The 102107-nt window shown below is 62.6% G+C and overlaps 4 protein-coding genes across 4 annotated transcripts; 1 reads left to right on the top strand and 3 right to left on the bottom strand.

Annotated features, from left to right (window-relative positions):
* Window positions 1-547: 547 nt before the first annotated feature.
* Window positions 548-5931, top strand: TEX261 (testis expressed 261). Its single transcript, XM_080344344.1, has 6 exons — window positions 548-707; window positions 1560-1639; window positions 1967-2120; window positions 3537-3604; window positions 4613-4715; window positions 5343-5931. Exons 1-6 carry the CDS (start codon window positions 638-640, stop codon window positions 5456-5458), a joined length of 591 nt encoding a protein of 196 aa, XP_080200470.1. The 5' UTR covers window positions 548-637; the 3' UTR covers window positions 5459-5931.
* Window positions 5932-17998: 12067 nt separating this feature from the next.
* Window positions 17999-37945, bottom strand: ATP6V1B1 (ATPase H+ transporting V1 subunit B1; the record flags this gene model as incomplete). Its single annotated transcript, XM_080343563.1, has 14 exons — window positions 17999-18165; window positions 18274-18403; window positions 19429-19533; window positions 19710-19792; window positions 19938-20088; window positions 20801-20924; window positions 21806-21903; window positions 22043-22144; window positions 22653-22792; window positions 23101-23178; window positions 24878-24971; window positions 26173-26271; window positions 28025-28080; window positions 37846-37945. The coding sequence occupies 14 exons, from the start codon at window positions 37943-37945 to the stop codon at window positions 17999-18001; spliced, it is 1527 nt and encodes a 508-aa protein (XP_080199689.1).
* Window positions 37946-42318: 4373 nt separating this feature from the next.
* On the bottom strand, window positions 42319-64202 carry VAX2 (ventral anterior homeobox 2; the record flags this gene model as incomplete). Its single annotated transcript, XM_080343564.1, has 3 exons — window positions 42319-42807; window positions 58681-58868; window positions 63902-64202. The coding sequence occupies 3 exons, from the start codon at window positions 64200-64202 to the stop codon at window positions 42319-42321; spliced, it is 978 nt and encodes a 325-aa protein (XP_080199690.1).
* A 2535-nt stretch (window positions 64203-66737) lies between these two features.
* SIGLEC1 (sialic acid binding Ig like lectin 1) lies at window positions 66738-94280 on the bottom strand (the record flags this gene model as incomplete). Its single annotated transcript, XM_080343878.1, is given in 30 exon segments — window positions 66738-66986; window positions 67130-67915; window positions 76317-76389; window positions 76472-76571; window positions 77271-77573; window positions 78209-78463; window positions 78623-78919; window positions 79365-79616; window positions 79864-80169; window positions 81098-81352; window positions 82079-82381; window positions 83325-83579; window positions 84429-84722; window positions 85612-85866; window positions 86458-86521; window positions 86523-86555; window positions 86558-86721; window positions 86724-86759; window positions 87653-87907; window positions 88632-88779; window positions 88781-88932; window positions 89410-89664; window positions 90116-90379; window positions 90779-90881; window positions 90883-90981; window positions 90983-91077; window positions 91155-91254; window positions 91257-91513; window positions 93129-93204; window positions 94188-94280. Coding segments are annotated over 30 exon segments (6177 nt in total).
* Between the last annotated feature and the right edge of the window lie 7827 nt (window positions 94281-102107).

Here is a 102107-nt window from a genome sequence, read left to right on the forward strand (position 1 = left end):
TCTACAATTTTGGGGCTCCCTTTACAGCTTTGGGGGTCCCTGTTCATTTCGGGGTCCGTGTACAATTTTGGGGGTGCCAGTGTGTTTTGGGGCTGTCACCCACAGTTCGAGGTCCCTGCAGAATTTTGGGGTCCCTGTGCGTTCCGAGGTCCTTGTACAATTTTGGGGGTCCCTCTACAATTTTGGGGCTCCCTGTACAACTTTGGGGGTCCCTGTACGACTTTTTGTGTCCCTCTGCGTTTCGGAGCGCCCCTTCTGTTGTTGTCCCCGTACAATTTTGGGGGTTCCTCTACAATTTTGGGGTCCCCGTGCATTTCGGGGTCCTCCTGTGGTTCAGTGTCCCTGTACAACTTTAGGGGTCCCTGTGCGACTTTTTGTGTCCCTCTGTTTCTCGGGGAACCCCTTCTGTTTGGTGTCCCTGTACAATTTCGGGGTCCTCCCGCCGTCCGCCGCACGGGAGCCCTCCCGGCCTGCAGGGGGCGCTGTGGCGCGGGCTGGCGGCGGCCGGGCCGGGCCGGGCCGTGTCTCTCTTGTTCCGGCGCCGCGTGTTCAGCGCCGCGGCCGCAGCGGGAGCGGGACCCGGAGCCGGAGCCGGAGCGGCGGGACCCGGAGCGGCGGGACCCGGCCCGGCCCCGCCATGTGGTTCATCTACGTCCTGAGCTGGCTGTCCCTGCTCATCCAGGTGGCTTTTGTCACCCTGGCCATCGGTGAGCCCGCCGCCGGGGGGGCGGGACCCGCGGGGGTAGGCCCGGCCGCAGGCCCGGCCCCGGCCTGTCGCGATATGTCGTGTGTGGATCAGGGAAGGAGGCGGCCTGGGCTCCTGTGGGACGGGGCTCGGGGCCTGGGCGGGGTGTCCCGGCGCCCCCGGCTGCTCCTCGGGTCGCCCCGGAGGCCTCTGAGGCCCCAGAGTTTGGGGGGGATCCCGTGGGTGCCCCAGCGATTGGAGGTGTCCCATGGGTGCCCATCAGGCTAATGAGGTCCTGGGGGTGCCCCGGGGTTTGAGGGGGTCCTGTGGGTTTCTCGCTGACTGGGGGGGTCTCATAGGTGCCCACTGGGCCCCTGAGATCCTGGAGGTGCCTCAGAGTTTGGGGGGGTCCTATGGGTGCCTCAGCCGTGTGGGGGGCTCCACTGGGTGCCCACAAGCCCCCTGAGGTCCTGTGGGTGCCCCAGAGTTTGGGAGAGCCCTGGGGGTGCCCCAGTGACTGGGGGTGTCCCATGGGCGCCCACCAAGCCCCTGAGGCCTCGTGGGTGCCCCAGACTTTGGGGGAGCCCTGTGGGTGTCCCAGCCATTGTGGGGGGTCCCATGGGTGCCCACCGGCCCCCTGAGGTCCCATGGAAGACACAGAATTTGGGGGAGTCCCGTGGGTGCCCACCAGGCCTTTGTGGAGGCCCTGGGATTTGGGGTCTCTGGGTGTCCCCGAGGTCCTGTGGCTGCCCCAGAGAGCTGTGGGGCGGGGGGTCACCCCAGCCCCACGGCCCCTCCCGCTCTGGCTGAGCACGGACCCCATGGCGGTGCTGGTGTTTGTCGCCGTGGGGCTGAGCGGGCGTTTCTCCCACAGCGGCCGGGCTGTACTACCTGGCGGAGCTGATCGAGGAGTACACGGTTGTCACCAGGAGGATCATCAAATACATGATCTGGGTAAGTCCCTGGGCTCGCCCAAAATCCCCCCCCGGGGCTGGCAGAGTGGCTGTGACATGGGGCATCGGCTCTGGACCAGGGGACGAGCGCTCCTGTTCCCCCAGCTCGAGGAGGGCGGTTGGCTTCGGTCAGCACCTCGCTTCACTAGGGACCTGGTGACACCTCCGCCCTGCCTGGGGAAACTGAGGCACGGGAGCCGCAGCGGGAGGGCGGGATTCCTGTTTGGGGTGTTTCCGAGGGGCCGGTGCTGGGTGGGAGGTGGGGGGATGCAGAGGATTCCTGCCCGTGCTGCCGCCCGCCCCGGTTCAGCCCGGTTCTCTCTTCCAGTTCTCCTCGGCCGTGCTGGTCGGTCTCTACCTCTTCGAGCACTTTCCCGGTTTCATGGTGGGCGTGGGGCTCTTCACCAACCTGGTTTACTTCGGTTTGCTCCAGACCTTCCCCTTCATCGTCCTCACCTCCTCCAACTTCATCCTGTCCTGCGGTGAGCAGGGGGGCGGGAAGGGCAGAAGACCTCACGTCCCCCTCCCCGCGTGGGCTCTGGGCGGCGGGAGAGGTTCGGCTGTTGCGGCTGCAGCCTCTGTGGCTTTCGGGAGGACTTTGAGCTTTGGGTGTTACCTTTTAATAGGTGTGGAAAGCGCCGGTTTCCCTGGGCTCCCCTGGTTCCCCCTCCAGCCGGTTCCGCTCCAAAATCACTTGGGAAATGATATTCTGGCTGTTTCAGGTGGTCACTGGTTGTGGTGAAGAGCAGGAGGGATTTGCCACAAACTAAAAAACCCTGTGTGTAATTCCAGCCTGACACTACGCGTGTCATCGCGTGGATCCTATGTTTAGTGAAAGAAAAGCTTTGAGACAAATGCCCGCAATTAATATAGAAATGAATCGGGCTTGCTGGAGAAAGTCGGGTTAGAAAAGTGCATTGCTGAGTTTAAACCGGGGATTTTTATTTCTTTATTTTTTCTTTATATTTTAATCCCCGTTGGCGCCTTTCCTGTGGCGTTGGCCGGCCTGAGCTGTGGCCGCACAGCCCAGCGCAAGCGGGGCCGATGGCCCAAATAATGTGGGTTTTGGTCAAGTGTTTTCGTCGCGCTGTGATTCCCCGAATCTCCCGCACGTCTCGGTGTCCTGTGCGCAGGTCCCTGCACATCCCTGCTCCCGGTGATTGGTACTGACGCCTTAAGCAGCAAACGGGCAAAGTTTCGTCGTTCTGGAGTCCTAATGCATATTTCAGGGCGCTGTGTGTATGACAGAAGTACCTTTGCTCCTCAGAGCGTTCGGGCAGGCGGGATTTTATACAAAAACATGAAAATTGGGTGTAGCCAGTAGATGGGGAGCTGTGTTTTCCGGCTGAGCTGGGCGCTCATCTGGATTTCCAGTGACGTTTTTGGGCTGGAGGGGACGATAAAGCCACGTTTTGTGTCGGCGCTGTCTCCTGCCGCCTCAGCATCTCAAATCAAAGGCGCAAGAAGCTCAAATTCCTGCTTCTTAAGAGCAAAACGGTGTTTTTTGCCGCCCAGGACGGTGTTAACGCCGCCGTCCCGGCCGCGTTTCAGCCTGACTTGGTTTGCAGATGGAAAAGGAGCTGTGGGGAACACGAGGGGGATTTGCTGCTTCTCTGGTGTCAGCAGCAGGAGCAGGTGTCACGCTGGGCGCTCCGTGGGGACACCAGAGGGACCAGGGACACACGGGGGAGGATCAAACCAGTGCCCGGCCAGGGGGACCTGCCCGCTCGCACCTTTTCTCTCTAAATAACTGAAACGATTTGATGAGCAGTGATGTGATTGCGGGCGGCGGGGAAGGGGCTGCCCCTCGCGGGGTGGGCGTCCCCTCTGGGGCTCTCAGAACCCACCGAGGGGCTTTTTCCTGGGCTGGCGACTGACTTTGTGTTCTCCCTTGGCAGTGCTGGTTATATTCAACCACTACTTGGCGTTCCAGTACTTCGCCGAGGAATATTACGTGTTCTCCGAGGTGAGGGAGCGTCGGGGAGGCGTCGAGCCGCGTTCTGCCAGCCCGCGGGAGCTGCTGTGGGGAAGGGGACAAGCAAAGTCGCATTTAAAGTTACACTGAGGATACTTTTCACAGCTGCGGGTTCTTTTCTCTGGCGTGGAGCAGTGTGGAGAGATACAGAATCTGAAGCACAGATTTTCTTTTCTGAACTACCAAAAACTAGACGCTAATGTTACTTTGGCTGTTTTATGAGCAAACCACAAATCACTTCCCTTTTGGCATAATTGCTCCTTGTTATTTCTATGTCCCTCTCTCCTGTGTCACCATCCTCGTGCCTGCTGAGGGTCCTGGGTCACAAAGGGGCTCGTTTGAGCCCAACAGCAGCTGCTGTTTAGTGCGGATTTTAAAAGCAGAAAAACCCCACCAGATAGAAACCCCAACTGCCTTTTGGTGTGATTTACCACTTCTGCAGCGGTTTTGTGCCCCAGGAGGCCGCTCCAGCAGCGCACCCCAGACAGCAGCCAGCCTGGTCTTGCCTCTTCCTTTTAGTCCCCAGAAGGTGTAAAGAGGGTTTAATTAGTCATAACGTCACAGCTAATTACCTGTTTGTTTAATTGTGCTTGTTAAAATCCAGGTTTTGGGGAGCTGTAAAGGTTTTTGGGCGCCTAAGGCAGGAGCAAGGGCTTTCCCTGCACCCTGTGCTTCCGCGGGGCTCCTGGCTGAATTTTATCCCCTTTTTGGCTCTGCAGGTTGCTGCTGGCTCTATAGTCATATAAATAATGTAAATAGTGTGGCCAGCGGGCCCAGGGGTCGGGCTCTGCTCCCAGGAACAAGCGCCAGGAGCAGAGGAAACGGCCTCAAGTTGCGCCAGGGGAGGTTGAGGTTGGATCTGGGAACAATTCTGTTTAAAACCCGCGGAGGTGAGGTTCATGGGGACATGGGTCAGTGCCGGGGTGGGTTGTGCTTGGACTCGATGAGCTTGAGGGGCTTTTCCAAGCAAGCCGCTGGTGATTGTTGCTGTGCCCGCAGGTTCTCGCCTACTTCACGTTCTGCCTGTGGTTGATTCCGTTTGCGTTTTTCGTGTCGCTGTCGGCGGGGGAGAACGTGCTGCCCTCCACCGTGCAGCCCGGAGGTGAGCGCTGCGCCCGCCGGCCCCCAAACCGCGCGGGGAAAGGGGCTTTGCAAGGCACGGCGGAGCTCAGGGTTTGGGTTGCGGGAGCGCCCAGCTGCCTTCCAAAGCACCTTAATCCTTCCAAATCATCAACGTACCGGAGCGGTTTATCTCCTGAACGTTTTCTAGATACCTGGAAAGCGTTAAAGGTCACGCGTGGTCAAAATCAGCTCCATAAAAACCCATTTTGTTTCACAGCTCTGCAAAAGCGCAGTGGCTTAAAAATAAGAGAACGGTAAGAGGCTCCTAGAGCAAAGAGATAATTAGTGTTCTCATGAAATGAGGTGGGAGTAGACACTTTGAAGATTTGTAAGACATATTATGCTAAAAAAAAAGGAAGGTAACTATGAAGTAACTTTTTTCCACAATGTGAGTGTTAAGCAGGAAAGGTCCATCGCGCCTCTGTAAAGAGATGGACGAGTTACCGCCCGCTCTCCGCAGTGATTCCTTCGGATTTCCGACCTCTTGGTGGGAATTTCCACACACAACCCATTACGAAATTGTCACATTTCATGCAGACACCACGTCCCGGGGCTCCCGTGGCCGTTGATGAGTTTGTGTTTAATTATCATTCCCTCCTCCCCGCAGACGACGTCGTCTCCAACTACTTCACCAAGGGGAAGCGCGGCAAGCGCTCCGGCATCCTCCTCATCTTCTCCTTCATCAAGGAGGCCATCCTGCCCAGCCGGCAGAAGATCTACTGAGCCCGGCGGCGCGGAGGGAGCGGGACAGACCCAAACTGTGCCGGGGGGCGTCCCCAACCCCCCGGAACCTCCGCCATGGCTTTGGAAAGGATTGTATCCGGATCATACAAACCGGGCAGCGACCGGAGGTGTTGGCAGCGCTAGACGGACGCACGGGGAGGGTTTGTGGCTTTACACGGATCCCCAGGACCGCGCCAGGAGGATTTTGGTTCCAGCCGGCGCAGGGAGGGTCCGGTGCCCCCCGGTGCTGCCCCCCTGGCCGGGGAGGCAGCGGGGGGGTGAAGCCGGAGCTTGCGCCCGCTGTGGTTTTGGGGGGACTGTTCCCTCGGCGCGGCCGCAGACGCGCCTGACGTTTAACTGCGGTTCACACAAAGCCATTCATTAAAAACAAACAAAAACAGCGTAAAACCCAAGCTGTCCAGCTCCCGCGTGTTCCCGCCGGGAGGGCAGTGCGGGGAGCGGACCTGGCAGGACTCGCCGTTGCGTTCTCCTTGATTTTAATGTTGGAAATAGCCATTTTTGCCTGATTTTGCTGGCGCGGGTGGGATGCTGCTGCTGAGCGAGTCGCCTCAGCTTCCCTTGGTGTTCCCGCTGTTCCTAAAGGGATAAAAACAGATGGTTGTACTGAGGAGGGGCTGAACCCTTAGTTCTTATTCCTTGTAAGCATAAACCCCCTTTTTTTCCCCCTTTTTGGAGGGTGATATTTTCAGGTGTATATTTTCAAGCTTATATTTTCAGGTTTATATTTTCAGTCCAAAGCTCTTGGTTATGGAGGAGTCGGAGAAATGAAGCTCCTGGCAAAGCTGCTCCTGCTTCGAGGCCACAGGGCGGGGGGCACGGGGCCCTGGCCCTGCCCTGGGACACACCGGCTGCTTTTGCTCCCCGAAGGTTTCAGATTGATGAAATTCAGGCTGAAAAATCCCATTTGCAGGCGCGAAGGAGGGAGGTGGCGGCGGGGGTGGCGGGGGAAGCTGGGACTGCGTTCACAGCTCTGTCCAAACCGTTGGCAGTTTCCATCACCTCGGGCACAGCCAGATGGGCTGGAGTGGGATCTGGCGGCAGCGAAGAGAAACCCCCGCCTGGGCTGGGGCTGCGTGATGCGCTGAGCCTGGGTTTGGGTTTCATCTCATCCCGCCGAACGTGGTGCGGGAGGATGGAGAAACCCCTAAGAAACAGCCCCGGGATGCTGAACCCACCCGGCTGGGCTGGGAGACGGGAGGAAACGGCCTCACGTTGCGCCAGAGGAGGTTGAGGTTGAATGTGGGAACAATTTCTTCCCCAAAGGGCTGTGGGGCATTGAACAGGCTGCCCAGGGCAGTACTGGAGTCACCATCCCTGGAGGGCTGGACAGACGGACATGAGGTTCTCAGGACACGGGGCAGGGACAGGGCTGGGGGAACGGGTGGACTCCATGAGCTTGAGGGGCTTTTCCAACCAAAATGATTCTGTGGCTCTATAAGCAGAGAGATTTGGGGCCGACTCCTGGAAACCCCCCCTGGCGAGAGCCCAGTTTGGGTGCAAACCCCATTCCCTGCCCTGAACCCGGGAAACCTGGCCAGGAAAAAATAACAAAAGCTCTCCTTATTCCCGGTAATGAGGCAAAGGCTCTCCAAATAAGCCCCAGCTGAAACCCAAGTGTGAAGTACTGCTCGGATTAAGTATTTAAGAGTCACGTATATTAATATGCAGCTGCTGGTGGCTCCAGCAGCTCGGAAACGGTGCTGGTGGCTCGGGGATGGTGCTGGTGGCACAGGGACAGCACTGGTGGCTCAGGGACAGCACTGGTGGCTCGGGGACAGCACTGGTGGCTTGAGGACGGTGCTGGTGGCTCAGGGACGGTGCTGGGGGCTCGGGGTCGGTGCAGCCGGCGCGATGTGGCTTTGCCGTCCCGTGGGAGCGGAGCCGGGATTGATTTTCATGGGTGTTTGGAGGGTGTAATCAGGGGAGAGAATGCACTCGATCCGGCGCGGGCGGCGGCAAAGGGCAGGTGGCCGGGGAATAACCGCGGCATTTCCCGCCGGCGCCAAGTGGGGCTGGAAATGCCAGAATGGCCCCGAAAGCCGAAGGCGGGGGCAGCGCGGCTTTGGGCAGGGCAGGCGGGGGCAGCGCTGGCTCCGGCCTCCCCGGGCGCTCCGAGCTGGTCCCAGCGGCTCTCGCTGCCTTTCCCAGTCGGAGGATCCGTGGGACGCGCTGACATTCACTCGCCAGCGGCCTCTCCGTGTCTGCTTTCCGCACGGCAGCCCCCGGGTGTCTGGAGAATCGAAGGCTGCGCTGAGAAACACTCAGAAATGAGAAAGAGGAGCTCCCGGCCTTAAATATTTCAGTGGGAGCCGTCTGCGCCCTCCACAAGGAGGAACAGAACGTGTTGAAACAGAAGCAGAGAGGAGGAGCATTGGAAAACGGGGCCCTGTCCCTTGTCCTTGCCCCGGTGCCACCGTCGCGGGTTTTCCGACACCTCCTTGTTCCTTGGGCCGTTCGCTCTGCACCCACATGGCTCCTGAATCACTGTGAAAGGGAGACGGGCGCCTGGAGAAGGTGCAGAGATCCCCACGCCCCCGGCTGCGTTTTTAATGGGGGACGAAGGAGCCGCGGGCGCTGGCTCCGGGGTTTGTGCGGCCCCAGCTGCGCCTTCAGCGCCCCGACTTGTACAATTTGGGATAAAACCTGAACCGTACAATTGATCTGGGATAAAACATGAGTTGTATGATCTGATAAAACCAGCCCCGGAGGAGAAGGGAACGGCCCCCGTGGATGCCGCAGCTGGGGCCGGGGTGAGGACGCTCGTGTTTGATTCCTCCTGCACACGACGAGGTGGCCAAGCTGGAGAAACCACAGTTAAATCAATGCTTTTTGCTGGGTTTTTGGGATTTAGAAGGAAGAGCCGTGGCTTGGAACCTCCTCGGGATGGAGGGGTTGGTGTGGCAAGGTCTGGGAGCAGCAAAGCTGCCTCTGAACCCCAAATCCCAGCAGTGCTGGCCCCCAGTACATCCCAGTACAGCAGTACTGACTCCCAGTATATCCCAGTACAGCAGTGCTGGCCCCCAGTACATCCCAGTACAGCAGTGCTGACCCCCTGTCTCCCAGTACATCCCAGTACATCCCAGTACATCCCAGTACATCCCAGTACAGCAGTGCTGACCCCCTGTCAGAGGCAATGTAGGCCCACTGAGGAACGGGGTGGGTGCCCTGGTGGCAGAAGATACAGAGAAGGCAGAATTACTGAATGCCTTGTCTCTGTCTGCTCTGCCGGGGGCTGTCCTGGGGAGCCCTGTACCCCGAGACCCCGGATGAAGCCAGGGCAATGGGGGAGTTTGCTTTAGTCGATGGGCACTGGGTTAGGGAGCAATTAGTCTGGACATCCATAAATCCATGGGTCCGGATGGGATGCACCCGCGGGTGCTGAGGGAGCTGGCTGAGGTCATTGCTGGACCGCTCTCCATCATCTTTGCCAAGTCTTGGGAAACGGGAGAGGTGCCCGAGGATTGGAGGAGAGCAAATGTCACTCCAGTCTTCAAAAAGGGCAAGAAGGAGGACCTGGGTAATTATAGACCGGTCAGCCTCACCTCTGTCCCTGGGAAAGTGATGGAACGGCTTGTCCTTGGTGCCGTCTCAAGGCATTTCAGGGATAAGAGAGTTATTAGGGGCAGTCAGCATGGCTTTACCAAGGGTAGGTCATGCCTGACCAAGCTCATAGCCTTCTATGAGAATGTAACAAGGTGGATGGATGGTGGCGGAGCGGTGGATGTGGTCACCTTGACTTCAGCAAAGCCTTTGGCACAGTCTCCACAGCATCCTCACAGCTGAGCTGAGGAGGGGTGGTCTGGACAATAGAGCAGTGAGGTGGGTTACAAACTGGCTCAAGGAGAGAAGCCAGAGAGTGGTGGTCAATGGTGCGGAGTCCAGTTGAGGCCAGTATCCAGTGCAGTGCCTCAGGGGGCAGTGCTGGGGCCAGTATTATTGAATATATTCATTAACGACTTAGACGAGGGAATTGAGTGACTATCAGCAAGTTTGCTGGTGATACCAAGCTGGGAGGAGTGGTGACACTGGAAGCTGTGCTGCCATCAGAGACCTGGACAGGCTGGAGAGCTGAGCGGGGAATAACCTGATGGAATTTAACAAGGGCAAGTGTAGAGTCCTGAATCTGGGCAGGAACAGCCCCAGGTTCCTGTATAGGTTGGGAGATTACATATTAGAGAGCAGCGTAGGGGAAAGGGAGCTGGGGGTCCTGGGGACAGCAGGGTGACCATGAGCCAGCACTGGGCCCTTGTGGCCAGGAAGGCCAATGGGACCTGGGGTGGGTTAGAAGGGGGTGGTCAGTAGGTCAGAGAGGTTCTCCTGCCCCTCTGCTCTGCCCTGGGGAGACCACACCTGGAATCTTGTGTCCAGCTGTGGCCCCTCAGCTCCAGCAGGACAGGGAACTGCTGGAGAGAGTCCAGCGCAGCCACCAAGATGCTGCAGGGAGTGGAGCATCTCCCGTGTGAGGAAAGGCTGAGGGAGCTGGACAAGAGGACACTGAGGGGTGACCTTATTCATGTTTATAAATATATAAAGGGTGAGTGCCAGGAGGATGGAGCCAGGCTCTTCTCGGTGGCAAACAATGATAGGACAAGGGGTAATGGGATCAAGCTGGAACACAAGAGGTTCCATTTAAATTTGAGAAAAAACTTCTTCTCAGTGAGGGTGTCAGAGCCTGGCCCAGGCTGCCCAGGGGGTTGTGGAGTCTCCTTCTGTGCAGACATTCCAACCCGCCTGGACACCTTCCTGTGCAACCTCATCTGGGTGTTCCTGCTCCATGGGGGGATTGCACTGGGTGAGCTTTGAGGTCCCTTCCAATCCCAAACATACTGTGATAATGTGATACTGTGATACATCCCAGTACATCCCAGTACAGCAGCGCTGACCCCTGTCTCCCAGTACATCCCAGTACAGCAGCGCTGACCCCTGTCTCCCAGTACATCCCAGTACAGCAGTGCTGACCCCTGTCTCCCAGTACATCCCAGTATGGCCACTGGTGTTGGCTGGTGAGTTTGCGGCTCAGCTGTATGATGCTGTTCCCTTTGGGAAGGTGCCCGACAGCCCCCAAAATGTCCCCATATCAAGGGGGTTCCTGTCCCTGGGTGGGGAACAGCCCCACACGAGGGTCACCGCGGGGGTCCCCAACTGCACCCCTGGGTTCCACCCCCCTAGTGCCACCGGTTGGGGCTCAGAGCTTTCCTGGGGGCTGCAGGGCTGTGACAGCCCCGACAGGACCGTGTGGGGACAGGGGACACCGCAGCTGATCCTGCCCTCACACAAGTCCCTGTCCCTTTGTTTCGGGGTCTGAGCACCGTTTACCTTCTGAAATGTGGGGACTCGAGAGTGCAAAGGTGACGGGGACACCAGTGTCCCCCTGGCAGCCGTCAGGTGACGTATGATATGTGTCCCTGCCCAGCTGCCGGGCACCCAAGGGTGACAGTGTGGGTGTCCCGCTCCGGTGCCACCAGCCCTGTCCCGCTGCCACCCCCTCGCCCGCAGACGTGGTGACATGCAGGGACCTGGTGCCACCTGCTTTAATGAAAGCACAAGAGGGTGCAAAGTGCTGGAGATCCAGGGGCAGAGCTGGCAGAGACTGTCCCCATGTCCCCTCCTTGTCCCTACCCCGGCTCCCCCCTGTCCCCAGCCTGGCGGGCGAGGGGACGCGTCCTGGGGAGGCCGCTGGTCACCCGGGCTCTGAAGAGGGTGTCCCTGTCCCCACTCCCCGGCGATGGGACCGTGCTGATGTCCTTGTCCCCTGCGGAGAGACCGATGGGAGCGGGGTGAGGACCCTGTGTCACCGCCCGGCAGCTTGTCACCGAGCAGGGTGACAGGGGGACCGAGAGCACCAGTGGAGCTCATGGTGGGACACATGGTGTCACCTCCATGCCTGGTGACAGTCTCGCTCCGGGGTGTTGTCACCCACCCCTGCACGCCCTCCCGCCAAGCCCGGCTCCGTACCAGGATGGGGCCCCTGCTGGGCTCCGGGGGGGCTCGGGGGGGGCGCCCCATGGGCCGCCCGGCGCCGCAGGCCGCTCTCCAGCCGCTGCTCCCCCCGCCGCGCGCCGCTCTGCCGCCCGCCGCGTCCCCTGCCCGTCCTCATGGCCCCCTGGGGACAGCGCACACACCCCCAGGCTGGGGGGCACGTCCCAGCCGCGCCAGCCCCACACGGGGACAGTGGCCCCCAGCCCGGTGTCCCCCCTGGGGACAGGGCAGCTCACCAGGATGCTCTGCAGCTCCAGCACCGCGCTGCGCCGCGCCTCCTGCGCAGGGACAGGGACGGGGGTGTCACACTCCCTGGGGATGTCACTGTCCCCCAGCCCCCCGGGGCTCCCTGGGGACATTCCCCACAGGACGGGGTGACCGGACCCCTCCCTGCGCACCTGGCGTGGGGACACCCGCTCCTTGGCGGGTCTCAGGACCACGCCGGCCCTGATCCGCTGCATCATCTCCTGCACCGCCCGGGCTCTGGCATCGTCACCTCCGGCCCTGCCTGGGGGGACACGGAGCTGAGACCCCACACTCGTGTCAGGGGGGCAGCACATGTCGCAGTGTCACCCCTGTCCCAGTGTCACCCCCCAGGGTTCATCTCCCACCCGTACTGGGGACCGTCACCAGGCAGGACAGGGGAAAGGAAGGGGGGACTGGCAGGGTGCCCCCCACCCTCAATGGGACCTCAGAGTGACACTTTGGGGTGGTGGGAGATGCCTGAACCAGTGCCATGTGGGCAACCCCCCCACCCTGTGCCAGCCCCGTGTCACTGCCAGGGACCCCCCTATGGGACCAGGACCCCCCCACGGGACCAGGACCCCCGGGGTTCAGTGGGGGACACTCACTGCGCTGGGCGTTCGCCAGCCCCCTCCTCTGCCTGAGCGCCGAGAGCGGGCTGGAAGGGACAGGGGGTGAGAGCCCAGCCCAGCTGCCCCCGCCCCCAAAAAGCCCAGGAGGTGCCCAGGGTGCCCCCACCTCCCTGACCCCCCGGCTTGGAGCCAGCACGTCACCCCCTGGCTTGGGGACAGCCTGGCATAGCTAGAGGACAGCATGGCATAGGCTGGGGACAGCTTTGCACGGCTTGGGGACAACCTGGCATTTCTTGGGGACAGCCTGGAATGGGTTGGGGACAGCCTGGCATGGCTGGGGACAGCCTGGTGTGGCTGGGGACAGCATGGCATGGCTGGGGACAGCCTGGAATTGGTTGGGAACAGCCTGGTGTGGTTTGGGGACAGCCTGGTGTGGCTGGGGACAGCCTGGTGTGGCTTGGGGACTATATGGCATAGCTGGGGACAGCACGGTGTGGCGGGGGACAGGCTGGTGTGGCTGGGGACCGCCTGGTGTGGTTTGGGGACAGCCTGGTGTGGCTTGGGGACAGCATGGCATGGCTGGGGATAGCCTGGTGTGGCTGGGGACAGCCTGGTGTGTCTTGGGGACAGCATGGCATGGCTGGGGACAGGCTGGTGTGGCTGGGGACAGCATGGCATGACTGGGGACAGGCTGGTGTGGCTGGGGACAGGCTGGTGTGTCTTGGGGACAGCATGGCATGGCTGGGGACAGACTGCTGTGGCTGGGGACAGGCTGGCACAGCGCTCAAGGGCGGGGGGTTGGGAGCAGAAGGGCTTGCCCCCAGCCCAGCCGATTTACTATGGCAGAGACAAGGTGACTGGGATGTCCATCGGTGTCACTTACTCCACGGGGACAGCGGGTGGTGGCAGTGGCGGTGGCGGCGGTGGCACCGGCACAGCCACCTCGTGGCTCTGGCTCTGTGGTGACAAGTCCTTGGCCACCTTCTTCCACAGCAGCATCACTGCAGGGGGACACGGTGACAGGGGCAGGTGTCCCCCGGGGCTGGGGGTGTCCCGCTGGGGGGTGACAGCCCCACCTTCCTCCCGCAGAGCCCCCAGCCGCCCTTCGGCCTCCTCCAGCCTCTTCCTCAGCTCCAGCTTCTCCTCCTGGGCCGCCGCCAGCGCCGCGCGGGCCACATCCAGCTCCTGGCGCTGCGGGAGGGGGACAGGGGCTGGGGACGGCCCGGGGACAGCGCTGGCACTGCCAGGGACCCGCGGCTCCTCAGCCCCGTGGACCGGCCACTTACGGGAAACCTGGAGTGAGTTTCAGGGGAGTTTTGGCTGGGGGTGCTAGCCCAGGGTGGGGGCTGAGTAGCCCAGTTCGGGGACTGAGGGGGGTGCTAGTCCAGCATGGGTGCTGGGTAGCCCAGAGTGGGTGCTATGAGGTGCTAGCCCAGTGTGGGGCCTGGGTAGCCCATAGTGAGTGGTATGGGGTGCTAGCCCAGTGTGGGGACTTGGTAGCCCAGAGTGGGTGCTATGGGGTGCTAGCCCAGTGTGTGGATGGGGTAGCCCATAGTGGGTGCTATGGGATGATATCCCAGTGTGTGGATGGGGTAGCCCATAGTGGGTGCTATGGGATGATATCCCAGTGTGTGGATGGGGTAGCCCATAGTGGGTGCTATGGGGTGCTAGCCCAGTGTGTGGATGGGGTAGCCCATAGTGGGTGCTATGGAGTGCTAGCCCAGTGTGGAGACTTGGTAGCCCCAGTGACAGAGGAAGTTCATGGAAAAGCGAATGGGATGGGCACAGAGGGGCCCGATCCCGCTGGCAGCACCCAGGGGAAGCCACCGCCAGCACCGTGTCCCCCCTCTCTGTGTCACCGCCCTTTGGGACAGGTCCTGCCGGGTGTCCCACAGCCCCAACACCCACCCCAGGGACCGCGAGGGGTGCCCGGAGCGTCCTGGTCCTGTGGGCATGGGATGGGGGTTTGCAGCAGAGAGTAACTGCCCCCCTGCTCTGTCACCCCCCCATGAGTGTCTGTCCCCCCCCAGCACCCACGGGTGACCCCGCACCTCGTGGGTGAAGGCTTCGGCGTGCGGGCGCAGGTCCTGCTCCAGCTCTGGCTGCTGCGTCGTGTCCCGGGAATCCTGGGTGACAGCCTGGGACACTGCTGGGGACAGTGGGGGCTCGGGGAGGGCTGGTGCCAGCGCCGGGGTGGCGTGTCACCCCGGGGACCGCGGCACAGGGGACACCTGCATCCCAGCAATCCCAGTGCTGCACCATTGCCATGGCACCGGTGGCACTGGTGACACTGGTGGCACTGGGGAGCTGCCAGCCGCTCCTCCACCAGCTCGCCAGGGTGCAGTGACATGGGGACACGGCTGTGGGGACCCAGCAAGGTGGGGACAGGACCGTGGGGACACAGAGAGGTGGGGACACGGCCATGGGGACACAGCAAGGTGGGGACAGGACCGTGGGGACACAGCGAGGTGGGGACACGGCCATGGGGACACAGGTGGGGACACGGCCATGAGGACACAGCAAAGTGAGGACACAGCTGTGGGGACACAGTGAGGTGGGGACATGGCCATGGGGACACAGGTGGGGACAGGACTGTGGGGACACAGCCATGGGGACACAGGTGGGGACAGGACCGTGGGGACACAGCGAGGTGGGGACACGGCCATGGGGACAGAGGTGGGGACAGGACCGTGGGGACACAGCGAGGTGGGGACACAGCCATGGGGACCCAACTCACTTGTCCTGGAGGAGCCCAGTGCCCGCTGGCTGGTGGCCAGGGCTTCCTGCAGCTGCTGCCGCTGCCCCCGCTCCCACTCCAGCTGTGGATGGATGGGGCGCCCCCTCAGCTGGGGGTCCCACTGTGCCACCCCCATTCCCCAGGACGTCAGGGACACAGCGAGGGGCTGTTTTCCCCACAAATCCTCTCCTGAGCTCAGCGAGGGGCTGCGGGGACGGGCAGGCGGTGGGGAAGGAGGGTGATGGAGGGGACCCCGTGCTGTGCTGGGTGGGGTCCTGCTCAGCTGGGGTGTCCCTGGGGGGTCCCGGGGGGGTAACCTGGTCCTGCAGGTCCTGGTTCTGCTTCCGGAGCTCCTGGACCTGGCTGGTGAGGCCGTCGCGCTGCTCCAGCAGCCCGGAGAGCTGCTTCTGCAGGTCTGAGGGCAACGGGGGGCGCGGGGTGAGAATGGGGGCATGGGGGGTGGGAATGGGGAGCGCGGCCCCCCCAGAGCTGGGCACTGAGGACCCCCCACCCGGCTCATCCCTGTCCTGGCCGTGTCACTGGGGTCCCTGTTGGGTGCTGGTTCTCCAGGGTGGGTGACCCAGAGGGACATGGATGTGGCGATGGGGGGGATCAGGGAGTGACCCCCAGGTTGCTCAGCACCCTGATCCCTGCCCAAAGCTGCCCCAGCACCCCACAAGGGACAGCGGCCCCTGAACGGGGGGTGGCTGGGGACGCCAAGGGGTTCACCCCCCACAGGATATGTCCCCCAGGCCCCCCGGTACCAACAGGAGCCTCAGGCTGCGAACGCGACCACAACTGGGAAAAGCGGATGGGAAAGGGAGAAGCGGGACTTTCATTTCACCTTTTTCGGTTTTAGAATCATTTTCTCCTTGTTTACCCAGAGCAAGACCCAGGCACAGCCTAAAACCGCAGGGCCAGGCTGAGCCGGGCTTAGGGGACACAGGGACCGGGCGGCTGGGCTGGGGCGGGAGCTTTGCCTCTGGCTTTGCTGGTTTCAGGTGGAGCCCCCCGGCCCAGCTCACCCTGGAGCTGCTGCCCGGAGTGCGGGTCGGGGTCCCCCTCGGGGGGCTGCTCCTGGGGGGGCTGCTCCTGGGGCAGGGCCGGGGGGGCCAGCGGGGCCAGGCTGAGCCGCTTCAGCTCCTGGTTCTCCTGCTTCACCTGGGGTGGGATGGAGACGCCCCCAGCGCCGGGGTTCCCCCGCATCCCCCGAGCGGGTGTGCTGGGGGGATGCACCGGCACCCTTGGACCCGCAGGGAGGGGCTGGGGGCTCTGGGGACATTGCCCCCCGTACCTGTGCGGCATAGGCTTCGGCACGCTGCCGGCACGTCCTCTCCATCTCAAACTCCGTCTCCAGAGCCGAGAGCTCGGCCAGCAGCACCTGGGATGCTGGTGGCACCGGGGGACATGGTCAGGGACCCCGGTGATGGGGGGTCCCGGCTGTCACCCCCACCGAGCCACCGCAGAGCCACCCCGGGCTGGGGACAGCACCCGGCTCTGCACCACTGTTCCTGTCACCGCCAGCGCCAGCCCCGAGTGTCCCCAAACAGGGTGACACCACAATGGGACAGGGCTCACCTTGCTCCAGCTCCAGCAGCCACTGCTCCGTGTCACCCACCTCCCGGCCAAGGGACAGGGGCTCCTGGGGGACAGACACATGTGGCACTGCCCTGGTGAGCCCTGCCAGCTGGGGACACTGTGACCGCGACACCACAGTGTCACAGCGCACAGCCCTGGCTGGAGGGGGGACATGGGGGGACCAGCTCTTTGTCACCTCAGAGTTGCATGGGGAGGATGAATAAAAGAGAAAAGGAGGCTGTGTTGGTACCTGCACCATGGCCGCCTCTTCTTCATCTTCATCTTCATCTTCATCTTCATCCTCCTCGCTGCCTCCCGGCTCCAGGATGGCTGCAGGGAGCCAAAACCATGACAGAACGTCACCCAGCTGTGCCCTCACTGGGTGTGGGGGACACTGGGGTGACACGGGGGGCTGGACAGTCCCTGGCACCACCAGGGTCCCCCCGTTGAGCCAACCCCATGGCACTGGGGTGACTGGTTTGGGGGACGCGGGCTGGTTTCACCTCACCTGTGAGCTGCTCGGCGCTGTCCCCACCCCAGTCCATGGCACCAGCACCCTGAGCTCCTCAGGGACCCCGTCCCCACCCCAGCACTCGCCTTGTCCCCGTCCCTGTCCCCGTCCCCGTCCTCGTCCCCGTCCCTGTTCCCGTCCTCGTCCCCGTCCCCGTCCCCGTCCTCGTCCCCGTCCTCCCCACCCTCTGTGGGGAAGTGAAACCGTCATGTCGCGCGCGGGCTCAGTGGCTGCAGCCCCAGCACCAGCTACGGGGGGGGATCAGCACCCCAATCCGGGCAGTGACTGAGCCCTTGGTGGGGATGCAAAGCCTGACCTGGCTGAGCTCTTGGTGGGGATGTAAAGCCTGACCTGGCTGAGCCCTTGGTGGGGACGCAAAGCCTGACCTGGCTGAGCTCTTGGGGATGCAAAGCTGCTGAGCCCTCAGCAGCAATGCAAAGCTGGACCTATCTGAGCCCTCGGTGGGGATGCAAAGCCAGACTTAGCTGAGCAGGTTGGCTTTACTGCAGAGCTGAGAGGAGAGAAGTGCAGGTGCAACAGCCACCAGGAACCGAAACTCGCTCTGCCTCGGGGAGGTGCTCAGCTCATAAAATGGCTTAGTCTGGAAAACACCCTTCAGCTCATTGAGTCCAACCACAGATCTCAGAGCCCACCAGCTCCTTCCAACACAGCCCTTACACCCCCAAGAACATCTCGAAATTAAATTCAAAAGCTGCCCCGGGTGGGAGAGGAACGGCCGCGGTGGGAAACACCAGAGCACGGGGGGGCTTTGCTGACCACGCTGGTTTATTGAGCCAGGACGAGTTTCTCGCCAAGGACCCACATCCTCCCGGCAGCGGATCCAGCCCCCCAGGGCCCGTTGGGGGGCCCGTGGCGCTGTGGGCTGCGCAGAGCCGGGCTCACAGCGCGGTGCTGGCTGGTCCTGCGTCGGGCGCCTTGGCCTCCCGCGGGTAGAACTCGGCCAGGACGTTCTCGGGGATGCGCTTGAGCAGCTGCTTGGGGAAGATGCGCAGCAGCTGCCACCCGATGTCCAGCGACTCGAAGATGCTCCGGTTCTCGTAGGGACCTGCGGGAAGACGCAGGGAAGGGAGATGCAGGAGCGGGGAGATGTGGGAGCTGGTTCAGAGCCCCACGCCCCCGTCCTGGCTCCAGGAGGGTCCGGCTGTTCTCTCACCCTGGCTGATGAATTGCTTCTCGAACTTGTGCAGGAACTCCAGGTAGAGCAGGTCGTCGGCCGAGAGCGCCTCTTCGCCCACCACCGCCTTCATGGCCTGCACGTCCTTCCCGATGGCATAGCAGGCGTACTGCGGGGACAGCAGGACAGACGGACACGGTGACACCCGCCGGGCAGCGCAGAGACCCCCCGCCCAGCTTCGGGAGTGACACCAGCCTTTGCTCCGGTGTTTGCTGCCTGGTTGTGTCACCCTGCGCCTTGGGGACACCCTGTGCCTTGAGGTCACCCGGAGCTTTGGAGACTCCTCATGTCCTGGGGACACCCTGTGCCTTGGGGACACCCTGCGCCTTGGGGACACCCTGGGCTTTGGAGACTCCTCATGTCTTGGGGTCACCCTGTACCTTGAGGATATCCTGTGCCTTGGGGACACCCTGAGCTTTGGAGACTCCTCATGTCTTGGGGTCACCCTGTACCTTGAGGATATCCTGTGCCTTGGGGACACACTATGCCTTGGGGACACCCTGAGCTTTGGAGACTCCTCATGTCTTGGGAACACCCTGTGCCTTGGGGACACCCTGTGCCTTGGGGACACCCCGAGCTTTGGAGACTCCTCATGTCTTGGGGTCACTCTGTACCTTGAGGACACCCTGTGCCTTGGGGACACCCTGTGCTTTGGGGACACCCTGTGCTTTGGGGACACCCTGAGCAGGGTCTATGTGCCCAGGCTTGGCCAGTTTGCCAGTCCTTTTCAAAGCCCTCTGGTCTCTGCAGCATCCACAACAATATATAATTATATTCTATATAATATATTATAATATATAATATTTATATATAACATACTGTAATATATATAGTATCTTACAATATATTATGCTCTGTATAATAATATATGCTGCAGGGAAAAAACGCTGTGTGCTGTCAGCCTGGGATTCCTGCTGCAGGACAAGCTACAGCTCTGCCCCCCCATTTTGGGGTTTTGGGCCCCCTGGACTCCCACCCCATCCCAAACTGCCCCCCCACATGAAGGAGGTGCCAAACGTAAGTGTTTTGAGTCCACGATGAGCAGCAAGATCCCAGCCCCACGCAGGGGTGAAGGGCTTTGAGGTGACAAATGAGCCCCCTCCCCGTGTCCCCCCTGTGTCCCCCAGTCCGTACCAGCTGGTTGGAGACGTCCCCATGGTCCTTCCTGGTCATGCCCTCCCCGATGGCCGACTTCATCAGGCGGGACAGGGAGGGCAGCACGTTGATGGGGGGGTAGATCTGCGGGGGCAGAGGGGACCCCCCAAAATGGTCACCCACACAGGCAAGGGGACTGTCGCCCCCCCGGTCCCCCTGCCCTCAATACACCCAGTGCCAGGGGGTTTCCAGACCCCTTGGGGCCATATCTGTCCCCGCACCGCTGTGACACGGGGCTGGGAAGGGACACGGGGACCGACCTGCCTGTTGTGGAGCTGCCGGTCCACGTAGATCTGCCCCTCGGTGATGAAACCCGTCAGGTCGGGGATGGGGTGGGTGATGTCTGGGGGACAAGCGGGTGCCGTGAGCCCCAAAGTTGTGTCTGGCCCCCCGTGAGGTGGCCGTGCCCCGAGCCGGGAGTGACCAGAGCAGCACAGCCCCAGGGAGGGAAGCTCCCCCAAAAACTGCGTGTCCCCTGCGTCACTGACCGTCGTTGGGCATGGTGAGGATGGGGATCTGGGTGATGGAGCCGTTCCTGCCCTCCACGCGCCCCGCGCGCTCGTAGATGGTGGCCAAGTCCGTGTACATGTAGCCGGGGAAGCCACGGCGGCCGGGAACCTCCTCCCGTGCGGCCGAGACCTGCGGGACGGGGCTGGATGGGGCTGGGGGGACCAGCACCCCAAGTACCTGGTGCTGGAGGGGGCTCAAGCACCCCAAGTACCGCAGGCACCCCAAGTATCCTGGGCACCTCAAGCACCCCCAGCATCCTGGGCACCCTGGGCATCCCAAGTATCCTGGGCACCCCAAACACCCCCAGCACTGCAAGTACCCCAAATATCCTGGCACCCCAAATATTCCAGGCACCCCAAGCACCTGCAGCACCCTGGACACCGCAATTATCCCAAATTTCCTGAGCATCCTGGGCACCGCAAGTACTCCAAGAACCCAGGGCACCCCGAGCATCTGAAGTATCCTGGACACCCCAATTATCCCAAGTATCCAGGGCACCCCGAGCACCCAAATATCCTGGACACCCCAAGTACTCCCAGTGTCCTGGGTACCTCAATCATCCCCCAGCATCGTGGGGACTCCAAGCATTCCCAGTATCCTGGGTACCCCAAACATATCCAGCACCCTGGGCACCCCAAGTATCTTGGGAACCCCCAGCACCCCAAGTATCTCAAATATCCCGGGTGCCTCGAGCACCTGTGGTACCCTGAGCACCTCAAGTGTCTCCAGCACCCTGGGCACCCCAATTATTCAGGTTTCCTGAGCACCCCCCATGGCAGTCGCACCCCCTGCCCCATGGGGAGGGCCCAGGGGACCAGGAGGGACCGGGGGGGCCGCTGACCTCCCGCAGCGCCTCGGCGTAGGAGCTCATGTCGGTCAGGATCACCAGCACGTGCTTCTCGCACTGGTAGGCCAGGAACTCGGCGGTGGTGAGCGCCAGCCGGGGCGTGATGATCCGCTCGATCCTGCCAGGGGCGCAGGCTGGGTACCCCGGGCCCCCCGCCCCACGCAGCACCCCCAGCCCTGCGGGCACCCGCCTGGGGCTGAGCCACACTGGCTGTGGGCAAGGGGGTAGGGCACCCCTGGGGACCCCAGATCTTGGGGTGCTTGAGCTGGGACTGGGCAATGGCTGGGGAGGGAGCCTTGACAATGGGGGGTCACCCAGCGCTTCCCAGAGGGTCTCCCTAGATCCACAATGGGGGCCACCCAGCCCATGCTACACACCCCCCACATTGTGCCCTCACTGAACCCCACTGGAGGTCACCCCCCATCCCAGCACTGGGACAAGTTTAGGGGAGCCCAGGGGGCACATGGAGTAGCCCAAGGGACTCAGCACCCTGTAGGATGGAGGAGGAGGAGAGGGAGGAGGAAGAGGACAAAGTTAAGAAAGAGGAGGAGGAGGAGAAAGAAGATGGAGAAGAAGAAGGAGAAGGAGAAGGAGAAGGAGAAGGAGAAGGAGAAGGAGAAGGAGAAGGAGAAGGAGAAGGAGAAGGAGAAGGAGAAAGAAGAAGAAGGTAAAGGTGAAGGAGAAGGTGAAGGAGAAGAAGGAGAAGAAGGAGAAGAAGGAGAAGAAGGAGAAGAAGGAGAAGAAGGAGAAGAAGGAGAAGAAGGAGAAGAAGGAGAAGAAGGAGAAGAAGGAGAAGAAGGAGAAGAAGGAGAAGGAGAGATGAAGTAGAAAAGGAGAGGGAGAAAAGGAGAGGGAGAAAAGGAGAGGGAGAAAAGGAGAGGGAGAAAAGGAGAGGGAGAAAAGGAGAGGGAGAAAAGGAGAGGGAGAAAAGAGGAGGAGGAGGAGGAGGAGGAGGAAGAGGAGGAGCACAGCCAGTGCTGGACCCGTGGCCTGACTCACGTGGGGTCATTGGCCAGGTTGAGGAACAGGCAGACGTTGTCCATGGAGCCGTTCTCCTCGAAGTCTGACTTGAAGAAACGAGCCGTCTCCATGTTCACCTGGCGGGCGGAGGAGAGGAACGCTTGGGGAAACTGAGGCAGGGGGCCGGGGCAGCAGCAAAGCTGTCCTGTGGGGCTGGGGCTCCCCGCTGTGGGGCTGTGCCGGGGTGAGCGGGACCAGCCCCCCATCCCCGCTCACCCCCATGGCAGCGAAGACGATGGCGAAGTTGTCCTCGTGATAGTCCACCACGTCCTTGGACTTCTTCACCAGGCCGGCCTGGCGGCAGATCTGCGCCGCGATCTGCGGGGGACGGGGGTGGCAGGGGGTGACAATCCCCCCGAGGGCTCACAGCACCCCCAGGACCAGGATCTGGCCCCCGTGGCAGCAAAGGGCAGGGGGAGCTGGGGATGGAGGTGGAGTGAACAATCAGGACCCCAGGACGGACACCAGCACCCCCAGATGTCACCCAGCCCGCGGGGGGGACCAGTGCCACCCCCCACCAGCCGTGTCCCCTTGCTGTGACATGGCATGTGTGACTGTGGTTCCCCTCCATCTGTCAGGGATGCTTCTCCATCCCATTGCACCACCGGCTGTTCTGGGGGGGTGGGTCTGTGACCCCCCATCCCACAGGCACTCCACATCACCCCCCCACCACATGCAGCTCTTGGCACAGTGGGGTTTGCTCTACCCCCTTGCTTGTGCAGATGGGGAAACTGAGGCACGGGGAAAGGTGGCCTTCCCTTCTCCTGCATGCAGCAGCCCGTCACCCTGCAGGGCTGGGGGGTCAGGAACCCCTGTGACACCCCACCTCGTTGTGGGGGAGGCCGGCGGCCGAGAAGATGGGGATCTTCTGCCCGCGGGCGATGCTGTTCATCACGTCGATGGGCGAGATCCCCGTCTGGATCATCTCCTCGGGGTAGATGCGGCCGTGGGGGTTGATGGGCTGGCCTGGGGGGTGAATAAGGCACCCGGGGGGGCACCCCAAAGCGCAGGACTCACCCCAATGGTACCAAAAATGAACTGCTGGAGGTAAGGACCAGGGCAGCCCCCCCAGCAGCCCTGGCGTGGGAGGGGATCACCAGGTACCCCCACCCTGCACCCGTGTGCCCCCAGGGTATCCGATGGGGACAAACGGACCCCCCTGGGGAGCTGGCGTGGGGGCGGAACCCCGGGGCTGCTCTGGCCATCAGGGCACGGGGTCGTCCCCAGACCCCCGGGGGTCCCCAACCCCCCCGCGGCTGTGCCCCGTTTGTCACCGTTAATGTCCAGAAAGTCCTCGGCCATCACGGGGGGGCCGCTGTCGATGGGTTTGGCGGATCCGTTGAACATCCGACCTGCAAAGAGAGGGATGCTCGGCCCCCCCGAACGCACCGGCGCGGGGGAGGACCCAGCCTGGCGCGCAGTCACCGGGCAGGGCCACCATCCCATCCCGTCCCTGTGCCCGTGCGGGGACGGGCAGGTCTGTGTCACTGCGGGGCTTTCCCTGCGAGTACCCCCGGGCACGGGAAACCCGGGACATGGGCAGCACCCGTGGGTGGCAGGGAACACAGCGCGGGGTGGGTGGCAGGGGGTGAGGAGCAGAGGACTTTGCACCCGGGGTGGCTGTAGGGACTCCAGGGCTGTGTCTCGCAGCGCCCCCCCAAGGCCTGGGGACAAGGTCCCCATGTCACCGCGTGGGGGGCGCGGGGAGTGCGGCACCCGAGGGCTGGGGGACACCACAGGTCCCCAGAGTCCCCCTCATGCCACTCGAGCCACCCTCCATCCCCTCCCCCTTGGGGTCCCCTGCAGTGGGGTGACACCGAGCCCCCCCATGCCTCCCAGGGGGAGCGGGGGGGCACAATGCTCCCAGAGAGCCGCCGCATCACCGCTCACCCTCATCCTCATCGACCCGCTTCGAGCCGCGGGATCGATGGCGGTGAAGCCGATGTGCCACCGTGTCCCCCCCCGGCTCCCCCCTGTGCCGCTGCCGTCCCTGTGGGACGTTCTCGGGGTCCCCCCCCCGGGCCGGGCAGCGTCGCCGCTGTCAGAGCGGATCAGGGTGATGGGGGGGCCGGGATGCGGGAGCGCGGAGCATGAAAGGTCAGTAACCTTGAACTTCACCGGCACCCACGTCTGCCGCAAACAGGGAGGGGGCACAGGAGGGGGGACAGTACAACCGGGGGACCCCAGCCTGGTTTGAGGGGGGAGGGGAAGGGGAAACCTCCCCCAAAAAACAGGGCAGGGAGGTTTTACAGGACAGCTCAGGATGGACTCTGCGCACCCCGTCTGCTCTGTGTCCCCTCCCAGGGGACTCACGCGTGGGGACAAGGGGGACCCTGGCAGGGAAGGGAGCCGGTGGTCCCCGCCAGGGCGCTGTCCGGTTGTCACCGCGCTCGACACGTGTCCCCGCTGCCCTTTCCCGCTGCCCTTTGCAGGCGGGCGGAGCTGAGGGGACAGAGATTGCAGGTGACACTCGGTCCCCGACCGGGCAGCGATCCCCTGTGCCAGCCGAGGTCCCTCCGCGGGGACCCCGAGCCACCACTGTCACCAGCGGTGACCCCTGCGAGCCCCGGGGGCTGCGGGACCCTCCGCAGCCTCTCACACGGCTGGAAGCTGGGGAGGAAGGGCTTGGGCTGAGCCTAAACTGGGGTGCTGGGGGGGGTGGTGCCAGCACCCAGCTCTGCCCTGGCCGGTGTCCCCGTGGAGACAGCAGTGGCCTCACGCGTGGCCACGTCTCGGGGCTCAGAGGGGACGGGCAGCCCCTAGCTCTCCCAAGTTCAAGGCAACGAAAGTGTTAAGGGCACAACCTCTCCCAGGCCAGGCTTTTTCTACTGGGATAACTGGGCAGAGGGGACCCAGCGGGACGTTTTAGCCCCGTAGGCAGGTGACTGTCATCCCGTGCTGAACGCGACACCCCAGGACTGGGGACAAGCTTGTCGCCTGGACACAACCTCAGGACCTCGACACCCCCAAAATACCCGTGTCCCCCCCGGCTGCCGGGTGACCCCATCACACCGAGCGGTGCGGGGGCTCCGCGGGGGGGGCCGCGCTTACCCAGCATGTCCTCGGAAACCGGGGTGCGCAGGATGTCCCCGGTGAACTCGCAGGAGGTTTTCTTGGCGTCGATCCCAGATGTCCCTTCAAACACCTGCGGACACCCCGGGGCAGAGCCGGGGAGGGCAATTAGCGGGGATTAGCGGGGGGGGGCGGTCTCCGCGGGGAGGTGATGTGATTCGCGCTCACCCGAAAAACCCGTCACGGAGAGGTGATAAAAGCGGGGGGGCAGCCCGGGGTTAAGGAAACTCCTTTGGCTTTGGGGAGAGCTGGGGAGGGGGGGTTCACGCTCTCCTGAATGCAACGAGAGCAGCAGAAGGGCCTCGGGCAGGGCAACCGAAGGCATTTTTGATCCGTATAATATTTGACACCATTTGTATTAATTAACCTCCAGATCGCTGCTTTAATTAGAGCCGTGTGGCCCCCGGGAGCAGGGCAATGCCTTGGGGAAGCCGGGGGCACCCGGCTGGGGGGTGACGGCCACAGCACCCGCCTGGGGGGTGGGGGTGCAGCTCGGTCCCCCCCAAAGCTGCTGCTGCAAAAAGATCCTCTTTTTTCCCCTTTTTGCCCGTTTTCTCGCCTCCCGGGCTGACTCCCTAATAGGATTACAAGGGCGCTGCAGAGGTCCGGGCGGCATTAAGTGGGGGGGAGGTCTGACCGCTCGCCGGCAGCTCTGCAGCCCCCCCCGAGCTGATTAGAGGGGACCTGGGCTAATTAGGCAGGACGGCCCCGGACGGCCCCAAACGGCCCCGGTGCTCCCGGTGAAACCCCACTTGGCTGCACCGGTTTGGAGGGGGCGGGCACCCCGCGAACCCCCGGTCCCGGCTGGTGGCCACGGGGGGACGGCGGAGGGGTCCTGGCATGGAGCGGGGGGCAGCCCAGGGAGAACGAGGGGTCCCGAGGAGGCTGCGGTGTCACCCAGCTGGGGACATGGGGGGCGACCTGGGTGGGCAGCTGGGGCGAGGGGAGGATGGGGACAGCAGGACAGGGACCCAGCAGAGGGTCGTGCCCACGTCACCCCCCATCCCGCTGCGGTGGCGCAGACGGTGGCGTTTGGAACGTGGTACCTGCTCGGAGCTGAGGGTGCGAGGGCTGACACAGCTTTGTCCCCGCCGGTGTCACAGCACCAGCTCCGTCCCGTCCCCAAACACCGGTCCCGCAGCCTGGGACAGCCGCGACCAGAGCCCGGCTGCGGCAGCCACCGCTGGAGGGGGACAGAGCCCCAGGCCATGCAGCATGCGCGTGTCCCCTGTGCCACCGCGGCCCCTGTCCCTGTGTCCCCTGCCTGGGCTCACCTGGACGATGGCTTTGGAGCCCATGACCTCCAGGACCTGCCCGCTGCGGCTGGTGCCGTTGGGCAGCATGAAGTTCACGATCTCGGCGTACTGGGCAAACTGGAGGGACAGGGACAGGGTGAGATGGGGGGGGGACCCGACACCATCCCTTGCAGCCCCTGCCTGCACGGGCCTGTCTGCCAGTGCTGCCTCAGTTTCCCTTCCTGTAGTTGGGGATTCGTGCTCCCTGAAGCCACCAAACACCAGGGGGACATTCAGCAGCTGATGCCAACAGGCAGGACCTGCCAGTCCAGGCAGGAGGTGTCTTGGGGAAGGTGCTGCCTGTCCTCACCCCACCCCAGAGCTGTGGCACTGCTCCGTGCCTCAGTTTCCCCAGCACTGCGGGATGCCAGGAGCAGACAGACCCATCACCTGTACGAGCAGCATCTCTGAGAGCTGCCCAAAGTGCATCCGCAGCCCTGGAGAAGCCCCGTGGAGCTGGTGACACCCCCAGGGACCCCCACCCAGCCACGACCCCCAGGGGGGTGGAGGCAGCACTTCTGCAGCCCCTTGGCTGAGGGACACGTCCTGCTCAGGGGACAATGTCCGAGGGGCTTTGCTCCATGAGCACATCTGCCCAGCCCTGCTCTCTTCCTCCTCCTCCTCCTCCTTGCTCTCAGCCACCAGCGCTGGCTTCGGCACTGTGAACTTTGGACTTTAATTCTGCTGTAAAGACCTTTGCATAAAGGACAACAAAGCGGAGGAAACCCCGCCATGGCCCGGCTCTTTAACTGAGCTGCTGGATTTCCATCCTGCCGGGCTGGCCATGAAAGGGGCCACAGAAACCAGGCACCGGGCAACAAAGGCCCTCGGAGGGTCCCGGCTGGCCTGGTGGCCACCCAGATGAGCCCAGCCCTGCGCCGGGAGCAGGGACAGGCAGGGTGACACCGAGGAGCCACCCAGTCTGGGGACAGGCTGAACTGGGGTTTGGGATGTGACCTTGCTCAGAGCTCCTGCATGGAGCTGGAGCTTGGGCAGGGGCACAGGGGACAAGGGACAGGAACTGGAGCTTGGGCAGGGGCACGGGGGACAAGGGACAGGAACTGGAGCTCAGGTGGGAGCACAGGGGACAAGGGACAGGAACTGGAGCTCAGCTGGGAGCACAGGTGACAGCAAACACAAGTCTGAGCTTGGATAGGGACACAGGGAACAGGAAGCAGAGCTCGGGGAGGGGCACAGGGGACAAGGGACGGGAACCAGGGCTCAGTCCGGCACAGGGGACAGGAGCTAAGGCTGGCACAGAGGACATGGACAGGGACACAGAGGACAGGGACAGGAGCACAAGGGACAAGGACAAGAGCACAAGGGACAGGGGCACAAGGGACAGCAGCACAGGGACAGGAACACAGGGGACAGGAGCTCAGGGACAGGAGCACAGAGGACAGGGACAGCAGCACACGGACAGCAGCACAGGGGACAGGGACAGTCGGACATGGGACAGCAGCACAGGGACAGGGACAGCAGCACAGGGGACAAGAACAGCAGCACAGGGGACAGGGACAGCCGGACACGGGACAGCAGCACAGGGGACAGCAGCACAGGGACAGCCGGACACGGGACAGCAGCACAGGGGACAGCAGCACAGGGACGGGGACAGCAGCACAGGGGCTCTGCTCCCGGCCGTGTCCAGAGGAGGGAGCTCGGAGCCGCCTGACAGACCCCAGAGAGGAGGGGACAGCCCAGGGGACAGCCCGGGGGACAGGGGATGTGGGACAGGGACACGCTCCCCACTGCACCCCCCATTGCACAGCGGTCCCCGCACATCCCAAAGTGACACCACCGAGGTGTCCCCTCGTCACCCGCGGGGTCCTACCTTCACATTGTCCAGCACCACCAGGGGCCCGTTGACACCACACACCGTCTGGTAGGCTGGAGGGGACACACACTGTCAGTCCCCAAAGCTGGGGACGCTCCCCCCAGGGCAGGATCGGTCCCACCCGCGCCATTCCCGCTGTCCCAGTCCTCCCAGTGGCAGCCCCAGTGACTGGCGGGGGCTAAACTGGAGCCCCGGAACCTCCATCCTGAGGGAAACGGGGCTTTTCCCGAATTCCTTCCATTTCGGTTCATTTCAATAGGAATGAAGGTACAGAAGGGGGGACAGTGAAAGCCGGGGTGCAGCGGCAAGTCAGTGGCTTCCCTCGCTAAGCACAGCTCTTCAGTACCCCAGGATTTTGCTTAAAAAAGCCCCAACCAAGCAATAAAACAAACACCAAACAAAAACCAGATGGAAAATGAACAAACAAACCCACAAAATCAAACAAAACCAAACGAAACAAAACCCCAAACCCAAAACCAAACGCAAACAAACCCGCACGCACACACACACACAAACCCCCGTCCTCCAAAAGCAAATCAAACAAAATTAACAAATGGAAACACAAACCCAGCCCAACCAAACCCAACACAGCAAGGAACAACCCACACACCAAAATACCCCCAAACCAAACATAGAACACACCCAAACACCACCACCACCACCAAATAAGGTCCGAGCACCCGCAGGGTGACGCTGCCTGGTGGCCACGGGTGCTGCCAGGGACCCCACAGCTCGGGAGGGGACATCGGGGTGACAGGGACTCAGTGCTGCATTCAGGCAAGGAAACAAGGCTGCTGGGGATGTCACCTCTCCTAAGTGACAATGCAGACCCCAGGGACAAGCGGAGGCAGCGGGGACATGAGGAGAGGATGGCAAGGATGGCAAGTTGCAGGAGGAACCGCTGGAGAACCCAGCGCGGAGCAGCAGCAGCTCCAACACGAAGAATCGAGGAGGAAATCTGGTTTGGTAGAGAATCAGCCAACTTAAAAACACTCAGAAAACATGGAGCCTTCAAGCTGGGGAAGGTAAAACATCCCCGAGCGGGTTCAGGAGGAACGTGCCACATGGCTACTGACTGTGGGACCTTGTGAGCCTGACTGCAGTTCACCATCACCGTTCCTGCCATTAACAACAGCGAAGAACACTCATAATATGCAGTTACAGAAGGGAGACATCTAAAACACAACCCGTATTCTTCCGTGGAGCTCTGGCAATTTATATTTGCTTCTTTACGGGAGTAAAGTTCATCTTTAGGGACGTTTTGAGGGCTGAGAAGATGGGAGTTGCTGCCCAGCAGCAGGGAATGGTGACAAGTTCGCACAGCTCGTCTGATGTCAGATCACAGATTATTTCTTAGTTTTCTCTGACTTTTCCATTTGTCTTGTGAGTCTTTAGTGGGAATGAGGGGTCTGGAGCATCTTTGTGCTGAGGAGACACAGAGAGCTGGGGCTGTTGAGTGGAGAAGAGAAGCTGAGAGGGATGTGATCAATGGATCAATAGCTCAGGGTGGGTGTCAGAGGATGGACCAGACTCTGTTCAGTGGTGCCCAGCGCCAGGGTGAGGGGCAACGGGCACAGACTGAAACACAGGAGGCTCCATCAGAACTTGAGCAGAAACGTCTTTGCTGGGAGGTGCCAGAGCCTGGCCCAGGCTGCCCAGAGCGGGTGTGGAGTCTCCTGCTCTGAGACATTCAAACCCCCTGGGATCCTGCGTGATCTGCTCCGTGATCCTGCATTGGCAGGGCTGGGATGGGGACCCAGAGAGCTCTTGCAGCCCCACTGCTCCGGGGCTCTGTGACAAACGGGGAGGAACGGGTGCGGGAGCGCAGCGAGAGGCAGCAGGTCCCTGCGCGGGGTCGGGAGCAGCTTCCCAGGCGGGTGCAGGTGCTGGGGAACTGATCCGGCTCTAAGCCGCTCCTTGATCATTTTTCCAATGTGTCAAATGCCGTAAACGCCTGCCATGGCGGGGCCTGGCTTCGCTGACCCCGCCGGGCCCTTTCAGCCCTCCTGCCCTCTCTTCTCACACCGGGCTCTCTCATTTCCTCATGATCCTAATCCGACTGGAGAGGCCGGGCCAGCTGGCCGGCATCGCTGCGGGGATGGGTGGTCCCTGCCGCAGCTGCGGGATGCAGGTCCCCATGGGATGCGGGTCCCCATGGGATGCGGGTCCCTGCAGCACTCATGTCCCCACAGGATGCAGGTCCCCACGGGATGTGGGTCCCCACGGGATGCAGGTCACTGCAAGGATGCAGGTCCCCGCAGGATGTGGGTCCTCACGGGATGCGGGTCACTGCAAGGATGCGGGTCCCCACGGGATGTGGGTCCCTGCAGGATAGGGGTCCCCACGGGATGTGGATTCCTGAACGATGTGGGTCCCCACGGGATGCGGGTCACTGCAGGATGCAGGTCCCCATGGGATGCGGGTTCCTGCAGGATAGAGGTCCCCACAGGATGCGGGTGCCCACGGGATGTGGGTCCCCACGGGATGTGGATCCCCATGGGATGTGGGTCCCCACGGGATGCGGGTCCCCACAGGATGCGGGTCCCCACGCCCCAGCATCCCGGCAGCACCTCTCAGTGATACCAGCACCAGCACAGCTCCCAGGGTGCATCCCAGTCAGACCAGCCCTAAAAATCCATTTTGGGGAGATTTGTCCCATTTGCTCCTTGCCGGCTGCATCCTGTGGTGGGGAGCACCCATCCCTGGCCACCCCACGTCCCGCGTCCCCCACCCGGCCTGTGCCCCGTTTTTGTCATCCCCGCTGTTTTCACAATTAGCCTTCTCCCCGTTACCCAATTACGCCCCGTTCCCGCTGGCTGCCCATTCAGCAGCCTGGGGGGCTGGCACGCCGGAGCCGCCTCTCGGCCACCAACCTCCCCGCCTTTGTCCCCTTTCTTCCCAAAGGGACCGTTCAGCCTTTTATTTCCCCTTCCAGCTCCTTCACAAATATCCGCCGCCGCTTCCCTTCCTCTGGGAGGTTTTGTTGGGCTATTTTCTTCTCCCCCGCCCCGTCCCCTCTGCAGTCCCAGCTGTTGGGGAGCCACCCACGTGGGACAGGGGCTCGTCCCTCTCCCCGAGCACGGTGGTCCCCAGCCCAGCCCCAACGGCTGCCAGCGCCCTCGGGACCCTCCCGGCGGCCCTCCCAACGCACCGGAGCATCTTCTCCCACCGAGGGCATCAGACCCTCTGAGAGCACCACTTGGGGACCTGTGGCTGTGACATGGGATCATTGGCCAAGCTCTCTGCCCATCCATCCAGTCAGCCTTCCATGCATCCAGCTCTGTGTCCATCTATCCATCCATTCATCCATCCATCCATCCATCCATCTATCCATCCATCCAGCCAGCTCTGCATTCATCCATTCTTCCTTCCATCCATCCTCCTATCTTCCATCCATCCACCCACTCTCCAGCTCTGCATCCACCCATCCATCCATCTTTAAATAACACCTATATATACATATATTAGCCCTCCAACCATCACTCAGGGAGAGCAGCACCATTTCTCTCATTTCCTCGTAGGGAAACTGAGGCAGAGAAGGTTCCCCAGCGCAGACGCACGGAGGGGGTCCCTGGCAGCGCAGGGTCCCTGGCAGCGCAGGGTCTCAGTGCTGGCTGTCGCAGCGCTCCTCTCCGACCAAACCAGTCTGTCCGTAAAGGAGCTGAACCAGGTCCCCTTCCTACCCCACAGTGACTTTGCTTTGAGTATGGGTTGTAGGGCGGTGGCAATGCCACCAGCATCCCCAGTGTGGGTGGAGCAATCATAGAATCATAGAGTCATTTTGGTCAGAAAAGACCTTTAAGATCATCGAGTCCAACCGTTAACCCAACACTGCCAAGTTCACTATTAAACCATGTCCCTGAGAACCTCATCTCGTGTCTTTTGAACACTTTAAACACCAGGGATGGTGACTCAACGTAACCCAAGGGTCTGGGCTCCAGGGACACTGGTTTGGCCTTGCTCTTGGAGTCACGGCACAGTGGACACGGGCAGGGACCTCCTGAGCGCTCCTGGTGCAAGCAGGGTCACCTGGGGCTGGTCGAAGGTCTCCAGAGATGGGGAATCCACAGCACAGCAGCCTGGGCCAGCGAGGAAAGGCATTTTAGGGGACAGAGCCCCCAGAGGATGGATGAATGGAGGGATGGACAGAGGGATGGTCGGAGGGATGGATGGAGGGATGGAGAAGATGGAAGTGCAGATGGATGGAGAGGATGGTGGTGGGGCTGGAGAGGACGGAGAGCTGGATGGCTGAACAGATGGATGGAGGGACAGACAACCAGGCTTGGTCATGGAGAAATGAACATGGGAGATGATAAAAACGTTGCTCCACGGTTCTCTGTCCTTCACCATTTCCACTGAAAAGCCCCTTACAAAACCCTTCACCTCACCAGCCCCCCCGGGGGCCCTTTGGCCCAGGCCCGGCCAATATCACGAGAAAATTAAACTCACATAAGGGATTTTTCTGCAAAACTGTCTCATTTTGTACAAAGGAACCCATAGCTCCCGGGCTCGCAATGGGGGCAAAGCCCCGGCCCGGCCCCCACTTGTTGCATCGCTCCAGCCCCCAGCCCGTGCCCATCCCAAAGGGCTCTATCGCGACAGAGAAGGACATCACGACAGTGACGCCAAGTGACAGCGCAGCGAATGGGAGCTGGACGGGGCAGGAGAGGAGGGGCGGCCCCTGCCACCGGAAAGCACTAATTCCGATAATTAAGACGTTGAGCTGTTATGAACAAGCCGGGGGGGAGCAGGGTGGGTGGGCTGCGGCCGGGCGGCTGCCGGGGGGCACGGCCGGGACTCGGGGGGCGGCGGGCGGGGGGAGAGGGGCCGAAAGAAAAGAAAAAGGCTTTCAACCTTGCCTTTCCACACCCCCAGCCCCAAATTCACAGCTCCTGTCAGATGCAATCTCCGTTAGCCCTGACACTCACGCACTGCTGGCCACCGAGGGGGGGCACAAAGGGCCCCCGGGGGACAAAGAGGACCCGACCCAACTACACCCGCCGCTAATTGCTCCCGCTCGCCCTCCCCAGCCCCCTGCCCGGGCATCCCCAGCCCCACACCGGCCTTAGGGCTCTGCGCCAAAGTGCGCCGGGGGGCTCGTTCGGGAGCGGCCGGGGGGTCCCAGGGTGGGATTGGGGGTCTCAGGACCGTCTGGGGGTCCCACGACCTGCCATCTGCCACGGCGAGGGGACGGATGCAGCCCCAGCTCCATCCTCCTCCAGCCCAGGCCGTGGCGGGGGGGCTGGAGTAACACCCCACCCAGGGTATCGCCCTCTCCGCAGAAGTTGATTTGGGACAAATTTGTCACCTGTCCCGTGACGGTGACCTTGGCCTCCAGGTTGGGATGTGCGGCGGGTGATGCTCACCACTGCTTAGGGGCTTCACAGTTCCCTCGACCCCAAATTACAGCTCCCGGGGTTCGCATGGTGGATGCACGGGACGGCGGAGCAAAGACTGGAAACTGCCCCAAAATCCCCAAATCCCTCTCCCCCCAGCCCAGAGCAAGGACGGGGTGACGAGGTGTCTCAGGGGTCCCCAGCCGGTACCGAGCCAGGAAGGGTCTCTGGTGTCCCCAAATCACGGGGTGAGGATCCCACTGCACTGCCCCGCGCCTGGCACCCCCCGGCAATGGGCCAGGGGTGGGTGTGCTGAGCGCAGGGTGACCCTGGGCTGCTCCGGACCGGGCTGGATGGATCCCACATCCCCAGTGCTGCTCGCTGTCCCATCATCCACAAGCTTAGTTTTTAACCAAAACGCTGTTCTCGGGACGGGGCACGAATCCAGCCCCGATGGCGACTTTGAGCTCAAAATCCCGCTCAGCCCGTCCCTGTCCCCATGGCGGTGACACATCCCGCGGGGACAGCGGCGTCCCCGGGATGCGCCTCCCCAGGAGCCGCCATCGCCCGCCGGCCCCAGCCCGCGGCCATCCTGGGACTTTTCCGACAGTCCCTAAGTGACCAGCTCTCCCCCCTCCGCAACCTGCCCATTGTGCCATGTGTCACTTTGTGTCGCGCTGTCAAACCCACCGGCCTGTCCCAGCCCGGCGGAGCCGGTGAAAAGCCCGGCGGGGGGTCACACTCTATGCCACTAATTAGGACCCGCCGGCCGAGGGTTCCCATACACACCTGCACGTCATGTGAGGAGCGGCAAAGAATGGCAGGAACCAGCCGAGCGTGAACCAAACAAGCCAGCCCCGAGGAGAAAAAATGCTGGGCTTGCTCTTGCATTTTCTATCAGACAAAACAGAGCTGGGGGTGGGCGGTGAGGAGCGGGGCTGCGGACCCCGACCAGCTGGGCGGGAGGAGGGAGGAAGTGATGGAGAGCGAAGCTGTGGGGCTGGGGGTCCCACCCCGGCGGGACGGACCGTGGGGTGCGCGGGTGGGAGGAAGGACGGCTCCGGCAGCGCGGCTGGGGACATGGGGGACGAACAAAGGCAGGACACGGTGGCTGCAGCCCCCCAGGACACCCACCCCCTGTCCCCAGCACCACGGTTTGGGGTGCATAGGGCTGAGAGACCTTAAAGCTCCCCCAGTGCCCCCCCTGCCATGAGCAGGGACATCTGCACCAGTTCAGGGTGCTCAGAGCCCCGTCCAGCCTGGCCTGGGATGTCTCAGGGATGGTTCATCCACCACCTCTCTGGGAACCTGGGCCGGGCTCATGGAATCACAGAATCATTTTGGTTGGAAAAGCCCCTCAAGCTCATGGAGTCCAACCATAACCCACCCTGTCACTGCCCCATGTCCTGAGAACCTCATGTCCATCTGTCCAGCCCTCCAGGGATGGTGACTCCAGCACTGCTCTGGGCAGCCTGTTCAATGCCCCACAGCCCTTTGGGGAAGAAATTGTTCCCAGATCCAACCTCAACCTCCTCTGGCGCAACTTGAGGCCGTTTCCTCTGCTCCTGGCGCTTGTTCCTGGGGAGCAGAGCCCGACCCCCCTGGCTCCAAGCTCCTTTCAGGCAGTTCAGAGATCAGAAGGTCTCCCCTCAGCTCCTGTTCTCCAGCTGAACCCCCCAGGTCCCTCAGCCGCTCCATCACACTTATGCTCCAGCCCCTCCATCCATCCCCTCCCAGCCCAGCCCTGCAGCTGCTCCCAGGCTGTGCCTGTGCCCTGGGGACCGTGGGGACACATTGTGGGACAGCCCCTCTGCCTGAGCAGCCCCAGCCCATGTGCAGGCAGCGGCATCGTTCACTGGGTTGTTTTTCGTAAAGATGGGTCAAGCCAAAGGGCAGGAGGTGAGAAGTGCCTCTTCCACTTGCTTGTGCTAATGGATTTGCGGCGCGGGGAAGCAGCTGCTAATACCTCTCCTGCCTCTCAGGAGAGCCGGCCCCAGCAGAGCGGCACAGGCAGCTCTGCCTGCTCCTGCCTGCTCCTGCCTGCAGCCCTGCTCAGCTCCCAGTGTCCCCCCCAGTGCTGGGGTGTATTTGGGGATCATGTAGCTGCTCCTGTGCACGGTGCCACACTGGGACCACACACTGCTGGGACCCCATACTGGGGGTACTGGATCCCATGGTGGGCCCCCCAGTTTAAGGAGGACAAGGAATCACTGGAGACAGTCCAGGGAGGGACACAGAGATGATGAGGGGTCTGGAGCATCTTTGTGCTGAGGAGACATAGAGAGCTGGGGCTGTTGAGTGGAGAAGAGAAGCTGAGAGGGATGTGATCAATGGATCAATAGCTCAGGGTGGGTGTCAGAGGATGAACCAGACTCTGTTCAGTGGTGCCCAACGCCAGGGTGAGGGGCAACGGGCACAGACTGAAACACAGGAAGCTCCATCGGAACATGAACAGAAACGTCTTTGCTGTGAGGTGCCAGAGCCTGGCCCAGGCTGCCCAGAGTGGGTGTGGAGTCTCCTGCTCTGAGACATTCAAACCCCCTGTGACCCTGCGTGATCTGCTCTGTGACCCTGCGTGATCTGCTCTGTGACCCTGCGTGAGCAGCTGGGGCTGGGGATCTACAGAGCTCCTGCAGCCCCACCAGCCTGGGGCTCTGTGGCTCTGGGACCCCGGGCTCCCAGCCGTGGGGCTGGGGAGGGGCTCTGGCATTGCCGTGGGGCAGGTGCCACACACCTGGGGTGGTGGCACACACAGGGACACCCCTGGGGCAGGGACAGTGCCCAGCTCAGCAGGTGTCCCCCAGCAATACCCACGGTGGGCAGACACCTGTCCCCCCAACCTGCTCTGCTGTACCCACAGGGCATCAGGTGCTGAGGGGGACGCTCCATTTACCTCCCCCTGACCGCTCCGAATGTCACCCCAGATGCACCCCCAGATCTCTCAAGTTACCGAGGTCCCTCCTCCTGCCTCCCACCATCACCCTGTAGTACATTTTTGGAGCAGTCCCAAGTGCTCCCTCCCATGCCAGGACCCCCCCGGCACACAGGGCTGCAGAGCACCGGTTTGTCACTGTCCTGTGCCCTCACACACCCCTCTCCAACATACGGTGAGGACAGGACACCCGGGGCAGGACTCAGTCCCAGCCTGGACGTGGCTTTGCAGAGTCAGTCCAGCTGCTCCCCCAGCGTCTCCCGTGGGTGCAGGAAGGAGCAGCCGCAGCAGCGAGAGCCTGAGCCTGTGGGATGCAGCCGGGAGCCAGCGGGAGGGTAGGACCTGCCACCAATGTCACAAGAAACAGCCTCGGGTCCCTGCAGCCACCTCCTGCCCAGCTGGTGACCCTCCTGGGGCCAAGGGCTGGCTGTCACCCGTGTGAACTGGGGACAGGTCACCCCTGGGTGGCTGCTCCCGGCTTCCTGTTGACAGCAAACAGGGGCGGGCGGGCAGAGCCGGCTGCACTCAGCCGCACCGGGACGGTGCAGCCGGGGCCGTGCCAGCCTGGAGCCACCCGCCTGGGGACGAGGGAGGTGACAGGAAAGCTCCCTCCAGCCACCCCGACCCGCCAGCAAAGGCACAAAGGTCACCGCAAATGTCCTTGATGCCTCCGAGCCTGTGGTGCTCGGGAACGGGGTATTTTGTGGTCACAGGCGGTACGGACCCACAGACAGCCCTGGCGGTACGGACACACAGACAGCCCTGGCGATACGGACACACAGACAGCCCTGGCGGTACGGACCCACAGACGTCCCCCCAACAGCCACCACCGTCCTCACAGGCTCCAGCACACAAGCGGCCCCTCCCTGCCGTGTCTCAAGCTGCCGACTCCATCTTGTCCCCCCCTGCGGGGGGTCAGGGTGGGATCCATCACCTGGCGGGCACCCAGCGCACCCCAGTACCGCTGCGGGATCAGCCGCACCCAACACAACCCCCGCCACCCCCAGCGGCTGTGACACCTCCACAGCCCTTGCAGATACCAGGAGGGGTGACAGACCCCCGGCCCCATGACAGTCCCTGGCCCCTCCCGAGTGACCCGTACAGCCCCTGTGCTCCCTCCCAGGGCCTCGGCAGCGAAGGCAGAACCGCTGCCCGCAGGCAGGGGACATGGAGGGTCCCCAGAGCCCAGACCCCTGCCTGCCCCGCTGTCACCCCCCGGCCCTGCCATCTTTGCTTGCACTAGTGCCACCCCCCCATCCCTGTCACCACCCCAGTGTCACCCACCTGTCTGCCTGCCTCAGGGTCACACCCCGTCCCTGCTAGCCCTGCCTGTCCCAGTGACACCCCCCCGACCCTGCCACCCCTGCCTGTCCCAGGGTCACCCCTCCAACCTTGCCACCCCTGCCTGCCCCAGTGACACCCCCCAAACCTGCCACCCCTGTCTGCCCCATGGTCACCCCTGTCCCTGCCACCCTGGGGCACCCATGGCGACCCTCCGGCTTTGGGGCAGAGAGATGCCGTGTGTGTCCTCCGTGTCCCCCCACACTCACTCAGCCTGGGGTTGCTGCTATAGTCGCGGGTGACGGCCAGAGCGTGTTCCCGGGCTGCGGGCAGGGCTGCCCGCGCTGCCTGCACCTGCGCGGCGGCCATGGCGGCACCGGCACTGGGGACGGGAGCAGGACCGAGGCTGCAGCCGGGCAGGGGCGGGCGGCAGCGCCATGGGCTTTATCCCCCCGCGCCGGCCGGAGCCGGTCCCGGCCCGTCGGGGCCGCCCCGCCCGCAGCTCCGGCGGCTCCGGCAGCGGCCGCAGGTCGTGTTGGCTGTAAACAGCGGGAGGGAGCGGCGGGACCGGCCCCCACCCCACCCCATCCGGGCGGGGAATGGGACAGGGAGCCTGAAGGTGACGGTGGGGATGGGAAAAAGGTTGGGGTGGGGTAACGGTGGATTTAGGGGCAGCATTCAGAGAAGGGAACGGAGCTGGTGAGGGGCTGGAGCACAAGTGTGATGGAGCGGCTGAGGGACCTGGGGGTTCAGCTGGAGAACAGGAGCTGAGGGGAGACCTTCTGATCTCTGAACTGCCTGAAAGGAGCTTGGAGCCAGGGGGGTCGGGCTCTGCTCCCCAGGAACAAGCGCCAGGACCAGAGGAAACGGCCTCAAGTTGCGCCAGGGGAGGGTGAGGTTGGATCTGGGAACAATTTCTTCCCCAAAGGGCTGTGGGGCATTGGAACAGGCTGCCCAGGGCAGTGCTGGAGTCACCAGCCCTGGAGGGCTGGACAGACGGACGTGAGGTTCTCAGGACACGGGGCAGGGCCAAGGGTGGATTATATGGTTGGACTCCATGATCTTGAGGGGCTTCTCCAACCAAAATGATCCTGTGATGCTGTGGTTAGGGACAGCGGAGGGTGGGAATAGTTTGGAGTACAGTGGGGTTATGGGTACAGGGGTCTGCATCCCCCACACCCCGCAGGGCTGGGGATGGGGGGTCATGTCGGGGGTGACAGTTGGTCACCCAGCATTGGGGACAGGTGGGTGCCAGATGGGGTGTGCGGTGCTGAGGGGCTGTGCTGGACGTATCTCTGCATGCACATGCTTGGGGGGCTCCGAGCTCAGGCAGAGCAGGCGACAATGTGCTCCTAAATCCCACCCAGCCCAGCAGAGCCACCCACACGAGGTTACTGGTACCAGTAGAGCCGGGGTGGAGAGCGGCTCAGCCGCAGCTGCCGAAGGCGATGGAGGAGGCAGGAGGCAGGACATAACTTTTATTTACCATTAGAAACCATAAGAAACCGCAGTATTTGTTAAAGTTTTACATCCAGTACTTTTCTTTATCCTTTTTTCCAACGTACAAGCCAGGAGCAGCTGCTGGAGGCGAGCGGAGCGGGGCCAGCGGCCTCCCCGGCACCTCCCGCGCCCCCGGGACAGCTTCGCTGCGGCTGGTCGCTTTGGGAGGGGAGAGTCTGGACAAGCAGCTTTGGGTCACTTTTGGGGTCTTTGTGAACGCAGCATTTTGGTTTAAATTTGCAGAAAGGGCAGCTCGTGGCTCCCCTGCTTCCATTTGCACCCCTCCGGCTGCTGAGCGACGGGAGGAGGATGCAGGAGACCCACGAGGATGCCCCGGGCTGGGAAAACACACCAGGGACCTCCCAAAAATCCCAGGCTTTGGGGGCTCCTTCACAAATAAAACCGGGCCTTGTTTTCTCTGAAATGCCCCCAAAGCTGCTCTGCCTGGGGAGGCGCGAGGGTCTCACTTCTCCACCACACTGGGCCAGGGTTCCTCCCAGTGAGCACAAGCTGGGAGGAACTGGGGTGACCTCGGGAAACTCCCGTGATTCAGCTGCTCCCGGGGAAAAGAGGGAAAACCGAAGCAAAACCAGTCCCAGGGGGGGTTTCCAGGCAGGACCCCCCGTCCGGTGGGGCTGGGGGGAACAGCATCCCCGCTGCGCTCGCCTCTGCTCGCTGCCTTTCAATACCACGTTTGCAGACCAGGGAAGGACGAAGAACGGCGATATAAATATAAATTAAGTGATGGAGGGAAGGGAGAAGGGCTCTGTCCTGTCGAAATGCCGCCATCTCAGTCAAACACGGCACGGCGTGTCGGGGTCTGGGCAGCCCAGGGCACCTGCAGGATCCGGCAAATCCCACATGTCGGGAGAGGTGCTGGCAGCGAGTGTGGTGTGAGCCGGGCCGGGAGAGGGGAGCTCGTCACCATCACCGAGACCTGGCCCTGCGCTCTGCGTCCCCAGGCCAGCCCGTGTCCTGCCTCAGTTTCCCCACCGGCGGCCGTGGGGCTGCCGACCCGTCCCCAGCTCCGCAGACCTGAGGGCTCGCTCCCGTAAAGTGCTCCAGACGTGAGGTGATCAATAAATACTATTTCATAGAAACGCTTGATTTCAAGGTAAAATAAAAAACCACCCAAACCTCTTCATAAAATCATTTATTTTAAATATTTCCCTGCAAAAGCGCTGGGAGCGTGCGGGCCAGCAGCTGTGTCCCCACAGGGCTGCTCAGTGCTAATTATCACTATGACACATTGAAGGGCAGCAGGAGGACGCAGGAGCCCCTCGGTTTGGGGGGTATTTGGGGGGTGAGCCCCATGGCAGCTCCTGGGGGCTGGGAGGGGGCTCAGGGCATCACCCCAACCCTGCCACAGTGATGTCCCTGCAGGGTGGCCTGCCAGAGCTGGGCCACCAGCGTCATGCCATGGTGATGCCACCACAGAGCATCATGCCATGGTGATGCCACCAGCATCCTGCCATGGTGATGCCACCACAGAGCATCATGCCATGGTGATGCCACCAGCATCCTGCCATGGTGATGCCACCACAGAGCATCATGCTGTGGTGATGCCACCAGCATCCTGCCAAGGTGATGGCACCACAGAGCATCATGCTATGATGATGCCACCAGCATCCTGCCAAGGTGATGGCACCACAGAGCATCATGCTATGCTGATGTCACCACAGGGTGTCCTGCCATGGTGATGCCACCAGTGTCCTGCCAAGGTGGTGCCACAAGCATGCTGCTAAGGCGATGTCACCACAGGGTGTCCTGCTATGGTGATGCCACCAGAGCATCTTGCCAAGGCGATGCCATCAGGGTGTCCTCCCAAAGTGATGCCACCACAGGGTACCCTGCCACAGTGATGCCACCAGCATCCTGCTAAGGTGACGCTCACACCACAGAAGGGTCCAACTCTGCCCAGTGCAGCCCCCTGTCAGCAGATGCTGGGGGGACCACGCTGTCCCTTTCCTGAAGAGCCACCCCATGCAATGTCCCTCTCGTTTTTGCCACTCGCTGGTCTCCCTGACGCTGTCCCCATGCCATGCCCTGCCCGAAAAGCACCGCACACCCGCAGACGAATCCTGTGCCCCAGGAAGCCATTGTCACCCTTGGGGACCAGGATGCTGAGACGGAAGGTCAGAGGCTCCTCCAATGTCCCCGAGGTTTGCCAGGGGGCAGCACCAAATTGGGGTGTGGGAGAGTGGTTTGGTTCTGCAGGAGGAGCCTGGGGATGACTCCTGAGTGCAGGGACCACTGGTATGGGGGGCTGGGGACATCACCAGCACCATGCGTCCCCCCAGACCTCCCACCCCCCAGCAGAGGGGACCCGGACCCCACAGCCACCGGGATGCTCTGAGACAACCTCCATCGGAACACAAAGCCCTTGGCAGGTGGGGAAACTGAGGCACGACACTTCCCCAAGGACACCAGGGCTGGGCAGAGACTGAGCCCTGTGCTGCCCTGCGCTCTCCCCTCTGGGGAGCCCTCCTGCTCCTCGGGGCTCCGGTGGTGACACAACACCACGAGCCCTGGGGTGACAGTCCGACATCCCCCCAGAGCTGCTCCTCTCCCAGCCAGACCACAGCACCATCTGCAGACCCTGAACCGCGATACCTGGGGGGACGTGGCCCTGGAAGATCCAGCGGTGACGGCGAGGAATGGGACAGCGTTGGTGACATGGGACACCCAGAGACCCCCCTAGGTGTGACCTGAGGCTGGGAGTTGTGGAGTGTCATCATGGCTGTATCGGCGTGTCATCCATGGCCGTATTGGAGCATCATCACAGCTGTATCGGGGTGTCACCCAGGGATGTATCGGGGTGTCACCATAGCCATATCAAGGTGTCATCCAGGTCTGTGTTGGGGTGCCATCCATGGCTGTATCAGGGTGTCATCACAGCCATATCAAGGTGTCATCCACAGCTGTATCAGGGTGTCACCATGGCCATATTGGGGTGTCATCCACGGCTGTACAGGGGTGTCATCCATGGCTGTATTGGGCTGTCATCCACGGCCATATCAAGGCGTCATCCATGGCGGTATGGGGGTGTCACCACAGCCGTATCGGGGTATCAGGGTGGGTGACCAGGCGTACACACTTGCACCCACACCCAGATGGACGGTAAATCATCTTCCACATCCCACCTGCCAAATCCAACCCCGGTGCGGGGTGTGGGGTGCGTGGGGGTGCAGGGGATGGAAGGTGGGGCTGGGTGGGGGAGACCTTTTGACACTGATTTCGATTTAAGGGCTCGGCTTCTTGCTGGGTAGAGAATTGTCTTTCCTTTCCAGCCGCGTGTAAGGCTCAAAAGCAGAAGTGCCCAGTCCGTAGGTGCCCGGGAGGTCGTGCAGGCTGCCCAGAAGCGGCCCCCCGAAACACAGCGGGGGCGCCGGCAGCCGGGGCGAGGAGGACGAGGAGGAGGAGGAAGCGAGAGACGGGACCTGCAGGCTGAAGGCTCCGGGCGCTGGGGGGCTGCTCCCCCCGGCCAGCCCCGGGGAGGTGCTGCCTGGGGTGGCCAAGCCGGAGCCGTGTCCCGTGGGGCTGGCGATGGGGTTGGACGAGGGGGACAGGAGGCTGGGGGGGGCCGGGACGGAGAGGAGCCGGCCTTGCTCCAGCAGCCGCAGGATGTTGCAGGTGGCGAAGGACTCGGAGGTGGCGGTGGAACGTTTCTCAGAGTCCCTGCTCTGGTCCTTCTTCTGCTTGGTGCGCCGGTTCTGGAACCAGACCTTGACCTGGGGGGAGCAGGGGGACGGGGTGGGGGGACAGAGAGGCACGGATGGCGAGAGCACAGGGGGGGCAGGGAAAGAGAGGTGAGAGCCAGGAGAGAGTGAGAGACAGGAGAGAGACGTATTAAAATAAACACCCAAGTGAGATCCGTCCCCACCACGCTGCCAGGGAAACAGCCAAGTCCTGCGGGTACCCGAGGGAGCGGGACCAGAGCCCGGGGATGGGGTCCTGGGAATGGGAACCCGGGGATGGATCCCAGGGATGAGATCCTGGGGATGGGAACCCGGGGATGAGATCCCGGGGACAGGATGCTGGGGATGGGACTCCAGGGATGGATCCCAGGGATGGGATTCTGGGGATGGGAACCCGGGGATGAGATCCCGGGGACGGGATCCTGGGGATGGGACTCCAGGGATGGATCCCAGGGATGGGATCCTGGGGATGGGAACCCGGGGATGAGATCCCGGGGACAGGATGCTGGGGATGGGACTTCAGGGATGGATCCCAGGGATGGGATCCTGGGGATGGGACTCCAGGGATGGATCCCAGGGATGGATCCCAGGGATGGGATCCTGGGGATGGGATTCCAGGGATAGGATTCTGTAGACGGGATTCCAGGGATGAGATCCCAGGGACAAGAGCCTGGGGGTGGGATTCCGAGGATGGGAACCCAGGGATGGGATCCTTGGGCAGGACCTGGGGTGGGAGCCCAGGGTAGGACCCCAGATCCAGGAGCCCGGGGCTGAGCCAGCCTGTCACTGCTCTGCCCTGTGCTCCTGGGGACACTGAGCTGTGGGACATGCTGGGTTCTCTGTGACAGTCACCAAACCCAAGTTTGTGTCCCCACCTCCAACCCCTCCCTGGCCAGGCCAAGCCACGGGGCAGGGCGGGGGGTCCCTGGCCTTGCTACGGGCAGGGGACAGGGTGGCTCCTGGTGGCCCTGGATCTCTGGGCACAGAGCTGTTCCTGTGCCCAAACCCAGCTGGGGACATGCCCACAGTGAACAGCTGGGGCCCCGTGGGACCCCCAGCCCCAAAACTGCACCCGATTCACCCGGCTGGGACGTGGTCCCCAGTCCCCAACCCGCGGCTCCCGTCCCCCTGCGGCTGCCCCCGCACCCCCAACCGCAGCCCCCGTTTCCATCCCTCCCTGGCAGAGCAGAGGGGTAGGAGAGGCAGAGAGACAGACAGAGAGAGGCATGAGGGACAGACAGACGGACAGAGACGGAGGTGAGGGAAGGAGATGGATGGGAAGACACTCGGATTAGAGCGTTGCGGATCGGGGGGACAAATCGAACACCGTCCAGGAATAAATCCCAGCGCATCGGCAGAGGCTTCGTCCCTGTCTGCTCCGGAGCCAGCGGGTCTCGGACCCGCCCCAGTCACCGGGAAGTCCCCGAGGCAGGACAGGTCCCCGTGACACGCTCCCCACGCGTCCCCCGGTAAAACAGACCCACAGTGCAGAGCTAATGGCGCGTGGGGATGGAGGAGGTGTTGGGGACATCACAGCAGAGCCAACGTCTGGGCGAAGCTGGGGATGCTTGGGGACGAGCTCCCCAGTGACAAGGGGACACCAGGACCAGGGATGAGCTAATGTCCCACAGCTGAAACCTCCTGGGACCAGGGGCCACCGCCAGCCCCTGTCCGACCCCCCAGTCTGCGGGGAGCTCTTGAGGACGTTCGCTGCCTTGTCCCTGCATCCTGGATCCCTTGTTGCCACCAGAACCGTTGAGCCCACGTCACAGCCCAGGGATGACGTCCCCTCCCCAGTGTCCCCACCGGTCCCTCCACGGCAGGTGGGACGGGTTTGGGCAGGGCTGGGTTGTCCCACGTCCCGGGGAATCAGCAAACCCCAGTTTTTCTGGTGGGAACCTCCTCAAGTTGCTGAATTCTGGGGAGCACAGAACCCCCACCACCCATGGGGGCCGAAGGGGACAGCCCACAATCCCGCACCATTATCCACCTCTTAACGAAGGTCTGGTGGGACTGCAGAGCGAAACGCACACCCCGGCGCCCTGAGCATCCCTCCGCGGCCAACGCGGGCAGCACGGAACCTCCAAACACCCCACCAGCACCATTCTGTCCTTGGGGATGGGTGAGAGGTGCCCGGGGCACGGGCCCTTCAGCCTGGTGGCCATCTGACCCTAATCCTGACCCAAACCCGACCCAAACCTGCTTTCTGCAGCCCGGTATCCATCTAACCCTAATCCTAACCTTAATATTAATCCTAATGCAACCAAACCCTTCTTCTTTCAACCTGGCATCTGCCTAACCCTAATCCTAATTCTACACCTAATCCTAGTCCTAGCCCAACCCAAACTCTGCTTCCTTCCAACCAGCATCCATCCGACCCTAACTGTAACCCTAAACCTAATCCTAAAACCAACCCAACCCAAACCCTGCTTCCTTCAGACCAGCGCCCATCCGACCCTAACTGTAATCCTAAACCTAACCCTAAAACCAACCCAACCCAAACCCTGCTTCCTTCAGACCAGCGCCCATCCGACCCTAACTGTAACCCTAAACCTAACCCTAAAACCAACCCAACCCAAACCCTGCTTCCTTCAGACCAGCGCCCATCCGACCCTAACTGTAACCCTAAACCTAACCCTAAAACCAACCCAACCCAAACCCTGCTTCCTTCAGGCCGGCATTTCTCTAACCATAGCCCTAATCCTAACCCAGCCTAAACTCTGCTTCCTTCAGCCCAGCATCCATCTAATCCTAATCCTAATCCTAACTCCAACCCAACCCAAACCCAGCCCAAACCCTGTTCTTTCAGCCCAGTGTCCATCTCAACCCTCTGTCGAGGCTCCAGGACTGGGAACCCACCACCAGCTCTCCCCACCCCCTCTCCCTGGTGTCTGCACCCTCCCGGTTTGACGGTATCACCTCCAGGTGCCTGGAGTTGCTGGTGGGTCTGAGAGACCCTCCCCAGCTGCGCAAGAATTTCAGTGCAAAGGGAAACTGAGGCACAGACGGCCCCTGCACAGCTCCTGTCGCAGCAGGAGGAGGCTGCAGGACAGAGAATGGTTTGGGTTGGAGGGACCTTCCCAGCCCCCCAGTTCCCCCTGCCATGATAGGGACATCTTCAGCAGCTCAGGGTGCTCAGAGCCCCGTCCAGCCTGGCCTGGGGTGTCTCAGGGATGGTTCATCTACCAGCTGGGTCAGTGTCCACCCTGCTCCTCAGCCGGTGCGGGAACGGGAACGGCCCCGGGAGTTCGGGGTTCTCCTGACACCAGCACCTGCAGGCAGCAGGTGTGGTCACCAGCTCGGAAGCCCGAGCGAGGGAAGAGGTTTGGGCAGCACGGTGCGTGTCAGTCCCCGCAGCGGAGTGCCTGGGAAGGCAAAGTGCAAGTGGGCTGAGGAAGAGACTCAAAAAATGCAGGAGAACAGCCCCAAGCCTGATGATATTCAAGAGGCAATTGGCCAACACCCTCGGACACACGATGTGAACTGTGGAGTGTCCTGTGCAGGGGCAGGAGTTGGACTCCACGATCCTTTTGAGTCCCTTCCAACTCAGGACATTCAATGGTTTAAGGTGATGACCTGGTTACCTCCTGGTGGTGAGCTCCCAAAGACCACAGAATGGTGGGGGTTGGAAGGGGCCTCTGGAGATCATCTAGTCCAAAGATGCTGGTGGTTGGAAAGACATGGCAAGTACAGGACCGCCTGATATCCTGACTACTGATTTCTCCTCCACCACTGGCCACCAGTAGAATCATAGAATCATTTTGGTTGAAAGAGACCCTCAAGATCACCGAGTCCAACCATTAGAGAGAAGCTCCTCAGCCCTGGTGTACCCTGAGGTCAGCTCTCACGTTCTGGTTGTCTTCTCCGGGTTGTGAAGAACAACCACAGGTCAGTAAAAGCCAAGGGCCCTTGTCGGGGTCTCCAAAGGTCTGTTCAATTCCCGTGGGACCTTCTTTTTCCTGGGTGTTCTGGCTTTTGTTCCACGCTGGGTCTGTGCTGCTGCTTCTGGCAGCTCATGGGCAGCTGGGGAGGAACTTTCCAGGGGCACCAGTCGTGACGCTGAATACCAACAATTAATAGCAAAACGGATGGGCAAATCCAATAAACAGATCAATAAAAACTGAAGTGGACATTGATGTGCGTGAACTCTGGTGCTGACACCCCATTCCGCACCACGGGGGACACGAGGGGAAACGCTAAAGGACCAGAGGGAGAAAGGGTTGAGGTGACGCCGGTCTCAAACCTCCCAACGTGGGGTTTGGCTGGGGAAGGTGGCAATACGGTCCTTGCAGGAAGAGAAGCCGTTGGGTTCCTCCTTCCCAGCACTCCTGCTGGGACATCATCCCAGCACCTGGACGCCCTCTGCTCCCTGCTGCCACCAGCAATGATGGCATCTCCATTCACTGGTGCAGGCAGAAGCCCTGCCTGCTGTCCTGCTGTGCCCGACCCCCTTGCAGGAGGTTCTCCCGCCACTGACCCCCTCACGGTCCCTCTCTGTGCCCGTTGCCCAACCACCGCGGCCCAGGCTGGATGTGCTCTGCTAAATCCGGTTCCCTCGCGTCTCATAGACTGACATGAGCTCTTCCCCGCCCGCACCGGTGACAAATCAGATGAGCAGGATCACGTTTGCCGTCATGGCTAAAGTTCATCTACAGCTTGTCATTAATTAGGAGATCCATGTCCTTTTCATCCCCCATTACAATCAAGCCCTGAGTTGCATACACTGGAGATGTAAATAAGCTCAGCCAGACGCAGTCCTTGACAAGGCCATGAGTAATTTCCCTCCAGCCCCGATCCTTCGTCTTTCAGCAATATCATAGAGTCATGAAATCATTTTAGTTGGAAGGGACCCTCGAGATCATAGAGTCCAACCACAACCCACCCTGTCCCTGCCCCATGTCCTGAGAACCTCATGTCCGTCTGTCCAGCCCTCCAGGGCTGGTGACTCCAGCACTGCCCTGGGCAGCCTGTTCAATGCCCCACAGCCCTTTGGGGAAGAAATTGTTCCCACATCCAACCTCAGCCTCCCCTGGCGCAACGTGAAGCCATTTCCTCTGCTCCTGGCACTTGTTCCTGGGGAGAAGAGACCAACACCCTCCATCCTACAAGCTCCACCATCTCCCTTCAATCACAGTTTCTCCTCCACGGTCCAAGTTCTCAAATTGGCTTTTCCTTTGGTTTCCATCACAACTCCCACCCGCCACCACAGCGAGGGCTTTGCCAGGGTTGACGAGATTGGCTTCATTTCCTTCTCTAAAAGAGCAGCTTTCTTCTTCCTCCAGGCTCCTGGCTGCACTGCTGCGTGCCCGTGACGTGGTGATGAACAGGAAAATATATCAGAATGTCCTTGAGGTTCTCTGGCATTCATCTCTGTAAGCTTGGTGAGTAATTTCCAGCCTTTCTTGACAGTCTGTGCCTGAGATTTAGAGCAAAATGGGTGTGACCGCTCACTCAGACATATTTTGGAATGGAGCTTTTCTTTGGGGACCGAGTTATTAATTATTTCACTTGGCTTTTGTTTGCAAGACTTGTGGTGCACAGAAGGGTGTTTATCCCTTGAGATCCACCCAGTGAGCTGGGAGTTCCACCCAATAATTGTATCGGAGTATCTGACATCCCGCTTTGTCCTTGGGATTATGGGCTGAGAAAGGCTGAGCAGCTACAGACACCTATGATGGAGTTACAGGAGCTGGGCTCGATGATCCTCGTGGGTCCCTTCCAACCCAGGACACTGGATGGCTCTATGACTCTGTGATCCCCAGCTGTGTCACCCTGGGCACAGCCAGGACAGCTGGCTGGGGAGGACAAGGGTGGCAGGACAAGCCCCGCTCTGCTCTGGAGAGGCCCCAGGAGGAGCCCCCGGTTCCCGGTGACAACCAGTCCCGTGCCGGGGGCTGTGGGACCCGGGACCGCACGTGCCAGAGCGATCAGGCCAAGCCTGGATGCAGCCACATAGACAAGGACGTGGATGTGGATGTGACTGAGAAGCAGGACGTGAGAGGTCATGCGTTCAGCAGCAAAGGACGGTGACTCTCCGAGGACGGGGAGGAGACAAGTCGTACGGAGATGACTCTGAAAGCCCGAGGAGAGACTGTGCGAGAAACAGCACGATGCTGAAGGTATGAGGAGAAGCACGACCTGCAGATTTATAAATCTACGTGTTTGGAGAAGGAATCTGGTGCTGGATGTTCAACCAGTTGTTATGACCAGGTCTGGAGGCCACTTCGCCATGAGGTGAGTGACTGGCTGCAGGGATCTCAGGGTAAGAAAGATGGGGACAGACTTTTGAGCAGGGGCTGTTGTGATAGGACAAGGGCCGATGGTTTAAACTAAAGGAGGGAGATTCAGGCTGGACATGAGGAAGAAATTGTTGCCCTGAGGGTGGTGAGAGCCTGGGCAGGTACCCAGAGAGGTGGTGGCTGAACCATCCCTGAGACATCCCAGGCCAGGCTGGACGGGGCTCTGAGCACCCTGAGCTGGTGCAGATGTCCCTGTCATGGCAGGGGGACTGGGGGGTGGGAAGGGCCCTCCAACACAAACCATCTGTGATTCTACATGGAGAATGGCTCCTGGAGGACTGTTCATGGGGCAGGAGCGTGCTCATCACCACAGTGAGCGCGAGAAGTTTTAATGTGAGAAACGACCTGGGTAAACCAGACTATGGAGGAAAGTCCTATGAGCTGATCAGACAGGACCATCTGGCTCTGGAGTCCATCGGAGCTCAGAAGCAGACGACTGCTCCAGGTCCTGCAGCGTGAAAATTGGGCACGAAAATCCACTCTGTCCTGGGCTGGATGTTTCCATAAAAAACTGAGGGCAGAGATCTCAGATCTGTGCACCAGAACAGTCACGTGTGCACCCACCAGGGACAGGGGAGCTGCAGCGTGGGGGGTCCCCACCTCCTCTGGAACCTATGGGTGCTACCATGGCATAACCCACAATAACAACCAGCAGAAAGGGAAAGAGACAACCCCAGTGCCCTGACAGGTCTGTCCAGACTGGCAGAGTCACCCGAAGCCTTCAGGACTCATTACAACAGTTCTCAGCATACAACGAAACGCCACCAACACCAATACCCACCCACGGCTGCAGGTCCCTTTTCCCACCCTCTACGCAAAATTATCTTTCCATCACTCTTTTCACAGAACCACAGAATCATTTTGGCTGGAAAAGACGTTTCATCACATCAGAAGATGAAGCTCCCTCCTCCTTGGAGCAAAATCAGTCCTTGGAGAGGCTGGACGTGGTGTCCAACCAGCACTGACCAAGAGTATGAAGCCTCAAGTGCATATTGGGTGAAAAAGCAGCTTGGAAGGTTAAAATTTGCTGCCTGGTCATCTCAGGAGATGCTTCCCAGTGTGTGGTGTGAGAACCAGCCGGTGTCCGGCCCAAATCACCTTCCCCATGGCCCTTCGGAGCCTCTCACCCTGTCCCCCTGTCCCCTTCTGTCACCCGGCAGCACAGGAGAGGGCTCGACCCCTCGGGGAGCGCGGGTGGCAAGTTCATCCGTCACAGGCTGCGTGACTTTACGTGACTCTACATGACTCTACGTGACTCTATGTGACTCTACGTGCCTCTACATGACTCTACATGACTCTACGTGCCTCTACATGACTCTACGTGACTCTATGTGACTCTACATGACTCTACGTGACTCTACGTGACTCCCGTCACATTCCCGGGCACAGGGAGTAAAGGGGAAAAAATCCCAACAAACAAATCCCAAACTGCCGGGAGAGCACCTCAGTGGGGACGTGAAGGTTGAATATATTTTTATATATTGTATATATGTGTTATAAATTTATATATTATTACATAAGTATTTATATTTCTCTGTTTTCCCCAAAGAAGCTCTCCCCTGGTCCATTCCCCTGCCTGCACAAAAGGCCCAAAGTAACGATGCCCTAACACCTAACGAGCTCCCCAAGGAGAGCAGCGAGCACACAAACAGCCCCGATGGCCACCGGGAAGGTGATATTGCAATTCCCCCCGCCCCCGAGCACCTTTTACTGCGGGGGGTGTCCACAGGGCCACGGAAACCACGGACCCTTGGACGGCCCCGGCCAGCCCACCTCCTTTTGGTCTGGTTTATTATTTTATTTTATTTTATTTTATTTTATTTTATTTTATTTTATTTTATTTTATTTTATTTTTTATTATTATTATTTTTAATTTCACTTTTAGTTTGTTTTATTCCTATTTTATAATTTTAATATATTTATATTTCATTGTATATATTTTAATATTTTATCGATTCTATTATTTTTATTTTATTATCTCATTTTATATTGCTTTATTTTATTTTAAAAGCACACCCCCCCTTCCAGTGCCTCCTATGCAACCGAATGAGCTGCGGAGGGTCACAGGCACATACCCACAGGTTCCTCCACCCGCTGGGGTTCTCTCTGCCGGTGGAAATTCCCTCCACCGGGGGAGGGTCGATGCCCAGGGCCCCCGGCACCCCCGCCCTGCAGCCCCATCCCTCCCCACACAGCACGAGCATCGTCACCGCTCCGCGCCCGGGAGGAAAGCCGGACAGCTTCCGTGTCACCTCGCAAAGGGACACCCACTCCAAATGTCACCGAGCATCCCGGCTCGGAACGCCGCTGCGGGGGTGTTCTGCAGAGGCGCCGTCTGTCTGTCTGTCCAAGCATCAGGACGGACATGCAGACACCGAGCCGCCCCCTCCCTCTGCCTGCTCTCCCCGTCCTGTGCCGAGCGCTTTAAACCATATCCCGGGTTGCAAATGACACAGGTTCTGTGCACACGCGTGTGCTCAAACAGACCCCCCACCCCTCAGCATCCCCATGGGGTCACGTCCCCCCGAACAGGGACCTGCCGAACCCCCAGTGCTGCGGGGAAGGGAACAAACAGGGTGGTGGGGACACGGCGTCACCGCTGCCACAGCCCGCGGCAGCAGCAGGGCCAGCCAGCTCCACTCCTGGTTTCTCCATGGCGATCGGCACCGCCGTGGCACCGGGACCGAGCACACCGGGGGCTCGGTCCCCACGGACCTGGGATGTGCCTCAGCCCGGGCTTCTCCTCCCCAGCCCCTTCCCGGCAGCTGCGGTGGCCGCAGCTGCTCCGGCCGCTGCCCTCCGACACCTCCGGCCACAACACTCATTATTTCCAGGCAGTTAATCCCATCGGAGCCCTGGCACCGGCAGGCCGAGCTCCCCGGGGAAGGACAGCCCACCGCCCCACTACACTGGGTGACACGGGGGGCTGGCCGAGGGTTTCGGTCCCATAAGCGCCTGGCTGTGCCCTGCTCGGCTCCTCCGGCCCCGCACACTGCCCTGAGCCATCCCCTCCAGGGCAGGACACGGCCACGCTGGCCAGCTGGGGACCGGCCACTGCCCTCCCTCTCCTTGGCTAATTTTGATAGCACCTGGCACCCACCCGAAGCGTTTTGCCGGCTCGCGGCTGAGCAGCAGTGGGATGTCGCTCCTGAGCGACCGCGGTTTGCCCCCAGGAGCCCGAAAGCCCCATCTCTACCCAGCCCAGCACGTCTGCTCATTTACACCCCGACTGCACCAGCACACACGCTCCATCACACCAGTGTCCCCCACGGCCCCCAAAAACGCCCAAGTGTCTCAACATCCCTGGCCAGGAGGGTCCCCATTGTCCCCAGGGACACCCATGGGCATCGTCAGGCGGGAGCCCTGGCCCCCAACACCACCCGGGCAGGGCTGGGGGTACGATACTGGTTTTTAATGGGGTTTATGATTCGGCAGCCGTGCCCCAGGGCTGACCTGGTGCCGTCACACGTCCCACACGGTCACACGTCCCACACGGTCACACGTCCCACGCTGTGCGCACCCCCGGCACGCCGGCCATGCCGGACTATTCATAGCCGGCAGCCGAGGCCATTTTCCTCGGCAGGATTAGCTCCCCGCCGCCATCAGCGAACACCCGCCGCGGCACGGGGGACGGTGGGAGCCGACCGGCTGCTCCACCATCTTCCCCCAGCACCCTGACACCCTTCGTCCTCCTCCTGCCGCCATCTCGCAGGCCGCGGAGCCGCCGAGGCCGGGCGGGCGGGGGCTCGGCGCAGGCCCGGTCCCCGGTGTTGTGTAAGCCGGCGGGCTCGCTGCCCAAAGCTGCCTCGGCCGGAGGTTTCGTAACGGCGCGATGGCGGCTGCACGGCCCATCTGGCTTTTCCCGGCCATGGCAGGAATGGAGAGACGGTGCTGAGGGGGACGGACTCATCCCTTGGGGTCTCCTCCAGCCCCTCCGCACCCCGACAGCACCCGGGGCCACTCCAGCTGGGTCACCCGCCCCAAATCCTGCGCCACGGCCCAGCACAGACACCCTTGGGGACGTCCTTCCAGCACAGGACAGACAAGGTGTCCCCGACCCGCTGGGACGGTGTCCCGGGCCAGGAGCCCGGCCCCAGGCAGCCCCGGCCCCACCGCTGACCCCAAGGAGCGCACCCTCCGCCTTTGCTCAGAATTCAGCATATTTGCGGCTCCACGGCACGGGAACCTCCCTTTGCCAATGGAAGGGAGACGAAGGAGCCGGGAGAGATGGGGTTGGCGGGTGACATGTCCTCCACCGTCCAGCCTGGTGGCTCCAGAGCCAGATGTCCCGGAGGGACCACCCTCCAGCACCCCGAAATCGGGCAGAGCCAAACCCCTGTCTGCTGGGAGCCGCGACAAAGGCCGACGGGTGATCCCCCCGTTTATTGGGGTGCCAGCATGCTGCCATAGGACATCCCCAACAGGGACGTTCTCACACAGCCCCGGCACCCAGGCGGTGTCACCTACAGCAGAGTCATTGGCACCTGGTTTGGGTGCTGGGGGACAGCGGTGTCCCCATGGTCACATCCCTTCCCACAGCTCCGGGATGCGGAGGGAAGTACCCACACAGACATGGTGCTTCCTCCCGTTTTCCATGCAGTTCTCCAAAACCGTCACCAAAACCATCTCCAACACCGATTTTCACCAGAAACTGCCATTTTTAGGAAACAGCTTCTCTGGAGCGACATCCCTGGAGTGTGTGGAGGTGGCTCTGGAAACACCCGGCCTTCCCATCACACTTAGAACGGAAATATTCAATTGCAAATTCCGAAATTGTTCTCACTGTGGGGCTGTTTTCCACGGAAAACGCGTCATGAGAAAAACCTCCATTAATTATTCCACGTTTACTTACAGTCGTCATTTTGCCCCAGTGCCAACCTGAGCCTGGAGAACTGTGGGGGTGCCCCAAAGAAGTGAGTTTTGGGGGCAGGCGAGGGCCGGGGCGGGCGGTGCCAGCCTGGTCCTGCCGCCGCCGCTACCTGCTTCTCACACAGATTTATTGCCACCAGCCCGGGGCCCCCCTGGCCGCCGGGTAAACCCCACCACGTGCCCCCGCCGCGGGGAGGGACAGGATTAGCTTGTCCATGTGAGCAGGTTTACTCCATAAGTGTGTTCTGACACGGGGTGGCATGTGGGAAGGGGACCCAGAAGCCACCGGAGATGCTCGGTTCCTTCCAAGGCCACCTTGGGCATCTCCAGTTGGCCACCTCCTGCCACGGGGCCCGGGACCCCCAGCCTTCCAGGCCAAGGGTGACCTTTGAAGGTCCCTTTTGGTCCAAACTGTTCCACGGTTCTAACTGTCCTATGGACACCTTCAGCATCTGGGTCCAGCCTGGGGTCATTAAATACGGGATCACGCGGGATGACGTGGGAAGACCCTGAACGCAGCAGCAGGTCCCTCGCTGCCACCCAAGTTTTGAGCAGCAGGAGCAAGCGACCATGGTTGGACAAGATGCCCTTCCCCAGCTACGTGCCTGCCCCCGTGTCCTGCTGTCCCCATGTCCCCGGAGCTCCTCAGGTCCCTTCAGGAGATGGATCAGACCCAGTACCCCAGGAAAATCTAATTCTGCCAGGTTGGTTCAGCAGGAACCAAACAGGTTAAAGTTAAAGCTCCACCAGAAGTGGCCCTGGGGATGGACAGGGGCACCCAGCTGGGAGCAGCACCCCTCAAACTGGGCTGCATGAGCATGGGGGACCCCAATGGGACACCGAACACATGGAGCTGCAGCTTCCCCGAGCAGAAGGGAGAAAACATTCCCCGCTGGGCACCACCCACGGGAGGTGGGAAGGGGGTCACCCGTGGAACAAACTGGCAATGGCTCCAGAGCAGCTGTGTGGAGGCAACAGGGACCACCGAACGTCTGGGAGACTATTTTCTTAAGCACAGCAAAGCATGATGGATGCACGGATGGAAGGATGGATGGACGCATGGATGGATGGACACATGGATGGATGGATAGACACATAGATGGATGGATGGATGGATGCACAGATGGATGGATGGGCAGATGGAGGGGCAGGTGGGTGGATGCCTCCTCAGAAAAGAAACTACTTGGATATGACATCTAGATTTTCTGTATGGTCTGGAAAAGCAATTTCCAACAAAGGTTTTTTGGAAAAAAGCTCTTTTTAGTGAGTGGAGAGAAGGGAACGGAGCTGGTGAGGGGCTGGAGCACAATGTGATGGAGCGGCTGAGGGACCTGGGGGTTCAGCTGGAGAACAGGAGCTGAGGGGAGACCTTCTGATCTCTGAACTGCCTGAAAGGAGCTTGGAGCCAGGGGGGTCGGGCTCTGCTCCCCAGGAACAAGCGCCAGGAGCAGAGGAAACGGCCTCAAGTTGCCCAGGGGAGGTTGAGGTTGGATGTGGGAACAATTTCTTCCCCAAAGGGCTGTGGGGCATTGAACAGGCTGCCCAGGGCAGTGCTGGAGTCACCATCCCTGGAGGGCTGGACAGACGGACATGAGGTTCTCAGGACATGGGGCAGGGACAGGGTGGGTTATGGTTGAACTCCATGACCTTGAGGGGCTTTTCCAACCAAAATGATTCTGTGATTCTACAGTCTGAAACAACCAGCCCTGTCCTGACCTCCTCAAAGGGAGCCCTTGTTCACCACGAGTGTCACCTCTCTGTCCTCGCTCTAATGAGGGTGGGAAGAGTGGCAAAGACCCCGGGTCACTTGAACCTGAGCCTGGCATTGAACTCCTGACCCAGAAAGCAAATCCCCTCGGCCAGCCCATCCCGCATCTCCTCCCGTCGCGGGATTTGTGGGAATTATCCTCCCTCCGCCATCCCCCCGGGGTCCTTCTGCTTCGCAGCCCGTTTTCCATCCCTTAATGACACCAAAACGGGGCACTTTTCCCCCAAAGCCTTGGGCCGCGCTGCCGGGGGAGCCCAGCGCAGGGACAGAGAGCTCACCCGGGACGCGGCGGCGGGGGTGCCCACATCTTCAGGCCGCTGCTTGACGAGCCAATGGAAACATTCTACAGGGCTAATTAAACTCACTTAAGACTAACCATATCCAGGGGTTAATTAGAAAAAGCACAAATGGCATTGGGCCGCAGCCGAGCAGCTCCCGACGCGGCAGAACAGGTACGTGTCTTTACAGCTGCCAAAAACGCAGATTGGATGCCAGGGAAGTAAAATAAGAGGCTAAAAAAGGCGCTTTTTTGCTTTTTTCTCTCTTTCCCTCCGTCGGGATTTCTCGGGGCGCAGCCTGATCCGCGGCCCCACTCGCGGGGCCGCTTGGCTGCAGCTCTCCAGCCGCGGTGACATCGTGTCTCTTCCTATCTCGTCACGCTGTTTGCACCACTCGCTCCTCGCGGAGGAGGCCAGATGAATCACTTCCACCCCCGAACACTCACAGGCACAAAAATCCCTCCTCGGTGGCCACTTCCCCCGTGTCCCCGCTCAGCTCGTGCCCCCCGTGCCGGGTCCTGTGGCACCCGGGGGTCCCGGCCGAGAGCAAAGTGGGGGGCACCCGGTGGTGGGGGACGGTTCTAATCCTGAAACCAGGATATTATTCCATGAGGGGACAGAAAGGACCTGCCCCAGCATCCCAACCACCAGCACGGCGCAAATGTCAACCGAGAAAGAGCCATGAGATGCTGCCGGTTGGGGAAACAGCAACAAAATATGAAATGGAACAATTATACCATGAACCGCCCTGAATCCTGCGATAATGCCGGGAGGAAAACCCCAGAAGTACCCAAAACACTCTGGTTGTTGCAAACGTTGGGTTTGTCCCTGAACTGATGGACGTGGCGGAGCCCCATGGGACAGGGGTGGCTGGGGGTGACTTGTCCCACGTCCCCAGCAGAGAACACCCTGCACGGCGCTGTGCGACACCCTCCCCATTGAAGGGGCTGCGGAAAACCCTGCGCTCACCCCAGTCCCGCAACAACCAGGGAAACGGGGTCGGGAGGTGATGCCGGAGCGTGCAGAGCCTGAAGCCGCGTCCCAAGGGGACCCGCACCCCAGGAACGGAGCAGGGGGGTGGACGGGCCTGGCATCGCGCTCCCCAGGCACGGCGGCCGGGGGGGACGGGAGGTGCGGGGAGCCGGGGAGGTCCAACCGGGAGCTCGCTGCAGGGAAGGAAATGCTGTGAAAAGCAGAGGAAGGGATTGAAAAAGACAGAAGCGAAGGAGAGAGATGGGAAAAAGAGGATGTGGGAGGGAGGAGAGAAGAGGAGAAGAGACAGCCGTGGCCTACAGGGTGTGAATTTTCTCGCAGAGAGATGAAGGCAGCGACGAGGCACCAAGCGGATGGTAAATAAGGGGACAGGGGTCCCTACGGTCCCCGCGGCAGCCGGTACCCGCTCGGCACAGCCGCCTGCCCGTGCCAAAGCTCTGCCCGCCGCAGCACGGCCCAGCCCACTCGTGTCCCTCTCGGCTTCGTGGAGGTGACGCCGGCACCAGGGCTTTGGTGGGGACCCCGCGAGGGGACCCCGTGCAGCCCCCTGGGTGCTTTGCTGCAGCACAGCCGTGCCAGCGCCTCCGTGCACGTATCCTGCCAGAATCCTGCTCCTTACTGAAAAACCTCGTTCTGCCACCAGAAGGAACAAGAGCCGCTATTTTTGTAGCTCTGCTCCCCAACGCAGCGGTTGCTGAAGCCCCACGGAGCAACGGGGTCTCCCCGAAACCAGAGCAGGTGGGGAGCCCAGGGCTCGGCTGCGGACAGCGGGACAGGTTTGTTCCGCAAGGCATTGGGAAAACCTGCAATTACCTCCTATCTGACTTGGTAAAACCACGCGGCTGTCCCCAAAATGGCGGGCGAAGGGGCAGCCTGGGCTAGCAGAGTCATTCCTGCAGCTCCCAGCTGTGCTGTTTTGCACGGCGCTCTTCGTTAATGTTATTATTATTACTATTTCCGCATAAATTTTCAAGCCGAGACCACCGCAACCCGAGCAGATGCACTTTTGGCTCAGCAGACGCCAACACCAGCTCCAACCAACACGTCAGCTCTCCCACCTCCGCTCCCCCGGCCCCCGCAAACCCCACCGCAGAGAACCGGGACAAATCCCTCCCGACGGCAAAGCCCCGGCTGGGACGGACCCGTGTGCGGGGGACGGGGAGGAGGTGCCCGGGCCTCGTCACAGCTCAAGGGCTGCGGGGACAGTCCCCAAGGGCGCTGCCACCACAGGGAGGTGCGGAGCTGGGGAGCGGCGGGTGTGGGATCGGTCCAGCTCGCACACAGCCCCATCCCGGCAGCACCCACAGCGATGCCCGGCCCCTCGAGACCACCCTGTGCTGTGGGTGCTGCTGTCAGGACCTGGGGTCCCCACTGACACACTCCTGGGGTCCCCGCTGACACCTTCCTGGAGTCTCCATTGACACCTTCCTCAGGTCCCCTCTGACACCCTCCTGGGGTCCCCGCTGACACCCTCCTGGGGTCCCTGCTGACACCTTCTTTGGGTCCCCGCTGACACTCTCCTGGGGTCCCCGCTGACACCCTCCTTGGGCTTGGGATCATGGGCTCGGCTCAGCGCCCGCTCTCGCCCACCCCCAGCCCCACTTCCTGGGTGTCACACTTGTCCCCACGGGGCCGCGTGTGGCCACGGCGCAGTGTCACGGGGATGTCCCCATCGCGGAGGGGCCAGCAAGCGCCTTACCTGCGTCTCGGAGAGGTTGAGCTGGCGCGCTAGCTCCGTGCGCTCCCTGCCCACCACGTACTGGCAGCGCTGGAACTCCAGCTCCAGGCGGTAGAGCTGCTCCGCCGTGAAGGACGTGCGGGTGCGCTTGGGCCGGTCCAGGTCCAGCCCCTTGGGCAGCACGATCTCCCGGATCGTCCCTTTGGCATCTGCAGGGAGAAGAGGGGTCAGAAAAACAGCTCCAAGGCAGGAAAAGCTGCGCCGGGGAGGGAACGGGCTGGGGGCACCGGGGCAAAAGGGACATCACTGCACAGGAGAAGCTGAATTAAACAGCAGCTGCACCACCGGGGCTGGTGGAAATGTCTGCGCTCATTGCGGGAATAACAAGCCACGGCTAAAAGAGGCAACGTCCCACAGCTGGCCCCTCTGTCCCCAAACGCTGCAAGTCGATAGACGGGAACAGGTCTTCATAAAAATTGATTATTTTCTTTCTAAAGAGATAAATAGTAATTAAAAAACCAGAGTGTTTAACCACAGAAATAACAGACTCCGAAAGCCAGAAGCAAAAGCAGTTCTAAACTGAGGAGGAGTTAAAATTAAATGGATTTTTAATTAAAAATATATCTTATTTTTGGTTTCTATGCTTCCTTGGGAATACTGCGAAAATGTCATCGCTGTTACAACTCCCCTCTTCCCAGAGTTATTGTCACCGCAGGAACATCATCTCGGAAAGCAGCAGCTCCCACTTTGGGGCAGTTCCCGATTCAAGGCCAGGTTTGGGAGGCGCCGCGCACCCCGAGCCGCTCATGCCAGCGGGTTTTACAAAGCCGGGCCTAGCGCTGCCCACAGCTTGAGGTGGGGAGACCCAATCCGGAGGGTTTAGCTCCCACGTTTGCCCCTTCCACACCGTGGGATGCCTGAAGCACCAGGAACACCAGTGGGAGCCCAGTCTGGGGGAGCCCTGGCCACAGAGCTCCTGGTACAAACCCGCCATAGGAGTTCAGCAAAAACCAGCCACACAAGTTAAATAAAAGCCAGGCACAGAAGCCACCCTGGGCGAGCAGCCCCCGGCCCAGAGGAACCCCAGGTTCCCCGCAGTCCTGGCTGGGGTAAGCTTGTTCTCCCTTTCTGGCTGATTTATGCATGAAAGGATAATAAAATTGCTGGAGGAAGAAGGGAGGAAATAGCGAGGAGCAGCCTGGGAAGGGGTGATGGAGCTGGCATGGGGTGGCAGAGCTGGCATGGGGCGGCAGAGCTGGCATGGGGACAGGGGGAGTGGGGAGCAAGCACAGACCTGGGAGAGGGACCCCAATTCCCAAAGCTGGTTTCCCAGCACTACGTTACAGCCCACGGCAAAGGCGCCATCCCAGCCTGTTCCAGCACTGTGGGAGGTACAGGGGGGCCAGAGTGGGAGAGGCTCCGGTGGGCTCTGATCCGCACCCCCAGACTCCACGGGTGGGCACAGGGCTGTGGGAAATGAATAGGGCTGGAGGAATCTCTGGTAGGGTATCGCTGCTGGGATGGGGGCGCCGGCCGGTGAACCATTTTGCGAGGGAAGGAGCGTTCGCGGGGATGATGCCCGCACCACGGCCGCACGCCCGTGCCCACGCCGCGGTGCCCCCGACTCAACAACGGTGGGGCTGCCAGCGAGGAGCGGCGCACACAGACGCTGGTGCTTCCCAGCCGCAGCTGCGAGCGCCTGCCCCTCCGCCCTCGCGCTCCGCACGGCGCAGTGCGGGCGTTATTTATTGTCATCCCCCCAGCAGCTGGGCCGTGGGGTGGGGGAGCGGGCTGGGCACCGCACCCGAGGGACGGGAAGGGGGCAAAGCCCGTGGTGCCAGCTCGGGTAAAGCCCCTCAGCCCAGCCCTATGGCACGCACACACCTGCCCCGCTGCCCGCCCATGGGAGTTTTTGGGGCCCAAAGCCATCCCCCCATGTCAGGAGGGCTACAACACCATCCTGCCTGAGGAACCCCCTCCCGAGAGCTTCCCCCATCAGCCGCTGGACCCCAGACTCCAACACCCACCAGGTCCTGCCCAAGGGTTTTCCAGCACCCAGCAGGGCCTTGGTGACAGGTTCTGATCGTGGGGACTGGGCTACAGCTGATGGCAGCTCATCCAGGACCAGCGCTGGGACTGAAACACCCCAAAAAAGATCTGATGCCAAAGGGGTCAATCTCTCTTCTGCTTTAGCAGCTAAATAGGACAAGGCAGGCCAGGCAGACATGGCCAGGGAGCAGGAGGGAAGGGGAGCGGGAGGGAAGGCGAGCAGGCAGCGGCTTGGCGTACAGACCCCCGAGCTGGTGAACAGCGGTTTTCCAGCCCCACACCACCCAGCAGACACAACGTGCACAACAGCACCGGCAGCAGAGCCCGGCACACACCGATGCGCCCGCACGCTCAGGGACACCCCACGCGCAGCCGTGTGTACGGGGTTTCCGCACCGACATGGCTGCCAGGCCGCTTCTGGGGTGCACACGCGCTCTGACAGCCCCAAACGCACACACGCGTCCCTCCCCGTGCCAGGCGCTGGTGTGCCCATGGTGGCACATGCACACCTGGGGGGCACAGGAACCCACAGCGCAGTGCACCCCAAACAGCACCGAGGTCCCTCCAGAGCTCCCCACATCCCACCTTCACCCCCCAGCCACAGCCCCTGGTAGGTGACTGGGAGAAGGGGGTGAGCACCCCGGGATCTGCTTTCTCGCCCCAATCCCAGCCGTCCCTGGGGCCGAAGCCCCCCCGCTGCAGCGGACCCGGCCCGGCCCGGCCCGCCGCCGCTGCGAGCCTTTGTCCCGTTAATCCCCGCTAAGGACCGATCCACCGCCGGGTTGCACCCCCCGGCCGTGCCCGCGGCCAAGGGCACCCGCCAGCGCGGCCGCCTCGACGCGACGGGGATGGCCGGGGCCACCTCTGCGGGCAAAGCCGGCCCGTCGCGGCGGCTGGAGGCTCCGTCCCACCCGGTCCCCGGTACCGGTAAGTGGCCTGAGCCCGGCCGAGCCCCCGGGGGAGCACCGGGCTGGGGAACTCTGCACCGCTCCCGGACGTCCCAGGGCAGGGGGGGCCCGGCCGCTTCCCAACCGGCTCCCGCCCCGGGGGAGGCTCCCCCGAGAGCCCCGTCCCCACCAAAGCCACCACGGGCGAGCAGCGGGGCCGGGCGGGAGCGCTGCGGCGGGGCGGGGGCTGGAAGGGGAAGACGGGGGGGTTCATGCGGCCCTTGCCCCGGGAAGGCACAACCCCCCCGTGCCCTCCTGCCCAGAGAACCCAAAAATGCTGGAGCACGGCTGGAAATACCCACCCAGATGCGGGGACACGAGTGGGGGGCGGCCAGCGAGGCGGCGGAGAACGGTCCCTGTACGGCCCCCGCTGCCGCTCACCCCGCGCCTGGGCGGAAGCTGAAAAGATTTGAAAATATATTTTAAAAAATAAAGAAAAAATGTGTAAAACCCCACTTTGCGGAAAAATCAACGTGGAGGCTCTGCCCTAGCGCCGGCCGGTGCTTGGCACCGAAACCCCTTCCCCGGGAGCAGGACCCCGGCCGAGGGAGGGCTGGGAGCCGCTAGGTCCGTGTCCCGCAGCCGGGGTGTCCGCGCAGCCCGGGTGTCCGCGCAGCCCGGGTGTCCCCGCAGCCCGGGTGTCCCCGCCATGTCCCCCCGCTTCATTTCGGCTCTGTTCCCGTTGATTTGCGGCGTTTCTCCCCGCCACCATTTTGTCCGCGCTGTGGCGGCTGCAGCAAGATGGTGAGACCGGTCGCTCCGGGGCGATGGTCCCCGGGGCCGGGAGAAGCGGGGACCCTGGCCCGGGGTTGGGGACAGACCCCCGGTCCGCTCGCCGCCCCGGGCCCGTCGGGGCAGCCCCGGGCAGGCCGAGGCCGGGCAGAGGACAGGCCTGACCCCGGCCTGACCTCGGCAGGGGCTGCGGCAGCCGGGCTCGGCCTCGGCGACCACCGAGGACACGGGGACACCCCGAGCGAGACCCCGGCCCGGCTCCCGAGCGCTGCCTGCACCCCCGCCGAGGTGCCCGGGGCGACCGGGAAGGGCTCGGGCTGCGGCAGCCGGACTGTCGGCGATAGGCACCTATCGCGACAGCCGGAAAAGAGGCTTCGATGGGCGGCTGGGCTGTTTGCAACCCGGCCGCCGACCGCTCCCGAGCCTGCGGGCAGGCCGGGATGCCCGAGCCGAGCCGAGCCGTGCTGTGCCAGGCCCTGCTCATGGCGAACCAGCCGTGCCCGGCTCAGGCCCCGCCGTCACCGGGCAGCAACGAGGGAGGGAGGAAACGGCAGAGCCGGGGCCGCGGCTCCAGTCCCCGCTCGGGCTATGGGGCCGGAGCAAAGGCCAGGCGGCCTCGGCCCTGCTCACCGAGCGGCCGCGGAGCTTCTCCGGGCTGCGGCTTGGGGAGCGGCGGAGGATGGCGGGGGACACTGAGCATCCCTGGGATGGAGCCGCACCGCTGCCCCGGGAACCGGGGAGCGCTCGGCACCTGCTCGCCTGCCGCATCCCTGCCCAGGCAGCCCAAAACTTTGGGGGTTCAGCACCAGCCAGGCTGGTCCCGGCGAGCCCCGGGCCGGCCGTGGGCTGAGCGCGTGCGGCGGGGCGGGATGCGCCGGCTCCGAGTCCCGCCGAGCCCGGGCCGACCCCGCGCGTCCCCCCAGCCCCAACCTAGAGAGAGATACTATAAACACCGGGGGAAAAAAAGAAAAGAAAAAAAAAAGCAAAAAGAAGCCCCTAACTCGCCGCCGCTCCGTGACGCTTTTTTCCTGCGACAACGCTTTACAGCAAAGCTGATGTTTTCACCCCTCTCCCGCTGCCCGCGCGTCCCCCCGGCGGTGCCCAGCCGGTCCGGGGGGTCCGTGGCCCCGCGGCTGTTTCTCCCGAGCCCCGCTCGGCCCTCGGCCGCAAACCGGGGCGGGCACGCATGGCGAGCCCGGCTGCGCTCCCGGCCCCGCTCCCGGGAGCCGCACGGCGGAGCGCGCTCGGGAACCGGGCCCGGTGCTCGCTGTGCGGAGCGGAGCCGGGGGAAGCCGCCGCGGCGGCGGAGCTGAGAGGCCGGAGCTCAGAGCCGGCCGGAGCCCGGGAGCGGGCGGGGATGCGCTGGAAGCGGTGGCGGGGTGGGGAGCGCGCCCCATCCCGCTGCCACCCGGCCACGGGGCGAGGAGCGGGGACCTGGCCGGTGGGGGCGAGCGCAACCGGGAAGTGCCCCGGTGGGGAAAAGGGAAAGCGGTGCCCGGGGACCCTGCCCGTACCTCGCACCAGGATGCGGCGGCAATAGTCCGCCTCGCCGGCTCCCGACAGGCTCTCGCTGTCCGGGGCGCACTCCTTGGAGGAGCCGGGGCTGACCGCCGACGTTCCCGGGATGTCCTTGAAGCCACCACGGCCGCCACCGCCGCCTCCTCCGCCGCGCAGAGCGCTCTCCAGCTGCGCCCGGGTCGGTGCCTTCTCCTGGGCCCGCCCGGTGGCCGCAGGCTCGGCCAGCAGCACGGGGCTCCTGCCAGGCTCGGCCCCGCCATCGCTCATCCCTGCGGGTGCCGCGGCGGGATCAAACATCGGGAGGGAGCGAGAGAGACAGAGAGAGGGAGAGAGGAGGCAAGACTAGGCGGGGGGGGGAGGGGAGCCCCCCCCACCTTCCCCAGACCCCTTCCCCTCCCCGCCCCTCCCCGGTTCCCCCCCCCGGGGCTCAGCGCCCTGGCAGAGCCGGGGGCACCGCGCCCCAGCTCACCCCCATGGCTGGAGACCGCCGGGGACCGTCACCCTCTGCCTCTCCCACCCCCGAGGGGGGGCTTGGCATTTAAAACGCGCCCCGCTCCGGTGCGCTCCACCGGCCGGGGGTGGTACCGGGGGTGGGGGGACCTGTCGGGGCGTCCCGAGAGGTTACAAAGTGGGGGTGTCAAAAGGAGTTAAAAACTTTGACAGGCTGCTGAGCGCCCCCCTCCCCATTTCTCCCACCCACCGCACACCCTCCCCAGCTCCGTCTCCCGCGGCACCTCGCTCCGGGCAAACTTCAGGCGCTCCGGCCGCCGCCGCTGCCCTTCCATGGAGAGCCGGTCCCGGTCCCGGCGGGGAGGCGGGCGGCAGCGGCGGGAGCGGGCGGAAGAGCCGCCGGTGCCCGGGCTCGCCGCGCTGCGCTGGGATTCGCGTGCGGGGAAATCAATACCGGGAGATGGGGAAAGGAGCGAGGGGGATGATGATTTTAGGGGGGGAGCGGAGGGGAAGCGAAGGCAGAGGGGAGGGAGCTGCGGAGGAAGCGGCCGGGGGTGGGACCGGGGAAGAAGATGGGGGCCCTTATTCCTCCGGCCCGGCCCTCCCCCGGCCGCCGCGCTCCTCTGCGCATCCCCGGCCGCTGCCGGAGCCGGGAGCGGGCGGCCGAGCCCCCGGGTCGGCGGGGAGCGGCTCGGGGAGAGGCGGTGGGAGGAAAAAGAGCGATTTTAAATTAACGGCCCGGCACAGACGCAATTTCCTGCTCTCTCGGTCCGTGATACCGATTGGTAAACAAAGAGCCCCTCGGCGGCCGCTGCCCGGCCCCGGGAGTGCGGGCAGCGCGGCGGCAGCGCCAGGCAGGGCCAGGCAGGGCCAGGGGGTGCCCTCTGCTCGGGGGGGTCACCCATGGGGACCCCCGCCTCGGCGGAGAAGGGCCAGCCGAGATGGAAAGGAATAAAGATATAACCCGGCCCCAGCTAGGCTCTGCCCGCCCCCACACCGCGCTGCCCGCCCTCCTCCAGGCTGGCCGGGGGGGCCTGCGGCCCCTCTTCCCCACCGTGCCCCGCAGCCCGGTAGCCCGAGGGTCTCCGCTGCTACCGTGGTTACCCCAACACCTCCCCGGGATGGATAGAGCCCCAAGTCCCCCTGCTCCGCCACGGCCGCTCCCGGCAGGCACAGTCCCCGCCCGGGGCCGCTCCGGTACCGGCACCGGCTCCTGCTCCGGAGCGGTTTCCCAGGCCGGGGGGCCCGAGGAGCTCCCCTCTCCCGGTGCGCTCCGTTCCGCCGCTCTCTGCAACGGGGCAAACCCGGCGGCAAAGCGGCCGCGATGCTTCACCTCGGGGGCGCGGGCGGGCGGCACCCCTCTTCATCTCGCCCCGAATCCCCTCAAATCGAAGCGGTTGTAATAACGGTGGATTAAAAATAAATAAATTAGCTGTTAATCCAATTTCCGAGAGCCCAGCATCCCCGAGAGCTCAATCCCCAGCGACCGGGACCTGGCGAAGGACACACCGGGGCTCCCCGACACCCACCGGGGCTCCGCCGCTCCCGCAGCCCGATACGGACACCGCCCGGGGCGGCGGCGGGCTCGGCCGGAGCTGGGGTGTCCCCGAGGGGATTTTGCCGGGGTTAGAGAGTTCAAGGCCTCCAAATTTGCCCTTGGGCTGGGGTGGGCCCCGAGTCTGCGGCAGCCTGCGCCCATCCCTCAAACAATCGAGAGAGCGCGGAGCAAAGAAAAATAGGTTAAGGGGGAAAAATTAAAAGAAACGGAGCAAATACATTTTAAAAATAATTTAAAAGAAAATAAAGCAAACGAATAACTCGGAGCAGGAGGAGGGCGAGGAGAAGGGACGCGGCCGTGCGGGAGCGGAGCAAGGGCCGAACGGGGTCCGCAAAGGGCCGGTGTCCCCCGCCCACACCCTCGGCTCTGCGGGGCCGGGAGGGAGCCTCGGGTCTGGGTGGGCGCTGGCGCCGGCATCGGTTCCCCGCTCCTGGTTCCCCTCTCCCGGTTCCCCGCTCCCGGTTCCCCGCTCCTGGTTCTCCACTCCGGCTCCCGGAGCTGAGGCAAGGCCGGCCCGGCAGCCGCTCCCCGCTCTCCCCGCCGCCGGGCCCTGCCGGACGATGGTTCATATCGGGAAATTGGCAAATGATTCGTAACGAAAACTAAGAAAAATAAGCCCGGCCCAATGCCACCCTCCGTCTGCAGAGGCGATGCCCGGCGGTCACGCGTGGGGCAGGGCTGCAGGCCGGGTTTGGCCGGGCAGGCGGAGGGCAGCGGCCGTTCCGGACCTGCTGGAAAGAAATATCCTCGCTCTGCCGAGCCCCGGCACCGGGCGGCGGCTGGGGCCGCGGTACAACCGGGCGAGAAGCGGCCCTGGAGCCCGGTCAGACCCCCCGAGTCCCCCCGGCTCCTGCTCTTTCCATGCTGTTTTCCGCGTTCTCGCTATTGCTATCGTTAATAATAATGATCTGAAATTTGCTCCGGGTGGGTCTGAGCTTGCGGGGGAACCGAGAAAGGGAAATATCCGGTACGAGCCGGTGCCGCCGCTCCCGGGAAGCGGAGGCGAAGGATCCGCGCTCCTCCGCGGGCCGCGCAGGGTGGAGCGGAGCCGCGGCCGCCTCTGCCTGACCGGCCTTGGCATCGGCAATACTGACAGTGATAATCATTTTAAAAATACACGCTGCCTATTATTACTATTATAGAATTATTATTGTTGTTGATTTTGTTTTATCGTTGTTATAACCGGTTTTGTTATCGTTGTTATTACAAGTATTACTGTTATCGCTGTTTTTTCTGCCTCGCTCGGGCCATTCGGAGCAGAACCCGCCCGGGGCAGCCCGGCCCGGGGAGGCTCGTTCTCCCGGAGCGGCCCCGTTGCCGTCCCCGCCGAGCCCGCCCCGCTCTCCCCCCTCGCTACGAGGACGGCGAAGAATAAAAAGAAATATATTCCTTCATTTTCGCGTTTTACACCCTGGCGAAGGGGCCCGATCTGCCGCCCAGAGCCGCCCGGGCCCGGCACCCTCGGATCGCTGGAAATGAAGGTAACGCACGGTGCCCGCTCGGTTCGGCACGGTTCAGCTCGGCTCGGCTGTGCCGGGCTCGGCTGGGCTGGGCTCGGTGCGGCCGGGATTCCCCGGGTCCACGGCCCGCACTGGCGGCCTGCGGGGCCCGGGCCCGGGCTCCGGGCGGCGTGTCGCCGGGAGCGGAGCCGGGAGCGGAGCCGGAGCTTCCGCGGACACCAGACCCACCGCCCCAGGGAGTCCCGGCCCGCCGGGCTCACGCCAAGCGCGGCTTTACCGGGCCAGGGGGGACCCTCGTCCTCCTCCTTCCCTTCCCCTCCCCGCAAACGAACGGTGTTTCCCGGGAAGAAGCGCGGGCCCAGCGCGGTGCTCCCGGCTGGGGGCTGCGGGGACCCCTGGGCGTCCCAGAGGGTCTCCGGTTCTGGAGCAGCGGGGCCGCGGCCGAGGGCAGCCGGGGAGCCGGGCCGGGCCAGCGCGGCGGAGCACGGTAACGGCTGCGGGGCGTCCGTGGGCACGGGGAACCGGGCGAAAACACGGGGGGACTGGGCACGGACACGGGGGGACTGTGCACGAACGCGAGGGGACAGTGCAGGGACATGGGGAGACCGTGCACGGACAAGGAGAGCCGTGCAAAAACACGGGGGGACTATGCAGGATCGCGGGTAAACGTGAACGGACACGGGAGGACTGTGCAGGAAAACAGGTCGGGGACTGTGCAGGATCACGGGAAAATGTAAAAGGACACGGGGGACTGTGCAGGAACATGGGGGGACTGTGCACGGACAAACGGAGCCGTGCAAAAACACGGGGGGACTATGCAGGATCACGGGTAAACGTGAACGGACACGGGGGGGGGACTGTGCATGGACACCGGGGAACCCTGTACAGACAGGGGGGAACCGTGGGAAATCACGAGGGGACCGTGCAGGGACACGGAGGAACCGTGCAAAAACAAGTGGGGGACTGTGCAGGATCACGGGGAAATGTAAAAGGACACGGGGGGACTGTGAAGGGACACGGGGAAACCGTGCGAAAACACGGGGGGACTGTGCAGGGACACTGGGGAACTGTGCAAAAACCAGGGGGGACGGTGCAGGATCACGGGTAAACGTGAACGGACACGGGGGGACTGTGCCGGGACACGGGGTAAACGTGCACGGACACGGATAAACGTGGATGGACACGGGGAAAATACGCACTATCAGGGATAAACGTGGACGGACGCGGGGGGCACAGTGCACGGACACGAATTAAATGTGCAAGGGCATGAGTAAGCGTGGACGGACACGAGAGAATCGTGCAAGTACAGGGATAAATGTGGATGGACACGGGGAAAAATACGTACGGTCACGGGTGAACGTGCACGGACACTGGGGAGCAGTGCGAAAACACGGGGTGAACATGGATGGACACGGGGGAACCGTGCACGGACACGGGAGAAATGTGCACGGACACGGGAGAAATGTGCACGGACATGGTGTAACTACACACAGTGACCGTGCCCGGGGCGACCGTGCCCCGCTTTACCGGGACTCGGGGGGAACGGCAGGGCCCGGGGGGCTGTAAGCGCACGGCGCGACTCTGCACGGACACACGGACACACGGAACAGCCGCCCGTGGGCACAGCGGAACCGCGGCCGCTCCCTTTTCGTGGGGTGCGCGCTTTGGGGGTCGGGTTGTTGCTTGGTTGGTTGTTTGGTTGCTAAAACTGCACCCCATACAGCGTATCCAATTATCCGGTATAGCCGAGGATGGACACTGGTGCGTGTGCATGGACACGGTGTAACCGTGCACGGACACGGGTGGATGAGCATAGACACACCCTAACGGTGCACGTACACGGGTGAGTGTGCACGGACACGGTGTAACCTTGCACGGACAGGGGTGGGTCAGCATGGACACAGCGTAACTTGCCATGGACACGGTGTAACTTTGCACGGACACTGTGTAACCTTGCACGGACACGGGTGGGTGTGCACGGACACGTGTAATGGCCAGTGCATGGTCCCCGCGCTGCGGGTTCATTTTACCAGGACCAGGAGCGGCTCACTGGCCGAAACCACCCCCGTGGCCACCCGTACCCACCCGCGCCAGGCCTGGGGCTACCCACAGGGAACACGCGGGGACTGGAACACGCGGGGACCGGGCGACCTCGGCGGCTCCGCCCGTCCCGGGCTGCGGTGGCTGCTTCGGGGACCCTGCCGAGGACAGAGGATGGGGAGAGCTTTGGGGTCTCGGAGGGTCCCATCGCCGCCGCCCCCGTCCCGGGGTCCTCTCGGGGGTGTCCAGCCCCGACGTAGCCCCCCTGGCTCCCCCCACAGCGCTGATTTCGTTAGCGGGGCCGGCGGGCCCGGGGCGGCCAGGGCAGCCGCGGGAGCGGGCGGGCGGGACACCCCGTCCCCGGGCAGGGGACCCCGTCCCAAGCCACAGTCACCCCTAAGCCCCGCCAGGCTCTCCCATGAGTGGGTGCGCTGCCCCCGGCCCGGCCCCCCCGGCTCCGCCGCACCCTCTCGGATAAAATGAAATCAAACGAAATCAAACGAAATCTGAGAGGGTCGGTGCCACAGCACCCCTGGCACGGCTGTTCCCGCACCCCGACACCGACAGAGCCCGCCGGCACCGCGGGTCCCCGTCCAGAGCCCCGGTCCGGCCACCAGCACTCGGGGATCCCCTCCCCAAACGAGTCTGCAGCAGCGGGGCCACCTCGACGCGGGGAGCGGCGGGGACAGTGACCTCGGATCCTTCCCTGGCCCTGGGACCCCGTTCCTGGGATCGCCTCCTTTAGTATCCCCAGCCCTGGCACCCCGCTCCGGGATCTCCTTCTCTGGCATCCCCCCCTCCGGGGAGCTGGCTCCGGCATCCTTTCCCTCACCGTCCTGCTTTCTTGGGTCCCCTCTCCCACTCCTTTCTGCGAACCCAGTTCTTGGGGTGCCCACTTGAGGGGTCCCAGCTCCAGGGACCCTGCTCCTGGGATCTCTGCCCCGGGATCCCCATTCCTGGCACCCCTGCTCCGGGCAGCCCCACTCCTCCCTCTCTGGGGCCGTGGTCCCGGCCCCGGAGAACTCCAGGAGCCCTGCCCTGGATAACTAAAACCAAAATACTCATTGAGGCGGGGGGGAAGGAAAAACCTCCAGGCCCCCACGGGGCAGGGCGGACCCCCAGACCATGGCTTGGAGGAGAGGGGTGCGATACCCTGGTTGTGTCCCCCAGCTCCAGCACACGCAGAGGCTGTGTTATCGGTGCCTCAGTTTACCCTCCCCAGTGTGCACAGGACCCGCGGGGAGGGATGTGCAGCTGCAGACGCCCCCACCCCTCATTTCTGTCTGTGTCCCACTGCTGGGGCGCCTAGTGCAGCTGGTGACATCCCTGCAGCAAGGGCTGGCGGCACATGCGTGTCCACAGAGCAGTGTCTTCGTGGCAAACATCCACAGCAGAGCCCAGACCAGCATGGGACATGGAGCCACAAACTGGGAAGCGTCAGATGGGCACTGGGATGGTACCAGAGTGGGGGTGAGGAGGAGGGGGATGAACAAACCTCGGGGTTCTGCTTCTCCAAAGAGCAGCTGCAGGTCATTCCGCACTAGAAGATGCTGTGCGGGGTTTTGTTGCGGTTTCTGGTTCATGTCCTGCCCTGCAGCTGCTCCCAGTGAGGCCGAGCGGGGCTGTGGGGACACGCGGGTGACAAGGTGCGGGTGCTGATGGCATGCCGTGTGCCATCAGGTATGAGGGTGTGATCACAGCCCTCGGGGACCTGCTGCCACGTTTGATAACCTTGACCTTTCCGCTATCCCCACCTCTTGTTCTGCTGGAAACCTCCCTCCCCCAGCACCCCCGTCCCCAAGGACACTCATGGTGGGTCCCCCCGGACAGTCACCTGGGCCCCACAGCCACCGTGTCCTGCCCCGGGAGGGGAAAATCAGCTCCAAACCATATTTCATCCCCCAGGCCCCCATCACTGCTGCACACAGGCAATTCCAATTAATGACCATCAATTAATGTGTTTGGGGGCCTGTTGCACCTCCTCCATGGAGCCCCAGGGTGCTTCTGGGGGTTCGGGGTCTTGCAGTGTCCCCAGCTGAGCTGATGATTCCAGCAGACAAGGCGGGGGGCCCAAGGGACCCCAATAAAACTCCGCTGCTGTCAGGAGGAGCAGTGGGGTGCAGGCAACGCTGGGGGACAGACACTCCCAGACCCTCAGGGGTTATGGGGTGACGAGATGCTGGGAAGGGGTTCCAGGGGGGCTGGGGATGGCCCAGCCCACCCTCCAAGCCCCAGGAAGGCAGTGACCAGCCCTTCCTCCCCATTCCCACGGCACGTGGGGGTTCGGCGGGGGTCAAGGGGGCTGCAGAGGGTCTGTGGGGCTCAGCCAGGCTGGGTGAGCCCCGTCCCCTCCGCCCCGCCGCTCCCAGCCCCCCGCGCAAGCACAGCCACCCGGCCTTGCCGTCACCCAACAGATAATTGGTGACGATGGCGAGGAAGAAGCAGGATGGACTTAGCAGATGTGACGGAGAGCGCTAAACCTCGGGGAGGGAGGACGTGAGCAGCACCAGCACCGGGATGGAGGAGAGGTGGCCCTGGCTGGGGACACCCCGCAGCGGGCTGGGGACGGTGTGGGGGTGTGATTGCCGAGGGTTTGGGGCTCGGGTGAATCCCGGGAAATGCGCAGAGGTGTCACGAGGTGGTTGGCACAGTGTTGTCCCACCTTGGCATGGCGGTGACACCCCCCCATTCCGCACCACCGGGCTGCCGTTATTTGGCACCAGTCTCACCACGGAGCCATCAGGGACTGGGGCAGCGGTGAGAGCCACATCTGCATGGGGACATCGCATCATTGCTCACATGGAGCGAGCGGGCTCGTTTCCCGACCAGACGGGGCCTTTCAGCCCGGCAGGCCGGCAGTGATCATGGCCAGAGCCATCAGCATCGCTGTCACGGCGCGGCCGGCCGGGCTGGCGCTCGGGGCCGGCTCTGGCAGCACCGAGCGCGGGCGGCGAGCCCGGCCCCGGCCTGCCCCGCCGTCCCCCCGCCGCCAGCAACGGCTGCATTTCAGCCCTCCCCAGGATTACCGCAAACAGCAAATCAAAGCGCGCACTCATTTATCCAAGGAGAAGTGCCGAGCACATTTCTACAAGGTTCCTCTGCCCGGTGGCAAATCCGTGGCCTCCAGTTCACCTCCTGACCTGCCCTTATTCCCTTCCTCTGCCTTTAAACCATGTGACGGGAGGATTTGGCTTAACGTGTGTCGCTCCAGAAGGAAAGGAGGCGAAGGAGCTCAGAGGGTCCGGAGGTAATCGCTGGCTCCCTGCCCGCGGCACCGGGGTGTTCCTGCAGCCCTGGGGCTGCATGAAGGAGGACACGCATCCCGATCCTCTCCCAAGCCCTTGATGCGCCCCACGTCTCAAATCCCCTCCGTGCGGGTCAGGTCTGCAGAGATTTAGCGTTCCAGGAGCAATCCTGGGCTCGCCCTCAGTGCCTGTCCGTCCTGCTCACGGCCTGTCCCCATCCAGGTGCCGCAGCTGCTGGGACCTTCCCGCACCCCTGTCTCTGTGTCCCCAGGACCAGGCTGCTCCCGTTGTGCTGCTGGGCAGAGCCAGGGCAGGCGGTGCGCAGAGATTGAGTGTTCCAGCGCAACCCCTTGGCTGGCCCTCGGTGCTGCAGGTGCCAGCCCCGTCCTGCCCTTGCTCCAGGTCCTGCAGTTGCCAGGACCTTCCCCGCACCCCCATCTCTGTCCCCAGGACCAGGCTGCACCAGTTGTGCTGCTGGGAGCAGCCGACATCTGGCACATCTGGCCAGCAGCGGCTCACGGGGCCCAACGTGTGCACATCAGCGGCAGCATCTGCCCTGGCCCCCCCGCGGGGAACGGGGCACGGCGGGCAGGAGGGGCCAGCTGGACTGGCCTGGACGTCCAGGGGCGTTTGGGCGTGAGTTAATGAATGTCAGGCTGGGGAGACGTGGGAGATGCACACAGGGACCCCTGCGGAGCCCGGGGGCTCGGGGGTGGCAGCGTGGGCGCAGCTGGCGAAGGAGGAGGAGGAGGAGGACAAGGAGGAGGAGGGCTCGGTGGTGGGGTTGGGGGCTCTGCCATGGAGACACCGTGAAAAGGTGATTTCCAGCCCGAGGGCCGGACCTGCCCGGGTCAGCCCAGCTCCAGCCGGCTGCCGCCCGCGCGGCTCAGCAGAGCGGGGGCTTGGACCGAGGGGGCTCGGCCAGGAGGCAGCGGCTGCTGCAGCAGGCTGGGGAGGGGGGTTGTGCTGCCAACCCGACATCACCCTGCCCGTCCCTGCCCGTCATCCTGCCCGTCACCCTGCCCATCCCTGCCCACCATCCTGCCACAGCATCTGGGGACTTTGGGAGGGATGGGGACAGCGATGGGGATAGGGATGGGGATGGGGACACAGATGGGGACGGGATAGGAGGGATAGGGATGGGGATGGGGATGGGGATGAGGATGGGGACAAAATGTGGATAGGGATGGGGTGGGATGGGACGGGATGGGATGGGGATAGAGATGGGGATGGGAATGGGATGGGGATGGGAATGGGAATGGGATGGTGATGGGGATGGAGATGAAATGGGGATGGGGTTGGGATGGGGATAGGGATGGGATGGAATGGGGATGAAATGGGGATGGGGTTGGGATGGGGATGGGGATGGGAATGGGATGGGGATGGGGCTGGGAATGGGATGGTGATGGGGATGGGGATGGGGATGGGGATGGGATTGGGATGGGGATAGGGATGGGATGGGATGGGGATGAAATGGGGATGGGGTTGGGATGGGGATGGGGATGGGAATGGGATGGGGATGGGGATGAGGGTGGGGATGGGGATGGGGATGGGGATGGGGATGGTGATGGGGATGGGGTTGGGATGGGAATAGGGATGGGATGGGATGGGGATGAAATGGGGATGGGGTTGGGGATGGGAATGGGATGGGGATGGGGATGGGGATGGGGATCGGGATGGGGATGGGGATGGGGATGGGGATGGGGATGGGATGGTGATGGGGATGGGGATGAAATGGGGATGGGGTTGGGATGGGGATGGGGATGGGATGGGGATGGGCATGGGGATGGGAATGGGATGGGGATGGAATGAGGCTTGGGGCTGGGGCTGGGGCCAGCGATGGGGACAGGGACAGCCTCTCCCCACACAGCCCTCCCGCCGGCTGCGCAGGGCCCTGCTGTCAGTGGCACAGGCACAAGTGATGTTGCACATCTGATGGGGCATGTCCTTCCCTGGAGCGCTGCTGTCCCGCCAGCCCCGCAGCTCTGGGACCCTCCTGCCCAGCTGTCCCTGCTCACAGCGGGGAGGGGGCTGCACCGCCCATGGGACACAGCACTGGGAAGCACCGCACCAGGAAACATGGCACAGAGGGGATGAATCCCAGGGGATGAGGGTCTGTGCAACACTGAGAGCCGAGCCAGAGGGAGATGAGCTGCAAGTACGGCTGGAAGCTCAGGAGGTTTGAGCACAGGGAGCTGAGGGGCACAGGAGATGCAGGTAGAAGCAGGAGGGCATTGGGGTGCGGGTGCTGGGTGCCCATGGGGACAGCAGCAGCTGCTTCAGTGCATGAACAGGAGACTCAAAACAGGCAGAAAAGGGGGGATTAAAGACCCACAGGAGCAGAGCATCACCCTGAGACCCCCAACCCTCTGAGCCCCCAAACCCCCAAGTCCCAAATCCCTGAGCCTCAAACGCCAGAGACCCCAAATCCCTGAGCCCCAAACCCCTGAGCCCCAGACCCCTGAGCACCCAAACACCTGAGCCTCAAACCCCTGAGACCTCAGACCCCTGAGCCCCCAAATCTCTGAACCCCCAATCACCTGAGCCCCAGAGCCCTGAAGCCCAGACCCCTGAGCCCCCAAACCGTGAGCCATGCTCTACACTGGGAAGCGGATCAGGCTGCACGCCCACGGCCGAGGCCATGTCCGGCAGCCAGGTGGCCGCAGGGTGACATCTAATGGCAGCGGGCCGGGAGGGGACCCGGCTCAGCAGCCACCTTCCCACCTGCCCCGCAGCCCTGTCGCCAGCCCCAGCCATCACTCTGCGGTGGCCACAAAGTGAATTTGGGGATAACATGGAGAAAGGAGAGGGACAGGAGTGGCACAATGACACGGGGGAGCCCCCAGGGGGTCCCCAGCCCCGTGCTGCCTGGTGTCCTCTGCTCCCCAGCCTCCCCAAATGAGGCAATAAACCCCTTCCCAGTGCATCCCCGCAGACACCAGTGGCACCCTGCTCCAGGTTTATTTCCAGACAGAGAGGCCCCAGCACATGGGGACAGCATCGTAGGGGGTGGCTCTGGCGAGGGGACAGGAGGACGGTGGCGATGGAGAGGTGGCACTGCCACTGGGAGGTTTTGTTGATGTGTTTTCTGGTGTTCTACTGCTGGAGAGCAGCTCAGAGCCAGCCCGGCTCACCGGCACCCGCGGTGAGTGCAATGCAGGTCTGGCGTGAGAGCAGCAGCCACCGCGGGAGCCGTGAGGGGGCAGGGGGACAGGAGGGGGACAGGGACAGGGACGGGGATGGGCTGGGTTGTTCCGGGGGCTGCGGGATCCGCCACAGCGGGGCTGGGTCACCCCACCAGCCGGGTGTCCCCACCAGCCAGGTCACCCCCCGAGGCCAGGTCACCCCCCGAGCCGGGTCACCCCCCCCAGCTGCTGCAGATGCTCCTGGCCTGAAAACCACCACCTCAGGAGGCTCCGTCCACCTGGAAAAGGTTGGGGCTGGTTGGGGCCCCCATGGCAGAGCCTCAGGGCCAGGGGAGCACCCAGAGCACCGCCCAAGGGGCCAGCACCCGTGGGTGGCTGTGAAGCCCCTCCGGATGAGCCTGCCAGGGTAATTCAGGTCCTTCCGATGCTCTGCCTGTCCCTCCCGCCCTGTCCCCTGCCCTGGCAATGACAGCCAAGGCCACCATGGGTGGCCATGTCCCCCATGTCCCCACCTGCACCTGCTCCTGTTTGCTCCTCAGCTCAAAGGTGTCCTCAGCCCCCGAGCAGCCCCAAATCTTCCTTACCCTGGAAGGGACGACAAGGAGCTGCCACCACTGCCACCCCAACAGGGTCCCTGTCCCCACCCTATCCCAGCTGGGGATGTCACCTGGGCCACAGCTTCACAGCCAGGAGGGCCAGGGCAGCCACGCAGATGACGGCCGTCAGCAGTCCAGCCACCACGGTGACAACCAGGAGGTGGGTGAGAGCTGCAGGGAGATGGGACACACGGGTGTCCCCGACATTGGGACAGTGTCCCCCCAGCTGTGGTTTGGGGAAGCCTGCATGGGGGGTGACCTCCCCCTGCCCCTTGTCCCCGTGGCTGCTGCCACAACGTGACCCTGGTGTGGGGTCGGTGCAGGTGGGACCCCCGGTGAAGGGGACACTGCGAGAGGTGACGTGGGACACCCCTTGGTGCCACAGCCAGGTCCCCAGGGCTGGGGACAGCCCGTCGGTGGGTTGAGGACACACCGCGGGGGGTCACAGGGTGGCACAGCACCGGGCTGGGACCCCACGGGGACACCATGGGGACACTGGCTGCTTCTGGCTGTCCCTGCCCATGTCCCTGTGCCCCGGAGTCACCCAGCACAGCCACAAGCAGCATCACCCTGCTTTATCTTTCACCAAACCCAAGCTGCTTTTCCCTCCTTTTTTGACCAACCTGCAGCATTTGACCCATTTTTCTGTTTCTTTTTTAGCCCTTTCATAAAATCCCACCCAGAGTCCTTGGAGGAAAAGCTCCTTGAGTGGAAATACCCAATTCTCACAGAAAAACCACATCCTCCCTTCCACCCAAAGACTCGTGACCAACCCAACCCGCTCCTGCTCAGCCCACCGCCCCAAAATCAGCCCAGCGCCCAGACCCGCCCCCGGCTCCGGCACGGCCCGGGGCTCTGACCCCCACTCACTGCGCACGTCGAAGTGGGCGCTGCCCGTGGCGTTGCCCAGCGCGTTGGTGGCCACGCAGGTGTAATCCCCCGCATCCTGGGCGCCCACGGCCCCCAGCTCCAGGCGCAGGCTGTTGTGGGAGGCGGTGACGCGCCCCCCCGGCGCGGTGGCCAGGCCGGTGGCCAGGCTGGTGGCCAGGAGGTGGCCGCGGCGGTACAGGGCGATGGTGGCCGCGGGGTGGCTGTCGGCGGAGCACAGCACGATGCCCACCCGCCCGCTGCGGTTCTCCAGGAACGTGCTGATGGACACATCCCGGGGGGGGTCTGTGGGGGAACCGTGGTGTGGGACCCCCACCCACGCTGCTCTGGATGCTTGCCAAGGGCTAGCCAGTGCATCCCCCCCAGCTCAGGACTGGGGGTCTCACACCTCCCAGCCCTTTGTGTCCACCCCCCGCCCAGGCTGGAGCATCAGGGCACTTCGGCTCCAAATCGGAGTTTTGAGGGGTGTCTGCAGCTAAATAAACCTGATGTCTGCTTCCCCAGGTGCACAGGGACAGGAGTGGGGCAGGGACAGGAGGAAGAAGAGGAGGAAGAAGAGGAGGAAGATAAGGAGGAAGAAGAAGAGGAAGAAGAAGAGGAAGAACAGGAGGAACAAGAGGAGGAACAAGGAGAGGAGGAAGAAGGAGAGGAGGAAGAAGAGGTGAAAGGAGAAAGACAAGGAGGAAGGAGAGAAGGAAGAAGGGGAGAAAGAAGAAGAGGAAGAAGAGGAGGAAGGAAAGAAGGAAAACGAGGAGGAAGATGAGAAGGAAGATGAGGAGGAAGACGAGGATGAAGATGAGGAGAAAGGCCCCATGACTGCAGCAGGACCACGCAGATGGGACAGGAGTGACGCTGGGCTGGATGCCCCCCCGTGCCGAGGCTCTGCGGTGACAGGTCCCTGTGGTGCTGGGGACACTCACAGAGGACACTGAGGCCGAGCAGGGCCGAGGTGACACTGCCCCGCGTCCCGCTCGCCCGGCACTGGTAGGAGCCGCTGTCGGTGCTGGTGACAGAGCTGAGGACGAGGGAACCGGCCGGTCCCTCCTGCAGCCACCGGCCGTTCTTGTACCAGGTGTAGTTGGCCTCGTCCCCCACCCAGGGGACACCTGAGCAGGTGACGGTGGCTGTGGCACCTTCCAGGACTTCTGGTGAGGGCTCGACCGCGATGGTGACCCCTGAGGAGGAGGAGGGAGGCCGGCAAGGCCCGGGGTGCCCTGGGTTGGGGTCACACAGGACAACACCAGCCCCAGGACTCCCCAAAATGCTCCCGAAAGCCGCGTTCCCACGGGGAGAACCCCCGCACGGGTGTCACCGTGGCTCGGGGCCACCCTCACCTGGCAGGTCCAGGTGCAGGGACGAGGACGCGGTGCCGAAGCTGTTGTTGGCCGAGCAGACGTAGAGCCCCGCGTCCCGCGGCCCCAGCGCCCCCAGCCCCACCCGCAGCGAGTTGGGGGTCACCTGCACGGTGACACGGGGGTCGGCCGGGCCCCGCGTGGAGGCCACGGGGTGGCCGGGCCCCCGGTGCAGGACGATGTCGGAGGGGGGGCAGCTGTCCACGGCGCAGAGCAGGACGGCCTGCCGCCCCCCCCGCGGCTCCACCAGCGACGTGAAGGATGGCGCCTGGGGGGCATCTGCGGGGACAAGGACAGTGTCCCCCCGCAACAGCACTGTTGGCAGGGGACTGTCCCTCCCGTGGGGTTTAGGAGTGACAGGTTTGCTGCTGGGGGTGGGGAGAGGGGTGATACAAGACCCAGCAGCACTAGTGACCCCCGCTCCACACCACGGTCTGTCGCGGGATGTCACCAGGTGGCGACAAAACAGCTCTGGTGGCGGGGGACTGTCCCTCCCGTGGTTTGGGGGTGACAGGTTTGCTGCTGGGGGGGAACGGGCGCGATACAAGGCCCCGGCAGCACCTGTGACTCCCGCTCCGGGCAACAGGTTGTCGCGGGATGTCACCAGGTGGCGACATAAACCGTCCTCCCAACGCCAGCGCCGCGATGGCGGCATCTCCCCCGGGCTGTCCGCTTTGGCAGGACCGCTGTCCCCCCACCCCCACGGCAGCGCCCCCGCACTCACAGAGCACCCGCAGGGCGGCGGAGGGGGCCCGGCGGCCCCGCTGTGCCCCCCCTGCCCGGCAGGAGTAGGAACCGGCGTCCGCGGGGCGGGCGGCGGGGAGGACCAGGGCAGGATCGGGCCCCTCGGCCACCCACCGCCCGTTCTTGTACCAGCTGTAGAGGGTGCCCGGGGGGGCCTCCGCGGCCCGGCACGTCAGGGTCACGTCGGTCCCCTCGGGCACCTCGGCGGAGGGTCGCATCAGCACCCTGACGGCTGGGGACAGCGGAGCTGCTCGTCACCGGCTCCCGAGTCCCCGCCCCCCTCAGCGCCGTGTGGGGTGGGTGCCCCCCGGAGCGGGGTGGGTGCCCCCCGGAGCGGGGTGGGTGCCCACCCTGCCCTTCCACCAGCCCCTCACCGCTCCCGACCCCCTCGATGTCCAGCAGCAGCGACTATTCGGGCCGGATCCCTCCATGCGCCCATCACCCCACCCAAGGGTCCCGTGTTCCCCCGTGGGACTCACCCTGCACCTGGAGGGCCAGGGACGCGCGGGCGCTGCCGAGGGGGCTCCGTGCCAGGCACTCGTACCCCCCCTCATCCTCCTCCGATGGGTCCCGGAGCTCCAGCCGCAGCGCGTTGGGCTGGGGGGGGACGCGGCCGCTCTGCCCGGGGTGGGCGCCCCCCGCCGGGGGGCTGGAGGCCACTGGCTGCCCCCCCCTGAGCAGGGTGAGCTGTGCCGGGGGGTTGCTCTCCACGCTGCAGAGGAGGATGACTGCGGTCCCCTCGCCGCTCTCCATGAAGGTTTTCAGCTGCAGGTTCCTGGGGGGGTCTGTGGGAGGGAGATGTGGGGGAAGAGGTGGGATGCAGGAGAAGCAGCTTCTCGGGGAGCTGCAGCATCCCCAGCCGGCCGTGCTGGGGTCGGTGATGCTCTGCTGCTGCCTGCAGCTCAGAACCCGCTCCAGCAGCCTCTTTCCTCAGCATCTGCGGTCCCCTCACATCAAACCAACACGCAGGGTCATTCCCCGAGCTCATTTCTACCCACAGCTCATTAATGAGGTGGCTGTGGCAGCTCCATCCGCACCAGTCACACATGGACCACGTCCTGGTGTGTGTTCCACGCGGTTCAGCATTCTGCTCACACCCCAGACCCAACAACAGCCCATCCTGCGCACACGGGCACCGGGCAAACCCCAACGGCGAGGCTGCGGGTGCGGCCGGGCCCAGGGAGCCAGGTTATTCCCGTCAATATCCACCCGGTGCTCCCCATCCCAAATCAGGAGCCGGGAGAGAGGCCACGGGTTTGTGCCCAGGCTCTGCAGAGGACGTTTCCAGGAGTGCTGGTCCGCACTCACCCCTCACAGCAGGTTTATAAGTTAAAGCTGAGAAAAGGGGAAAAAAATCTTGCAACATTTCCTGAAAGCCAAAGATTCTTCCGTTGTGGTTTGGTACAAAGCACAAGGACAAACTTGGGGCGCTCGGAGAAGCATCACTGCAGACAATGTGGGGTGTTTGGCCATGTCTGCTTGGGGGGGTCAGTCCCAGGACATAAGGCTTGGCTTAGTTAAGTCCTGGGATGAAAGCTGATTTTTTTTGAGAGCCTAAGATGAAGGCAGACCCCGCTACCCCCCACCCCTCCCAGCCCAGGGGACAGGCCAAGGGACAAGTGACACACCAAGTGACATCCCTGCAGTGTGGCTGAGTCCCTGTCTCGGGTGGACACAGGGGACCCCCCGGGTGTAAAGCCCTTGGGGACTCACAGAGGACGTTGAGGGTGGCGGGGGCCGAGCTGCGGGTCCGTGATGGGGTCCACACGGTGCAGTGGTAGGAGGCGGCGTCGGTGACAGTGACACGGGGCAAGGCGAGGGATGGGGACGAGCCGCTGCTCAACCAGACCTTGTTCTTGTACCAGGTGTAGCTCAGCGCGTCCCCCGCCTCGCTCTGCACCGCACAGATCAGGGTGGCAGCGTCACCTTCCCGGACATCTGGGGACGGGGAGATCCAGAGCCTGGCAGCTGTGGGGAGTCACAGAATCATTTGGGTTGGAAAAGCCCCTCAAGACCATTGGCAATGACCATAATCCAACCCAGGCACTACTCCACATCCTGAGAACCTCATGTCCATCTGTCCAGCCCTCCAGGGATGGTGACTCCAGCACTGCCCTGGGCAGCCTGTTCAATGCCCCACAGCCCTTTGGGGAAGGAATTGTTCCCAGTATTCAGTCTAGAGGGGAAGGGTTGATGCTCAGGGTGGGCCGGGTGTGATGGAGAGCTGGTCCTGTCCATCTTCGTTTCCATCTCCATCTCCATTCTCCATCTCCATCTCCATCATCTCCATCCCATGCCATCCCACCCCTTCCCATCCCATCCTATCCTGTCTCACCCCATCCTATCCCATCTCTATCCCATCCCACCCCATGCCATCCATCCCATCCTGTCCCATCCCATTCCACCCCACCCCACCCCATCCATTCCATCCCATTCCATCCCATCCCATCCCATCTCATCCCATCCCATCCCACCCCATCCCATCCCATCCCATCCCATCCCACCCCACCCCATCCATTCCATCCCATTCCATCCCATCCCATCCCATCCCATCCCATCCCATCCCACCCCACCCCATCCATTCCATCCCATTCCATTCCATTCCATCCCATCCCATTCCATCCCATCCCATCCCATCCCATCCCACCCTATCCCATCCATCCCATCCCTCCCCAGCCCCAGCCCCTCACTCACTCCCCGCAGTGAAGTTCCCGGCGGTGCTGGCGTTGCCGTAAGCGTTGGTGGCCACGCAGATGTACTGGCCCTCGTCCTCCAGCAGCACGGGCTGGATGCTGACCCGCAGCGTGTTGGTGGCCGAGGTGACGCGGAGCCGTGGCAGGGTGGCAGGCTGGGACGTGGCCGTGGAGGCCACCAGCGCCTGGTCCTTGAAGAGCGCCAGCTCCGCCGGGGGGCTGCTGTCCACGGCGCACTGCAGAGCGGCGCGCCGGCCCTCGGGGGGCTCCAGCAGGGGGGTCAGCACCGGCACCCGCGGGGGATCTGCCCAGAGAACCCTGAGCCTGCACCCGAGCCCAGCTCCAGCCCGGCGGGCTCCTCGCTCCCCCAAATCTGGGGCCATTGCCCTCCTCAGGCCCCTGAAACCCTGAGGGGCCTCCAGCGGCTCCCAGCCTACATTTTGCAGCAAAAGCATCAGCCAGAGTTTCTCTTCCCGGGACTTTCCCCTCTGTCCCAGACAGATGACATTTCTCCTAGCCAAAGTCAGGAAAAATTTGGCTAATTTCAGGTCGATTCAAACATGTTGTTTTAGCAGCACCAAAGTGCTGCTTATTGCATTTTTTTCCCTTTCCTATGCGAGGTGGAGGCAGCGGAGCAGCCACCCCACCCAGGGAACCAGCTGCTGAAAGGGTTTGGTTCAGACTGGGGGGCTATCAGGGAGATATATTCCCATAACCTCTCACTTTAAACACTTTGCCATTTCCCAAGGATGGACAATGTCTGGTTACAAAGTGTGCAGAGCTCTAGTTCAAGTCCTGTGTGTGGGACACACAGTGTTTGGGGACAGTGCCAGTAGCCAGGGCTGGGCAAGGACATAGACCTGTGTGACCAGCTGGCCTTGCTCAGCATCCCACACCAGCACCATCCTCATCCCACCCCATCCCCATCCCATCCCATCCCATCCCATCCCATCCCATCTCATCCCATCCATCCCACCCAACCCATCCATCCCATCCATCCCACCCCATCCCATCCCATCCCATCCCACCCCATCCCATCCCATCCCATCCCATCCCATCCCCACCCTCATCCTCATCCCTATCCCATCCCCATCCCCATCCCCATCCCCATCCTCATCCTCATCCTCATCCTCATCCCCATCCCCATCCCATTCCATCCCATCCCCATCCCATCCTCATCCTCATCCTCATCCCCACCCCATCCATCCCATCCCCATCCCCAGCCCAGCCCACCCTGTCCCACTCACAGGACACGTGCAGGGTGACAGCTGGGGACACGCTGGTCCCCGAGGGGCCACGGGCCCGGCAGTGGTAGGAGCCGGTGGCAGCGCTGGTGACACGGGGCAGGGTGAGGAGGTGGCCAGCGGTGACCTGGAGCCGCTGGCTGTCCTTGTACCAGCTGTAGACAGCGTCATCCTGTGGCTGTCCCGCCGTTTGGCACGTCAGGGACACGTTGTCCCCTTCCAGCACCTCCGCCGATGGCGAGATGAGGACTCGGGCAGCTGGAGCACAGGGAGGTGATGCCACCAGCTCGTCACCGCCGGTTCCCAAGCAGCCCCGGCACGGTGAGCGATGGGGACAAACCACAGCGTGCATCGCAGTGGCAGGTTCGGGTGCTCCGCTCCTGTCTTGTCACACACCTTTGCAACCCCACAGCTGGCACTAGACATTTATTTTGCTCCCTGTCCCCCCCCAGCTCCATCACTGAGGGCACCCAGGGCTGAAGTGTTTGAATACAAGTGCCTGGTCTGGGGTGGGGGGAGCCTGGGTGGCATCTGGTGGCACCGGGGACACCAGCTCCCATGGAGACACGGTAGGAATGACCAGCCTGGATGCCAAATTCCCACCCCAAAAATTAATTGCCTCCAGGATTTTTGCAAATCGCGCCAATAACCAGGGTGCTGCCTCACTCCAGTGGAGTGTGGGTGCAGAGGCAGGAGGGGCTGGGTGCTCACCCTGACCCCACAGCCAGAAAGCCCCCCCAGGACAGACCCCAGGTCCCTGCTTGTCACAGCCTGTGCAGGGACCCCCCAGCAGGGTGGGAACACCCTGTCCCACCCCCTGTGAGCTGCGGTGCTTCTGCCTGCTGAGGTTCAGCACACCGTGATGTCCCTGCAGTGGCCTGGGGACAGGATGACACCCAGCCATGGCAGCTCAGTCCCTTTGGGTCACCTGCCGGAGCCCGCGATGCTCAGTGACATTTTGCTGTCACTGCGGCCAGCACTGGAGCATGTGTCTGTCCCATCAGTGTCACACAGGCAGGAACCACACAGAAACAGTCACGTTTTGTGTCCCACCCAACATCCCGCAGTGTCACCCCCCCGGTGTCACCCCCAGTGTCACACGCTCACCCTGCACGCGCAGGTACAGGTGTTGGGACGTGGTGCCATGCGCGTTGGTAGCCGTGCAGTCGTATCTGCCCTCGTCCTCCGGCGTCACCTCCCGCATCTCCACCCTGATGGCGTTGGGGACGGCCGTGACACTGACCCGCGGGCTGCCCCCCCCGGCGCTGCTGGCCACCAGCTGGTGGCCGCGGCTCAGGGCCAGCTGGGCGGGGGGGTTGCTGGCCACCGAGCACTGGAAGATGGCCAGACGGCCCCGCTCCGTCTCCAGGAACGCCGAGAGCCGGGGGTCCCGCGGGGGGTCTGCAGGCAGAGCGGGGACATGGAGCCTGTCGGGCACCCCCGAGGGGATTTCCGAGGAAATAGTGGCCACTTCCAGGAAATAGAGGAGAAGGGCAGGGCAGGGCAGGGCAGGGCAGGGCAGGGCAGGGCAGGGCAGGGCAGGGAAGGGAAGGGAAGGGAAGGGAAGGGAAGGGAAGGGAAGGGAAGGGAAGGGAAGGGAAGGGAAGGGAAGGGAAGGGAAGGGAAGGGAAGGGAAGGGAAGGGAAGGGAAGGGAAGGGAAGAAGGAGGAGGAGGGGAAGGGAAGGAGAAGAAAGAGAAGGAGAAAAGGAGAAGGAGAAGGAGAAAAGGAGAAGGAGAAGGAGAAGGAGAAGGAGAAGGAGAAGGAGAAGGAGGAGGAGGAGGAGGAGGAGAAGGAGAAGGAGAAGGAGAAGGAGAAGGAGAAGGAGAAGGAGGAGAAGGAGAAGGAGGAGAAGGAGAAGGAGAAGGAGAAGGAGAAGAAGGAGAAGGAGAAGGAGAAGGAGAAGGAGAAGGAGAAGGAGAAGGAGAAGGAGAAGGAGAAGGAGAAGGAGAAGGAGAAGGAGAAGGAGAAAAAAAGGGAAGGTGGGAAGGGGAAGGAAAAGGGGAAGGGAAAGAGAAGGGAAAGGGAAAGGGAAAGGGAAAGAGAAAGGGAAAGGGAAAGGGAAAGGGAAAGGGAAAGGGAAAGGGAAAGGGAAAGGGAAAGGGAAAGGGAGAGGGAAAGGGGAAGGAGAAGGGGAAAGGGAAATGGGAAGGGAAAGGGAAAGGGAAGGCATCTCTGTCAGGCATGACCCTTCCAGCCCCATGGGGACCACAGCATCCCCAGGGAGACCACACTGTCCCCGCCACCATCAGCCGCCCTCGCGGGCTGTGCCCAGTGACCCCCACACGTACACAGCACATGCAGGGGGACAGCAGGGGAGCTGCGGCTGCCGCCCGCCGCGCTGGCTCTGCACTGGTAGAGCCCGGCGTCCGCGCTGGCCACCCGGCCCAGCACCAGCGATGCGGCCGAGCCCTCGGCCACCTGCTGCCCGTTGTGGTACCAGGTGACGTTGGGTGGCGCCGGGGAGCGGCTGCTCAGGTGGCAGGTCAGGTTGGCAGCCTGGCCTTCCAGGACACGGGAGGACGGTGACACCGTGATGGTGGCAGCTGCAGGCAGGGACACAGGCAGGGGGCAAAGAGGCGTGAGCTCATCATAGGATCATTTTTGTTGGAGAAGCCCTCAAGATCATGGAGTCCAACCACATAACCCACTCTGTCCCTGCCCCATGTCCTGAGAACCTCATGTCCGTCTGTCCAGCCCTCCAGGATGGTGACTCCAGCACTGCCTGGGCAGCCTGTTCAATGCCCCACAGCCCTTTGGGGAAGAAATTGTTCCCACATCCAACCTCAACCTCCCCTGGGCAACTTGAGGCCGTTTCCTCTGCTCCTGGCGCTTGTTCCTGGGGAGCAGAGCCCGACCCCCCCTGGCTCCAAGCTCCTTTCAGGCAGTTCAGAGATCAGAAGGTCTCCCCTCAGCTCCTGTTCTCCAGCTGAACCCCCAGGTCCCTCAGCCTCCATCACACTTGTGCTCCAGCCCCTCACCAGCTTTCATGGGCATGTGGCCTCTTTCTGCTCATCTTGTCCTTCTGCACCCATCGCCCTGGATCTCCTGAGCTTGTCTCCATCTCTGGCATTCTCTCCCACTGTCCCCTCTCCCAGGATTTTCCCAGAGGCCCGTGGCACCTTCCCCACACTCACTCTCAGCCCTGAAGTGCACGGCCGCGCTGGCATTGCCCTGTGAGTTCCCAGCCCAGCACACGTAGGGTCCCCTCGTCCTCCACCGTCACCTCCCTGGATCTTCTCCCACTCTCAGGCTGTTGTAGGAGAAGGTGGCCTGCACCCAGGCGGACACGGGGCAGCCCCCCGTGCAGGCGATGACCTCGTCTCCTCTCCATAGGGTCAGGTTGGCCTCTGGGTCGCTCTCGACGCTGCACTGGAGGATGCCCAGGTGTCCACCCTGGTCTGCAGGAAGGAGCTCATCACCGGTGGCCTCGGTGGAACTGCGGGGTCAAAACACCACTGGTGAGGATATTATGGGTTCCTGAGGTGGGAGAACTCCAAATTCAGGCTGGACATGAGGAAGAAATTGCTGACCCTGAGGGTGGTGAGAGCCTGGGCGGGTACCCAGAGAGGTGGTGGCTGAACCATCCCTGAGACATCCCCAGGCCAGGCTGGACGGGGCTCTGAGCACCCTGAGCTGGTGCAGGATGTCCCTGTCACGGCAGGGGGAACTGGGGGGCTGGGGAGGGCCCTCCAACCCAAACCAGCTGTGATTCTGCACTTGCTTCTCTCCAGCTCTTGGGCATCCCATGACCCTCCAGCAGCCAGACCCCAGGGTCCCACATCTGCCACCTCTCTGCAAGGCCCTGCCTGTCCCAGGCACCTCTGGTGGCACCTCCGCTGTCACCTGGTCCCTCAAATTCTTCAGCAGATCTGCAGAGACCCCAGTGGTCTGGGCGTCTGGGGACCGGCTGTGATCCACATTTCCTACCACGGCTACAGAAAAACACCGTTTGGTCAGAGTGGAACTTCTCAATTGTATCTTTTGGTATCAGGGAAGATTTTTATTTTACAGCAGGCAAAATATTCAGAAGGCAGAAAACTACCAGAATATATTTTTCACAGGGATCATTTATTAATATTACTCTGAGAAGCTGAATTTAATGTAACAGGATGTTATAAAAGTCTTTGGTTCTCGGGAGTTTGAGATTCTCTGAATTGCCCCTCTCCTGACTCCTGATTTACCCACCAAAGGGAAACGTCTGCCTCTTCCACAGCTCTGCTCACAAGTGCCTTGGCTGTTTTTAGGGGAAACCAAGGGCTGGGAGCAGCAGGGGGTTCCCAGCAGGACCCCAAACCCAGTTCCCCCCACCGCTGACCCCCCAGCACTCACAGAGCACACGGAGGGCGACGGCCTCCGACACGTCACTGTCATTGCCGCCCCGGGCCCGGCACTGGAACGCCCCCGCGTCCTCGCCGCGGATGGAGGAGAAGCGCAGGGTGGGGGCCGAGCCCCCCGGCAGCCGCTTGCCGTTCCGGTACCAGTTGTACAGGGTGTCCCCTGCCGTGTCCCCAGCGCCCAGGCAGGTCAGGGTGACCGCTGTCCCCTCCCGCACCTCTGCCGAGGGCTGCACCAGCACCTGGGCACCTGCGGCAGGGGATGAGAGGGATGTCAGCGAGGGAGGGGAAACCTTGGCCCCCCAGTTCCATCTGGCTGGGTTGGAGGCACCTTGGCCAGCTGTTAATGGAGCACAGGTACCCAAACTCGGGTTTATTTTCTCTGGAGTTGGACCCGAAGATCCATTTAGGTTTCTTTTGACATCCTAAAGAAGGCTCCTCCTGGACATGGTTTGAGGGGCTCCCCTTCCCTTCCCTTCCCTTCCCTTCCCTTCCCTTCCCTTCCCTTCCCTTCCCTTCCCTTCCCTTCCCTTCCCTTCCCTTCCCTTCCCTTCCCTTCCCTTCCCTTCCCTTCCCTTCCCTTCCCTTTCCCTTCCCTTCCTCCTCTGTCACCCCAAAGTATCACTTCTGGGGGAGCCACCGAGTGCAGAGGGTGTGGGGACAGCAGGGGGAGCCGGTCCCCTCTGTGTCCCCTGATGTCGTGCACCGCTGGGGACACGACAAAGTTCGGACAAACTTTGCTACAGATTTTGTGGCATTTTGAAAGCAAACCTCGGGGATGCCATCAGCCCTGTGACACCTGTGACCCCCGTGGTGGGGAAGGGCTGCAGGGGGACACGGCCATCACACAGTCCCCAAGACACCGATGTCCCCCGGTGCCACATGGTCCCCCACAGGGGCCCCCTCACCCCTGCACAAACAGCCACAGGGACTCATCGGAGCCCGAGATCCAGGAGCTTGTCACCGGCACTCACCGCGGGCGCGGAAGCTCTTGGTGGCACTGGCGCTGCCGTGGGCGTTGGTGGCCGTGCAGCGGTACTCCCCGCTGTCCGCCGGCCCCGCGGCCGCGATCTCCAGCCGCAGGGCGTTGCGGGTGGCGGTGACCCCGAGGCGCTGGCGCGGGGGCGGCCTGGGCGCCGCTGGCCGCCAGCAGCGTGTGGCCGCGGTGGATGGCCAGCGCGGCCGGGGGGGCGGCTGTCCACGCGCAGCGGATGGCCACCAGCCGCCCGCCCGCCGGCTCCTGCAGCAGCGCGATGCTGGGGGTGCGGGGGGGGTCTGCGGGACGGGAGGGGGCGCTGCGGCTCGGGGGTCCCAGCAGCACGGCACAGGGGACACGGCCGCTCCCCCGAGCTGCTTGTCCCCTGCCCGCGCGGGGTCTGCTCAGTCACTCCCAGAAATGCCAAACGCACACCCGCGGCTCTTGGGTTTTTCCCTGACTCGCAAAAGCTGCCGAGCTGTTATTTTTGCAGCTGGGCGCCCCCGTTAGTGACCCCCCCGCGGTTTATTAGGCAGGCGGGGGAGTGGGAGGTGCTGCCGTGACCGGACGGGGACCCTGGAACCACAAATACCACGTAACTGCACCATCAAATGCAGCTCGTGACCAGAAATTGTTGCATTTTCAGCAAATTCTGCCCAGCGGGGCTGAACCCCCTTTCAGCTGCGCCTGAGACATTTGGGGCAGAAACTTCGTATTGACTTGGGGCGTTTGCACAGCCTCACCTGGTGGGGGACCCCCCGTCTCCTGGCACTCACATGTCACGCTCAGTCTGATGGCCTGGGAGGTGTCACTGCCCCGGTCATTTGTCACCTTGCAGGAGTAGTAGCCGGCGTCGCTGGCGGCTGCGTGGAGGAAGAGGAGGGTGTGCGCCGAGCCCTCCTTCAGCCAGGCGCCGTTCTTGTACCAGGTGTAGTTCAGGTCCTGGCCCTCCCTGCCGGGGACGTCGCAGGACAAGGTGGTGGCCGTCCCCTCCTGCACCTCGGCCGCGGGGCTCACCGAGATCTCTGCGGCTGACGGACACGGGAGCGGGTTCAGGATGGGATCGGGGGCAGGACAGGACCTCCCACCCCCCCACAGAGCTCCCCATCCCTGCAGCGTGGGACAGAGTCTGGGGACAGGTGGGGGTCCCCTCTGTCCCCCAGGGATGACAATGGCGGTGAGAGGCGTTTGGGTTTGTTCCAGACTTTGCTTAACACAAAGCCTTGGGGACAAAACTCAGCGTGGGTGCAGCAGCACCCGTCACCTCTCCCGGGAGGTCTGTGGGGACAGAAACCGGCCCTGTCTTTGGGGCTGCACCGTGAAGGATGCAGGTGCGGCACAACGGTGGCATCACCTCTGTCACCAAATCCTGAATCCTGGCCAGTACCAGCCTGTGCCCATCCCAGTCCAGACTCACTGGGAACACTCCCTCCCACTGCCCCCCCAGCAAAGCCCCAGCGCTGAGCACCCCCCGGCACTTACAGAAGACGTAGAGCATCACGGCAGGCGCGGCGCCAACCCCGACGGCGTTCTCAGCATCACAGCGGTACAGCCCGTGGTCCTCCCGGCGAATGCCCCGCAGGGTCAGGGCCCGCTCGCTGCCCACGGCCACTCCGTCCTTGTACCAGCGGTACCCCGAGATGGGGGGGTAGCTGCTGGTCACCTCGCAGGCCAGGGACACTGTGTCACCCACCCGGATGTTCTGCCCCAAGGGGCTGAGTGACACCTGGGTGTCCTTGGGGGCGTCTGCAGGCAGGACACAATAAGATGAAACAGCCTCAAGTTGTGCCAGGGGAGGGTGAGGTTGGATGTTGGGAACAATTTCCTCCCCAAAGGGCTGTGGGGCATTGAACAGGCTGCCCAGGGCAGTGCTGGAGTCACCATCCCTGGAGGGCTGGACAGACGGACATGAGGTTCTCAGGACATGGGGCAGGGACAGGGTGGGTTATGGTTGGGACTCCATGAGCTTGAGGGGCTTTTCCAACCAAAATGGTTCTTGGGTGATTCTATGAAACTCTGCCCTGAGACTTTCGCAGGGGGCTGGGAAGGCAGCAAAGGGGGAGACGTGATGAGCGGCAGGAGGGAACCCGGGGGTCCCGGCTGTGGCAGGTGTCCCCGTGCCCCCCGCCGAGCTGCCCCACGTACGTCTCACCCGCAGGACGAGCTCCTCGCTCGCCTTCCTCGAGTCGTAAGAAACTTCACAGAGCAGCTTTTTGCCGTGGTCCTTCCAGGAGAAGGAGCTGGTGAGGGGTGACATGGTGGCCAACCCCGCTGGTGTCCAGCTGCACGCGGCTGGACACTGCCGACACCTGGGAGTCGAAGCCCCCCCAGCGCAGGGTGACGTGTCCCCGGCGGGCAGACGTAGGGAGTGGAGCACTCCAGGGTGGACGTTTGTCCCTCAGTTTGCTCCTCGCTGGCAGTGACACTTGGGCGCTCAAGGTCATCTGGGGACAGAGAGCGAGGGGGTGTCTAGGTGGGGTGGGCAGGCAGGGGGGCTGCGGGGGTGACACCCCGTACCCACCCGAGACGCTCAGCATCACGTCCCGCGCCGCCGACCACCGGTCCCCGTTGACGATCTCGAAGCGGAACCGGTAGGAGCCGCTGTCCCTCGGCGTCACACCCCCCGCAGCTGCAGGGTGCAGTTCCCGGCACCGGGGTCCCCGAGGAGCCGCGCGCGGCCCCTGAAGTGGGGGTCCACCTCCTGCCCCCCCGAGTGGTACACTAGCGTCTTCTGGCTCTCGTAGTCCTTGTACCAGATGGCCACGATGCCATCGGCTGCCGTCACCTCCTCGGGGTAGCTCAGGGTGCAGGGAACCAGCAGGCAGGACCCCCCGATGCCCCGCAAGGACTCGGGGTAGGTGACCCCCCAGGAGCCGAGGGCTGTGTTGGAGGGGGGCAGAGGGGAAGGGGGGTCAGAGTGCAGCCCCCTGTCCCCTGGGGACCCAGCGGGGCTGTGAAACCCCCCTGGGCTGCCGAACAGACAGGGAGGGGCTGGGGGGAGAGCGGGAAGAGCAGAGCGGGCAGGAAGGACATTAAACCCCCCAGCAGAAAACTTTGCAGTAGTAAAGGGGGAAATGATGGGGAAAGTCAGATTGGTGGGTGCTGCTTCCAGACAGCACGTGGCACCGGCTGCGTTTGGGAAGAAAAGGCCTAAATAAGCGGTAAAAAAGGGCAATTTGTCCTCCTGGCAATCCAAAAGCTTGTTTCCTCCCCTCCTCCACCCCCATCTGGCTCCTTGTCCTTTCTCTCATGCCCTGGCTGTCCCCTGCCACCCCGTCCCTCCCCATCAGGACGAGGGGACACAGGGCCATGGGCAGCGCTGCCTGCAGGAGCACCACGGGATGCCATCAGATGTCCCCAGATGGCGTGGCCCATGGCAGAGCCAGGAGCAGGTCCCCAGAGCCATCCTGCCTGTCCCCAAGCACCACCCGCGGCTCCTGCGCCCACCCCGTGCTCATCCAGGTGACAAGGGACCTGCCCATGACACTGGGAGAGGTCCCAGTGAGACATCGTGTCCCCAAACACAACTGGGGACACAACGCAGTGAATCATGTAAGGCAACACCAGAGGAGGCACCGGCACCTTTTGGCTTCGCCACATTATGGACAGAGCGGTGTCAGCAGAGCACATATCACTGCTGGTGGGGTTTTTGGCTGATTCCAGCAGGTGTCAAACCCCAGCACTGTCCTGTCCCCCCGGGAGGGGGTTAATGGTTGGACTCGATGATCTTGAGGGTGTCTTCCAACCAAAATGATCCCATGATGCTGTGTGTGAGCGCAACATCGCCGCTCTCATCTCTTAGAAAACTCATCTCCCAAAGCCTCCCCGAGGGAAACTGGAAAGACGAGGAAGATTTTCTATCCCCCCGGTGACGGTTGGAGTCACAGGGACAGGAGTGGTTCAAGAACTGCGGCGATGGAGCCTGAGGCTGCGATGGGGGGTTTGGACTCATCCCAGGGGGTGTTTGACAGCAGCAGCTCCAGCAGGCAGGACAGGGGGACCAGCAGAGGGGACGTCACAGCCACAGAGAAACTGGGGCTAAAGTGGGTGTAAGAAACTAGCGGGTTGCTGCGGCAAAGGATCGGGGGCTTAGAAGCACAGAATCATTTTGGTTGGAAGAGACGCTCGGGATCATCGAGTCCAACCACCACCTGACTGCACTGAGTCCCTGAGAACCCTCCGCTGGCAGCTCGTGGAACAAAATCTGTATTAAATAATTCCAGGTTTTGCGGTTACTTTGAGGAGAGGGATCTGCACAGACCAGAAACCAGGCAGCAGGACAGGGGGGACTTTTTGTGAGTGTCTGACCAAGAACAGAAGGTGGAATACTGGGCGTTTCAAAAAGATGGACCTGATTTCAAAGCTATTTCAGTTGGAACTGGGGTCCGTCATTGTGAAACACCTTGTATTTCACTTCCCCGCTTTCCTGCTTTCACCAAACGTCTGTCCAGGGACTTGGAACTGCAGGGTGACAGCTCCCACGGTCACACCGTACCTGGTGGGATGAGGGTGGCCAGGAGGACGAGCCACGGGGCCGGGCGCATGGCAGCACGCGGGTGACGCTGGGGACCCTGGGGACAGCGGCACGGGGGTGGCCGAGCCTCGGCACTCAGGACCCTGGGGACAGCGGCACAGGGGTGGCCGAGCCTCAGCACTCAGGACCCTGGGGACAAGAAGAGGTGGCCAAAACCCTTGAAATCCTCAGTCCGGCTCAGTCCCAGCCCCATGGCACCAGTTACCACCAGCAAACACGTCACCGATCCACATGGGGCAAATGAGAATAACACAGGCGTGGAAATGTGTGTATGTGTATGGGGTGGGGTGGGGCACATAGAAACGAGGGCACGGGGAAGCAAGGGGGTGCCTGGAATGGAGAGGAAAGCTGCTTCTAAAGGAAAAAGCACTCTTGTGGAAATCTCCACTAGGGCAGAAACCCCAGTGAGCTGCCCACGGCCGAGACCCACAGGGGCTGGGGGTGAGGGACAGACACGGGGACAGAGGACAGAGGGACATGGTGGGCTTCATGTTAAAGCTGCGGATTTCTCCATTTTCAGTAGGCTTAATGGCTTTTTGCAGCTCTGCACCAAAATCATTAAATTATTTTGAATTTTTTTTTTAATAATTTGCCATAAATCAGGTTTTTCTTCCGATTATTTTTTTGCACTGTGCTGGAAATCAATGAAGGGGTCGATTTCAAGGTAGGTATTTACCAAACAGCTCCGCAGCCTTTCCCTGCCAAGCAGGCAGCTCTCCACGCCCGGCCGCCCCGTCCTCCCTGCAGCGCCCATGCGCTGCTTTGCTGACACATTATTTTCCCAACACATGCTTTGAATTTCCCTGCTGTTAATTTGGCTCCGGGAAGGTGCTTTAAGCTCCAAACCGCCCCTGAGAGCTTGAGTTTGGCCGGGGGGGGTTTCCCGGCCGACCTGCAGCAAATGGAACGGCCCCTGGGTGACACGGGGGTCCCACCGCCCCGCTGCTCCCACGCACAGAGCCACAAATAACGGCGGGGGGGAGGAGGAAGGAAGCGCCGGGGTCCTCAGCCTCCCCGCACCAGCACCGAGTTTCGTTTCTTCTCCGGCTTGTCTCCCAGTTTCGGTTTCGGGGAGCGCAGCCCGGGGGGACCCTCGGGGTGGGGGGACCCCATGTCCCACCCCCTCGTGCTGGGCTGGGGAGCGCGGCAGCTCGTTAGTTCTGCCAAATGAGAGCATTTGTCCAGGTTTGATGAGAACACCGTGTGTACCGACCCGTGTGTGCGGTTTGGTCAGCCGGCTGCCGGCGCCAAGCGGAGCGTGGGGTGCGCTATCGGCTCATAACCCACGGGAAAGAACATGTGAACCTCATACACTGCAAAACGGGGGGGAAAAGGCAATTACGGGGTGATCAGCTGGTCCCCCCGGCACCCACGATCACGCTCAGCCCGAGCTGCCACCGGGACAGCTGGCAAAATGCCGGCAAGGGCTCCTGTGCATGCACGGAGGCGTCAAACTTGTCCAAGATTTAGGAAGAAATGCCTTTTTGGTGTCAAAATGTGGCAACTGGGGCTGAGGATGAAGAGGGGAAACTCCCGGGGTTGGTCCCTCACCCCCCACCGTGTCCCAGCACGAGGAATGACGGAGATGGGGACCACTGGGTGGCCGGGCAGTGTCCCCGGGGCAAGGGGCGGCGTGTCCCCCCGTGTCCGCCCCCCTTGTGCTCCCACAGCCATTGAGGTGCAGACACCTGGTCCCAGCCCCACGGCTCAGTCCCTGCCCTGGTGTCCCCATCCCGGCACCCCCCGGGGAGCGGTGACATTACCTGGGGGGTGCCCGTGCCGGAGGGGCCCGATCCGCGATGTCCCCAGCGGGTGCTGCCCCTCGCCGCACAGGGGACGGGTATTTATCTGCTGGGGGGTGAGGAGCACAAAACCGCATAACTTCCCCGTGCGGGGATTTGTCCTCGCCGCCGCTTTTGGGAAGTGCCGGTCACCATCGTCAGCTGTTTCTTGCCTTTCCCCAGTTTGGGGCTGTTTTGGGGCTGGGGGTCCCCACAGGAGGGTTTGGCAGCGCCCCAGGGACACAGAAGCTGCATTTTCTTTGCATCACCGCAGACCGAGAGCATCACCCTCCCTGCACCCCCAGAGCCCCTCGGAGCATCCTGGTCCCCTTGCTGTGCCCGAGCCAGGGCAGGGTGACACCCCGGCCCCCGAGGACACTCACCCACCCCCAGCACCCCCAGTGGGGCTCTGGGTTCAGTGGGGGGTCTGGTTTAGAGGGGAGACCCCGCACTGGTGGCACAGGTGCCTGCGGGGGGTGAGGATGCTGCAGCCCACGTGTCACCTGCCCGAGTCCTCCCTGGGGCAACTGGTCACCCAGGGGGTTATGCTGGGGGGTTTTATGCCCAGTGCCAGTTCCAGGCCTGGTTTGGGGCTGGTTTGGGGCAGGATCCAGACCTGGGCTCTGCTGTGGGTGCCTATATCTAAAGTACAGGGTGTTTCAAAAAGATGGACTCGACATGAATCATAGAATCACAGATGGTTTGGGTTGGAGGGCCCTTCCCAGCCCCCCAGTGCCCCCCTGCCATGACAGGGACATCTGCACCAGCTCAGGGTGCTCAGAGCCCCGTCCAGCCTGGCCTGGGATGTCTCAGGGATGGTTCATCCACTACCTCTCTGGCCAGCCTGGGCCAGGCTCTCACCACCCTCAGTGCTACAATTACACAAACATTTACAAAGGGTATAATGAGTTATCAAGTTTTAGCAACATTTTTCTGCATGCTCTATGTTCCCTCTGCCTGCTGTGGGGACTGGGAGAGTCTCACTCACGGGAGGTTCGTGGTTGCGGAGATATCGGAGTATTCAGAGATACTCGGTGGTTTCAAATGGGGTCCATCTTCTGAAACACCCCGTACGGGGACCTGGCACTGTGGCACAGGCCCATCGCTGCCCCGGTAAAGTGGGGTTTTGGTGGCTCAGGGTCAACGTTCGGCCTCGCTAACACGGACTGGGAGTGTGGGAACCTCCCCCGCGGGACCGCGTGCCGCTGTGTCACATCGTCCCCTCCCCAGGCGCTTCAGCCAGGGTCAGTGCTGAGTCAGCAGGACGGGGCAGCAGCTGCCGCAGTGAACACTGGGGCTGTGCCGCTGATGCAAAACCCATCCAGACCCCCTGCGAGCTGGGATGCTGGTGTGGGGACACAGCGCTGAGCCTGGGGACACCGGGGACGCTGTGCAGAGCAGCTCAGTTTGGGAGGGAGCTGAGCGGCGTCTCATAGAATCAGAATCATTTTGGTTAGAAAAGTCCCCCAAGATCAGGTCCCTCAGCCGCTCCCTTGTGCTCCAGCCCCTCAGCAGCTCCGTCCCCTCCCCTGCTCTGACACAGCACCAAGGAAAGCCCTGACTTCAGCACAAACAGCCATGTGGCACCTGGCTGGTGCCAGAGCTTGCACAAAGGGCCAGGGTGACCATCGGCCCCACGGCAGAACAGCCGAGGCAGCTCGGCCAGTTCCAACCATGGTTCTGCATCGGCTTCCCGAGCCACCGCGTCCCTTTGGGTCCCTCCGCGGAGCCATCCAGTGCCTGGGTTGGAAGGGACCCACGAGGATCATCGAGCCCAGCTCCTGTAACTCCATCATAGGTGTCTGTAGCTGCTCAGCCTTTCCCAGCCCATAATCCCACGGGATGTTCTCCCAAGGACAAAGCGGGATGTCAGCTACTCTGATACAATTATTGGGTGGAACTCCCAGCTCACCAGGTGGATCCCAAGGGATAAACACCCGTGCACCACAAGTCTTGCAAAAAAAGGCCAAGTGAAATAATTAATAACTCGGTCCCCAAAGAAAAGCTCCATTCCAAAATATGTCTGAGCGAGCCGTCACACCCATTTTGCTCTAAATCTCAGACACAGACTGTCAAGAAAGGCTGGAAATTACTCACCAAGCTTACAGAGATGAACGCCAGAGAACCCCAAGGACATTCTGATATGTGTTAAATGCTATAGAAGAGCACAGACAAAACTCTGCCCTAAGATTCGAGAACTTAAAAAAAAATTCCTGAATTTTACAAATCCAGATGGAACTGGCCTTGCTCTCCATTCCCAGGAAAAGAATGTCCCTGGTCTCACTTGCTTCTTGTCCCCAAGTCCACAAGCCCCACACCTTCCCCCCAGCCCCCAACCTTGTTCCTGACCCCCCCACCTTGTCCCCAAGCCCTGCAGAAGCTCAGGAGCGAGGGGCTGGCGGGGGGTCCCGTTCCGCATCCCCCCCCAGCTCACAGCTTGCACCCCTCTTGCCCCCCAGCCAGCCAAGCCGCAGGGACCCACGGCCTTCCCCAGGCGGGTGACAGGGCCAGCAGCACAGCTTGTTGTCCCCCGGATCAGCCGCTCGCAGGGCGCGGGGCACGCAGGGCCCGCCTGTCCCCATGGCCCTCTGCCCCATCGCCTGCCTGTCCCTCCCAGTTCCTCTTCCCAGGTCCCGAGACACGTCCCGCCCCGGGTGGTGGCATCCGCAAAGGGGAACCTGCTGGGGAAGCCGAAACAAAGGACGAAAATCGGGGAAATCAGTGAAAGTGCGCAGTGCGCCCGCGGAACGCGCGCCCTGTGCCCGGGGAGCGGGGACGGGCACCGCGGGGCTCGGGACACCCGTGTCCGGCCGCCACTCCCTGCGCTGGAGGAGGGACGGGACCCCAGCGCGTGGGGGGGGGCGGGAAAGGCATTCGCTCGCTCCCCAGGAGGAATGCGGGCTGATAATATCGACAGATAACGGGGCATCCCAGGAATTCGGGGTGTGGGCTGGCGGGAGGGAGGCGGGGAGGAGATCCATGGGAAAGGGAGTGTAAATCAGCCCCGCTGGGAGGGGGGGGGCTGCCCCCTCTCCCTCCGGAACCCCCTCCTGCAGCAGAAAGGGGCGCAAAACCTGCTTCCCCCCCAAAAAATGGCTTCATGGCTTTGCAACAGCGGGACATGGCGGGGAGCGGGGGGGAGAGGAGGCGGCGCTGGAGGGTGGGGGCGAATCTCCCTGCAGCCCCCTCCCCAAAAGCCCCTTCACCTTAACCTTCCTGGGGTGAAAAGCTGCAAGAAAAGGACAAATGAGATAAGTAAAGGGCTCCGGGGGGAGCGGGGCTGCGCACCGCCGCCCGGCCCGGCCCACCGCGCCAGCCGCCACCTCCGCCAACACACACCGCTTGGCCTGGGGGGCACGAGGAAGTGTGGGGGCCAGGGCCGGGGGGCTCCGGGGTCTGCGTGCTGGTTGGGGACGGTGGGACACCCCCCGGGGACACTGTCCCGCCTGTTCGGGGTCAGACAGATGTTGAGGATCCCCTGGGTGATGCTCTGGGTGCACCTCTGCAAGCCCCCCCATTGCACAGAGCACATCCCCGCAGTAACACACACAGGGATCCCCTCGCTCCGGAATGTTCGGGGGTCTGGCAGGGATTTAACTGTCCCCCCAGCCCCACGGAGCCGGTTTGCAGGCAGAGCCGCCCCCCCCATATCCCCCCGTCCCAGCGCCGGCGGGACGCCAGGGGTCAGCAGCCCGGGCAGCGGCCCAGCTCCCCGCGCCGGGTAAATATTGCCTTTGGCAGGGGGAGGGGGAGGCCCGGCCCCCCCGCTCCGCAGGGCTGGGAGAGGCGGGGGGGCTGCAGGCGGGGATGTGGGGCCGGTGCGGGGGGCTGAGCTATGGCGGCCTGTCCCGGGGGCGTGTGTGTCCCCAGGTATCCAGGGTGGCTTGTGCTGACCCCAACAGTGGGAGACAGGGGGGAGCACGGGGTGGGGGGGCAAAACCCCACCTAGAGGATGGGATGGGCTGGAGTGGGACAGGATAGGAATGGGTGGGGTGGGATGGGATTGGGATGGGATGAGGATGGGATGGGGGGTGGGATGGGGATGGATGGGGTGGGATGGGATGGGATGGGATGGGATGGGATGGGATGGGATGGGGTGGATGGGGTGGGATGGGATGGGGTGGAATGGAATGGGATGGGATGGGGTGGGAATGGGATGGGATGGGGTGGAATGGGATGGGGTGGAATGGGGTGGGTTGGATTGGACGGGGTGGGATGGGATGGGATGGGATGGGGTGGATGGGGTGGAATGGAATGGGATGGGATGGGGTGGGGATGGAATGGGATGGGGTGGGGATGGGATGGGATGGGGTGGAATGGGATGGGGTGGAATGGGGTGGGTTGGATTGGACGGGGTGGGATGGGATGGGATGGGATGGGGTGGATGGGGTGGGATGGGGTGGGATGGGATGGGATGGGATGAGGTGGAATGGAATGGGATGGGATGGGGTGGGGATGGGATGGGGTGGAATGGGATGGGGTGGAATGGGGTGGGTTGGATTGGACGGGGTGGGATGGGATGGGATGGGATGGGGTGGGGATGGGATGGGATGGGGATGGGTGAGATGGGAGGGGATGGGGTGGGGATGGGTGGGGTGGTGTGGGATGGGATGGGGATAGGATGGGGCATCATGGGGGCTGCTGAGGGGCACAGAGCTGGCACCACGGGTGGCGGCAGCAGCCGGAGGGGCTGACCGGGCAGGGGACACTGCAGGGCTGGGATCAGGGCTGTGCCACAGGCTCGAACCTTTGCAGAGCATCGTCCTCCCAGCCTCTGTTCACCCAGATGTGCTCCAGCTGCAGTCCAAACCCCGGCTCGGGTCGCCCTGGCAGGCCTGCCTGCTTTCTGTGCTCACGAGAGCAGAAGTTTCGGGCTGAGCTGTTGCTTGACTTGAAGGAAATGTTTTGGGTTGGATTCAACATCTCCAGGAGCTTTTCAGATTCACATATGTAGAAGCAAAGCGAGCTTTCAAGTGAAAAATCAATTCTGAATGCACAAATCTGACTTGTAAATTTAGGAGATGCTGGACCGAAGTGTTTTAAGCATTTCAAGTCACGGATCCCAGACGCTTCATTAGTTCGAGAGCGCGGCAGGGTTTTCTGCCGTCCCAGATGAGAAAAGCGGCTTAAATTATTCCTGGGACACGATGAGCAATAAGGTACAATGCGATGTGATATGACATGGCCACGGTCGCAGCGCCGCTCGTCCCTGCCAGCGCAGCGCTGGGGCCAGCGCAGCCTGAGACGGGCCACCAGCGGTCCTGACAAAACCTGACCTAAAGCCCAGCTCAGCCTAAACCCCGGGGTTCGCTCTTCCTGCACTGTTTGCACAACCCCCTCGGTCACACGGGGTGACCTGTGGGGTGTCCTGTGCAGGGACAGGAGTTGGGGTCCACGGTCCTGTGGGTCCCTTCCAACTCAGGATATTCAATGATTCTACTTGTCCCCCCTCACCTGCAGGGACCAAAGACCCCCAGGTCTAGAGCCATCTGAAGCCATCCTGATGTCCTGAGTGCATCCCGGTTCCAGCGCCACTCTCAGGGACACACAGAGTCCCCCAGCCCCGGCAACCGAGGAGCCTCTAAATGTCCCCCAGGTCCTGTCCTGCATGGCAAAGGGACTCAGGGGCTTTGTGCCCAAGGGTTGGGGACAGCTGTGGCCTCACTGTGTCCCCACGGGCAGGACCCAGCTGCCCTGAGCTTGGGGGGTGCTGGATGGGACCCAGGGGTGCTTCTACCCCCACCCAGCTCTGGCTCCCGAGGTTCTGACAAGCCCAATGAGGGAAATGCAGGCACAGGGATGCTCAATCATCCCTTGGGATGCAGGGGGTGCTGGAGCACGGTGAGACACAAGCACAGGGATGCTCAAACATCCCTCAGGATGCAGGGGATGCTGGAGCACGGTGAGACGGGAGCACAGGGATGCTCAAACATCTCTCAGGATGCAGGGGATGCTGGAGCACCATGAGACACAAGCACAGGGATGCTCAGACATCCCTCGGGATGCAGGGGATGCTGGAGCACCATGAGACACAAGCACAGGGATGCTCAGACATCCCTCGGGATTCAGGGGATGCTGGAGCACCAGGAGACACAAGCACAGGGATGCTCAGACATCCCTCGGGATGCAGGGGATGCTGGAGCACCAGGAGACACAAGCACAGGGATGCTCAGACATCCCTCGGGATGCAGGGGGTGCTGGAGCACGGTGAGACACAAGCACAGGGGTGCTCAGACATCCCTCGGGATGCAGGGGGTGCTGGAGCACGGTGAGCCGGGAGCACAGGGGTGCTCGCACATCCCCCAGCACAGTGTGAAGTCACGCAGGTGTCAGGCCACCCTCACCCCATCGCAGCCAGGAGCCTGAGGATGTTTTTCTCCCCAGACACAGGGACAGGCCAGCTCTGTGTCATTTGCTGCCAGCGGGCAGAGCCAGCTGTGAGGACAGGGATGAAACCCTCGGTCCCCAGCTGCTCCCGTGGGTTGGGGACATCCTTCTCACACCCTGGGCATGGACAAAACGTCCCTTTGCCCCCACCCGTGCCAGTGCTGGGACAGGCTGTCAGCATCAGCCATCGCCGTCCAGGAGCCACCCCACGATGAGCCGGCCCTGCCACGGCTGTCCGGGGAGCAAGCAGGACCTGTCACCCCGGGGACGCGGCCGTGTCCCTTCCTCCTGTCCCCTCAGCGCCCACCCGGCCCTGCAGGAGCTGCTCGGGCTGGTGGGACGAGCCCCTCGGCGATGGCAGCAGCAAAGTGACAGAGCGGCGCCTGCTGAGAGCCACAAAGCGGCCTCCCCATCCACGAGAGGCTCCGTGCAGAACAGCAACGGCGGCTTTGGGTGCAAATGCTCGCATTTGGGGGTTCTCTTCAGCTCTCTGGCAGAGACAAAGCTGCTTCTGCCAAAACTGCTGGCGGGAGAACATCGGCTTGGAAATCCCAGAACCTGGGGGGGGTCAGAGAAAGCAGCTTCACGGGGAATTTGGAGATTTTGAGGTGTCCTCCCACGATGCAGCTTTTCCTCAATGGGTCCTCAAGGACGCCGGGGACCAGGCTGGGACACCCCGGGGTTGTCACCACCTGGGCAATGGGGAACCCCATCCAGGCACCTTTTTCCGCAATCCTGAAGCGGGGTCGCCCCCCGGGGCGTCATGGCTCCC

This window comes from Nesoenas mayeri, assembly GCF_963082525.1.
Source record: "Nesoenas mayeri genome assembly, chromosome: 4".
In the NCBI taxonomy this organism is placed as follows: Eukaryota; Metazoa; Chordata; class Aves; order Columbiformes; family Columbidae; genus Nesoenas; species Nesoenas mayeri.

Bases quoted from the DNA above. Each gene is read 5' to 3' on its own strand.
- TEX261 (XM_080344344.1), top strand. From the start codon at position 638: ATGTGGTTCATCTACGTCCTGAGCTGGCTGTCCCTGCTCATCCAGGTG. The intron at 708-1,559 runs GTGAGCCCGCCG...TTTCTCCCACAG, and splicing joins TTTTGTCACCCTGGCCATCG to CGGCCGGGCTGTACTACCTG. The intron at 2,121-3,536 runs GTGAGCAGGGGG...CTCCCTTGGCAG, and splicing joins CAACTTCATCCTGTCCTGCG to TGCTGGTTATATTCAACCAC.